Source organism: Malus sylvestris, chromosome 6 (assembly GCF_916048215.2).
Source record: "Malus sylvestris chromosome 6, drMalSylv7.2, whole genome shotgun sequence".
Classification (NCBI taxonomy): Eukaryota; Viridiplantae; Streptophyta; class Magnoliopsida; order Rosales; family Rosaceae; genus Malus; species Malus sylvestris.
Window position 1 is genome coordinate 31,755,401 of NC_062265.1, and position 102,889 is coordinate 31,858,289.

General features: G+C 37.8%; 13 protein-coding genes, 1 non-coding gene and 2 pseudogenes across 26 annotated transcripts; 7 read left to right on the top strand and 9 right to left on the bottom strand.

Annotated features, from left to right (window-relative positions):
- Positions 1–900: 900 nt before the first annotated feature.
- On the bottom strand, positions 901–2,675 carry LOC126625344 (uncharacterized protein At5g01610-like). The gene is made up of 3 exons (XM_050294442.1): positions 2,381–2,675; positions 2,089–2,143; positions 901–1,406 (listed from the first exon to the last, which is right to left on the bottom strand). The coding sequence occupies exons 1-3, from the start codon at positions 2,465–2,467 to the stop codon at positions 1,027–1,029; spliced, it is 522 nt and encodes a 173-aa protein (XP_050150399.1). The 5' UTR covers positions 2,468–2,675; the 3' UTR covers positions 901–1,026.
- A 1,097-nt stretch (positions 2,676–3,772) lies between these two features.
- LOC126625342 (WEB family protein At1g12150-like) lies at positions 3,773–6,632 on the top strand. Of its 2 annotated transcripts, none has more exons than XM_050294438.1 (2): positions 3,773–4,069; positions 4,783–6,632. In XM_050294438.1, exons 1-2 carry the CDS (start codon positions 3,968–3,970, stop codon positions 6,514–6,516), a joined length of 1,836 nt encoding a protein of 611 aa, XP_050150395.1. In that variant the 5' UTR covers positions 3,773–3,967; the 3' UTR covers positions 6,517–6,632. The 2 variants fall into 2 exon arrangements, with proteins under 2 accessions (XP_050150395.1, XP_050150397.1); XM_050294440.1 differs by lacking the exon at positions 3,773–4,069 and adding an exon at positions 4,656–4,695.
- An 18,153-nt stretch (positions 6,633–24,785) lies between these two features.
- Positions 24,786–28,703, top strand: LOC126625339 (probable LRR receptor-like serine/threonine-protein kinase At1g74360). The gene is made up of 2 exons (XM_050294433.1): positions 24,786–25,162; positions 25,398–28,703. Exons 1-2 carry the CDS (start codon positions 25,081–25,083, stop codon positions 28,610–28,612), a joined length of 3,297 nt encoding a protein of 1,098 aa, XP_050150390.1. The 5' UTR covers positions 24,786–25,080; the 3' UTR covers positions 28,613–28,703.
- Positions 28,704–35,336: 6,633 nt separating this feature from the next.
- Positions 35,337–36,851, top strand: LOC126625625 (uncharacterized). The gene has a single exon (XM_050294667.1). It carries the CDS (start codon positions 35,337–35,339, stop codon positions 36,849–36,851), a length of 1,515 nt encoding a protein of 504 aa, XP_050150624.1.
- Positions 36,852–38,242: 1,391 nt separating this feature from the next.
- On the bottom strand, positions 38,243–41,896 carry LOC126625626 (DEAD-box ATP-dependent RNA helicase 42-like; annotated as a pseudogene).
- Positions 41,897–45,572: 3,676 nt separating this feature from the next.
- Positions 45,573–46,388, top strand: LOC126626318 (uncharacterized). Its single transcript, XM_050295609.1, has 2 exons — positions 45,573–45,786; positions 45,989–46,388. The coding sequence occupies exons 1-2, from the start codon at positions 45,649–45,651 to the stop codon at positions 46,229–46,231; spliced, it is 381 nt and encodes a 126-aa protein (XP_050151566.1). The 5' UTR covers positions 45,573–45,648; the 3' UTR covers positions 46,232–46,388.
- Positions 46,389–53,829: 7,441 nt separating this feature from the next.
- Positions 53,830–59,080, top strand: LOC126626305 (uncharacterized). 5 transcript variants are annotated; one of them, XM_050295583.1, is made up of 5 exons: positions 53,830–54,021; positions 54,280–54,365; positions 55,311–55,501; positions 55,832–56,555; positions 56,733–59,080. In XM_050295583.1, the coding sequence occupies exons 2-5, from the start codon at positions 54,350–54,352 to the stop codon at positions 58,757–58,759; spliced, it is 2,958 nt and encodes a 985-aa protein (XP_050151540.1). In that variant the 5' UTR covers positions 53,830–54,021; positions 54,280–54,349; the 3' UTR covers positions 58,760–59,080. The 5 variants fall into 5 exon arrangements, with proteins under 5 accessions (XP_050151540.1, XP_050151542.1, XP_050151541.1 ...); XM_050295585.1 differs by having other exon boundaries at positions 54,283–54,365; XM_050295584.1 differs by lacking the exon at positions 53,830–54,021 and adding an exon at positions 54,028–54,170.
- A 484-nt stretch (positions 59,081–59,564) lies between these two features.
- LOC126626310 (flavin-containing monooxygenase FMO GS-OX-like 9) lies at positions 59,565–62,325 on the bottom strand. The gene is made up of 7 exons (XM_050295597.1): positions 61,698–62,325; positions 61,411–61,481; positions 61,076–61,234; positions 60,869–60,951; positions 60,443–60,578; positions 60,076–60,249; positions 59,565–59,958 (listed from the first exon to the last, which is right to left on the bottom strand). The coding sequence occupies exons 1-7, from the start codon at positions 62,254–62,256 to the stop codon at positions 59,755–59,757; spliced, it is 1,386 nt and encodes a 461-aa protein (XP_050151554.1). The 5' UTR covers positions 62,257–62,325; the 3' UTR covers positions 59,565–59,754.
- A 5,282-nt stretch (positions 62,326–67,607) lies between these two features.
- LOC126627548 (U6 spliceosomal RNA) lies at positions 67,608–67,709 on the bottom strand. The gene has a single exon (XR_007625044.1). It is a non-coding gene; the product is annotated as a U6 spliceosomal RNA (small nuclear RNA).
- Positions 67,710–68,189: 480 nt separating this feature from the next.
- On the top strand, positions 68,190–73,715 carry LOC126626303 (uncharacterized). Of its 4 annotated transcripts, none has more exons than XM_050295576.1 (4): positions 68,190–68,420; positions 69,199–69,254; positions 69,859–69,924; positions 70,064–73,715. In XM_050295576.1, exon 4 carries the CDS (start codon positions 70,096–70,098, stop codon positions 73,366–73,368), a length of 3,273 nt encoding a protein of 1,090 aa, XP_050151533.1. In that variant the 5' UTR covers positions 68,190–68,420; positions 69,199–69,254; positions 69,859–69,924; positions 70,064–70,095; the 3' UTR covers positions 73,369–73,715. The 4 variants fall into 4 exon arrangements, with proteins under 4 accessions (XP_050151533.1, XP_050151535.1, XP_050151536.1 ...); XM_050295578.1 differs by having other exon boundaries at positions 70,073–73,715; XM_050295579.1 differs by having other exon boundaries at positions 69,862–69,924.
- A 267-nt stretch (positions 73,716–73,982) lies between these two features.
- Positions 73,983–77,276, bottom strand: LOC126626311 (transcription factor PIF7-like). 2 transcript variants are annotated; one of them, XM_050295599.1, is made up of 6 exons: positions 77,054–77,276; positions 76,009–76,495; positions 75,808–75,912; positions 75,641–75,706; positions 75,164–75,544; positions 73,983–74,302 (listed from the first exon to the last, which is right to left on the bottom strand). In XM_050295599.1, exons 1-6 carry the CDS (start codon positions 77,095–77,097, stop codon positions 74,186–74,188), a joined length of 1,200 nt encoding a protein of 399 aa, XP_050151556.1. In that variant the 5' UTR covers positions 77,098–77,276; the 3' UTR covers positions 73,983–74,185. The 2 variants fall into 2 exon arrangements, with proteins under 2 accessions (XP_050151556.1, XP_050151555.1); XM_050295598.1 differs by having other exon boundaries at positions 75,808–75,915.
- Positions 77,277–79,845: 2,569 nt separating this feature from the next.
- LOC126626314 (remorin 1.4-like) lies at positions 79,846–81,764 on the bottom strand. 2 transcript variants are annotated; one of them, XM_050295603.1, is made up of 5 exons: positions 81,264–81,764; positions 80,836–81,065; positions 80,567–80,762; positions 80,300–80,381; positions 79,846–80,212 (listed from the first exon to the last, which is right to left on the bottom strand). In XM_050295603.1, the coding sequence occupies exons 2-5, from the start codon at positions 81,026–81,028 to the stop codon at positions 80,012–80,014; spliced, it is 672 nt and encodes a 223-aa protein (XP_050151560.1). In that variant the 5' UTR covers positions 81,029–81,065; positions 81,264–81,764; the 3' UTR covers positions 79,846–80,011. The 2 variants fall into 2 exon arrangements, with proteins under 2 accessions (XP_050151560.1, XP_050151561.1); XM_050295604.1 differs by having other exon boundaries at positions 80,567–80,759; positions 81,264–81,757.
- A 2,310-nt stretch (positions 81,765–84,074) lies between these two features.
- Positions 84,075–88,012, top strand: LOC126626307 (heparanase-like protein 1). 2 transcript variants are annotated; one of them, XM_050295593.1, is made up of 10 exons: positions 84,075–84,280; positions 84,929–85,334; positions 85,446–85,482; positions 85,636–85,819; positions 85,939–86,087; positions 86,171–86,404; positions 86,490–86,679; positions 86,825–86,950; positions 87,038–87,137; positions 87,232–88,012. In XM_050295593.1, exons 2-10 carry the CDS (start codon positions 85,107–85,109, stop codon positions 87,622–87,624), a joined length of 1,641 nt encoding a protein of 546 aa, XP_050151550.1. In that variant the 5' UTR covers positions 84,075–84,280; positions 84,929–85,106; the 3' UTR covers positions 87,625–88,012. The 2 variants fall into 2 exon arrangements, with proteins under 2 accessions (XP_050151550.1, XP_050151549.1); XM_050295592.1 differs by having other exon boundaries at positions 84,076–84,280; positions 85,056–85,334.
- Positions 88,013–88,783: 771 nt separating this feature from the next.
- On the bottom strand, positions 88,784–91,721 carry LOC126626312 (SNAP25 homologous protein SNAP33-like). 2 transcript variants are annotated; one of them, XM_050295600.1, is made up of 6 exons: positions 91,561–91,721; positions 90,327–90,865; positions 89,769–89,862; positions 89,519–89,643; positions 89,278–89,375; positions 88,784–89,131 (listed from the first exon to the last, which is right to left on the bottom strand). In XM_050295600.1, the coding sequence occupies exons 2-6, from the start codon at positions 90,759–90,761 to the stop codon at positions 89,032–89,034; spliced, it is 852 nt and encodes a 283-aa protein (XP_050151557.1). In that variant the 5' UTR covers positions 90,762–90,865; positions 91,561–91,721; the 3' UTR covers positions 88,784–89,031. The 2 variants fall into 2 exon arrangements, with proteins under 2 accessions (XP_050151557.1, XP_050151558.1); XM_050295601.1 differs by lacking the exon at positions 91,561–91,721 and adding an exon at positions 91,266–91,405.
- A 2,895-nt stretch (positions 91,722–94,616) lies between these two features.
- On the bottom strand, positions 94,617–97,544 carry LOC126625627 (uncharacterized; annotated as a pseudogene).
- A 2,489-nt stretch (positions 97,545–100,033) lies between these two features.
- On the bottom strand, positions 100,034–102,644 carry LOC126626308 (uncharacterized). The gene has a single exon (XM_050295594.1). It carries the CDS (start codon positions 102,133–102,135, stop codon positions 100,609–100,611), a length of 1,527 nt encoding a protein of 508 aa, XP_050151551.1. The 5' UTR covers positions 102,136–102,644; the 3' UTR covers positions 100,034–100,608.
- Between the last annotated feature and the right edge of the window lie 245 nt (positions 102,645–102,889).

A 102,889-nucleotide genomic window follows, 5' to 3' on the forward strand; every position in this document is an offset into this window, starting at 1 on the left:
CCTGATTTCCGCTTTGGACCTCAGATCTCAAAGACATTGTTCGATTAAGCTACGCAGCTCGTCTCCTGCTCGTGTTCTGTGTTAATAACTTCTCCTTGACGGGGAGCATAGATGCATTGCTTTTCGTAAAGAAGCCTAGTTTGTCCCGGGACACCTCAAGATTTGTATCCCTCACTTGCGCCTTGCTCTTCTTTACTTACACAATGGCAATTGTTATCCCAAACATATGGTGTTTCTTTCAGTTCATGGGATCAACTACTATGGTTTGTCTCTCGTTTATATTCTCGGCCACTCTAATCTTAGGTAAGAAAAATAAATAATTTTGACCTTGTTTACTTCTCTAGATTGCATTGCAAGCATAATTTATATGGAGAAATGATTTTCGCATACTCATTTTCTCTCTATGAACATCCTTGTTTATTTTGAGCCTTAGATTGAATTAAATAAATAAAAAATATCAAGGAATAGAAATAAACCGGAATGTGCAAAAGGAGAAAAATGATGCATGGAATTTCCGCTTTATATAAGGCAGTTTATAGTTTCACATTCTTGACAAGGATGGAAATCGTATAACAAGAAGAAGGAACAAGATATTTGCAGTTTTGGTGATGATTTTGGCTGTGGCAACAAGCTCAATTGCATTATCCACCAATTTGTACAGTTCACTTCTTTGACATTCAGACTGCATTTCTCAAAGGCATCGGCGCGAAGTGAACCTGCCCGGCGCCCGCCCCTGAACTCGCTCTTTCCGAGAGGACTCACTCGCCCCAACTCATTCCAACCCAACTCAACTGACGGAGTTGTGGAGGTTTTATCGGTTTAGTTTTTTATCATAGTTGTTTGTTGTGAATGATCATTTTTTTTCTTTACATCTTTCAGAAATATATTATATTGGGAAGATGATCAAGTCGCGTGACAATTTCTGCATATTGAATAAAAGAAAACAATTGCGTGCACAATTATTTGCTTAAGATTTTCATATTCCGAAAATATAACGAGTGTAAAAACGAAAAACCTCACACATCCTTAGAATTCTTCGACTATAATGGCATCGCGAGGCATTTCATAAGCATCTTTGGGTCGTGATTTCTTCATACCAGCGGTGAACCATACTTTTTCAGACTTATAGCCCTCGACAGAAACGCTAGTGACTTTCACCCACACCAGAACCCTTGTCTTCATTCCTTCGATTCCACTAAGCTTTCCCCTCGACAATGTTCCTTTGATCCGAATGCTGTATCGTACAACAGATGAGTCCTTGAAGCTCACCTCACAGGGAGAAGGCAAGTAAACAATGAGCTTGCCCTTTGATTCGTCAAATTCGTAACATGTTATGTTCCGGGGAAACAGGCCCGGTGGAAGGTAGTACTCTCGGAGAAGATCAGGCAACGGTTTTTGTTGCTTACCTGTACAAGAAGATAGACAGAAGGGTTTAAGTATGAACTTAAAGAACCATAAAGTCGTACTTCTGATTAATCAAGTGAATTGCCATGTGATTAAAGAATAAATTGGATCAGTTCAGCTAAGTACCAAAACCGTTCATACATAACACACAAAATTAAGGCTGTATTAGGCCGAGAACATGTTTTGAGAAATCCAATTCGTTCTCATTCAAACCAACTCATGCTCCATAACTAGTTCAGGATACATGCATTACCATATTTACTAGTTGTTGATTCACCATGTTAGTTTTTCTGTATGATGCCTGATGGATAATGCGATTCACACACCTATTTTTACCTCCCACACACCTTTTTTTTTTTTTTTTTTTGTCATTGATCTTCTTCAATTCATTAGATCGCAAAAAATTGAGAAAATGTGTGTAAAAAGTAAAAATAAGTGTGCGGATAACACTACCTTATTTGATTTCATCAAGCATACATCGTCCATCAGCTTGCATGCATCTTACCATTAGCACAATATAACAGATGTAGGAGTTTTATTACAAAAAGCGGTAGTCTAAGCAAAAAGTGGAGCCACTCCAAATAAGTCATATTTAATTTTGTCAAAATTTTATATGACATTCAATGTATTCTTATAGAGTAAAATCACAAGGAATGAGGTTAAAATAAAAGGCTCCATATGCACCTTTGAGCTTGTTGAATATCCGTTTTGCTTTCTCCTCAACAGTGTTTGATAATGACTGAAATTTTCAATTGAAAGAAGAAAAAAAAAGCATTAGGAATTGTGAAAGATTTAGTAAAAGAAAATATAATTAAACACAATTAATCTTAGACATAACAAAAAGATCTCAATTAAGCAGCATTAATCCAAGATTAATTCCAACAAAAGAAAACAATATAATCAAGATCAGGAACAATGCATGCAACAGAGGGTGAGAGAGTGTATGTGTGGAAGTTAGGGTGGTAGAATTACATACAGAGAGATCTTGAGTGATGTTGGAGATCTCTTCCTTAGCTTTCTTGGAAACCCAAAAGCTCCCAACTCTTGTCAGAGTTTTCTCCATTTTCCAACTCTTCACTAAAACACCAGATTGCAAGAAGAAAGAAGAAGAAGAAGAACAATGCCTCAGCCTCTCTCTCTCTCTCTCTCTCTCTCTCTCTCAATGTGTGTATTTGTTGGAGAAAAATAGAGTTAAGAGATGAGAGATGATGAGACATCAGCATATGAAGTATGAGTGGCAACTGCCAATCTGCCAAACTCACATGAGGCTACTGCATGTGAGAAAAAATAGTTAACCAAAACGATTCAATAATTCATGAACAAAAAAAAATCTCAATATATCGAAATTTGAAAACTTTAAAAGAAAGGATGTGTCGTGGCTTGAGTCACCACCTTATTTATTACATTTGAATGAGTTTAAATTTTAAGATCTGTGTACTGCATAGACACAAATCTCAAAATTTAAACTCATTCAATGGTAATAAGGGTTGTAAGGTTGTGAACATTACCACCATTTAAGGGTGGTGAACAAAACTGCACCCCATAAACCATATCCAAGCCTATGTAGCTCAAAACAACCAAATCTATATGGGGATGACCTTAATTCGTTTTTTATTAACAATCCCATTAACTATGCTTCCAATTCAATCAAGCGAATAATAATTGTTAATTATTTTGTACGTTAAGGGAGACAAGGACGAAGCATCTTCACCATTTTCTCCATTCATAGATTCAATAATAGTTCAATCATGGTTGGGCATATGGCTTATATATTGAGGCCATGAGACAATTAAAGATCATCCATCGGAGTTGGTATATTCTCCATTCTCAAGTGACACAGTATACAAGTCGGCTCGTTATTAAGATAGTCTTTATGCACACGCTCATGATCGTGCAAAAGATCTTTTTTTTTTTTTTTTTCCAGTCACGTGCATTTATTAAATAGCTTTATAATAGTAAACATATGAAGATGTTTTTGTGTAGTGCTTCTCATACATTTACTAAATAATCTCTCATTGGAGGAGATTTTAAGTTTGACTTACATAAATAACAATAACGATAACGATATATATTTGAGACAAGTTTCGAGCATTGTCTTGCCCACGTCGAAACTACAGACGTGGATACAGAATATGTGAGTCATATGCTGGAAAATTTATGGTATATACCATAATTACGAACAACAATTTGGACTTAATTAGCACACAAGAGCGCAGGCATATTTTTGTTGTCTATGTATATGTCACATAGTCCAACTACTACAAACATGGTCCAACTACATTTATTGCTCCCAATCTTTTGAACCAAAGAGGATTTTGTATTCTGCCGTTTTTGGTGATCAATCCAAAGCACTGGCGGAACATACACAGGAAGGACCTTCACCTTAATTTGTAGCATACTCCAAAGCAAATAAAACAGTGTTTCATTCTATCGTTAATTCCCAGAATTCACATCAAGTTTCCTGTGACTTATTTCTCCACTTTCACTCACTCAATTTCCCTGTCAGGTATCAATAATTCATCAATACAATTTAGCCCATATATGATTTAACTGACCGGGAAATATGGGAGAGATTGATACCAAACCAATTGAATCAGTCCGGGCTGCTTTGTCCTTGTTTGAAGAGAAGACCGATCACCGGAAAACCCGGGTTTCCAGCACAGATGTAAGCGATCTAACTTTGTATGTGTACACCTGAACAGCATAACAGCTCAGTTCTATTGGAAGATCCTTCCTTTAAGTTTGAGTTGTGATGTATACGTATGGTTTTCTAGTGTAACTCATATTTTCATTTTTTCTGTTTATGCAATTATGCCGTTTATTTAAAGATGTGATGTATGATGGCATAGTAAAATTGGCTAGAGCTGTCTGCTCATACTTTTGCATCCAAATTCAAATCTCACTCTTCATAAACCGTAATTTAGATTACATTAGAATATTGCTCGAATAAAAAGAAACAAGTGATGCACAATCATTATAAGGTAATTTCTAGGATTTCTAGGATTCCAAATGTGAGGATGTGAAAAACTGACTCACATTGGAAAGTTAAAAGACTTGCAAGAGTTTATAAGGAGTTGAGCTCTATGTCACCCCATTTCAATTGTTTATATTAGGCTTGAAATTTTGCTACACGTAAAAGGAGATGTGAACAATTGTCCCACATCGCAAATTTAAGAAACTTTGCAACAATGAAACCTCCACTTTCTTCACCAAATTTGATTTGGTATAATGCATATGGAAATGTATATTTGAAGATGCTATACCAAAAATTTTAACTAAATAAATAATCTGGTAGTTTTTTGTAACCATACTCTTGATAGGCTGTTTTGGCATGCAAATAGTGTTCTTAAGTTTGTTGATTCCCACTATTTTTTGCAGAAGGATAGTGAGAAAGAGAGGGAGCTTGAAGGTGTGTTGAAGGATTTGGCCAATTACAAGGTGCAGCTGGAAGCAAAAGATGCTGCCTACATGCAAGCCCTTCTCAAGCTGCAACACCACCAGTACACAGCAGTTGAACTCTCCGCTCTCCTTGAAAACATCGAGTTTGAGAGAGATAAGTACGTTAAGGAATGTAAAGAGGCTCGGGTACAGATATACAAACTCGAATCCAAGGTAACGGAGATGGCAGATCAGTTGACGGAGACTCTGAAGGTGAGAGAGCAGCTCATGCATGTTTTTAGTGAGTTGAAGGCTACACAAGCAGAGCTGCTTAGCATGGAAACAAAACTCGCGTACGCTAGAGATTCGGAGCTAAAAGCTCTATCGCAAGCAGAGCTGATGGAAACAGCTTTCGTGATGGAAAAAGAGAGGGCAGAAGAGCTTCTTAAACATGTCTCGGAGTTAAGTGAAGCCATGGTTATGTCAAAGGTTGCTGCTAGTGAAGGAGAGAAAGAGAAGTTGGCAATCTTATCTGCGAAAGATGCTGAGTTTGAGGTGGCTATACAGGCTGCTCTTCTAGCGCAGGAGCAGCTTGAAGATTCAAACAAACAAATGGCAAAGATGGAGGAGTTGGAGGATCAGCTCCTAGCCAAGTCTTCGTTCATTGAGATGCTTCAGTTGGAGATTAAACAGGTGAATGAAAACCTTAGTTTCTCTGAGATGGCGTCTTCTGATGCGATGAATGACTTGAAGCAGCTGGAAAAGGAGTTAGAAGAGAAGGAAAGAAAGATCTCGGATCAGGAAGGTTTCATCAAGGCCCTAGAAATGGAACTGAATCAATTAAAATTGGAGCTTATTGATGCAAATCAAGTGGCCAACAGCCTGAAGCGCGACGTTGAAGTTCTTACTGAGGATTTACAGAAAGCTATTATAGAGCTTGGTGAGATGGCAGAAAGGGAAAACAATGCTCTGGTTGAGATAGCAATGCTGGAATCTGAGCTTCATAGAGGGAGGTCAAAAATTGCAGCAGCAGAGGCAACTGAAGCAAGAGCTGAAAATGTGAAATCGGGGTTGTACCTCGCGATTCAGCAACTAGCAATAGAAGCTGAAACTGCCAAGAACGAAAACAGAATGTTAAAGCAAGGAGCAGATAGCGTAGACGAAGAAACGGACGAACAATCTCCCCTTGTTGATTTTGTTGAGGTTTCCGAAATTGGTGAACAGAAGGAAGAAGCTGAAGAGCGAAAGGATGAGAATGATTACCAAGTAACAATTTCGTTGAAGGAGTACGAGTCCTTGGTTAAGAAGGCTGAGCAGGCTGATCAAATTCCTTTGTCATTGGCGGAAGGCTTTAGCCGTCAGTTCAGCTTCAGCGCCGCGGAAGACAAGTCAGAAAGTTTGAAGAAGGAGTTGGAAGCTGCAATGGAAAAGGTTACGCAATTCAGGAACCGGGCTGAGCAGGCTACTACTAGGGCTGATCTCGCTGAGAGAGCGAAGGAAAGACTAGAGGACCAGATAAGGATTCGGCGGGAGGTGAAGCAAAAGAGAAAAGCTGCTCTTGCCGCTCTTAGGGAGGTATCTCTTCCTAAACAATTTAGCCCTCCCGAGTACGAATCTCCAGATGAATTTAAGCCTCCTGCACATGAATCTGGAGAAGAATTTATGCCTCACGCATCAGAAGAAACACACAAAAAACGTCTGCAATTGCGTGAGGTACTTAAAATGAAATTCTAGTTGCGATCTTTGTTAAGTTGAGGCCAGTTAATAATTGTTCATGTGAGTAAGGCATAATTGTTCATGTGAGTAAGACATACTGCTTGTTGAATTAATATATTCGGTTATTAATACCAGTTCTTGTTATCTAATGTGTTATTCCTTTGCAAATGTATTCCTTATGCGTTCCGGATCCATTACACGCGTTCGTCTTGTTCATCTTCCTTATTTATATGATATCATTTCCTGTGCTACAAATTTCATTCAAACATATTGAATGATATGTTTCAAGGGGAGATTTCTGTTCATAAATCTGCATAAAAGCCTTAAAAGAGTGAAATTTGAGTAAATGTTTTCGAAACATGTCGGTTGGAATAGTTGCATTGCTGTTCAAATTTGTATAAAATCATTGAAGAACATGATTACCATCTAAATCATACTTTTTACTTGAACTCGCCATTCTCTAAGTCCGACTAGAGGTTCATGTCCTTGAATCCAAAGTATTTGCCGAAAAAGTTTGTAACATTGTAACAATCTGTCTCGATTTTATCGGAACGAATGGGGGTATTTTCATGAAATTTCACCTTGAGCTAGATATTTTTCTTTTAAAATTGGTTTTTGGGTCTTAATTGGTGAGCCCAAGGGGCCCATCCCCTGTTTTGTCCCCCGGTTCCCTTTCCCTTTCTTTTATTTTTTTCTTTCTTCTGAAAAGTTTATTTCTTCTGAAAATTGGTTTTTGGGTCTTAATTGATGAGCCCAAGTGGCGGATGCATTGAGGGGCAGGGGGGTTAGTTGACCCCCCAAACTTCAGTGAATGTCCATGGATACCTTTGGTGCTGAATCTCTGAATTCGGTGAATGTCTATAGATACCTTGGGTGCTGCCATTTTGAAGATTAGAGTTGGCTTCATACATGCCCTCCAACTGACTTCAGGCCTACCAAGACTCGTGAATGTCCATGGATACCTTGGGTGCTGCCTCTTGCATACATTAACATGTGTGCAATATGTGTTTCCAAACGATTTTAGGTCTATCAAGACTTGATGAAATGACGATATGTATGCTATTTAGGGTAAAAATTTGCCCGCTATTCTTACTGACCCCCATAATATTATTTCCTGGATCCGCCACTGCCTCGGAGGGCTTTTCTTACTAACAAACAACAGCACCATCCTTGAGCTCCCTTCCTGCATCATTGAAACTGGACGAAGGCGAAAGAGTTACCGAGCTTCGGTATGGAGGATGAGCTCCGAAGTCTTTTATCGAATTCCCGTCACAAGGGTAAGTTTCTAAACCCTTTTGATCGTCTTTCCCTCGTAACTGGTTGAAAATTAACCCCTTTGTACTTGCTTTAGACGTCAAAACCAAGAAGAACTAGTTCGTGGATACTTCCTCAGTTTTTCGACGAGCATCGACTCTTTCGAGGCAATTTTTGGCCAAACCACAATGAGTTGGTGACGCGCAGGGTATCAATCTCTTCATCTCGTCGAGTACTACAACTTTCATGTTTGGATCACTTGATTTGGATGAGTAACGAAGAAGTTATTGGCGTTCAAAGTGGTGCCCAGAAACCGGCCAATTCATTGGCTTGAAAACGGGTCAACCCAACCCAAGTCCTTCGAAACCAGCCCAAAACTCATTGGCATCCAGCCCAACCCATGACCCTTTTAAGCCCAAACCCAATTAATTACCCCAGGCCCTTTTATCAACTCAATTCCCTAACCCATTAACCTAGAAACCCAAAACCCTTTAGGCCTAAACCCCTTAGCCCATTTACCTAAACCAACCCAATTTCCTAATTCTAAAACCCAACCCAAAACCCTAAGTGAACTAAGGCCCATGGGCTGTGTAAAGCATGTTCCCAAGCTCAAAAACCCTAGGGCCCTTCGGCCCAAACCCTCCAGCCCATCAAACGGAATATTCTTGGAATATTTCCCTGTTGACTTATGTTGATTTTTCAAAAATTTAACCGGGACTTTTCTTAGGGTAATTCGACTTCCTGAATCCGTTTCTGAAGTCTGTTTTCCCAAATTCAATTGTTATAATATAATTTTATTAATTGGACTATTTATGTGCTTAGGAGCAATTATTATGGCGTTTCCGTGTTTGCTAGTTTGCGTGGCTCTTCGGTGACTAAGTATCTGTGAGTGGACCCCTTCTAAAATGCATGTTTTAATAGTAGAAATGTATATATGGAAAATCATGATTTAACAATTATGTTCTACGAAACGCTTGTAGATAACATGCTTACTGATGCTAGATTGAATTACTACTATTTTTCCTATAACCCGTGTTCTTTATAGAATATCTGATGGATGACGATATAATATTTAGAACATGTTTCGAACACTTCTTTATAGTACAGATGATAGATGACTTTATACTATGAAGATGCTTTTCATATATATATGTTCAATGGTTTTGTATTTACCTAGTGGTCCTAATTCCTCTACGGGGCGAGGGATAGATTCTGGTCCGTCCCGGGCGACGGTTATGGTGTTGGCATAGGGCTTGAAGTGTTTTTCCTTTAGCAATTTGCACAAGGATGGGGAGCTGGCACGGGGCCTGGGGGTTATTTTCCTCTAACAACTGGCTCAAAGACGGGGAGTTGGCATGGGGCCTGGGGGTTATCGGACATTCACTAGTGATTACTATATATACAAGATATGTTTTGAGACATTGCACGACATGCTAGGTTTCGAAAAATCTATTTTTATCATGATATATGAATTTTCATAAACCCTGGGGGTTAGTATGTTGATAACTATTTTATTATATCTATATCAACTTGGTCCACTCATGTTTGTTTTGCGCCATTTTCAAGACTTAGAATCGAGGCATACAATCCTGGCGTCAAGACACTTCCGCATCGGCATCTTCGAGTCCTCTCGGTGTAAGACCCATTCCTTTGTTCATTCAATTTTTATATTAATTCTTTTAGTGTTCTAGATTAGATATGTGCTCTGAACACGTTCCTTAAATGCATATTCTTTATTCTTTTATATTTATATGTCTTTTCTATCCCTTATTTTCAGCATTGGCACTCAATAAATGGCTTTCGTTACCCTTGGGTGTCAGCTAGCTCATGCCTATCCTGGTATTTGGGGACCATCGGGATCGGGGCATGTCAAACATACTGCACAATGTGTCGCATTGAGCAACCCATAAGGGATTTTCTTTCTTTCTTAACAAACGATATTATCTACATTAAAGGGGAGGAGGGCTAGCAATAATGTGGTTCAAATTCGTATTTGACGAGAATCGAACCTAAGACCTCTCACTTATAAGTGAAGAGGCATACCACTAGAGTCTAGACCATAGTACTAAGTGACAACCCCATAAGTGAAATTTAAGCACGAATAGATTCAATGTGAGGAATACGAATTATCAAAACTTAAAACCGATGTGGCCAGGTTTTAGGTTTCTAGCTGTAAGCTTAACACCACATAGTTGATAGGAGTAATGCTTAAATATTGATATTCAAATTTATGGAAATATCGATGAATATATCGATATCGGTTGTTGACTTCTATAGAAATTTGCAATGGGTGGGTATATCAACTCGTTTAGATTTAGTCAAAATTAGAGAAAAATTTCTCAAAAAAAATTCATAAGTTCGAAATATGTAATGGGTTCCAGTAAATTTTGTATTGAATTAGTTAATATCATTGATATTTATTGATTTTTCTACATCTCGTCGATATAGGATAAAGTTTGCATTTCACACCCTCTGTCCATATCGACTCTTGATTTTTTAGATATTTCGACAAAAATATCATCAATTTCGTAAATATTTTTAACACTGAATAGGAGTAATAGTGGGAACCTGTGAGCTTATTTTTCCCCACATACTCCTATTGACGTCAAGTCTTTAAATAAAGTTTGAATTCGAAGGATTTGGAGTGCATTTTCCAGACCAGAAGAAGGGTCTGAAGTTTCTGTATGATAAACCTACATTTCCTCCAGGTCAGCACACCACTCCATGTCAGCAATCCATGCAGATCGATCTACCTGAGTCATGTGCTGCTAAGCCATGTGCTGCTGACTTGACCTGAGTCATGTGCTGCTAAGTCATGTGCTGCTGACTTGAAATGATTACTCTAAATGGAAGCCATGAGACCTTGTCGAAGATGCTGATGAAGATGGACAGAAGAATATTGTATAAACTCACACAGCTAGACAAACACTTTCTGGTAGTTGTTTATTGCATGCGTGAGCTTTATTATTGCATGCGTGTATGTAAATCTTGTATAAAAGAACATGCTGCTGTTGAAGAGCAGCAAGGACTGAATTCAATTGAGATGAGTTTATGAAATCAGTCTCTATAAACCTAGTTTAAATTCTTTCATGGTATCAAAGAGCTGAAAGTCTTACGACACAACCATTTTTTTTTTTTCCATGGCTTCTCAATTTACTTCTCTTACCCTCCCAAATGCCTCCCATTTTCTCACCATCAAACTTGATCGTACCAACTACCCCCTTTGGCAAGCTCAAATGCTTCCACTTCTTCGTAGCCGAAATCTTGTTTCCTTTATCGAAGGAACCAGTCCATGTCCCTCTGCATTCTTGAAAGATGCGGATGGTAACCTCACTGACGCAGTCAATCCTGCGTTTGAAATCTGGGTTCAACAAGATGCCACAGTCCTGTCGTGGATTAACTCCTCTGTTCACCCCACTATTCTTGCTGCCTTAATTGGGAAAACTAGCTCCCATTCTGCCTGGACGACCTTACGTGAACGCTATGCTTCGCAGTCCACCGGTCGTCTCCTTCAGCTTCGTAGTGAGCTGATGAATACTCATCGAGGTGACTCTTCCATTTCTGAATTCTTGGATAAGATTAATTGTCTTGCAGATACTCTCTCTCTCTCTGGTGCTCCCGTTTCAGATTCGGACATTGTTGCCATCATTCTTAATAATGTTGGTCTTGCTTGTGAAAGCACGGTTGCCTCCGCCCAAGCCCGTCACGAGGCGATTACGTACAGTGCTTTGGAAGCACTCCTTCTTGGGGCTGAACGCCGCCAGAAAATGCATTCTGCTTTCACTGCAGATACCGGCCCTACTGCATTTGTAGCCACCCGTAATGGTGGTCGTCCATCTCCTCCCTTTAGAGGCCGTGGCTCCTCCTCCGGGCTTCGAGGTCGTGGCAATGGCAATCGTAGCTCATTTTCCCGTCACGGATCATCCCATGGCTCTCCATCTCGCCAACCTGATGGCCTCCTTGGTCCTGCTCCCTCTCAGACCTCCTTTCCTAATGGCAGGATTCAATGCCAAATTTGTACTCGCTATGGCCATTCCGCAATTGATTGCTACAACCGTCTTAACATGTCCTATGAAGGGCGCGTTCCAGCACCAAAGCTTCAGGCTTATGCTGGCAGTGCTCCCACCATCCAGAATTGGCTTTTCGATTCTGGAGCCAATGCCCACATAACTAATGATCCTGCTCAGGTGACGAATGCTCGACCATATCATGGTACTGATCAAGTGAATGGCGTCGTTGGAGGAACAGGTTTGAACATCTCTCATGTTGGTAACACTTGCATTCGTACACCCCAAGCCCTTTTTCATCTCCCAAACACATTACTTTGCCCTAATGCATCCACTAATATCATTTCCATTCATCGCTTCACCACTGATAATAATTGTTCTCTAACTTTATTCCCACACGCCTATCGTGTTCAGGACCTTCACACGGGGAAGATGCTTTTCCACGGCCGGAGTAACAATGGATTCTACCCCTTCTCAACAGTTTCATCATGCACTCAAGGAGTCTCTGCATTCATAGGTGCTAGGGTGTCCAATTCCATTTGGCACTCTAGATTAGGTCATCCATCTTTTCATATTTTGCAAAGTTTAATTTCTAGCAATAAGTTGCCTATCAATGGCGTTGTAACAAGAGCATTTTGTCAGTCCTGCCCTCTGGGCAAAAGTCACAAGTTACCTTTTAGTTTATCTAATTCAAAATCATCATTTCCTTTGCAATTGGTCCATTCAGATGTATGGACTTCTCCTACTGTTTCAATTAATGGTTTTAAATACTATGTAGTTTTTATCGATGATTTCTCTCGATATTCTTGGTTGTATCCATTAAAATTCAAATCTGATGTCTTTTCTACATTTGTTGCTTTCAAGAAATTAGTTGAAAATATGTTTAATACCACCATTAAATCTTTTCAAACTGACGGGGGAGGTGAGTATCTTAGTAACAATTTCAAAGCTTTCTTGACTCATCATGGTATTCATCATCGCTTATCTTGCCCACATCATCCTGAACAAAATGGAATTTCAGAGCGTAAACATCGTCATCTTGTTGAAACTGGCCTCACTCTTCTTGCTCATTCCTCATTTCCCACATCCTTTTGGGATGATGCATTTCATACCGCCAATTATTTGATAAATCGTTTACCCACTAAGGTTTTACATAATGACTCTCCCTTTCAAAAATTCTTTCACAAATCTCCTCAATATGATTTCCTAAAGGTTTTTGGATGTGCATGTTTTCCTTATTTTCGACCCTATAATAGTCATAAACTTCAGTTTCGTTCCAAACGTTGTGTTTTTCTTGGCTACTCTTTAAATCACCAAGGTTATAAATGTCTTGACATGTCTACAGGAAAAATTTTTGTGTCTCGTCATGTTGTATTTGATGAAACTTGTTTCCCATATAAAGAATCCATTACTCCCGTGTCTCCATCACCAACCATTTCCACCGACACTATGACATTAGACATAGGTCCATCCCTCCCATACCGCCCACAGTCACCTCCCATCCCTCCTAACCCTACTCCACCACCTCTACCCTCAACCGTCACTCCCACGCCTACCCCTCCCTTAATATTACCTATCCCTACTCCCCCTATATCCACTCCTCTAGGACCCACGAATGCAAGTCACATTCCTTCTACATCCTCTTCTTCTCAGAGGATCCTTCCACCTACTCATTCTATGACCACACGTGCCAAGGATGGGATTCACAAACCTAATCCCAAATATGCATTTACTTCTACTGTCACTAATCTTGTGCTTGAGCCTACTTGTTTTACCCAGGCTAACAAATCTCCAGAATGGCGCCAGGCCATGGCAGAAGAGTTTACTGCCCTCTTACGCACTGGAACATGGTCATTGGTTCCCTTTGTTCCCTCCATGAATGTGCTTCCCAACAAATGGGTATATCGGATCAAACGACATTCTGATGGTTCAATACAGCGGTATAAGGCTCGATTAGTCGCCAATGGCTATCACCAACAAGATGGTATTGATTATGACGAGACGTTCAGTCCGGTAGTTACTCATGCAACCATTCGCCTCGTCCTCTCAGTTGCTCTTCACTTCAACTGGCCTATCAGACAACTTGATGTTCAGAATGCTTTCTTACATGGTTCTTTAGCAGAGGTTGTTTATATGCGGCAGCCTGTAGGATTTGTGGACTCTCAGTTTCCAAATCATGTCTGTCGCTTGCACAAATCACTATATGGTCTCAAACAGGCACCCCGTGCCTGGTTTCAATGTTTCTCCCACCATCTTGAAGATCTAGGGTTTCAGGCATCCCTCGCAGATTCGTCGTTGTTCACATATTTTAATGGGTCCACTGTCATTTACTTATTGATCTACGTTGATGACATCCTTGTTACGGGTAATAACCCTTCTCATATCTCTCAGCTTATTCAACAACTTGGTCAAAAGTTCTCCATGAAGGACTTAGGTCCTTTGCATTATTTTCTGGGCATGGAAATTCAGCGGACACCCACTGCCATGTATCTTACTCAATCCAAGTACATCCTGGACCTTCTTAAAAAGACAAATATGTGTGATGCAAAACCTCTCACCACTCCCGCTACCACTGGACGCAAGTTAAGTCTCTATGAAGGTGAACCTTTATCTGATGGCACACTTTTTCGGAGTATCGTTGGCGCTCTCCAATACCTTCTCTTCACGAGACCGGATATTGCTTTCGCCGTCAATCAGGTCTGTCAATATATGCATTCTCCCACCACTACTCACTGGACTGCTGTAAAACGCATACTTCGATACTTGAAAGCCACTCCTGATCACGGCATTGTTTATAAACCTAGCTCTCTCACCCTCACTGCCTTTGCTGATGCCGATTATGCCAGGGATCCTGACGATCGGCGCTCAACTGGGGGTTATTGCATTTTTCTGGGTGATAATCTCGTCTCTTGGAGCTCCAAGAAACAGCGTGGGGTGTCTCAATCCAGCACTGAGGCCGAGTACAGACAGCTGGCTTATACGGCAGCCACTTTATCTTGGTTCCGCCATATCTTTCGTGACCTGCACCTTTCTCTTTCTCCACCACGGTTGTGGTGCGACAATATCAGTGCCCTTGCTGTTGCCTCTAATCCTGTATATCAGGCGCGAATGCGACACGTTGAAGTTGACTACCACTACGTTCGCGAAAAGGTCGTCCGCAAAGAACTACAAGTTGGCTATGTTGCCACTGCTGATCAAATTGCAGACTTTCTCACCAAAGGTCTATCCTCTCCTCGTTTCCGCTATCTACTCTCCAAGCTTCCCGTGCGTCCACGCCCGCTTCGCTTGCGGGGGCGTGATAAACCTACATTTCCTCCAGGTCAGCACACCACTCCATGTCAGCAATCCATGCAGATCGATCTACCTGAGTCATGTGCTGCTAAGCCATGTGCTGCTGACTTGACCTGAGTCATGTGCTGCTAAGTCATGTGCTGCTGACTTGAAATGATTACTCTAAATGGAAGCCATGAGACCTTGTCGAAGATGCTGATGAAGATGGACAGAAGAATATTGTATAAACTCACACAGCTAGACAAACACTTTCTGGTAGTTGTTTATTGCATGCGTGAGCTTTATTATTGCATGCGTGTATGTAAATCTTGTATAAAAGAACATGCTGCTGTTGAAGAGCAGCAAGGACTGAATTCAATTGAGATGAGTTTATGAAATCAGTCTCTATAAACCTAGTTTAAATTCTTTCACTGTACACGGGTGGCGTGGGAATTGTTATACATGCTTTGACCAGAGATTAGCATTAATAATCTTATAATTAATGTACTAATTGTATTGTATTTGACTGGAATAGTTGTAACCCTGCTATCGTGGTGAGGACTAAGGAAAAAGAAAAGTCTTTGAGTATAGCTTTGAAGTCGAATATTTGAAAGTGAGGTGATTTTACACGTCTTTTTGAACTTCTTACACAATTCTTTCATTTTTAATCATTAAATTGAATAAAGTAAATAAAAATGACGGGGAAGATTAAATAGTGTGAACGTTAAAAAGGATGTATGTTATCATTTCCCTATTTTGAAGCAATGCATTTGCATCTGCCTTGTATTGGTATTACTCTTTATAGGCAAAAAGTCAAAATTAATTGGTCCATTTCTACCCAAATTCTCACTTCTACTGTGATATTTAGGTGCTAAAATCGTCTGCACTCAAAATTCTCTATGGTATCTCTGTGATCTATGTGAGATTTAAATGAATGAGATAGGTCACAAAAATGCTACATATAGAGTTTTGAATGAAGAATATTTGAACTCGATAGTTAGTCTAATATTTAATTTGAAGTCGATTTGAATCCAGGAGTGAGTTGCTAGCCATTATAGTCTTTATGTTCATTCTTCCAACTTGATCAATTGCAATAAGCGTTAATTAATTAATAGTTTCAAAGAACTTAATTTGTTGCAAGCCAGTAGTTAAGACTTGAGCTTGCATGGTTAATTACCTTGTAATTTCATTTTACATAATTAACTAACAAATACCTGCAAGTTGGGGGTGCATGCACTCCCTATAAGCGTGTGAGATTTTATTTTAAGTATAAATAAATTCCCTTTCTATGCATCTAATTACTATGATCTTGTTGGAGAGATTTTTAATGTGCCCGAAATATGACGCGGTATGCTATATGTTATTATACAAGTAGAGAAAAAATTCTTTTCAAGCATCCATCTCCTTGTATAATGACATATAACGTATGTGCCTGTATTTTGAGCACACTGAATTTTGTTTTCTTTCTTTGGTTTTTATTTTTCGACCTCAGTCCAAAATCCGATTTTTGCATGCGAATAATTAAATGGCCAACAACCATCCAAATTCAAAACCCAATTAAGTATCTTTTAGAATATTTGGCTGAGAGCCTAAAAGTAAATGGAGCTCCAAATTTTATATGATTAAAATCTCTAAACTCATCACAATGATTCATATAAATATAAGAGTTAAAGAACCCATTTTATGTACGTCCAAATTCGATTACATCATCACTAGTAAAGGATAAGTGTTTCAATTTTGTTTTCATTGTGTTGATGTCACGCCCTTGAATTATTTAGTTTATATTTGTCAATTTATGCAAGCAAATTAGAAAAGAGCTTCCTATCGTGCAACAGATGGGAGTGTTCATTTTCCCTACCACTACAAAAAAACAAAAAAAAAAAACCCTTGGCAGATGAAATACATTTGTTAGGTCAAATGAGGTTTCGTCGCTTAAAATTTGAAGTGACAAATATCTATCGGAAAAGGCCAACCCAAAAGTCGTCACTTGAAATAAACTTATTCGTCAGGTGAACTAGTTTGCCCAACGAAAAAAGTCGTCAAGTAAAGGAGCGTCAACTGACTTTACCCGACAATACATCTTGCTCGACGAACTGTATTTCGTCACACAAAACCTTTGGGAAAACCATATTTGTTGACCAGTTTTGCCCAACAAACACAAAATTTTGTCGGACAAACTCACTTTGCCCGACAAAATATAGTTCATCAGGCTAAATTTTGTCGTGGTAAATAGTATTTTCTGGTAGTATTGTTATCAAACTTATTATATGCTTGATCTTGACTCTATTGTGCTTGCCACTTTCTTTTACTTATCTTATTTATTTGTATGATTTGAAAGGTTCTTTTCATGTTCTTTGTTCCTTTGCTGCGATAGGAATAGTGATCACAACGATACATTCTCACTACAACAAAAATGACCATTGCGCACAATAAATTATTTGTGCCCTTTGAGGCAAAAAAAGAACCAACAATTGTGCTCATAGACCAATAGCAACAGTGCATCTGCTATCTTTATGTATGTGCCCTCTATGGGCATCATTATTACTGATAGCACATAATATGATGTTTTGTGCTCAAAGAGGCTGGCACAAATGGGCCACTATTTGTGCCTCGTTTCTGGCAACTTTCAGATAACCTTTTCCAGACAAGTTGGCACTTATATTGTAATTGTGCCAACATGAATTAAATATTAAAAAAAAAATTGAGGAAATGAAATTTTTTAATTTTCTTAAAATGAAAAGGCCTACAACACATTCCCAATCTCACAAACATAATGTGATGTTACATATTTTATCTCTAATACAATAAAACTTGAAAGCACATATTTTTGGACATATGCATTTTCCCCAACAAGCCTTGCACCTCATCATAGCCATAACAGATATAGTCGAATTCAAAACAAAATTAGTCCACAATTAACACCTAAAAAGGAGTTAGTTAAAATCAATATGTACAAGTTCCAGATCTGCCATATCAAAGATTCATATTCCTCACTCCAGGTTGTAAAAGGGTTTGAGACAACACATTTCTTCAGCTTATAGTCACCTAAATCGAAAAAATATGCAAGTTTGCATATTATTTAGGGTCAAAGTGAGTTGCTTATTTTAATGACATATCTAGTATACATCATCAAGAAACCTGCAATTTTAAAGGAGAAAATGAATCTTAACTGTTGGAAACAATGGATAAATAGAATATTCACAAATATACAACTAAACAATGGAGAAAATGAGTCTTAATTGTCGGTGATACTTAAATCTTCAAAGCGTGGAACGTCGAAATAGGGAGGCCAGCTTGCTGGTACTTCCAAATCTCTGGTAACAAGACACACAAACAAAAGCCGATACTCATTAGTCTTTAGTAAGAATAATTAAAGAAAAAAGTGCATCTTATATACAATTCCAAGAAGACATGGTATAACTAGAATGCAAAACAGTAAACCCCTCAAGCCATTTCTCCTTGCAGAGATTGATAAAAGCATTTGCATATCTTCTAAAGATACCATCCAATCGATCCACCAAAATATCAATATCTTGTAGTTCAAGCAATTAAACTATGGGTAGGGCAAAAACAAGCTTTTATGATTTAGTTCTACAAACTGATTCATACAGATAATGAAACCAATAATTCCTAATACCATTGCATTTGAATTCGTCGGAAGCCAAACAACCTTCCACCACCACAGATAACACAGTATTGACATCCCCTGCTCTGACAGCCTCTAAAAAATGACCATGAGTAAGAAATATATCAAGTAGCAAAATACATTATCACATTGGATATCACTGAAAAAATGAACTATAAATTTAGACTACCAAGAAGCTCTTGAAAATGAAGGTGACATCATTTACACATAGCAAAAAGAATGAGTATGTAATGGCTTCCAAATTTTTAAATCATGATTCCTTTTCTTTACCTGATCAGATGCTATATATCCTTCATCCCACAGATGAATTGGTGTAATTCTGCTATGTATACATGCACTCGTTCGTGATTGAAACATAATGACTTTTGCCAGACACTTTAGTAACATTTTTAATTTCTTCATGCATGGCAATCAATCTTCACACAGATTAACACATGAAAAAAGCAATCCACAGTCCCAATAATGCGATTCTACCTCTTTCGAATGTAGAATAAAAGAGAAATGCAAAAAAATATCTCAAAATAGGTCATTTCCTACAACATATAACAAACACGAATTTTAGGAACTTAGGAGATAATTAGTAGTTGGTCTGGAGTTTAATTGATAGAACACATAAGTGTAATGGAAAAAAAATGCACATCTCGTCATGGGCATCACAATTAACTGTAATACATTGACAAATTTTCACATTCAATGATAATGACGTTATCCTATAGTCAAATTGAAACTTCCCCAAAAGAAACCTAATGTAAATTACCTAAATCAGAGTCAGATTTGGGCAAAAAAATTAGGGAATATCTTCTAAAGTCAAATTGAAACTTCCCCAAAAGAAACCCAGTTAAAAACAGTCAAGAAATGAAGATTTACATAATTTAATTATCACATAAACACTAGTCAGCGATAATGAATTCGAAACAAGAAATACTAAAACAAAGTAGTACCTAGAAACCAAAACACATTAAAATTGAAAAATCTTAGAAAAAGATAACCTGATTTTACCAACGCGATTTCCGATTGAGGCTCTACATCCACCGATCTTCCCAAACCCGACCCACCACCTCCACATAAGTGTTCATTTACATAGAGAAATTGCATGTAAACATACAATATTGTAAATTTCATATAATTTTATGAGAACCACAAATCAGACACAAATATATACTTATAAGTTATAACCAAACATTATGAGGGGTATTCTCAGCTTGATGGTAAATAGAATATATTTGTACTATATATGAACACTTGGAATTTACAGGTTACCCACATGCACATCACATTCATCAACTACCGTCATGCATTCCAGGACAACAAAGTGGAACTAGGTGCCCCAAACGAAAATCAGACAATTAACTACTTTTTAAACTAGTAAAACGGATGTGAATCTTTTCATAAGCTCTTCCATAAACTTCCAGAAGCTACTTGTGATACTAGGATGAATTTAAGCAAAAAGAAAATCCAATCTTTGACGTGCTTACAAAAAAAATCCATACGTGGGTGGGTCTAATTCTTCTCAGCCCAGGTTGGAAACAAACTTGATTCACCTTCCTCATCCCAATCTTTGACATGCATACAGAAAATGGATTTAAAATTCAAAATCTAGAATCGACCCCAAAACTAAAAGTTTTTATTTTGGAAAAGAACTTACAGTGGAGGACAGCCCACAAGGAGAGGATCATTTTTACCTCTTGGGTCGAGGTCCGATTCCGGCAGGTTTGGCCGAAAATTTGTTGGAAAATCCATGGCCACCGCTTCTTAGATCTGAAATTGACGAAATTCGGCTACGAATTTGTAGAAACTAACTTGGGGGGTTGGAAAGAGGACGTGAAGAGGATTTTGGAGGTTTAATTTGACGGTCGTTGGTGGCTGGACAACTTGCGTGAAAGAGGAGAGAGAGAGAGGACGAAGGGGGAAAGGAGGAGAGGGGAAAGGAGACGTTTGTGAAGGGAAGAGAGATATTTTTTAAGTTTTTCATATTTTTTTATAAATGTATTTAACTTATCCTATCTGAAATATGAAGGCATGTACAATACAAACCTCCTTTAGTTTCCTTGCTTGCCCCATAAAAATCCTAAAAGTAAATATGTAAGGACACAAAACTTACTTTTTATTTAAATATATTAAACTGGAGGGCACAATAACCTTTGTCGTGTTTTTACAAATTAATAAAAAAATTCCAAATCTGACACATGCAAGGCTGGATGGACATACATTGATGCTGACAAATATATTTTATAGACACAAAATGCTTTTTGTGCCCATCTTCAGTAAAAAAGTTGTCATCTGACCCTACTCAGCACCGTTTCCGTGCCCATTACTGTTTTGTGTCTTTTTTTTTTTTTAACATTGGGCACCATAGATGGAGCCCTCTATGGAATTGGAACTATTTAAGCCTTTTAGTGGTCAAACTGACACAAAATTCTCAATTGTGCCCTTTATTTTGTACCCAAAGCTCATTTTTGTTGTAATATCTGCCTTATAATTAGGATATATCTATAGCGTATATAAGGCAGAGCCAGTGCATATGTCAATGAAACATATGCCCCTCTCAAATGTTATTGTATAATATTATGTTTGTATAAATATTACAACTTCCTTCAAAACTCTGAAGTGCCATATCTCACTTTCCATCATTAAAATTCTTTTTGAGTTGCATATATTTTGTTTTCTCAATGAGTATTAGCCTATTTCGTTCAATAACTGAAGAAAGAAAAAGTGGACAAAAGAGACCAAATTAGGGAGTACTAATTAAAAATTAGGTTAACAATCACTAAGAAACAGCTTGAGTATATTGAGATTTCCTATTTGAATTGAGTTCCTCTCTTAATCTCTATGTCACGAACTCAAAAATTCAGATCATTCAATTTAAATCATATTTCTCTTTCCTATATCATCATCATGTTAAAATTTGCATATTATTGAACAAAAAACATCATGTTAAAATTCTACCACTCTCACCAAACAAAGAGTGTAATATATACTAATATATAAATATATAGTTGACAAAAATGAGTCTTCCACTTTGACTTTGAACCTTATTCACATCCCACGAGTACATCAGATGGAGTAGTTCCCTTTCCCCGGAAGCCAAATCCAAGATCACGACCTCTAGCCGACACACACATGCCTTTGAAAACCACCCCAGCACAGAGACCTGTTTCCATAGATTCCTAATCCTGGATTAGAAACTAATTAACCCATGAAAAATGAAAAACAAATAAAAAAACCATGTCCTTAGACGGGTTAATTTTGTTCCTAAAGATTTACAGATTTGCAACAGCAGTTTATAAGAACCCCAGCTTTATGTCATTTTCTTGATTACTTTTCTGTCTGGTCTGTCTGGGAATTTTTCAATTGTTTTGTGTAATACAGTACTGGCATTAGGGCTTTTTGGTTTGATATTTATTCCCCAAAACGCAAGTTAAACAAGCATATATTCTTTACGCCAATTGTTTCAAAATCCATCTTCAAATGTAAAACAGCCCTAATTGACCAGCTTTATCAATGTCTTGAATTTTTTTATTTTTTATTTTTTTACCAAAAATTGGATTGCACGGGAAAAACGACCAACAAACATAATTGACCCTTCTCTCATAGTAAGGGTCCCATATATTAGATCTAGAAGTTGTTGGGGAAATACATAAATGGCTTTGAATATTTGCAAGCTCAATGTTACAAAAAAAGAAGAAGGTATTAGTTATATCATAAACAACCAAAGATTGTGACTCTTTTGACCATATCATTGTTGTTGGCTTCTAAGTTTTGGACAAGGATCTCTCCATGGTTTTGGGACTTCATATTTTAGTCTTGCTAAATAGTTGAAGAATGTGAGTGGATAGTTGAAGAATGTGAGTGGCTAGTTGATCGAGTGATTGAGCTGATTAATCGACCGATTGTTCTCACATTCCGCAACTATATAGCTTGCAAGATATGCACTTGAGAAACCGTTCACGACAAAAAAAATTAGTGTAACGCATTTCATTTTCGTTATATGTATATTAATAAAATAATTATTTCATGTTCGTTTTTATAATTTTGTTAGGTGAGCCACCACTATAACACACGTAAGTTGTAACCCTTATGTTAATAAAGGCTCTACTCTGCATATTCAAAGTTTTGTATAAAATTCAAAACTATTTTGTTGTAAGACTAATGCATATTACAACATTTATTCGTAATGAAAGTTAATTAGAAGAGTAATGCTAAGTAGATCGACTTTTTAGACTAAATTTGCAAATCATATAATGTATTACCAACAAAAATTATACACGTTAATCAACACCTAAGTGATAATTCAATCATTAGCAATCATGTCATATGGTTAAATACATGAGAGATTTTTCAGTGTGGATGGAAGTTTTTTTTTTTTTTTTTTTTCTAATGTCCCTCTCTAATTGTATAATGACATATAATGTTCCACTCCATATTCCAAACCCACTTGAAAATATCTTTATGTAGATGGTTTCCTAGCATTGGAGTTTAATCAACAGGCAGGAAACGGGTCTAACTCAACTTCTATATGGATACAATTTGAGAGTATTAAGGATAATAATTTTCTAAACGGTTTTGCATCAAATTCCAAAACCATGGGTGCCCTTCGACTTTGAAGAATATTATTCTTTTAAGGGGTGTAGTCAACTTGGATTTAAGAGGACTTTAATAGATTTTTTTCAAGTGACAGATTTGAAAGGATTTTAATAGACTTTACAATTCTACATGGATTTTAGCTGATTTATATAGATTTCCATATAGATTTGTATGGATTTATATGGACTGTATTCCATGGATTTCTTAGAATTTTCAAAAAGAAAATAATTTTTTATGTCAAAAAAAATTAAATAAAAAAGAGTGATTTTATCCCTTCAATTAACAAAAATTCAAGAAATCTCTTTCTTCCTCTGCCCATTTTCCTCTCTTGTGTGCCTTTCAATGACTTCCTAAGAGAGTGCCTTCCAACGGCTGAAGCACCAATAGCCAATAGTACCAAAGAAAATTCGATACATAAAAAGCCGTAGCTTTGGCACGAAAAGGTGAAGCTATTTTTTAAGTTATTTTCTATGCAATTTTAAGTGCGTATTGAATTTCTTAGAAATGTTGGGCAAGTTGGAATCTCGTCATTTGGAAAAATGGAGGTTTTAGTTGGTTTTTGTGAAGTGGGTTTTGGATTGGAATATGGGTTGTGATATTGGCTTGGTCAATTTTGATGATTTGAGTGTGAATGGATCCAAAAGGCTGCCACAAAATTCTTGCTCTACATCTTCTTCTCTGCAATCACCTTGGCCTACTCTGTATTGCAATTCATCACCTTGGATTTTGTTTGTTTATAGTTTGAACAGTGAGGTTGAAAGCAATGGTAGGGAAGGGAGGGACGAGGAAGATGAATGTTCATCTTCTGTGGTTGCGTGAAAAGAAATCTGAGGGGGGAGGGTTGGATTCTTGATGCTCTTTGGTATATATACCACCCACCTTCAAATCCATCTAAATCCTTCACTTATTAAAATCCTAACAAATGTATTCTTTAAAATTGTAATTGACTACTTCTGGATTTTGATATATTCTTTAAAATCCTTTAAAATCCTAATTTGACTACACTATGATTTCAAAGTCCTTTAAAATCATTTTTTAAAATCTAATTGACTACACCCGGATTTTGAAGTCTATTAAAATCCTATCAAATCGTAATTTGACAACACCCTCCTTCGTAATTTTGTTTTGGATTAGTATTACGGTCTAGTGGTATTCATCTTCACTTGTAAGTAAGAGGTTTTATGTTCGATTCTCGTCAAAGACGAATATGAACCACATCATTGCTAGCTCATTGAGAGGCTAAGCCCAACCCTCTCCCTCTTAATGTATACTATCGTTTGTTCCAAAAAAAAAAAAACAAAGATTCAAGTAAAACATGCTAGACAACAAAAATGGTATGGTTGTTAAAAAACAAAGATTCATATAGACCTGGACATCACACTCTTCTATTCTGCCTGTCTTTTTCTCTCCCGAGTCAAAACCCAACGCCGGTTTAACCAAACCGGTCAACATGGGCGGCTCAACGGCCCCCAGTAGACTCCATTAGCAGAGAGTTTTTAAGCTAATCAACGCGATCAAGCAAGATCTTTCATAGCCAATAATTAATTTGTAATTATAATTAAATCACTGAAATAAAATAAATTCAAAAGAAAAATTCCTTGTTCCAAATTTTGGTTTCGTGTGTGTATGTATTGCAGGCTGTTTAGTCTTCAGAAACATTCCTCCGACATGTTCAACCTTCAAACATTCTTCACCTGTAAATAATAAAAAAAAAATTTCTTTAATCTCCACGAACACATTTGTCATTCGATTGTAGCGCCTAATCAAGATTCAAGATCGAAGTTTTGCAAGTAACGAGCGGAGCGAAAAAAAGTTTGTATCATGTACTTATCAACTTCGAAAACTGGTTCATGGGGTGCGGTGTGTTCAATATTCTTGGTCTTAGACGTGATCATGATCACAGGTACTTGCTCCAACATGTTGCAGATTTCTGAAACAATCTTTGTTGTGGGTACTTTTGTTTTTCGATTTTAAATTAACCCCCTTTATCGGATTTTGTTTGGATTTAGTTTTTCGAGGATGATTGTGTTACGTTTAATGAAAAAGTACAACTGTGTGTTTCGAGGATGATTGTTATGTAACTTACTAGGTTGTTGGATCGACTCTGAAATCTTAACAACTTTTTCATCTTTTTGCAGGTGCTTCCGTTGTAGCCGGAGATTCTCTGGACACAGACAGAGAAGTTCTGCTGAGCCTCAAAGCATTTCTGCAGCAAAAGAACCGCGTAAACCAAGGAATATACTCGCAGTGGAACCAGCGCAGCAGCAACCCCTGCGAGTGGCTCGGAATTTCGTGCAGCAATGACAGCAACAGAGTTAGCCGCGTTGAGCTCTCCGACCAAAAAATCACCGGTGAGATTTTCCGAAACTTCTCTGCCCTTACAGCACTTTCGTACCTCGACCTCTCGAAGAACACAATAAGCGGAGCACTCCTGGAGGACTTGAGTCAATGCCACAGCCTCAGACACCTCAATTTGTCACATAACATTATTGATGGCGAGCTGAACTTGAATGGTTTGAATCAGTTGGAGGTTCTTGATTTGACTGTCAATAGATTTTACGGCGATTTGAAGATGACCTTTCCCGGAGTTTGCAGTAACCTAGTGGTTGCGAATCTTTCAGCGAATAATTTCACCGGAAGGATTGATAACCTGTTTGATGAATGCTTCAATTTGCAGTACTTGGATTTGAGCTCAAACTATCTTAGTGGTGAGATATGGAGTGGATTCATCAGGCTTACGGCGTTTTCAGTATCCGAAAACTATTTCAGTGGCGCTATTTCGCCTTCGGTTTTCACAAATAATTGTAGCCTGGTAGCTTTGGACTTGTCAGTAAACAGTTTTTCTGGTGCAGTTCCTGCAAATATTTCGAAATGCCAGAGACTGATCATATTGAATCTTTGGGGGAACCATTTTACGGGGCCAATCCCGCCTGAGATTGGATCAATTTCGGGACTGCAGGGCTTGTTCTTGGGTAACAACAGTTTTTCTAGAGATATTCCTGAATCCCTTTTGGATTTGAGCAGCTTGACATTCTTGGATTTGAGCAGGAACAACTTTCGCGGCAAGATACAAGACATTTTTGGGAGATTCAGGCAGGTGAAGTTTATTTTGCTGCACTCAAACGGGTACACCAGTGGGATCCATTCGTCTGGGATTCTCAAGCTACCAAATGTTTTGAGGTTGGACCTCAGCCACAACAATTTTACAGGTCCTCTGCCACTCCAAATTTCTCTGCCGAAGTTGAAGTTATTTGTCCTCGCCTTTAATCAATTCAACGGAACTATACCACCGGGCTATGGAAACATTTTGACCCTCCAAGCCCTGGACCTTTCCTTCAACAGCCTAACCGGTGCAATTCCTAGCACCCTCGGAAACTTGAGCTCTCTCCTGTGGTTGATGCTTGCCAACAATTCCCTAACCGGTCCAATTCCACACGAATTGGGAAATTGTAGTAGCTTGCTGTGGCTTAATCTCGCGAATAACAAGCTCTCCGGGCCAATCCCATCTCAGCTAACAATGATTGGGAGAAATGTTCAGCCAACATTCGACAAGAATATTCGGGACAATTATCAGATCATAGCGGGATCAGGCGAATGCTTAGCGATGAGGAGATGGATTCCTGCAGATTACCCACCATTCAATTTCGTGTACACGATCCTGACTAGGAAGAATTGTCGAAGCATATGGGACCGGCTGCTTAAAGGAAAAGGCCTATTTCCCATATGTGCAGCTGGCTCTTATGTACGGACACTTCAAATCTCGGGTTACGTTCAACTGAGTGGGAATCAGCTTTCGGGTCAGCTCCCTGCAGATATCGGTACAATGCGCAATTTTAGCATGATAAATTTGGGTGTCAATAGATTCCAAGGCGAACTCCCTGCAAATATCGGTCAGTTGCCACTTGTAGTGTTCAACATCAGCAGGAACAATTTTTCGGGTCAAATTCCAGAGGAGATTGGGAATATTAAGTGCATGCAGAATCTTGATATGTCATATAACAATTTTTCTGGCACATTTCCTCTGAGCCTGAACGGCTTGAATGAGCTAAGTAAGTTCAACATTTCGTACAATCCGCTCATTTCCGGCATAATTCCTTCGAGCGGGCAGTTGGCAACGTTCGAGAAAGATTCCTATCTCGGTAACCCCCTCCTGCAGCTTCCCGAATTCATCCACAACTCCACGTATCCAGAAAACAAAACGAAAGGGAATCCGAAAAAGCCTACAAAATCTGCTGCACATATGGTGGTCTTCGGTTTGCTAATTGCTCTCTTAATCTGTGGAGTTTTGTCACTTGTTGTAGCATTCTTATTCGGAAAGAGCCGGCCACAGCCCCCAGGATGCTTGTTGCAGGACATCAAATACCGGCATGACTTGGCTGCGAGCTCTAGCAGTTCATCCCCGTGGCTGTCGGATGCTGTTAAGATCATTCGTTTGGACAAAATGGCTTTTACACATGCTGACATTTTGAAAGCTACACGCAATTTTTCGGAAGATAGGATTATAGGGAGTGGAGGGTTTGGGACAGTGTACCAAGGAGTATTGCAGGATGGGAGAGTAGTAGCGGTGAAGAAGCTTCAAAGAGAAGGACTCGAAGGTGAAAGGGAGTTCCGAGCTGAAATGGAGGTTCTTAGTGGGAATGGCATTGGCTGGCCTCACCCGAACCTTGTAACTCTTCACGGCTGGTGCCTTTATGGATCCGAAAAAATACTAGTCTACGAGTACATGGAAGGCGGGACCTTGGAGGATTTGATATCTGATAGAGTGAGACTGACATGGCGAAGGCGAGTTGATGTGGCAGTTGACGTGGCTCGAGCCTTGGTGTTTCTACACCACGAGTGCTTCCCTTCCATCGTGCACCGCGATGTAAAAGCGAGCAATGTGCTGCTAGATAAGGATGGAAAGGCGAGAGTTACAGATTTCGGGCTTGCCAGAATAGTCGATGCAGGGGATAGTCATGTGAGCACAATGGTGGCGGGGACTGTTGGTTATGTCGCTCCCGAATATGGGCAGACATGGCAAGCCACGACGAAAGGAGACGTGTACAGCTACGGAGTTCTGGCAATGGAATTGGCGACCGGAAGGAGAGCGGTGGATGGAGGAGAGGAGTGCCTTGTGGAATGGGCAAGAAGGGTAATGGGAAATGGACGGCAAGGATTCAACCAGTCTGTGATACCGGTTATGCTCATGGGGTCCGGGCTGGCCGATGGGGCGGAGGAGATGTGCGAGCTGCTTAAGGTGGGCATAAAGTGCACGGCGGAGGCACCGCAGTCAAGGCCAAACATGAAGGAGGTTCTAGCTATGCTGCTCAAGATATATAAAGATGAAAACATATATAGTTTACATAGTAATTAATTTTTATACTCAGATTGTGTTTATGCAATTCTTTCTGTAAAGAATCGAATCAATTGTGTCCATAATTAAACCAAATGAAATCATCTTCCCCTACCTTCAAATTGCAATGCATTGATCTAATTAAAAATTAAGAATAAATTGTAGCAATGGTCTCTCAATTTTAACTCAATTAGAGTAATGGTTCCTCAACTAAAAATTCATTACCATTGGTCTCTCAACTCATCAAAACGTACAACTATGGTCCTTTTCGTCAACTCTGTTAGAACTTCCGTCAAAATGAGTCATGTGACATGCACGTGAGGTTGAATCAAGGGGCAAATATGAAATATCAAATAAGAAAAATTCTATCAATGGTCCCTCAACTTCAATTCAACTGGAGAAATGATCCATCAACTTTAATCCAATTAGAGTCATGCTCCCTCAACTTTAACCCAATTGTAGCAATGGTTGACACGCCTCGATCCCGATATTCCTCGAATACCAGGATAAGCACGTGTTGGCCGACCCTTGAGGGTGCCCGAGGGTGACGAAAGTCATTTATTGAGTGCAAATGCTGAGAATAAAGGATGGATACGACTTATAAATATAAAATAATCAAGAATATACATTTAAGGAACATGTTCAGAGCACACATCTAATATATAACACTAAAAGAATTAATATAAAAATTGAATGAATAAAAAAATGGGTCCTACACCGAGAGGACTCAAAAATGCCGATGCGGAAGTGCTTGGAAGCCAGGATTATATGCCTCGATTCTAAGTCCTAAGGGGGGATGCAAAACAAACATGAGTTGACCAAGTTGATATATATATATATATATATATATATATATATATATATATTAAAACAGTTATCAACGTATTGACCTCCAGGTTTTATGAAAACACATATATAATGATAAACATAGGTTTCCCCAAACCTAGCATGTTGTGCAATGTCTTAAATCATAACTTGTATATATAATAATCATTAGTGAATGTCCAATAACCCCCAGGCCCCATGCCGGCTCCTCGTCTCTAAGCATACAGTCAGAGGAAAATACACTCCAGACCCATGCCGGCCCCCCGTCCCTGTGTTAAATAGCCAAAGGAAACACACTCCAGACCCTATGCCAACACCAAACCGTCGCTCGGGACGGACCAAAATCTATCCTTACGTCCCGTAGTGGAATAAGGACCACTAGGTAAGTACAAAACCATTGAACATACATCTATTGAAAAACAACTTCATAGTATAAAGTCATCCATCATCTATACTATAAAGAGATGTTCTAAACATGTTCTAAATATCATATCATCATCCATCAAATATTCTATAAGAACACGGGTTATAGGAAAAATAGTAATCATTCAAAATAGCCTCAGTAGGCATGTTATCTCACAAACCGTTTTATAAAACGTAATCATCAGATCATGCCTTTCATGTATGCATTTCTACTATTAAAACATGTATTTTTAGAAGAGAGTACTTAGCCGCCGAAAAGCCATGCTGCTAGCGAAGACGGAAGCACCACTATAATTGCTCTTAATCACATAAATGGTACATTTAGTCAAACTCTACTCAAAAGATTGAATTTAGGAAAACGGACTTCAAAAACGGGTCCAGGACGTCGAAATTAGCTTAGGAGAGGTCCCAGACGAAATCCCGAAAAGTCAACGTTGACCGTTGATCGGTCAAAGTCAAAGTCAACAAGTCAATCGGTTTGGTCAAACCTGGTTGGCTGGTTTAGGGTTAGGGTTTAGGTTTAGGGCTTTAGGGCTTTAGGGTTTAGGGTTGGACTTAAGGGTTTAAGGTTTATGGGAAATGGGTTCAGGGGAAATAGGGAAAAGGGTTTAGAATTTGGGTTTTCAGGTTTAGATAAATGGGTGGGTTGGGCTTAGAGGTTTTAGGATTGGGTTAAGAGATCTTTGGGCTCGGGCCCAGACCCACACGGCCAAAGGGCCTAATTCAAAAGGGTTTAGGGTTTTAGATAAGGCCCAAAGGCCTTTAGTCTAATAAATAAATAAAAACAATTTAAAATAAGGAAAACTAATGAAAATGACTTGAAAACTTTGAGTTTTAACGATAAGGACAAAATAAAGGGTAGAGTGAATGGTACTAGGATTGACTTTTTAGTGTAAAAATGTGGTTTTTCGTTAAAGTGAATAGTACCGGGAGCTTTTAGTTAAAGTTCCCTTTAAAATAAAGGGTTTGGGTTTAAACAGGCTAAGCCCAAGTTCTAAACAGCCCAAAAGGGCCTAGTTGGAAAGGTCTTTGGGCTTGAAAGCCCGGCCTGAGTTCAAAACATAGGTCGCTAGACCCAAAGGAAGGAGAAGGCCGGAATTTGGCCGGAAAATTGAACAAACTTTAAACGTTAATAACTTTGTCAATACTCAACGAAATCGAGTGATTCAAAAATGAAAATCATAGCTCTCGACAATACGAAGAGAATAGTACCTCACCTAACATCGGACTCTCCGTGGTTTGGCCGGAAAATGCCTTAAAATCTGCCAAGGTCATTGGAAACTGGGTAAGATTCAAATGCATATAACTTCTTCAATACTCAACGAAATTGGGTGATTCAAAAAGGAAAGTTGTAGTACTCAGAGAGATGAAGAGATTGATACCTTGAACACCGGCCAACACACTGTGGTTTGGCCGAAAATTGCCTTAAAAGTGACGATACTCGCCAGAAAACTGGGAAATAAACCTCCGAGTTGTTTCTCACCACAAACCTTTACCAAAGCACCTAAAATGAGTCCTAACTAGAGTTGATCGATCTAATAGGAAGATTATAGAGAGTCATGAAGCTTACCAAGGTCGAAGATTCAAGGAACTCGCCGGAGTTCGACGAAAGAGGAAAAAAACAAGGGAACTTTAACGAAAAGCACCCGGTACTGTTCACTTTAACAAAAAACCACATTTTTACACTAAAAAGTCAATCCTGATACTATTCACTTTACTCTTTATTTTGTCCTTATCATTAAAACTCAAAGTTTTCAAGCCCTTTTCATTAGTTTTCCTACAAAACAATGGTCTCCGCCACTGTGGTGCACCACATACCTGTCCTGGGTTCAAGTTCTTGCTTGGGAAGGTCCTAGGGTGTGTGTGTGTAACTGAGTATGGGTGTGGGGGTGTATCGAAAAGGAACGGAGAAAGTTGTCGAGAGGCAAAGATAAGGGAGAGAGAGAGTTATATAAAAAAAATCAAAAAAAGATGGAAAAGGGGAAGGGAACTGGGGACAAAACAGGGGGTGGGCCCCTTGGGCTCACCAATTAAGACAAAAAAACCATTTTTTATTATAAAATGGGAGTGGGTGTAACAATGGTCATTCCAATGTAACCCATTTTGATAGAATCCTAATAGAGTTGACGAAAATGACCATAGCTACATGTTTGATGAGTTGAGGGACCAATGGTAATGGATTCTTAGTTGAGGGACCAATGGTAATGGATTTTTAATTGAGGGACGATTACTCTAATTTGGTTAAAGTTGAAGGACCATTGCTACAATTTACTCAAAAATTAATCATTGATTAATGATAGGTTTACTTGCTTAAGTAATATGGAAGACAATGTCTTGAACAAAAACAGAGCATATGATGTATGATCAAGTAAGTCCCCTATGAGAGAACACAAGCAAGTCCCACATGAGAGAACACAAGGAATATCCTTAAAATTTTGAAAAGTAAAACAAATGAACGAACAAATAGATTACAAACTAAGAAAAAACAAAGAAAAAAGAATTGCTGAGATGGCTACATTTAGAGACTACATTGTGACCGACTTATATGAACAACAAACATCTTGTGTATAATAAACTAAACCCTAACCTCTAAATGAAAACCTAATTCTAACGTGCTGGGCCCAAACCCTAAACTTATTATTTTTAGGAAAAAAAAAAACAACGTATACTTTTCCATGTTTATGAAAAGAGTATGAAGACCATAAGTATTTTACAAAAATATATACATATATGTTATATTCTAATATGTCACGATGGTCCTCCCAATTTTTTTTTTTTAACAAATGATAATATAATTAATACTAAACCATTTAAATTACAAGAAAGATTGGAACATGGAACCTCAAATTTGCAAGCAAATACTCTTAACAAATTGATATACAAGCCACTTGCCTCTCAAAGTTAATTTAATTTTTATCTTTTGTTATCTTAAAACAAAAGAAGGGTGGCTTGTAACTCAATGACTAAAAACGTTTGTGTCTGCCACTTCTTGTATCAAAACTCTTGTCCCTTTATTTACCTTCAACAGAAAGCAAAAAGAAAATCTCAACTTCCCTTTTTCTTGTTTCTTATTTTAAAAAGCTTCGTCAGAATTCGGTAAGTGATGTTTTTACTTTTGAATTCTCTTTATAAACAATAACGTTAGTAGGTTAAATTGTTAAATGTTAGAGAGAACAGGAATCAATGGATACCAAACCCGCACCAATAGAGAATGCCCATAAATTATTGTTCAGCAATTAACACAACAATTCTCAACATTTGTGAAAGAGTAAGATAGGTACAACAAAAGAGAAATCTGTAAGTTTATATGATTCAACACTATTAAAAGGGAAAGTCTGCTTAGGTGGATGAATGGTCAAAAGATTCTTTTTATAATAGGATATTAAAGTATATTTAATTGTATTAAATTACATAGGCACATGCCACATAACATGGTTTACCCAAATTAATTTTATTGCTTGATTGAGAAGGAATAATCCTATATATGTCGACCTCCATCCCCAACGGACAGGCAGACCTGCAAAAATGCTCAACCCTTCATCATATCTGAGAGGGCACTCCCAACAAAGCCTTTCGAAATATTCAGCTTTCTTTCCCCCCGATAATACCTCTGCAAACAAGCTATACTAGAGCAAGAATATCTCATATCATCAGGGTTAAAAGCAAGAGTATCTCATATCATGCTTTTTCCCTGTTTTTTCTTTTGGCCTTGTTTTTACCTGCAAGACAAGGAGAAAGAGAGCAATCAGTCAGTACTTGGAATCAAGCTTCCAGCCAGGAATTGACTGCCTGGAACCCCTTACCTGATTACTTACCTGGCATTGCTCTCGAGTACTCATCTTCATCATCTTATGTTTCCAGGGAAGATTCCGCATCTGCTTGAGGAACAGATAGGGCAAGTGCGAAGGATACAAGGAAGCATGTGGAGACAAGCGTAACAGCACACGTGCCGATACATCCATTACTTTGTCAAAAGCAAAAGTATCCCATATCAGCAGGGTGGAACGTACTCTAGATTTGATGGACTTGTTTTGACCCTCAAATTCTTCAGTCGGCCTTATACTCTGGAGGAAACCAGAAAACCCTCCAGCTCAGTTCAAGAATAAGCCTGTGGAAAGTTACTTCTTCAAAAGCAAAAGTATCTCATATCATCTCTTCTCATTTTTCTTCTCTTTATCCTTCATGCTGCTGCAAGATGGGGAGAAGGTGAACAATCAGTCGGAGCTCTGATTGCTTACCTTGTCTGTCACCTCTTTCAGCAGACCCCCTAGCTCGGCGACTTGGGGGACTCCTACTACATGGTTTGTATCGCGCTTGACCAAGCCTGAAACTACAAGTAAGCTTCAAGTGAAATTGATACATTACCTTGTGCATCTCCACCAGTTAAAGATACCACCCCTGGATGGAGGAAGAGTACTTCCAGAGAAGATGCCACATCTACCTATGAGACAGATAAGGCAAGTCAAGACGACACCACACTCCGATACTTAGAAGTTTCGTGATTACGAGATCATTATCCCACAATATTTCCTAATGTCATTTGTACTAAATCATTCACTCGTACTCACTAAAGGAGAGCTTGAACCTATGTACTTGTGTAAACCCTTCACAATTAATGAGAACTCTTCTATTCCGTGGGCGTAGCCAATCTGGGTGAACCACGTACATCTTGTGTTTGCTTTCCTATCTCTATCCATTTATATACTTATCCACACTAATGACCGGAGCAATCTAGCGAAGATCACAAAAAGCGACCGTTTTCGTTACCTAGGATCTATCTTGCAAGAGAACGGAGAATTAGATGGAGATCTCAACCATAGAATACGAGCTGGATGGAAAGAGTGCATCCGGCGTGTTGTGTGACCGTCGTAGGCCACTGAAGCTCAAGGGAAAATTTTATAGGACGGCAATAAGGCCAGCGATGTTGTATGGCAGAGAATGTTGGGTGGTGAAGCATCAACACGTACACAAAATGGGTGTAGCGGAGATGAGGATGCTTCGTGGGATGTGTGGGCACACGAGAAAGGATAAGATTGGGAATGAGGATATCCGAGGTAAAGTAGGAGTAGCCGAAATTGTAGGAAAGATGAGAGAAAATCGGCTCTGGTGATTTGGACATGTGCAAAGAAGGCCGACTGACGCTCCGGTTCGAAGATGTGACTACGGGTCAGAGGTTCAGGGCCGAAGGGGTAGAGGAAGACTTAGGAAAACTTTGGAAGAGACTCTAAGAAAAGACTTAGAGTACTTGGATCTAACGGAGGGCATGACACAAAACCGAGCGCAATGGCGTTCTAGGATTCATATAGCCGACCCCACTTAGTGGGAAAAGGCTTTGTTGTTGTTGTTGTTGTTGTATTGAGAAGGAATAATCCAAGTCTTCCGAGGAACTTCACGCTTTTCCACTCCTATATATACATATCCTTCTTATCAGTCCTCTCCTACCAGAAAACTCATTGGAACAAGCCAGTCATCAAATTACATAACTTCCAACAACGCCATGGCTGCCAAGATCTCCTCCCCCTCCTCCTCCTACGGCAATCCCTGCCTTGATCTGTTTTTCCATGTAACACAAAAATACTTCGACGATGACACCGAGCAGGCCTCACACAATTCCCGTTTGCTTAACTATCTGAAGCAACTTCTGCCCTTGGCCTGGTCTCACAATCCGCTAATCACACTCAAGCTCACAAGCAACCTCGACTCTGGAAAACTTTATGATGAAGCGTTCTTCTCCGCCGTGTTTTGGCTCCACCACAACCACCCAAAGACTCTACTATGTAACGTTTCATTTAAAGACTCGTATGTCCTTATTGACATTCTCTACAGCCTTCTGGAAGGCCAAGACGCCGCTGAGAGGCTGCGCAGAGATCCGGATTACAAGCTGTTGCATGACCGGGTGATGGATCTTTTCGTGGAGAGGTTGAAGTCTGATATTGAAAAGTTGAAGCAGAACAAGCTGAAACTCAAGTTGAATGATGATGTTGGCAATGATATTGATGATGATGTTTTCGTTACTGAGGCTGCAGAGTGGTGCGTTAGCACATGCCCCTCGGTAACCAAAGCCACCCGCGCTGTTTTGCTGCATGAAAGCGTTGAGAGAAGGCTTTTCTCTCTAGAATCATCAGTTCATTCAAAAGAGTGGAAGCGGCTGACGAAGGAGGTTTTGGAGCCCTTGACCAAATACTACAACCGTCGAGGCATTGCTGGACACAAGCGCCGTGACGATAAGAAGTATTTGGAGGAAATTGCAGCAGGCAATTTAAGTGGCATAAAGTACGACGCTCTTCTTCCACATCAGATCATACTCTATGCTGAAGATGGCAGCGATATCGAGCAAGCGGCTGAGCTTCAGTGGAAGACAATGGTGGAGGGCATGCACCTGAAGGGAAAGTTCAAAAACTGCTTGGCTCTGTATCACACCACCAAATACGCGGACAAGGGAGTTGGACGACGGATGATGATGAGTTTGGCACTTTTGCTGTCTCAACTGAGCGAAGGGCCATGGAAAGGCAAGGTGATCACTTTTGGTAATTCGGCCAAAGATCAGCTGGTACTACATTCGATACAAGGCGATGATCTCAAGTCCAAGTGCAATTTTATGAGGACAATGGAGTCCGACTTGTTTGTTGATTATGAGAAATGGTTTGATATTCCGGAGGTGGCTGCCATTGCCAAGGGGAGTGTGAAGCCGAAGCAGAAGATCAAGAAGGTGTTTGTATTTAGCGAGTCCCTTAGCGGCATACAAGAGAGCCAGTATGAGGCAATACGGAGAAAGTTTAAGGACAAAGGGTATGGAGATGACGCGGTGCCACACATTCTGTTTTGGAATTTTGGGGACTTAGAAGGTCCGTCGATGTCTCCAAAACAACATCCAGGGGTGACACTGCTCAGTGGCTACTCCGACAATTTGATCAAGGTCTTCTTGTACAATGGTGGGGAAATTGTCCCGCGCCATCTCATGGAGGCAGCCCTTTCGGACAAAGAGTATCAAACTCTTGCTGTAGTCGACTGAGCTTCAACTGATCAATCCTCGATCCATTGGATAGGGGTGGTCTGATCGCAGTATCGTTTCTTTCTTTTTTTTTAGTATGTTTCAGATTATTACCTTTAAATTTCTTTGCAGGGATATTATGTTATAGGTTATATGGATGAACTGATAAATCCAAATTTCTGGAACAGTTAGTTGCTCCATCTTATGCTTATATGTTATATTATATGTCATATACATCTACATACATGTAAGTTAAAGACATTACTTAAGGCACAAGCAATAGCAATTATTGAATTCTAACCTTAAGCATCTGCGAGACCGATTACGAGTTGGATATAGTGTCTTGAATCGTCATGTTCTCCAACAAAAAACCAATTCATTGGAACCCAGAAAATCTATCAGTCAAAGGATATAAAACAGAAAGGAAAGCATAGAGAGCGAGCGAGCGAGAGAGTGAGCATCACCACTGTTTGATTTCAGTTTCATTTTATGAGATCGAAAACTGAGGTATATGCCTTCTATATATAAACACATAGCAAATCTGTATTAAAACAGGAAAGCAAACCTTCCTAATATGTCCTGCATTGTAAGTGTTTAATTATATCTTGCCTTTCACTCCAAGGCTCTTGTAATTACTATACAATGGCTACAGGCCATGCCAACTGAACCCTATCACTCTTGTAAACTTCGTTGCTACAGCTTCAATCTCGTTCTGATGGCACATGATTTCAAGAAACTATAGCCCAAGTTTTTGTTGTTTTAATTGAACTCAAGAATTTTAGTCTCGATATTTACAGTTTTCCAAGATGAAAAACCGAAAACTTCTCAGATTTACGCTCGTTGTGCTTGTTAATTTCAATAGTCACTTGCTTCTCAATTCTTCTAGAAATTACTAACAATTAACATGAAAGAACATGCAATTGACCAACAAATCATTTTTCTTGGTTTTTATAAATAGGTTTTAGTATATGAAGGGAATGACAGTAAACTTCTGCCAAAAACAGAAAGAGAAACACATAGACTACCAAAATGTATCCATTCTTGTCTAAGATGGCTGTTTCTATCTTTTGCAGCGGCTAATGACCATTTTCTGCTGTTTGGTGACCAAAAATATAGGGTGCTCCAATCACGACTTTTAGCGCCACATCGAACCGCTACTAAAGGGGATATTTAGCGACAACCATTGAAATCGCCGCTAAAATAGTTTTTAGCGACTACTAAACAAATTTTTAGCGTCCACATATAGCGCTACTAAATATATATTTAGCGACAGCATAATTCGCCGCTAAAGAGACTTTCAGAGACGGAAAAAGATCGCTGCTAAAAGTCATAGAACAAATTTTAACTCCTCTGCCCCCGCACCAATTAGATTTTTTTTTCATACACTGGGTATTTGGGAATCTCCACCGGTATGAAGTTTTCTTAATCAATTGTAATTATGAATTTCACATCACATTTTTACACTTTGAATTGTTTTGGGTTTCCGAGAGAACTTGTGAAGATTCTTGACTGTTGAAAAGCAAAGGTTTCAGTCCCCTGCGGCCACACTGCATTGAAAACATTGATGTGAGAATGGAATGCCATGGAAGCAAGAATAAAAAATATAAAGAGAGAATCCACCGCACTAGGGTTTAGGATTAATGCATTGCCCAACAACTGTCCACATTATAAGGTCGTTTCCACAAGAAAGACGGTAGCTTAAACCTCCTAATCAAAACCAAGAGAAATCATAAACAAACAAAAAATGAAACTCTTCACTAGAAAGCACATGAATGAACACTCAAATGTCCCACAACTGACAGAAGAACAGATGGCGCTTTACGCAGTGACGGAAAACAATAATACTTATGCACCCTGGTGCGGGTTTGTTCCCAACGATCCCCCTCCCCTCAACATATACCAATTTAACTTACTAACACTATCGTTTATCAAAAAAAAAAAAAAAAAAAAAAAAAAAAACTGATGGAACAAAAAAAGGACAGAACATGGACCAGAAGATTCTAAAACACGTACATCCGTTTAAAATGAAGAATCGCACCACACGATTTGCACAGCTTCATAAAGGCAGAGACAACATTGAATAGGTGAGCCTATGTGCATAATGTCCCTCGCATCAGGGGAAATGACAAAAAATTAAAGAAAAGGATCAAAAGCGGGACAGAAAATTGTGCAAAGCAAGACAAACTTATTCAACCTATTCGCACGATAAAGTCCAACATGTATCTCATTGTAAATATATACGACTTCCTAAATGACAATTGTAAACAATGATAAGATTACTGAAATTTCATGTAGAGATTAACAAAGAAGGCTCTCAGACAAGTTGACAATCAAAGATCAGCATGATAGATACGGCATGTGTAAACACAAAAAATTCTAGTAACTAGAAATAATTATTTATGGAACTCATTAGGTGACGGAGAAAAAATAAACGAGGAACTGAGAGTCAGATTATATTCAGCATAAGCAGATAAAATATATGCCTAAAGTAAGTTGGAATCGAGTTCTCACTTATAAATTTTGAGATCTGCGTTGCAGAGCGTCACCAGGAAGTGATAATGCCCGATTAGTGATCTCTTCCAACCTGCTCTCCTCTCTTCCAACCTGCATTCCAGAGCCTCCATATACACGCACACACCTGAGACCCAGTACCCATGCAACTTGGTAATATTAATGACACTGAATCTGCTGAACAAGCTCCCTCATCCGCCATTACAAGACCAAAAGGCCCATCTCCTGCCACCAAAGGTAGCTGGTCCTTGATATGCCTCAGCATTCGCAGCACGTATGCAAGGGTTTACCTGAGCCAGTTTTTGCAATGCCATTGCAATCTCGACTGCTCATAATTACAGGCACTGCCTGGGTCTGAATTGGCATTCACTTTCATAGTTGAGCTTCTTTATTGGTTCCAAGATATATTTAGAAGCCCCGTTTGGTGCCAGGTCTTAATATGCTTTGCCACAACTTCACCATGTATCTTTAATTCCAAACGTTTTCGATATGCACCTACATCTTCTGGGATCATTTTTGAGATCTCCTTCACCTCACAGTAAAAATCCTTCCGGATGTTTGAGAGTCTATCTTTGAGTGGTCAACTGGAGAGAGCTTCTCAAATTTTATCTTCGTCGCCCTTTTTGTGAACTTGACATCACCTTCGTCTTCAAATGGATCTTCATCACTCTCATTATCTCATAACCGGAGTCTGAATCCACCCCAATAATTTTTCTGGCCAAAGACTAATTTGATCCATTTTCACCAACAACTACTGATTGGTCGGCAGCATTGGCCAGCTTCTAAACTTCAGGCAGCTCTGTAGCATCTAGCGGATTAATTTCATCATCCAGCAAAGCAGGTGAAGTTGTTTCATTATCGGAACCAACTTCCATGGCAGCTCCATATTCTGTCAGTAAGATAGGCTTCTCCATCAACGTCCATGCCCGTCTCTTCTTCATCATCAGATTCTCCTTCAAGAGTCCAGGTATTTATGGACTTGGGTTCACCGACATCACCTTTGTTCACCAACATCACATTCCCTGTGGTTGTCTCTCTCTCAGATTATGACTCCAGCCACTCCTGAACTCTCCTCCTCCACTTTTCCATTTCCTCATCCAACTTCTTCTGTTCATCCTCTAACTCCTCCTCCTCCACCACCTCACATGCTAGCTTCTTCTCTTTCTTGACCGGATATTCTTCATCACTATTCTTTATCGGGCTCTCAACTCCGCCATCCCTATGTATATTCTGACCTGCTGCTACTCCTTCAACTCTCCGCCCACATTCTACTTACAAATCTTTCTTACAAGGCTTCCTATCACTCTCCCTAGCATCACCATCATCATCCTCATATATATCATGCGCCCTTCTGTTTCGATCTCTGTACCTTTCCTTCTCTCTAGCCCTTTGTCTCTCTCTTCTCCCTATCTTTCTCTCTACTCCTCCGATGACTATCACTTTCCCTATCTCCTCAATGCCGCTTCTCTACATCGTGCCTCTCTCGTTCCTCACAATAATCACAAAACTTGTCTCTCACGGAACAACTAGAATCACAATCTCCCTTATATCTATCCTTCCCCCTACAATGTCCCTTCTCTCCAATCCTCTCCTTTTCGCCATCTCCATCTCGTAAACCACTAATCCTCTTCCATTCTCACTCCTTCATAGGTTTACATTTACCTTCTACAACAGCAGTTCCTCCTACAAAAACAATATTCCCCTGCAATTCACCAAACACACAAAAAATTACTCCTTTTTCCGACTTACATACAATTGAGACCAACACAAATAACAGTAAACCAATTCAGACGAGAAAACACTTAAAAAAAATAAAAAACGCTAAACCCAAATCGAATAAGAAGTAAAACAAATTCGTAAATTATTTGTCAAATTGAAGAAAATTCGACTCAGAAGAGTTTGATTACCTGACTGATACAGAAAAGCTTGTGAAGAAGGGGGAAAACGCAGAGTTAGGGTTGGGGCAGATTGATTTCTTTGCCTCCAAAACCCAAATTAATGAAATTGATCGAAATTGGGCTATGGTCGGTTTTTTGTTGGGTTACTTAATTGGGCCTTGTTTTTTTTGGACTAACGTTGGGCCTTATTTCTGATTAACAATTTGGGATGTAGTTGTTTGCCGTTACTAACTTTCACTGGACTAGACTAGACTAGACTAATGAGGCTTTTGTTTGCCCTCCTCACTAAGTGTTACTATACTAGACTGGACTAACTATTAGTCCAGTCCTGTGTTTGATATCATGTGGGATTAGTGTTAATGAGACTAGCCCGAACTCGCCTAAACTAAAAGCATCACTAAAGGTTCTTAGAGGGAGTCCTAAAAAACAATAGGACTAGCTAAGAACTGCTTGTCTCCGCTCTCTGTTTCACTCTCTCCTACTCTCTCCCTCTCTCCTTGCCCAGAATCATGAGACCTCATATCTACTTTTCCCATGCACATCTCGAGTTTATCACCAAGCTCGTTGTCGAAAGGCAGTGCTTCTCCTCTACTCAGATCCTCGGCTTCCTCAACTCCCAATATCGCTCTCGACCATCACCTTCATCTTCCAGGACATCGTCGGCAAACTCCACGATGCGAGCCAAAACCCAGAAGACAAAAAATACCAATCTGACAAAACCCAGATGAAATTCAAAAGCTTGTGAAAAATCCCAAAAAAAAAAAAAAAAAAAACCAATATGACAAATTAGAAACTTTTTTTTGAGAATGAATGAAAAAGAATGGAATTTGATGACGAGGGAGAAAGTGGTGAAAAAGAATGGAATTTGGTGATGAGGGAGAAAGTAAAAAGAGAGACAAAGAGGCAGTTGGACGGGAAGGAGAAAAAAATGGAGAGCACTATAGAGAGAAAGGGTGTTCTAGAAAGGTAAAAGAAAAAAGAAAAAGAAAAAAAATGTAAAAGATAGAATTAAATATTATTATTTTTTTATCATTTTAGTTCTTAATTCGATACTACATCAAACGCTTCATTAAGTTAGTCTAGCTTAGTTTAGTGTAAGCCAGTCCAGCTTAGTCCCTAAAGTTAATCCAATTCAAGTTAGTCCGGTGCAACAAACACACTCTAAAAGTTAGTGTAGTCCAGTGTTTATTCACAAAAAGGGATTAACTTTAATGATATTAGGTGGGACTCGCATGAACTAAAGAGCTCGCTGGAGGGGCAAGAAGTGGAAGGGCAAAGAGGAGGGAGATTTGACTGAAGTTGAAATTGGGAGAACAAAGAACGGCATAGAGATAGGGGTGAGATGCAGACTCTGATAGAAACAAAGAAGATAGTAGAAAGGAAAGTAAATTAGAAATAGTATTTTGTAACATAATATTTGATTATTTTTTGTTTTTTTAAAGTAAAAGTAAATTAAAAATGATAAAAAAAATATTTTGGGCTTTAAAAATATTTTAGTCCGGTACTAAACCAAACACTTACATTCACCTCTCCCAGACCCTACGTAAAGCGGAAGCCTTGTGCACTGGGTACGACCTTTTTTACTAAACCAAACACTTCATTATTCTTATCCTACTTAATCTCTGAAATTAGTCCAGTCCAAGATTATGTGGTGCAACAAACGCACCCTTATACAACTCACCGTCTCTTTCCTCATAGTTTTTTTATTATTTCTTTCCTCAAAGTTTCATATAGAAGTGTGATAGGGTGTGAAATTTAAGGCTGGTTTGAGATTTTGGTGATTAAAAAAAAAAAGCTTATTAAAAAATTTAGAACATCAAGTGTTTTTGGTAAAACAATTTAAAAAAAAAAATTGTTGTCAATGACAATAAAAAAAAACATAAAAAAGCAAAAGCAATGTCTACATGCTTCTAAAAAAATGTTTTTTTTTTCAAAGCATAGTAATTAGTGCTCATTTAATAAAAAAATTTAAAGGATAAGTAAACCCTCACATATTTTACAAAATTACAATAATTGCCCATACATTATTCTCTTTGACAATTATTATATCACATTAAATATCGTATCATCTTTAGTCATTTAACATATTCACATCAATTTATATTTTTTTTGTCGCACATCAATTTATATTAAAGTTTACTAAATACTCAGAGACCATTTTTTTTTTGTTAAAAGAACTTTTACAACAAAATAAAAAATAAAATATTTACCAAATACTCAACAACTTTATTTTACAGTTGGACAAAACATTTGCATTCTTACTTTTTCATATTTATTACTTTCGGTCCAACTATTATTGGGTAATGTAACCGATAAATATAACACAAATATTATTTTCTTATTAAAAATTCATTTAAGTGCCCTTAAATATTGAACCTTAAACCAACCTAAGTGCAGAGGCGTAGCCATGAAGGGATCAAAATGTTCTCAGGCACATTTTGACATTTTTTTTTCATGCATACAAGTTTGGTGTTATGCTTATGATTTTCAAAGTTTTTTCATAGGCTCAGGGTTCCAATTTGACTTTTTACTTTAATTTCTTTCATCGGGTTTGATTTGAGGTTGGTGGCTCTTATGGAGTTCAGGCAATCCGTTGCTTTGTGAACTTTGAGGAGGAGGGAGAAAGAAAATCAAAGAGGCTTGAGGTTTAGGTTTAAGAAAGAGGATGATGATGACGACACCATACTAGACCTACACGACGGTAGTCGGTTGCTCACTACACAGCAAAGTAAATTTTGCAAGATCAATAGAGTATTTCGGATTGAGACTTTTGGGTCCTTCTAGGCTAAAATTTTGACTCTGCCACTGCCTAAATGGTAACAAAGGCTTTACATTCACTCTGCTTGTTAAGTGCATATGGATTAGCCGCTAAACATGTATTCAAATTTTTCAAAATTCCATTTCATATAGATAAGAATCTTAAAAATCTGTATTTTGAAGTGGGTCTGAAGAGCAGTTAGCGTCATATTAAGTTACCTACAATCAAGCTCTAATACCAACTGTGACCTCAAGTGGGAGATCGAAAATTGAGACATACAGATTCATCTTAATCCTCTAGCTGCATTGTGTGCATCATCTGATCAATCATCACCAGGAAGGAAACTAGTAAAGCTGCTTCTACAAAAGCACTTGTGGAAACATGAATCAGAAAATGACAGTCCCAAAGCTACCACTAGTTCATTCCACCCTATTGGATTTTACAGACAGCGATGGCGACACCTTTGGAGGCACCTCCTAGGAACTGAAGTTTAGTTAGTGTAGCAAAAGTTAGCACAAGTCGGAAGGCACCTAGGTGGGCACCAACGCTTAAAGCATATGCAAGAAAAAAGCTTTTTTTTTTAACTTTTAACACTTTTTTTCTGCAGTGGCAATAGCTTTGCTAGGTGTATTGTTTTCAACTTAGACTCAATTTCCATGCTAGTGTAGCGTGACAAATGAAATGAAATTTTTTGTCTAAACATGTCTTTAAAGTTCCGATACTTATGTCGGAAATCGTCCACACTCGAATCGCAACTTTTGGAATCATACAAGCAAACATAAGCAATGGTGTGTTTGTGTTGATTCCATAAAAGAGTGAGAAACCAAATCTTTTGTGATTCTTATGAAATCTAAAGAAACAAGCTAGTAAAACTTACCAATATTGTACTTGGTGGAGATAAATCCAAATTTTCAAGGAACAAATCTAAGGATTTGAGACTAGATAAATCCAAAATGTCAAGGAACAAATCTAAAGATTGCCATAGGTCAGTGGATTCTTGTGTGCAAACTAGGGTGTATCTTTAGATCAGTATTTCACTCGTTACGTGATGAAAGAGATATTTGTGTTATTACAGTTTGAGTCTCCCTCATCACTTGACACAATATTAATACATTTCATCACATAACGTAATGAATGAGATGCTTTGTAATTGCATCCCTAGATCAGTATTTCACTTGTCACGTGATGAAAGAGACATTTTCGTAATTGCAATTTTAATCTCTCTCATCATTTGACACAATATTAATATATCTTATCACATAGCGTGATGAAAGAGATACTTTCCGATTGTCATCTTAGATTTTGTCTCATAGTTAGTGAGCCAAGTGATTTGGATCAATTGCTTCCCGTAATATTATCCATAGATAAAAATTTGCAGGTGAGAAATGAGTGATTTCATGTCATGGATGATAAGATTGAGACATGTTTTGTCCCTACCCTGAAATGATTACCGTATCGAGGGGAACACTGAAGTGCCCCATCCACTATACCAAATTGTGCTTTTAAAATCTCTCTCTCTCTCTCTCTCTCTCTCTCTCTCTCTCTCTCTCTCTCTCTCGCTCCCCCCCCCCCCCCCCCCCATTTTCTTTAAATTTGGTTGTGCTCCATGCCAAAGCGTAGAGGATAGCTAGGAAGATTTATTAGAAGAGAAATGGGGAGTTCTCATGAGCTTACAAGAAATGGCCATAAGGATGTTTCACTTCAAGAACTCAGTGATAGGCTTGCTGAGTTTGCTCAAGTAAGAGGATGGGAAGAATATCACAGCCCCAGAAATCTCCTTCTAGCACTAGTAATCTCTCTCACCCATTTACCATCTTATCAATTTACTTACGTTCTTATATGCACGTATTTATTTTCTCATGTGAGACGTGAGTTATGACAGCTGGCCAGGTAGAGAAATGAGTTTGTCGGCTGCATATAGACTATAGTAGTTTAGAATATCGTCTTATCAAGAAGATAAAAGAACTTACATATGGCATGTGTTTGTGCAGGTGGGAGAGGTTGGAGAACTGTCTGAAATTTTCCAGTGGAAGGGTGAAGTTGCAAGAGGGCTGCCTAACTGGACTTCTGATGAGAAAGAGCATTTGGAAGAGGAGCTCTCTGATGTTCTGCTCTACCTGATTCAACTCGCCGACGTCTGCGGACTTGATCTGGGACAAGCAGCTCTCACCAAGATTGTCAAGAATGCAAGAAAATACCCCGTTACGAATCAAACAACAGCTTCCACCAACTAGCTATAAGCTCAAAATTAAGAACCACCTCTATATGTTTGGACTCATGCTGCTTATTTTTTCTTAAGTTGATCATGTCAATTACGATCAAAGTTTTGTTTAGAGAAGAATTTACTTCCTAATCCTTCTTAATAATATATCTACGCATGACTTTTTTTTTTTTTTTTATACAAGCGATATTCTACACTAAACTTGTTTAAATTATGTAGAGAGGGGCGAATTTAAGTGCAGAGAGTAAAGCACACTAATTTAGTCAACTTAACTAAAGCCACGTCTGCTAAGCAGGGCTTTAAACCCAAGTGTGCCAAGTGGACCAATTGGACATTGTAGTCTGTTAAGCAGGACTTTAAACCCTAGTGTGCCAGATGGACCAGTTGGACATTGTAGTCGTCATTTCGTTTGATTGTTATTATATACCTTTGTTAGGGTTAATAATCTGCAGTGCAAAGACGATGTATTTAATCTAGGCCATTACTTTTAAGTTTAGCATAACAATTAGCAAGCTAGAAATTCTATATTTTTCAATATGTTTGCGATTTCCTTCTTTAGCCAAACTGGGTGTTGGTGCAACTTGACAAAATTGGTCCTTCTTGGGGTCCTCTATGCCTTTTGATAAGGGCCAACCGTTCAAAGTGGAGGAAATATTATATAGGTTAGGCTAGCTTATGATCACATGGATATGTCTAACATGGTGTGATTAGTGAAAACAAAGGGAGATAATGATCTTATCCGAAGTAGTTAGTGTGTGGTGGGGTTAAATTTTAATCAATTTCTATTGTTGTGATGGTATTCGAAACCAATAACGTTAACGTAATGTCATGTGTTTTCTCATGTAACTGTGCATTATTAATTTAAAACACCATTATAATAATGTACTTGGTGTAAGTAAGCCTCTCTATTTGGCAAGAGCCAAAGCCAATCATCAAAAGTGGAGCAAAAATATAGGCCATTGGCAATCTTCCTAGTACTCTAATCAAAAGGGTTGTCTACCACCACCAAGTTGTGATCATTGAAGGCCAGAGGGCTGATGAAAACTTTAGCCAACAAAGTTAGTGTCTGGTGGGGGAAAGATTAGGGTAGCTAGTCCCACTTCATGCCGCCTTGCTCACTCACGTTGTATGTTGGTTCTTCCAACCCTATTATTGACCTCATTTGTGGTGATGTGGGAGCTTGTTATTTGGTGGTCGCACAAGTCTGATTGCGCGGTGCTCTTACTAAAAGGTTCTCCGATGTGGTGGGGTTATCGTTTGATTACTTTCTTATCCAAAGAGATACAAAGCTTCAAATTCAAAATTAAAATGTAAGTGTAAAAGAAAGGATTGTAAAAAAAAAGTGCAAAAACAGAAGGAAAATTAATTTGAGTGATAAAAGTGTTCAAGAAAAGCCCAATATGACAAGTCTTGGGCCTTCTCCAAAGAGATACAAAGCTGCAAATCCAATATATTTTTAGGTTTTTTAGTTAAAAATGTCTTTGAGAACATAAATTCTTACTTTGGTTCATAATAATTAAAATTCATAGATATGATCCTTGAGTATGTCAACTGTAAATCATTTTGGTCATTCTGTAAGAAATCTATCAATATCCTCGTTAAATTGTCACGTGAACGACCACATGACCATATTTCTAATGTATTTTTGTCAAACAAACCCCTCCACTTAACAAGGATATTGACAAATTTTCATTGACGAGTCAAAATAATTTTTGATGGACACACCCAGGGAACGATCCTATCGATTTTCATTCATAGAGACCAAAGTAATGAATTATGCCAATTTCAGATACTATTTTAACTAAAAAACCTATTTTTTACTTACTACTCAAATATTTGCGTACAACTTTCTTTTGCATTACCTATCCAAACAAATAGTGGCGAATCTAGGAAATAATATTAGGGGGATCAGTAAGAATAGCCCTTGCAGCGCACAATTTTTTTTTACCAGAAATGGCATGCATATTGTCATTTCATTGAGTCTTGGTAGATCTAATGTTATTTGGAAAGGCATACTGCACATCTTTTAATGCTTCATTTGCGAGGGTAACTAACATGTTCCAAGGTTGCTCCCATATAAATGCTTAACAAAGAAACACACTTATATTGAACATACTAACAATGTTTGATATCATTGCATCCCATTAATATGTTTGTCGAAGAATGATGATGCTTTGTTATTTACTGAAATCATCATTTCATTCGCTCTTTTTTCAGATATTTTATTAAATAGTTCGAGGTCATATATGAAGTCAACTCTAATCTTCAAAAGGGTAACACTCAAAGTATCCATAGACATTTACTGAAGTTCAGAGAGTCAGCACCCACAGTATCTATGAATGTTCACCAAAATTTGGGAGGTCAGCTAACCCCCTGCCCCTCAATGCATCCGCCACTACAAACAAATATTCTTTTACGTTGACAAGTTGAGCTACTAAAACTTTTCCGGCCATAAAAAAAGAGAAAATTATTATTGACGCTTTGAAACATTTTATACTCCCTTAATTTTCAACATATTAAGAACGGAGGATGAATATTGATAATGTCAGCAGCAACTTCCAAAATCAAAAGACAAAAATATGAGATTGCTTTTGGTTTGAAAATACTATTTTAATCTTCACGGCAGACATATGAAAGTGAGACCCGGGAAAGTGACATCCAAAGAGGGACAATGTAGTAAATTGAGCAAAATCAAAGGGTAATTTTGTAATTATGTTGTAAGAATAAATAACAATCCTTGACTACTCAAAGATGAGTAGAAACTCATACTCAAAACTCTTAATGTTTTAATCACAATCTTTGTACTTATGATCAGAACCGTTCATATTATAAATTACACTGTAAAGATCATTTGTGCAAAAAAATATTAAAACTAAGGTCGTTTAGTCAATCTATTGTAGCAAATACATAGACGGTTCGTAATACTTTTACCAATATCGTTCATTTGTTTTTAAACAATTTGATGACTAAATGATCTTAGTTTTAATTAATTTTTTACTGATGCAATCTTTATAGGATATTTTATAATATGACTGATTCTGATTATAAACACGAAATTCTATAATTGACAATGAACAATTTTGTGAAATTTGAATAAAAGTTTCCACTTATCTTTGAATAGTCAAATATTCTTCAAGAAAAAAATGGAATTGGATCCTCTACAAGCTCAGGAGGGCCGTTGTATTTTGATCTAACAACTATAATTATTATCTTGGGAGCAGCCTCTCCATAAATGGGGGTAAGGCTAGCCGACATTCACCTCTCCCAGACCCTGCGTAAAGCGGGAGCCTTGTGCACTGGGTACGACGAACTATAATTATTATAACTTTTAGATGAATCTTCTGTTTATAACCGTTGGATTGGCCACGTGCGCTGGTGAGGAGGCTTTTGAGCTTGTGCTCAGGAGAGGATCTAATTCCGAAAAAAAATAGTAAAATAAAATTGGAAGATCGAGGCCCCAGAACGTCAACATCGGGATTGGACGGAGAAAAATCATATAAAGAAAAGGATGACAGCATAAGGGGCCCACCACAGAATTTTCGCCGCAATGCGTACATGCTGAACCAATTTATACGGAAGATTCTTTTTTCTCCACCCCCCCCCCCCCCCCACCTCAATTGTAGTTTATTTACAATTTAGGCTCATAAGTTTTGTTATTTTCAAAAAGGCGATTCATTTCCGTAGCTATGGTTCATGAAATGAATCATGGACAAGATGATGAAGAAAAATAAAACTAAAATAAATATGTTTTGGGTTGGAAATTGGAGGACCACCACCTATTAATCATAAAAAAGATATAGCTATTTGGTACATTTATTTGCTACAAGCGACAATAGAGAGAAGAAAACTGAATTGAATTGAACTTCGAATCTAAATAAATATTTTTAACTGCTTGAGTTGCAAGTTGCTTCGTTTGAAAAAGATTATCCCATTATCATATTTTAAAATAAAGAAATGTCAACTCATTTAGGTTTAAAATTTATCCACAAGTTTTACACATTGTTTTAAAAAATTTGCCCTAATTAATCTTTGGGCATTTGAAATTAAGAAAGAGCACCCACCTAACCTACCTAGACTCGCATAGGTCGTGACTTTCACTTAGACAACAAATAGAAGACTTTCATTTTGTATTTTATATTTTAATAAATTACAAGAAACTTGTTTAATATTATTTTTTTAATACTTTATAATCTATATATTATTTTATTTTGTAATTTATGTATCACATATATAATTATGTATTTTTAAGCATACTTAAATATTTATATGTTATATAATAAATTTAACTAAAATCTAAAAAACTGTCTAAACGCTAGACTCTGCCCACCGGTGGTGGATTAGGCCAGCACTCAGCACAAAAAACAGGCTGGGACCCTGTCCATTCACTCCAGCCCACAAAACATACTGGCACCCAGCCCAAGCTGGTCTCTGGGCCAGCACAAAACAGGCTGACCAAGAAGCTGGGCCATATGCTGGCGTTGACCACGTGGCCGATCATGGGCTCTTGGATTTGAATATTTTTCAAATCCAACGGTCCAGATTAATTAACTACATTAAAATTAATTAAAAATATAAAAAAATACAGATTTTTTTTTAAATACAGTAAAATTTTAAAAAAGTTATTATTTTTTTCTATAAATACCTAACCCTCATCTTCCACCTTACACCACATTTCAATATTTTCTAGACCTTCTACCAAAGCTTTCATATACTTTTTGTGTGAAAAAAAAAATACCAAAAAACTCATCCTTAATTTATTTGATGAGTTTATGTAATTTTATTTTAGTGTGTTTTTTTTTAAGTTTACTTGATGAGTATGTAATTTTATTTTAGAGTGTATTTTTTTTTAAAGTTTATTTGAAATTTCATCCGAAATTGGTTAAAAATCTTATCCGAAATAAACTTAAAAAAAAAACACACCAAATAAATGCGCTGGGTGCCAGCGCATTTTTTTAGGGGTGGAGATGCCTTGGCCTATTACTGTTCACTCCTGTATATTACTGTTCATTTGAGTGGATAAATGCGCTGGGTGCTAACGCAAAGTCCTTAGAGGTGGACTTGCTCTTAGGCTAGTCTCCTGTCGGCCAAAACGCCTAGACACTAAGCCACTTTTAAAACCTTAGTTTTACAAATGCTTTGTCACTTTTTGTCACGAGGAGGGGGTATTATAGCTTCTTTGCGTACAAGTTGGTGATATCATATTGACCAATTTCGAAGAATCTTGACTTCAAACAAACAATTTTCCAATGAGCATTTAAAGTAAAGTATTTAGTGCTTGATTATTCCCATTGTCAATGTCATGTAGCTCTTTCAAAATGGAACCTAATTATTGTTTATTACAATTTTTATGTTACATATTTTACAATTTTTTATTGCATATTTTAATTAGTGTTTATTTCTTTGATTTGAAGTTTTTTCATGAGATGAAACCTTGTAACTAATTTATTAAAGTTATAATTACATCTTTGCCGTGTCAGTTGTTCCTCGAGCACAGATTTTCAATGTGCCTCCATATGTCATTATACGGAAAAGGATCCATTATCATGGGGATCCTAGGGATCTCGTGATCGTGATCATTTACCGTACATTGTGCGGTTAGTTTTCGTTACGTACTATTTATATTTAATTTTAAATTTTAAATTATGAAATGATTTTTTACCGCACAAAGTACGATAAACGGTCACGATCACAAAATTCCTATGATCCCCAAAACGAGGATCATTTTCTGTCATTATACAAGTGAAATGACATTTGAAAAATAAAATTTTTCTTCATTAATATAATGATATGTAGTGTTCACCCCTCTTTTAAGCAAACTTAAAATTTTTCGCCCTCAAGGAATTGGTCATTACCATTACTAAACAATCATCGTTACAATAAAATTTTCAGTTTGGGCCCAGTACACACACAAATGTCATAATAAAAATAGGAGTAGGATTCTCTCCCTGTTTTTTTTCTTTCTCCACTCCCTTCTTATTTGAACCGTCATAATTAAGTCACGTCAACGTCTTATACAGAAAGAGAAAGACAAAATATAAAGCGTGAGAGGAGGGGAGAGAATGGGAGAGAATCCTACTCCATAAAAGTTGAAATTTATTTTTAAGTATCCAAACACTTATATTATAACATTTGATGTACTGAGCTGTATTTCTGACACATTGAAAAACCTCTTCATGATTTGATTGATTAGATTGTCATATTTGGCAACATAATTTGAAAATAAAAAATCAAAACTACTCACACAAACACAAGTGAGAATGATCTCTGCACATTCGTTTCTTCCCGTTATATACTTACGTTTATTTTCTACTTTTGAGTTTAATAAATTAAAACTTTTTTTTTTTGTCAGAAAATTAAAATAGTATTTAGAGATACATGTAAACAGATGTGTGGAAAGAAATACAAACATGACAAAGACCCTGAATACAAATTTGCCTTTGTTGGCACCAAAAAGTATCTTGGTTCATGTATTAACACTAATCACAGTTTCAAGGCAAATCACACTAATCACAGTTTCAAGGCAGAACATAATTACACGGTGGGACCTATGCACTTCCCCAATTAAATTCATAATTATTATAAAAATTTCATACGTATGATTTTATTATAAAAATTTACGTGTTTATATTATAAAGTATTGTGCAACAAATACGAGGTAGTAGAGAGTACATGGAGAATCCTAATTTTAAAAGAATCTTCTTAGCAATCTCAGTTTTTACTTTACTTGTGAAAAAAAATAAACTATATTTTCAACAAAACACTTTTGAGAGAGTCTCATTTGCAAATGAAACGGGATCAATGAGCCTCTAAAAAATATGTTGATTCCACGAACAATTCTTAATGCAAATCCTCAAAACATAGGAATTACAGAAAAATAGTTGATCTTATTTCCATTTCTTCTCTTTCACTATTTACGACCTCTTCCGATTCAGAAATTTTCTTATTACAAATAAATAAGATACAAGTTTATTTTGAAAGCTAACATCCAACTTGAAAATGAGTCAGAGAGTTTTCCTTGTTATCGGGAAATTTCTACGCGCCCACTGCTAACGGATCATACTTGATACCTGACAAATTTAGAATCGTGTCTTCTTACCCAATAGAATTAGTCAGTTATAGTGCAACACATGTGTCTGCCTGATAGCAATTAATAGCATGTTCATTGTTTTTTTTTTTTATAACAAGATAGAATATTTACAGACATGAGATAGTCTAGTTGACTAGAATAATATGTCTGCCTCTCGCAATCGAGTTCAAATTCTCCTTCCCATAGTTAGGGTAGTGAATATCGTCTTATCACAAAACAAAAGGATATGTGTCACATTATTATTGTATGTGATTAAAGATATGTGGTCTAAAGTCTAAGGATTTGTTTGAAAGTGTTTTTTGTTAAAATTTTACCAAAAATGCTTTTAAAAACACTTGCAAACGTGTCATAAACCTAAGTACTACCCATTCATAACTAATGAAAAAATAAAAACTTGTATTAAATTCTTAATTAAATTAGGAAAATAATAGTCTAAAAACTAATAAGTGGTTGTGTGTCTGCTGGTTGCAGTAAAATCCGGTTTGCAGAGTGCTGGTGGAGTGTTTGTCTTATTGAATCCCAAATACTTTTGAAGATAAATATTAAATATATGGTTTTTTTTGGTTCTTCTTTTCCGGGAACAGAAATGGTGAGAGAATCTAGAGCCTCATAAGACAATGCCAACCCACTTGCTCAAAAATCCAAAAACAAACACAAGAAAATTGAGAAAGGGAGAGACTTTGTTGGGTGTGGAAAACTCTCATATCTCTTCTCATGTAAGTTTCGTTGTTTTCTGTGGATTTTTCTTATCTGCTATTTCTCCCCCCCCCCTCTCTCTCTCTCCTTCTTTCTCTCTCTAAAATCTTCTTAGAGAAAATGGCCCAGCGGATCCGAAGCTTCATCGTTTTATGCTCTTTTTTTCATGGTATTTCCAAAATGCCTATACATTTATTTATGTTTGAGCTCTGTTGGGGTTCTGTGTTATTCTGATTCCTGATTCATGGGTTGTTCTTGTTTTGCTGTGTTTTCTGCAGCAGAGGAATCCAGAGTCCTGGAATGACTGATTCCTTGATGGGTTTTTAAGGAGGAGCTGGATTAGAAACTATGCATCAAATTTCAGGTGGGTTTTATTTATTTATTTATTTATTGATTTTTTTAATGGTAAAGGTGATTCCTTTAATTCTTTTGATTAGTAAAGGTGTTTCCTTTGATGGATTTGTTGTATTTTCCTTTTCTGTTCTGTTTCTTTGCTAATTTTTATATTTTCATATGTTTGATCTGTAAAATATGCATCCATGAACTGGGAAACCAAAAGGATGGAATTTTTAACCACATTTTGCCAAAAGATTTTTTTGTATTGATTTTGTTTTAGTAATTTGTGTTTCTGGGTTCAGTGTTCTCTGGGTTTTTTTTTTTTTTTAAATTATTCTGATGTCTTTTGCCTTTTGAAGCTTTGATTTCTGAGTTCCCCTGGAATTTTGGGATATATTTTACTCTGACTTTTATATTCATCTTTCCACCATTTGAGTATATACAAGTTGAAGAAGATCTGGATAAGGGAAAGTATCTTTTGTGCTCCTGACTAGTGAAATGAATAAAAGTTACTGTGTGTGTGATTCTGAGTTTGTTCTATGTTTTTAATGTAGTTTCCACTTTTACTTATCTGGCGGCTTTTACTGTGTTTTTGTGATTTCTGAGTTAGCGAATCGCTTCAAAGATGCAACTTTCGATCTTCGTAGAGTGATGACATTTTCCTTATTCCCCTTTTTCTCCAAATGCAGACACATACTTTAACTTGCATTGCGTTTTCTCTCAAATCGCTTCTTGACGAGCTAAATGATTTCATATTGACTCCCCTACAGGGGATCGTTGTAGCCTAACAGTTTTAAATGTTGGCTTGTCTTGGTTGGTTCCTTTTAAATTTCGTCAATTCATCTATACAATGCAGACTAACCACATTCAGCTTTCTGTACATTGCATGTTTTCTTTATGATGGAACTGATAGCGCTTGAGCTCAGTTATACTTTATTGTGTTAACCAGTAAACTCTGCTTCGCTACATGCAGATTTTCTGCAAATGGGGGCAAATGTCCAGTGCAACAACTATTTCCCAGGATATTACGACGCAGGGAATCATAACTTAATTGCTAACGACAGTAAAAAGGATCATAACTTATCTCCAGAGCAGCATTTCGGGTACTACAAGGAGTCATTAAAGCAGACAATGCTCAAGCAAGACACAATACTTAGGAATCAGGTATAGTCAACCATTCACGTCAAGAATAATATGCAGCATTTGAGTTTCATTGAGCTTAGTACATTCAAATGATTTTGTCATAACACTTTCTACAACAATTTTTGTTTGACCACTTGTTAATTCTTCAGTGTGGTTCATTAACGATAACTGGAGTTGCGGCAATAAAATTAAAAACCATGCTGCTATCCTTTGTTTTACAAGGATTTTGATTGTTTTGGTTTTTGCTTCAGTTGGTTTATTCATTCTGGCCAGACTATCTTTGGCATTCCCAAATTTTTATGGAAGTCCTTAAAAACTAAAAGGTGCCCGAAATGTCTTCTGTCCATCCAGATTCAGGACCTCCATCTGCTTTATGGAAGACAAAGGGAATTAATGGATGGAATAAGAAGGAATGAATTTGAGAAACATCAGCTGAAGACGGAGGCATCATGGTTGACTACTGCTTTGTCTCAGAAATCATCTGTTTATGTTCAAAAAACCCTTCACGCCCCTTCCTTGCCTTTGGTAAACCCTGCATGTAGTCAAATCTCTGTGTCAGCTGCTGAAAGTATAGAGTCACCTTCATGTTTTGTTCGAGGGAGGAACATACAGACATGCTCTTATCCTACTCAAACTGAAGGCCGTTCAGGAGACTGTGAATTGTTGGAATCCAAATGCAAGAAATTTCAGAAGAACTTTGATCTCGAACTTCCAGCCGATGCATACATTGATGATGAAGGAGAAGGATTCTTTGTAGATGGAAAGGTTTCTGAAGCACCTGAAGTATCAAGTTCTCGTTTGAAAAGATTTCCAGAGGTTTTGTGTAATGGTGATGCAAAACAATTTCTTGGTTCTGAAGATGATACCTCAACTTCTGCATCATTAGAAAAAGATTCATTTGACTTAAATTATGTGTATAAGCTTGAGAAAGGAACATCTCCTACACCAGGCCGTCAGTTTTTATCTAAGGAACTTATCCAAGACACCCGGAAAAGACAGGATTTTGAAGTTTTCTCAAATGTTCTACTGCAAGAGAGAAAAAGGAAACAAGAGTGGTCATCCATTTATGAAGCTGGTAAGAATTTTATTGCAAGGTGGAAACAAAGCTCAAGTTTCTTCATTATGTTTTTAAAGAACTGCATCTCTTATAAGCATACTTTACAATTAGTTCTAATGCTACGATAATTTGTGGTCAACTTGAATAGCTATAATCACCGGAAATGTTCTTGTAATGGAAGTGTTTATCTTTCAGGGAAAAGGAAAAGAACCTTGGATTCTTTTCCTCAAGGTTCTCATGCAGATCAATTTTATCCTTCATCTAGTTTATTACATGAAGAGCTTAAGGCAGCTGAACCTTCACCCTTTCATCAGAGTAACCAGAATTCATGGAGTGGAAGAACAATTTTTGGTCTACAGAAGCCAGGAAGTTATAGCCAATCTGGACCAAGCGGAGCTTCTTCCTTGTGCACGCCATATCAACATATTCCTCAGGGTGAGATGGAAAATTCAGGGGCCTCATGCATTGCTGCTTTAAGAAAACCCATACACGACTTTGCACGGTTCCCAATAGCAGTTCAAGCACTCCCTTGTTTTAACACCCCCATACCATTAGGTAATAGTTCTAAATCGTCGACGATAAGGCCTGGGATCAATGGTGACAGGTTACAGTTGAAACATGATTTGAGATCTAGCACAAAACATGGTAGTGCCTTCTCTCTTGATGATAACTTTAGCAATGGCTCCCAGTTGGAATCCAAGAATTCAGAGGTCCACCGACCACACATCAGTTTAGATAATCTGATCCGGACTAATGACAATATAGGGATTGAACACCATGGCCTTACAAAAGACGTGTTGGATTCTGCAAGTGTCAAGTCTTGTAAGGATATTAACTTGAATTGTGTACCTACTGGTTGTTCTCTGGATGCTGCAATTTCCCAGAGTTTCCAAGCAACAACTGAATCAGAAAAGCTCGAAGCTTCTAGTGAGGGGTTGCCTTGGCATAGGTGGAACCATAATGGTAAAACTGACAAAGGATGTGATAATTCAACCCAGGTGGAGGCAAGTGATTCCTTAAGTAAAATAATTCGCGACTCTACTGGCCACCCCTCCAATTCCATTCTGAACCCACCTGAAGAAGTCAAGAAAAGAAGAAAAGCTGTGGTACTTGATTTAAACGCAGCTTGCGAATCTGTGCTTGACCCAGAAATTGAACTTACAGAACAGGCAGTAGAGAATGAATTTGATAGGAAAGATTTTGGATTTCAAATTGACCTGAACTCGTCCGTAACTGGAGATGAGTTTTCACCAACGGACTCTCTCTCAACTGGAATTCTTTTGGAGGCACCTGCTAGTCCAGAAAACAAGGAGTGTTCTCCACCGAGAGGAGAATCAGATGAAAATCAAGTTGAGACACCTTTTCTGTTGCCAGGACAGAATGATCCGGAAAACAATGAGCGTTTTCCGCCAGTAGGAGAATCTGATCAAAATCAAGTGGAGACACCTTTTCGATTGTCAGGACAGGAAGATCCGGGAAACAATGTGTGTCCTCTGCCGATACTAGAATTTGATGAAAACCAAGTTGACAGTACTGCAGCAGAATCTTTGGTTTCCATTTCATCATCCAAGCTTCATACTTGTATCGTAAGCACCACGGACAAGCCACTTGAAACTTCATGTGCCTCCCTATGTTGGTTTGCTGGGATAGCTTCTTCAGTTGTAGGTGGTCAAGAGAACGAGGGTAGAGTGGTTATCAGCGAGGAGCTTCTACCTGATGGGATGGACTACTTTGAGGTCATGTCATTGAATTTAACTGAGACAAAAGTGGAAGAGTGCTGCTGCTGTAGAAGTAATTGCCACAATAAGGAAGAAACTAGTACCACTTTATTACCAGATCAGCCAAGGAAAGGCCGGAAAAGGAGGGGAAGGCAGCAGAAGGATTTCCAGAGCGAAATTCTCCCAAATCTTGCTTCTTTGTCAAGGCATGAGGTGACTGAAGATCTTCAGACAATAGAAAAGTTAATTGGGTCTTCTGGTAAAACAAGGTCGTTTAGATGCGCAGCTAAACTTGGGTTGGCGAGGGGGAGGAGAAGGTCCAGCATTTCTCCGTCCACTGTAACCGAGAATACTTTGGAATCACTGTTGAAGCAGATTGGTGGCACAAGTCAATTCGGAAAAGAGGAGAGAAGAAGTCTAATTTGTTGGGGAGAGGTAACTAGGCGGCGCAGAGGGCAGAGATATCCAGTTAGCAAGCCTCGGCTCATTTCAGGCCAAGTATAGGAAGAGCTACGATAAAATGTCTACTTTTATGCACATTTGGTGAGGTTCTTGTGAATCAAATAGACTGTTTTGTACATGTTCTCCAGACCAGAGTTCATACATGAGCATATATATACATATATATATGGGGTGGAGAAGAAAAGAAGCCATATTGCAGAATGAAGGTTCATCTTTTTATCGAAGTACTTTTGTATAGTGCAAAAGCACTTATTTTGTTATCTACCAAACAACAAACTGCAGCTTTGTAAAAGCACCACTGAATAGTGCTACAGACAAAAATCGCTGGTGAATAAAAGCGCTTTATAGAGTTTGATAGCCAAACGAGCCCTTAGCCATTATAGACATGTTGAAGCTGAAGGAAGAAGTGTAAAAAGCACATTGCTGAATATATCCGATAACCATAAAAAGTCATTTCAAACGAATATAATCTAATGAGGTATTCAATCCAATCATTTGTGCTAGACGAGACCAAAATGTGCGTTATGAAAGGTGGCCATATTACAAATAACTTGTGGCACACGTTGACAATACATATTAAGTAACGTGAGACTATGTTGACAATACATATTAAGTAACGTGAGACTATGTGGACCATTGAGCTCAACAAACTAATAACCTAATCTGATACTGTATTAATATGAGCATATGAGCATCCAACTCAAAATCAATTGACTATGAGTGAAAAAAAACTCGAGATTATATATTTAGACTTTTAGACTTACTTTAATTCATCGATACGAGATTTCAACTCTCAGCAGTTTACAAGTCGACAACTTACCAGATATTTCGTACAAAGTATGTGAAATTTGATGAAACAGAAATTTAGTTAAGTTGAATTTAATATCAAATATTGATACAAAATCTGTGAAGCATTATTGAAAAACAAAAACAAAAGGATAATAATTTTTTTTTTTAATAATAGAAGCAAAAACTTAGAATATACTCAAACTTGGTGGTCCAAGAAAAAGAATAATAATAATAATATTTGTAGGGTTTCAAAGAGGAAAATCTAAATCTTGAGCCCCAAGTTGAGTAAAATGTGGACTTTGAAGAGCCTCTTGAAGCAGCTCATGATCATCCCACGAATCCCTATACGTTTCCAAGTCGGTTTCAGCATTTCTTAGTGCCGAAAGGCAAAGCTCTTTCCTCCATTCTTCCAAATGTGGGAACCCTATATGATCTCCATATTTGTCACAATACTGCAACAACAAGCAAAACAAAAAAGGTAGAGACCTTAGAATATAAGGCTACAATGACTCTACTAGTTAAGTGATAAGTAAATGTGATACAAATAAGTTCGTTGCACGAAAGTTTACCTCAAACTCGGCGATGTCGTGGGTGTTATGCTTTGGAATGCCAGCAACATCCCTTGAGTGGTAGAACTCCTTGATGGACTGCATCATGTCATCCCTTGATGGCAATGTTGTTTTCCCAGAGAGCAGTTGAGCTATCCATTTTGCTTGTGACTCAAAGAAAGGGAACCCTATTATCTAGATCACATTTATGATTAATAAATAACATTTTCACAAAAATTATTAAATTAGAACGAAAATTTTATTAACCTTTGAAGCATTCTATATTTTGAAAATTTTAATTGTTAAAATTTTTACCATTGTATTCTTAACCAAAGATCTATATCCGAACGCATACTAAAAATTTCCGAATTAGAAATGCTTTATTTACCTTTCTAGGAATGCCTATAAAAGATAAAGAGGGAGCAAGTGATGGAGGGAAGGTGTGCTCATACAAGGGGCTCACTCTGTCATCATCCACAGTTACTATTCCTTTGGTGTCAAGAAAGGGGAATGTGTATGAATACCTGCACACAACCCACTTGGAACAATTAATTTATACACCATTTCAAAGCAATGCAACTAGGTGGGGGTCATAATTTGAATGCGGGGACCCACACAAAATCGTTTCAGTCAAAACTCAAAAGAATGTGGTTAACCAATCACATATCAAAGTAAGTCTTCACGTGACGATTTTTTTAAGTCAATCACATAATTTAATCTTTTTACATAACAATGCATGATTGATGTAGAATATTTTCAATTTGTCTCAAGTTCCCATTGTAAATATACAGATGATTTTGGGTTAGAAATATACCCAGTGCAGTACATGATAGTGTCTGCAATGACCCAAGAACCGTCCACAAATAATACCTTCCCATCTTCTTGAAGTGCCTCTATCTGCATTTGGTTGCATTTGAATGTTACATAAAAAAAATTGTATTGAAACCTAGTTTTATTTGCTTATAATCTAATTCTAGACACTAAACGTGACAGTTAGCCAGTAGAAGCTAATTTCTTGAACCTGGGGACGAAGGTGCAAGTTTTCGTGTTTGGAAATGACTTTGGACAAGCCCTCAGATATGTCAAGAGATTTTCCACTGAGGTAGATTGCCTTCGCCACATCCACTAGTTCCATTGATATATCTTGTCCACTTAGTGAAGTCCCAACCACCACCACAACCTGCAAATAGAGCAAAAGGATCACTTCATCTCTTTGTGCTATACACCTTCGTTGATCTATATAAACTTATGTTAGACATTTGCATTCTCCAAACGCTTTAAGTTGTTAGGGAATTAGCCAACAATATATATATCGAGCTAATAATCTAATAATTAACTACTATAATATTGCCTTGCCTCATCACGAAATGGCTCCGGAACCCTGTAGATGTGACTATGCAGTTGCTTCCTTTTCCATGCATCCATTCCTAAACATAACCAAATTAAGCCCACCTCAATTAAAAAGAAACAAAATGGAAATAGTGAAAAAGAAAAACGAAAATTGAAACCACATATAATTATGATTAAAAATGTGACTGTTAAAAAACGCATGTTAGTGCATGATTGACTAAGATTAATACAACGAAATTCTTGTTAGACATGAGTTAGCAAGAAACTAAAGAAATTGATCAAGTAGTACATACCTTGAATGGATGGCAACCTTGGCTTAGAGTAGTGGCCCGTGGCCACAACCACCGCATCAAACACCTCTTCTATGAAAATCTCGGTCTTCTTTTCCACACTCTTCACAACCCATTTCAAATCTTTGCAACCAACTACATGATCTCCATCCAACATCCCCACATATGAAACCCTAGTATTGAACCTTATCAACTCCCTCAACCCAAACCAATCACAAAAATCCTTGAGGTACAATAGAAGTTCCCTATGGCCCGGAAACCTCCTCATGTCCCTACCTTTTTTTACTGCAAATGGAAAGTCAGTGAACCCCATGATCTCTCTTGGAGATATGAGCCTCAAAGAGGTGTAAAGACTGCTATGCACTTTTAGGGTAGGTACCCTTCCTAAGGGATCCTCTCCCTCCACATTTGGGTCGTACAGCCACTGCCCTCCCACATCATGGTTTTGTTCCAACACCACCACCTTGTGACCTTCCTTCCTCAGCTCCCTTGCAGCTACAAGCCCTGAGGGTCCAGCTCCAATCACACAGACATTTTTGGATCGGTAAGTTTCAGAAACCATGGTTGGTCTAGGGTTTAGGGTTGTGGGTTTTTGTTTTTATTTTCTGGGTGTGGGAAATTTGGTGCTGTTGAATGGGGTTTTATAATTGAATTTTCTTCACGCAAACAGATGGATTTTTTATTTTTTTTTTATAATAATGTTGTTGGCAGATAGTCTAGATAGTCTGATGGAGATGGTTTGCTAGCTGGGAGACCAAACGTGACAGACTAAAATCAATGCCTAAGATATGTCTAACTTTTAGCTAAAAAGTTTACTTGCATGAAAATTTTTCAATCTCATTTTTTGTTATTTGTGATCCTTCATAATCATCACGTCCCAACCAAAGTGTTCTCGAGCCAATTAAAGGACTTTCGGAAAGGCAGGCTCATGCAGGTAAAGTTCAATTTAGTCCTTAAGACTTTCACTGAAAAAATAAAAGTAGAAACTAAAAATTTACACATCGTGATTTTATGAGAGTACATATTAGTCTCTTCACACGTGTTCTTCAATATTTTGATTTCGATAATGTTTGCATACATACCACCAACATCATCACAATAATGCTCAAGGATCCTGATTTTATGAAAATATTAGCTTTTCCACACACATTCTGGTACGTCGAAAGAATATTTTATAAAAATATCGTTACATAATTGACTTCAATAATGTTTGAATACCAAGATAAGATGACCATTCATCGAAGAGGACTCAATGGGCCATCGAGGTTGGACAACTTATCATGAAGTTCCATTTTCAGCTTTTATATATATATTTCCTCTGGTTAGGGTATCAGATGTCAACATTAATTTTTTGCAGAAATTAAAGGGTGCATGTAATTTGCAATATGTAAAGTGTAGGGTTCGCAAGAAGAAGAAAAGTAGTCTAGTCTCAGTCTGAGTCCCCACCAGAAGAATGCCCCATCTTGAAGCCAAGAAAACATCAACAATCATGAAGCAGTGAACATGTTTATTCAACCCAATTTCCTTTTTCCAATTTGACTCGCAACTGTGGTGATCATGAAGTGAAGTGATCATTACACGCCCCTTTTAATTCCTTTTTCTTCTCCCAAATTTCTTTTGCTTCTATGAAAAATGCAAAGAAAACTTTCTCAAAAGTGAAAATCTCTGTAACGTTTTGCCACCTCATGTTTTTTGTAAAATATTTTATAATGTTGACACGTGAATTAACGTTAAACTGCGAAATGATAGAGAATTTATAGAAAGTCTCATTTTGAGAGAGTCTTCTTAGCATTTATGTTGCTTCTATATATTAACAAGGAGATCTGACACACACATACTAATATACGGAGGCAGATTGTCTGCCCTCCCATTACCATGCCCTTCCCATCCCCTCCTACATTGTGCGGTCACGGTTAAGCCACGTCAACATTTTATATTGATTTTTTTATAGAAATAATAAGACATATTAACGTGGCTTAATCGTGACCGCACAAATAGGAGGGGATGAGAAAATGCATGGTAAAAGGAGGGCAGACAATCTGCCTCCCTAATATACAATTACATAGAAAAACCAAAGAATTAAGTACTCGTAAGTTATTATTCATCATTTTATTAGTGTGTAATCTAAGTATGCATGTACAAAAAGAAAAATTAATCCCTAGCTAATCTAGCAAGTAAAAGATTGACCTACTTTGTCACTTTATTACGATTCAGAAATTTCTAATCATGCCATGCAAATGTTGTTGCATATCAGATGGAAGACTTGCAAGGTAAACTACGTTGATGAGATAGCCAATAACCCTATGACGGGTACTAAATAATATATAAATACACACACACACACATTTAAAATATAATTGCAATGCTTGAGCTATACAGTAAAAATAAACATTTTCTTCAACCATATTGTAAGAGGCATTGACATGAAGAGCAAACATGGCGAAAAATTGGTGTATAATATATTTGCGTGTACGTATTTTAAAAAAATATGTTTATTTTTTGTACGACTATGAATTATTTGCTCGAATGCATATTTTAAAAATAACCGTACTATTACTATGTCACACATGTATGTATTTTCACATTTAATACATATTTTTTTAACAAATTCTTTAATAATACAGATAACTGATAAAATTACATAGTATACACGTATTTCAAACATATTATTGAAAAAAAAATAAAACATTTAAATAAATAAACTAAAATTTTAGAAATGGCCAAAAATTTTCATGGCATCTTTTCAAGATAGCTGCATAATAATACTATTTCAGTCCCAGATTTTACTCAAAATTTTAGTTTACTTTTTTAGTAAGTGAGGTTTAAGGACTAATTATAGCAAGGCCTTATGCAAACTACTATCCCGTACCATGATTTAAGTGGGTTCTGTAATTACAACTTTGGAAATCATGAAGTTTTTTAACTGTTGGTGCCCCACGAAATAAGATTGCTTTTAGCTGGGTTCTGTAATCTAATCTAACCTTTGCCATGAAGACAAGCTCTTGAATCATACTCATGGACTACCTACCTTGCTTTCGAAATCATGTTTTTACCAAACAAATGCCTCCACAAATTTTCATACACCAAAATTGACTGAATGCGAAAGTATTTTATATGTACCAATAAATTTGGACAGTCTGTATTACGTAATGGAAAGTTTTATTCACACACCTTTATTAATTCTTTGTTTTGATTCATTTGATCCGACGGTCGAAAATTAAAAAGAGTGTGTGAGAAGTAAAAATTGGTGTGTGGATAGCATTGCCCTTCTGTAATTGCAATGTCCTCACATAAATCAAGCAAAGTCAGGTGTTTTTGCTGAAGTATTTACCTACTTTTGAATTGAATCATGGAGAAAAAACTTCAAAGGAATGAAAATTGGGGCTTGAAAGTGAGGTTGAGTAGGTCATTCATTTGGGAAATATTTACCTACCCTTGTTAATATCATTTTCACATATAGTTTTTGTCATCATAATATGTATTTGAAATTGCTTTTGCTAGACTGTTAAAATCATCAAGCTGATGAGGGTTGATAAGTATTAGGATGTCAGAAGTTTGATTTATTTCATTATATGAAAAGAAAAGAAATAAGGTGATAACGATTGATATATTTCATTATATGAAAAGAAAAGAAATAAGGTGATAACGATTGATAGGAGTATTCTCGAATCTAAATGTCTTGCATTGCCTAAGTAAGAAAATTATACGCAAGTTATGTCACATGGCCAGACCAATTGGACCATGGTGTTTGTTTTCTCGTACTAAAATTTGAATCTCTCCTCCTTGAAAATTATAGTAGTTTTGAAAACAACTACAACAACCAACCGGTGCGAGCATACCCATGAAACAATACCATAAGTATTTGTGTTTTGGGTTGGGCTACTCCACATTTTGCCAAGTAGTTTTATATTGGAATCTCAATTTTTTTTCATGGTATTAGAACAGGTTGTCCCGCGTGTGAAGTCCAATAGTTATACGCATTCCACGTCACCCCATTTGTGTTCTCTATGTGTTAAGCTTGAAAATTTGACATACGTGAGAGAGTGATGAGAATGAATCCCATATTGATGAGAGGAGATACTTTGCATGGACTTATAAGTCAGTTGGACTACTCTCTATATTACTGATTGATTTATGATGGAAACTCAACCCTAAGATGCCAAGAAGGGACATGATCCCACCAATGAGAGTTGACATGATCAACTTCATAATTAGCTAGGGAATCAGCAATCTGATTGTCCTCTTGAAAAATATGAGAAAAACGAGAACGCTTTTTGGCTAAGAGCTAGACAATCTGACAAACTAACCGTAAGACGCCATGCCTTCAAGTTTACAATCTGACAAACTAACCCTAAGACGCCATGCCAACAATAAACTTGAAGAAGAAAGAAAGTGAACAGACAATGACGAGTCACATTCAATCCATAAACAAAATCAAACTCCAGAACACGAGAAAATTAAGTTAGGAACCGAAATAATTCCAATATGAACAAATATATATCAACTGGGAGTGTTCGACTGTGAAATTTCATCTGCATACACGCACCTCCAACATAAAACTAAGGATTGATGAGCTACTTGTGTCTTAATTTTAAAGAAGCATGAATTATTTTTTGAAATGGCTGCTGGATCAATCTCTTGCAAGAACTACACTTTAGTCCAACAAATGAACAAATATGATCAATAATTCCAAGCCTGCCTTGGTCGATGGTATGCTGGCACTAGGATACACGTTACACCAAGATTTTGAATTAGAAGGGAGATTTAAAGAAATGGAAGTAGGTTTTTCGATAACAGGTTATCCTATACCACACAACTGTTGATATTCTATAACACGTAGTGAGAATGATTGATACCCCATGATTTTCTTCTTTTCAAATAATGCAGCTTAGGGTTTAGGGTTTACGGTTGACAAAAGAAAATAATGGAAGAAATCGAAAACTTAATTAAGAATAATCCTAACCTCTTTCCCAACAATCTTCACCACTTTCGTATCACCTGATGTCAATAGAGTCTGGCAAAAGCAGTTTCAAGATAAGGTTAGATATAATTAATGATGACAAAACACCAACCTACTTGATCTCACTTTCAAGCTCCAATTTTCTCCATGATTCAATTAACACCAAAGGGTCAATAATAATTAATAATTAATAGTAGATAAAAATCTTCATCAGTTTAAAATGGATGGACCCAGTAATTTTTTTTTTAATTATTATTACAATTCGAAATTATTACAATATATTAGTGGATTCTATCTCTATTACAGAGATAGTACAAATGTGATTTGAAAAACATGATAAGTGCAACATTACTCGATTGTGTTATTGTTTTAGTCATACTTATCTTTTTAATGTTTGAAGATGTCCAAAATTTTAATGACCATAAGTAACTATAGTAGTTTAAAATTAATATCGAGTAATTAAGCCTTATGAATAAGGGGTTGATTTTGGAGTGTCAAAATCATAATCCTTGGTCGGACCGCCGCAACACCAAACCCGACAGCCACCAACACCTTCCAAAGCCCCAAAAAGGGAGGGAAGGGAGAGGAGTCCCGTGGGGGGGGGGGACAGGGAGGGAGGGAGGGGAAAAAAGACGCCGGGGGAGGGGGAATGGAAGAAAACGAAGGAGGGAGGCACGGGAGATGAGAGGTGGGTGGAAGGCTGAGAAAGCAGGGACGGGAAAGGGAAAAAGGCGGAAGGAGGGGGGAAAGGCTAGGTGATAGAAAGTGGGGTGGGATGGGGGAGGGAGATGGAGAGGAAAGAGGGGATGGGGAGGAAGGAGGCTAGTAGGAGGAGAAGGAGGGGCGGCCACCGACCCCCAGCCTTAGCTAGAGGCCGGCGGCCATGGAGGAAGGGGAGTTGGCTCTGGTTTCTGAGGTTTCTAGAGAGAGCTTACGTCCTAGAGAGAGCTAATAAAAATTTGGACAATTTCTCGATTTATGCATGTCATACTTGTGCAGGGACATGCTAATTTTCTCTGTATCGTCCCAATTTTATCGGGTCTCTGCTTGTGTAGCTTTGTTGGCAATAAAACTTACTTTTGACTAAAAAAAATCATAATCATTGGTAAATTGTCCTCTTTCTTAAGTTGTATTCAATTATAAAAAAATTGTTTTTGTATAATCATTTATAACATTTTTCTAGTAGAAGTTAGACTCATCGTGGATCTCATCTCTATTATGAAAATGATACAAATGATGGTAAAATAAATGATAAAAATAAAAATTTTCAAAAATTATATTCAATAGACACCCAGGCTGAAAATTAAGAAAAAGAAAAACTAAAAATAGAAGAGTAACGGTCCTAACCGATACCGGAAGGGAAAAACGGTCGTTGGCGCGTGTTTGTCGTTAAACCCAGAGTCACAGTCAGGTAACTCACTCGTATTATCCCAGGCGGATAGAAGTATTTCCAGAATAAGACCGTTAGGACCCGCCCTTTTTCTCCCTCCAGAACTTTCTCTCTCTTTCCAGCCAAACAAAGCAGCCGACCCGCCACGAAAACCAAAAGGCAAAAAAAAGGCTTTTTGGGGTTTTTTTTTTCTGTAATTTTTTTTTATTTTTAAATTTGCAACAAAAACAAACGCGCATTCTTATCCTCACAGAGCCAACGACGACGAATAAATCGCCACTTTTTGTAAGGGGTGACCAATCTGTGCAGCTGCGTCCCCCTTTGGGGTCTTTTCTCCTCTCATGGTCGAGAAGAATAGGAAGATGCACAAGAAAAGGTTCGATCTTTGATGCTTTTTTCAAGTTTTGGATTTTTTCCCGGCACGGGATGTGATTTTTTTGTGACGGATTGCAGATGGGTTTTGTGTGTTTTGCGATTTTAATTTCATGGTTGATGTGAAAATATGGACTTTTTATGTCTGTTTTTTTAATGAAATGAATGATTGTGTGAAAACTGCAGATGGGCTGGTCTCTGTTTTCCCACATGTTTCATCATAAATTTGCTTTTTTTTTTTACATATTTAATAAGAAAATTTTGAATCCATCACGCAAGTTGGAATCCCCATCTCCGTAGTCAGATGAATTAGTGTAGAATATTGCTTGTAGAAAGAAACTTTTTTTTTTGAATTGGCTGCGGTTACCGTTGTGATAGATGAACAAATATTTTATAGGATTTTCCTTGGCCTTTTGGACCTGCGTAAGTGTAATAAGAACATTTTGAATCCATGTATGCACCCAAGTTTGAATCTCCATCTCCGTAGTTATATGAATTAGTGTAGAATATCGCTTGTAGTAAAGAATTTTTATTTATTTTTTGAATTCGTTGCGGTTACCATTGTGATGGATGAACAAATATTTGATAGGATTTTCCTTGGCCCTTTGGACCTGTAAGTGAATCAATCTTTTCTCTATTGTTGATTAATGGAATTGCAAGTTTATACAGTATCCTGATTTATGTGATACATTGTTCTTGTTTTTGAATTGGTGTTTACAAATATAGATTATAGATGTTTTTGCATTCATCTTGATTTTACCTTTTTTTGTATGGTTTTTCAGGTTTTGAAACAACGAGCTCAATAATCGAGACTAATTCTCCTAGGAGACCAATCATGGTATCTGCATTAGACCTTTCTCTTTGTATCAGCTGCTAGGTGGTGTGTTTACTTTGTTTAACAATTTAATAGGGTGATTTAAAATCTTTTGAAATGTTCCCATAAGGTTGTGTTAAGTATTTTGTGCAATGAAAGTTGAATTAATCTTCTTAGAGAGTGCGCGAGTCTGCTGCTTTGATCCTAACAAGTAGCAACAAGTGTTTTACAGACTTAGAATTTGGGTACACAAATGGTACGTTGAGTTGATGCATGAGGTATCTGAAGGGCATCCCATCTGAATTAGGAGATTGAATGTTTGATTATCTGGTGTTCGATAAAATATTAGGTGAAGTGGAGGAGACAAGTTCTTAGGAGTACTAAGAAGGATAAAACCCTAATCCAAGAATACAGAAAGAAAGAATTAGGGACTGCTGTAAAAGTCAAAAGGCTCACCATAAATGTTAAAGCTTCGAGAAGTAGTGAATCTATTTCGATAACAAATGATCTCTAAATGCTTTTGAGCTTTCCTTTTTCCGTTCATGATATAATATGAAATCTGCATTTGTTTTCTGGAACTGTTGTGAGTGTTATCTTAGTAGAATCTTTTGATTCGTGTTGAATGCAGCAGAACATCCTTGTGAAGTTTTGAGGCCTCAAGGTTCTCCCTACATTATAGGACATCAGATTCTTGGTAAGCACTCTGCGTCAATTTTGTTCTTTAACTTGAAATATGAGAAAAAAGGGAATTAAAATTTTATTTTTAGTGTTGCTGTTTTTTTTTTATACTCTATCTCACTGTCCCTTTCTTGGGAAATTATAATATTTTCCACGGTTGTCAGTTTGCTATGTCGTCTTCTTCATAATGGAAGCAGAGAACATCGGTATCCCAGTGATCCTACAAGGCCTGGACCTTCTTGGTGAAAAGGCCAGAAAGAATTCGATCCCACAGGAAGTGGAGTCCAATGGTGGTGACGTTGGCAGTGATATCAGAAGGGATTCCATCGCGGAGATCCCACCAGAAATGGATCCCAAGGGTGGTGATGTCAGGGGTAACTCTGATCCAGGGGTTTCACAGGACATAGAGCCCAATGCCGGGGATAGCAGAAGGAGCTCTATCGGAAATGTTGATCCTCCTCATATCAAAAGGAGCTCTATCCCAGTGATCCCACAGGAGATGGATCCCAAGGGTGGTGATGTCGGAGGTAATCCAGTCGTGGGGATTCCACAGGACATAGAGCTCGATAGAGGTGACATCAGAAGGAGCTCTATCGGAAATCTTGATCCTCCTTCTACCGAGAGGAACTCTATCCCAGTGGTCCTGCAGGACATGGATCTCAGTGATGATGATAGGAACTTTATTGCAGCTGTCCCCCAGGATATAGAACCCGATGGCAGTGATATCAAACAGAAATCTATCCTAGCAATCCCACAGAAAATGGAGCATGAGGGTGGTGATATCAGAAGGAAGCCTATCCCAGTGAGGCCACGGGAAATAGAGTCTAATGCCGGTGATATCAGAAGAAACTCCATAGAGAAAGTAGATCCTCCTGCTGACATCAAAAGGAACTCTATCCCAGTGATCCAACAGGAAATGAAGCCTAATGCTGGTGATGTTAGAAGGAACTCTATTGGAGTGATCCCACAGGAATTAGAGCACAGCGGTGGTGGTATCAGAAGGAACTCTATGCCAGAGGTCCCACAGAAAATGGAACCAAAGGCTGGCGATACCAGCAAGAACTCTGTTCTGTGGATCCCACATGAAGTGGAACCAAAGGGTGGTAGATGGATTCAGTCCCGATATCTTAGAGCTCCAATAAGTTCCTGCCATGATTATTGCAAATATGGAGTGAGAAATGCCTCTGAAGAAAATGCAACTGGCGCACTGCGAAAATCAGCTACAGAGAGGAAACGGATATCCACAACCAGTCAAAACCCTTCTCCAGATTCAGACACCCAGAAGCTTGACAATTCTGTCGTCACAGAGAAAAAAGTATTGTCTTTGACAAAGAAAGAAATTGTTTCTGCAGAAAAAGTTCCATCTTCTTCCAAGGACATTGATGTTTCTATGGAAGATTCCGCCGGTTTGAAGGTGAAACGTGTGCAATCAGAGCCATCTTCTCTCCCAGAAGCGGCCTTAAGCCTTAGAAATTCAAAGGTGATATCCACAACTGGACCGAGGTCTGTTCCACATTCCCCAACCCGGAAACTTAATAATTATGTTGTCACGGAGAAAAAAGGTTCATCGTCGACAAAAGAAACTTCTTCAAAGAAAGTTTCATCTCCCAAGGAAATAGCTGTTTGTATGGAAGAGTTGATTGATTTGAAGATGAAGGATAAGCAATTAGATCAATCTTCTCTCCCAGGATCAGACCCAAGCTTGAGAAATTCGAAGGTAACATCAACAATCAAACCTCACCCTTCTCCAGATTCTGAGTCCCAGAGTTCTACTGCCACGGAGAAAAGAGTTTCACCTCCCTATAAGGATATAGATGTTTCTGCTGAAGATTCCACCGATTCAAAGGTGATATCAACAGTCGGTCCTAATCCTTCTCCAGATTCTGAAGCACAGGAACTTAATCATTCTGGTGGCACGGAGAAAAGAGTTTTATCATCGAAAAGGAAAGAAAATGTCTCTTCAAAAACAGTTTTGACTCCCATTAAGGAGATTGATGTTTCTACGGAAGGTTCCGCTTGTTCAAAGGTGAAGCCTGAGCAACTAGAGCCATCTTCTCGCACAGGACAAGGTTCAAGTAATCAAGGAAAGAGTGGAACTAGAAAAGGCAAGGAAATACAAGAAGGTTCGAGCAGTAGTGTAAATAGAAAAATCAGAAGCAAGCTGCAAAGGACTCCTGTATTGGTTGAGAAAAAGATGTTAGAGCCTGAAACTGTTTCTTTGACTTCCAAACACCCTGTCAAGAGAGTCTCCGATGCAAATGCTGGAAGATCTAAGAACCTTAAAGGATTGTCTCATATGAAAGATCAAAAGTGTCCCCGAAAAGTTGAACCTGAGGGACCCTGCAATAAGGATGTTCCAGAAAAGATTTTGTATCTCATCAAATCTAATACTGGGAATAGTACTGTCAAACCAACTCCAAATGGTGCTGATGCCCCTGAGTTATCATCATCATCACATCTATCCTCTGATGTCAAAAGCTCGAGGCAAGCAAGGAAGGGAGTTGGTACCACTCGATCACATACATCCTCCAAGAAGAAAAACTTCAAACGCACTGTAAATGGAGGTTATGGTCGTTCAACTACTGCTCCACCCCCTGAAAACAAAGGTTTGAGGCGGAGTACTCGAAGACCTTTATCTTCATTGTCATCGTCATCATCATCATCCATGTCCGCATCCCCAGGCCAGTCCACTCATAAAAGAGAAAATGGCACCACCTCTCAATGCGGAGCAATGAAAACTGGTAATCAAAGAGAAAATTTGAAGGTGGAGAAGAGTACTAGGCCTAGAAAGTCTGAGACACATCGCCCTGAAAGTAAAAACAGCTCAGCCCGAAAGCTGACATTTAAGAGAGGAAGGGTGCTTGACATAAAGCCAGAGATCAGTACTACAAGGAGACTCAAATTCAGGCGAGTAAGATTGGCAGGGGAGATCCAAAATGGTAAAGGTGGTGTCACAGGGGGGAGCGCCGGGAGGAAAGAAGTTTGTGACAACCATTCAGTTGGTGATGTATTAAAACAGTTAAGCCCCGGGAGGAAAGTAGCTGATCACAGTCACTCAAATGGTGCTTTCATCAAAAGGCGAAGCCCCGGGACGAAAGAAGTTGATGGCAGCCAGTCAAATGGTAGTAAATTCAAAAGTGAGAAATTTGTTCTGAGAAACTTCGAACGAGATGTGGAAGGTTCACGAAGGAAGAGCTTGAGGAGGAAAACGGCTAGTGATAGCGGGTTGAATGGTAGTACTAGAACGGAACCTGAGAGGGTTGTGTTGAGACATCAAGATGTGAAAGGAAGGAAGGATGTGCAGAAGTTGTTAAATAATGTGATCGAAGAGACTGCCAGTAGGCTTGTTGTGTCCAGGAAGAGTAAAGTCAAGGCCTTGGTTGGTGCTTTTGAGACCGTGATTTCGCGTCAGGATACCAAATCCATGGCTTCGGAAACAGACACGGAAGATGCAGTCTGATATACCAAATACATATATATAGCTATGATTTCTGTACATATTTGAAAAGAAACATACAAAAAACGAAAGAAAAAAAACATGAATGCAGTTGATTGGAGGTTGCGTGGGATTGAAGTTGTGCGAGTTTGTGAAGTTGCGGAGGCATAAATGAAGAGAACCGAATCAAGATGAGAAGGCTCTCTGAGAATGTGAAACATTTTTCTTGTGTGTACTGCTTTACCGATTGATTTGCTGAAGGAGTTGTGTATTATTGCTATTATTTTTCTGCTGTACATTTCTGCCCCGTGCGTGTTGGTGATTTATTAGTTACTGCTTATCGAAAATTACATATTTAAGCTTGCAAAGAACACTCAGGAACCATGGCGGGTTTGCCATTCCCACCAGCACCGCCATGGGCGGTCTGGTGTTCAAGAGTTGCAAACTAATGTGTCCCCATAGATGGTTATGTCGTCGTCGCGTGACATGATGAGAATGTCGGTAACACGAAAACGTACGTTGATATCTTGAGACCAAATTAATTGTTATGGTTCAAAACTCACATCAGAAAATGTTGTGTGGGGCAAAATTCTTGTGGTTTTAACAGAGTCATGCATCCATTTTCCAGGATATTGTGATGTTGACTTTCAATCTATCCGGATTCAAATTATGTAGGAAGAAATAATTTACAAGACTTGATTGATGAGTCCAATCATGCAAGATCATCAGTAATTAAGAGAGATAACGTTTGAACTAGTCGCATTTTACCAGGGCTAGCTTGTTCTATTAGTATTTCTCTTATCACGTGAACTATAATCTCCGGGAGTTAGGTGCTTCCTTACTAGTTCCTTCGAACCTGGTTTGACTGTGACGGGCTGCTTGACGCTGCTGTAGCCGGAGTGACTTGTTGGCGATAGAGAGCTGCCATCCTGTTGAACAGGTCCATATTCATTGATTGCTGCAAATCCATTTTTATTCAAATTAGTTCCAAAAGTAAAAAATAAAAGATTAATGATCGTACAGAAATTGCTTTTCTATAAAGCACACAATGTATTAAAAGCATGAGGTGTGGGCGAGACGTCCGAGAGATAGCCTGGCCTAGGCGTGAGATGTGAGGCGAAACCTTATAGGATCTAAAATTTTTAATATATATACTGAGCGTACACATATATTATATTAAGAAAAATATTATTTATCAATAATCATCCTGAGCAAACACATATATTATAAATACATATACACACATATATATACATTATATATATATATATATATAAAATAGATGATGAAAAGCACAATGAGCACACATATAACAATGCAAGCAGACGGCACACACATCCATTATATAAAAAATAAAAATTAGAAAACAAGGCAGAGAGATGATAGTGCAAGGAAGAGGTATGAGGTAGTTAAAACCCTACCCAAAATTTGGGTTTGGGAGTTAAAAAAAAAAAAAAAATCCCCTGAGGCGTGCCTAGGCGGCTCTGGCGATGCCTTCCGACGCCTTCCGCCCACTCCCTCAAAACAGAGGCGGCAACCCTCAAGCCCAGCCTCACAGGACGTCTAGGCGAGCCTTTTAAAACATTGAAAGCACATATGCTCGCTTTTATTATAATAAAAATTCAAGTGCTTAGTGAGAAACCACTCAAAGTGTTTTTAGAAGCACATAGCATACGCTCTTCCATAGAAGCACTCCTAAGCATTTTGTTATAAACACTTTGGGTTTTCTGAGAATGGTTTTAGCTATACTAAAAGTAATTCCAAACATGGGCTTCTTACTATCATTTCCTCACACGTTTATGTGAAGACATGCACGTACCTGTGCTAGGAGGGAACAATATGGATCAGAGAGAGGGTCTGAACCATTGTTAGTGCCGGTTGGTTCAGGCTTTGCTTGAGGAGGATGGTGCGGTGGCATCAGCGGTGGCATCATAAAGGGCGGCATGAAAGGAGGAGTGGCAGCCACAACCGGTGTAGGATGAATGCGCGTTCCCGTTCCCGTTCCCATTCCCATATGAGCGAGGAGTGACATCTGATGAAGATGTTGCTGCTGCTGCTGCTGAATTTCTAAAGGCATCATCATATTCATGTTCATATGGCCATTAGGCATGAAATTTCTCATACTATGCATCATTTGGACTTGAGCTTGAAGTTGTTGCAAGTATTTGATCACCTCATCAAGCATTGAAGCTTTATCAGTCTGTAATTAATCACATAACAATTCAAAAAATAATGTTGTCACCAAATTAAATTAATTAATGATGATCATAATTAAGCACTCAGCAAATTTTCTCACCTTACTTGCATTTGGCACCAACCTTTGCAGAGCTTTCATCTTCTGGTTAATCCGGTCTCTTCGTTTCTACACGGATTTAGTCTCAATTAGGGAAATGATTCTCGCACACGAATTATTAGACGATAGGGATTCTTTTCCTTTTGGGGTGACCGAAATTAAATTGTTACCCGCTCTGACTGATTATGAACAGCAGCAGCTCGCCTTGGTCTTGTTGAGTGTGAACGGCTTGATTTTCCACCTTTGGTGGTTTCCCGGCCATCATCTCGGTTTTTCTGCTAGATGTAAGATACAAGTTGCGAGAGATATGATGAGTATATGTGATACATGTAGCACGACGCTCAAAGAATATATATGTACATGCATCTTACCAGTCCTCCGTGACAGGCCGAATCCTCTTCGATGCTTTTGGTCTTCAAACTGGGAGGAGACTCAAAAGAAACCAATGTGGACATAGTTGTATCATTGTCCCTGCACAATCTAACTCTACTGGGATCTGCATGTTCTTCATGAATGTTATTAGTCTTACTACTAAAATTATTCTCAAAGAAGCCGGAATCTGACCGAGTGCGTTTTCTTATCCACCCTTGCGCCGGCGGTACCTGGACAGAGCTGTCGGTCCAGGTTTCGCCTGAGGATGCAATCATCGAGCTTATGTTGGCCGGTGTCTGGTCATGGCGGATGATATTTGGGTCACGTTTGTGGCATGTAGCTTGATCGACAATTGATTCTAGTGTGTCACAAGCCCTGCTCCTGCTCCATATGGGCTTTGCTTGGGCTGTGGGAAGAAGCCCACCAAGCCCATGCATGCCCAACTGGCCGTTTTTCGATTTTAGCTCTGTGACATCATAATTAGACCTGTACATATGTGTGAATCAGCATGCAAATCCTAATAATACGATGAAATATTTTGATTAAAAACAAAAGAATATATAATAATGTCTAAACATTGACCAAAAATTCAATGTTTGAGACTAAAAGAAGTTATCAAATCAAGGTAAGCTTTGTTGGTAGGAAGAAAAACCAAACAAATTAATTGAAGATGTGCATGATCATTTGATTTAGCAGTATTCAGTCTTTATTTTGTTAGATGAGCTTCAAAATTAAAATCTAATGAACGATAATTGTTATAAAAAAAAAGATTAATTATAGCTTCCAACTCAAAGATTGTAAGTGCATCAAGATTTTAGTCAAGGGTTAGAGTGACAGAAAAGCATATAAACTGTTCTAAATTCTAGTGGTGTAAATGTCATTGAACAAGAATAAAAACACCAAACTTGGGTTAATTATACACATTGATAAAAACAAATAAAAAAAAACTCCATATCAAAAGGCAGAAATTAAGAGAGAATTGCATTAATAATTAACAAAAAATTCAAAGGTTTATTAAAAAATAATATGAACAGTGGTGCTTACAAAGGGACGAGACGACTGGCGTTGGGTTGGTTCCCTTGCTGCATGATGCATGCACACGTGAGGAGGATATCTGCACTTTCTCTCTTCTCCTTCGACTTGTTCTTTTCTTGGTCTTTCCTTTGAATATAGTAATAGTATTCCTAATTAGAACTCTATATAGTTCTCTCTCTCTCTCTCTCTCTCTCTCTCTCTCTCTCTCTCTCTCTCGATCGAAAAATGAATGAGTTGGAGATGTTAGTTTGGACTCTCTCTATTATTTCATTGTCTTTCTGGTCCATTTTTTGTGTCAAACTCACATTGCTGTGATGGAGATATTACACAAAACATGTGGTAGCTATAAGAAGAATGGAGAAGAAAACCAGATATGCTTGCCCCCCCCTGGACCAATTTAGATCTAGGGTCTTAAAGTCACTTGGTGTTTTTTTCGTGTGACGTTGTATACTTTCACAAAAAATGTAGGATACTCAAAAATTTGTTTATGCATGGAGTCTAATACGCCTAACATATGAATAGTTCACATGAATAGTTGGCTCTAAATTTTCATCAACGCAAATTTCATGTCAATCGCCCTAGACTAATTAATATAGATAAAGGGTCTTCAAGTCATTTCGTGTGACTTTACTTTCGTGTAGGATACTCTCAACCTCAAGTCACCTACACGGTATTTTACGTTTAATACATGACTAATTTTACATAGATAATCTACTCTAATACCAAGTTATCATGCTAAACTTTTCATCATTCGACGACGAATACTCTCAACAAAAATTTCGTAATTCAATCACAATTTCTTGAAATCTTAAAGAGAGAGGAAACTAAAATTGGTGAAAATATAGTTTATCCCTTAATCATATTAGTCCCTGGTAAGTCGGCAATCTGCACATTGCAGTGCCTCAAAGTTCAAACAACCTCTTGTTTGTTTGATTTAAATCATATATGTCATGCAAGTTATGAACACATTAAATTTGGGATTTGGATCCTCTCCTGAGCTTATGGAGAGGATCCTCCTGATCAAGACACGTGGGTCGTTGGATGAAAATCCAACCGCTACAAACAGGAAGATCCCTTTAAAGTTATAATAATTATAGCTGTTGGATATTCATCCAACGACTCACGTGTCTTGGTCAGGAGGATCCTTTCCTTAAGCTCAGGAGAGGATCCAAATCCTTAAATTTGATAGATCCGTTTTGGTTGAAGATTGACAATTTCACTCCTCCCATGGCTATCTCTATCTCCCTCTCTTTGTCTATCTTATCCTGCAACTTGAGACCAACAATAATTTACACGAATATTTTATGTGTGTCTGTGTATATATATGCATGTGTGCGTCATCCGTGGCCTTATTCATCGGCCAATAACCGGTCCGTGGCCTTTTGATGTTATATTGGTCATTGAGTGACCAGTCATCTATGTCCATTTTTTGATAGTGGGGGTGTGACTTGACTATAAATTTAATTTTTTAAATCATCATGCTAAGATTTAGTTGGTAAGACGGAGTTTTCAACCGCTTGTGCTGTTAGCGATTACATGTCATAAAAAATCTCTAGCAGCCTGCTATGCGTTTTTGTTAAAGAAAAGGATCAGACGTTGTTTAAAAATAATAACGAGCTGGTTGAAGAATTTGGTGCATATTTTTCCAGAGTTATATATGTGTGCTAATAAAATATATGAGCCTTGCACAAGGTTTATTCAGGTTTGACCTAAATTCATGAGAACTGAAATTCTCCTTTTTGACAATACGATATTTTAAACTACACATAATCAATGTGTACGGGGATTCAGGCTTGGAGCCATTAACCGGTCGAATTTGGACAAGCAACGTCTTTCATTTTCTCTCCGTCTCATCGATGATCTGGTTTCTGACACTCTACTAGCTAGCTAGAGTAGCCTAGATGAGTGATTAGTTTGACAAATAGGGCCACATTTTGTTTTATGTCTAACATAACCATGGCAAATGGGGACACTTTGCTCCATCTCCAGGAACACTTTCTCTTTCTCCTCTTGGATTTTCTGAATCATTAAGCTCCATTAGCAGACAGAGCTTGCCTTGTGATGGTGATTTGATTTCACATTCTGGTCCACTTAAAGTTAGTCATGCTTAACCATGAGAGAGACTTACATGAAGGGGCGAAAGCTAGGGTGGCGAAAACTTGAAAACTCGAACTTGGTTGGCTTCCAACCTCTTGATAAATCTGGCTTAAGTTAACAACAATGCTCGACGTGAAGAGACCGCAGTATTTGATGCACAGATAGACTGACGGAAGCTAATGTTGTGTCGTATAAATTGTTTGAAATGATTTCCGACCAGATTATTAACAATTTACTTTTGCTGCAGTATGTGATGCATGTTTTATAACTTGATGAACATATTAGGGGCACACAAAATAACTGTCCAAAGTATAAGGGAAAGGTGTGACGAGGAGGTAGCTGTTGGAAACAATGTCGTTTTGGCGGATGCAGCTATCTTGCGGTCGAGGTAATTTTGGGTTTCTGGTTTAGAGTTAGGGTAATTTCATCAATCAATAAGATGGACCAGCTGTCGTGCCCTTGCCCTCAAAATGAGGGAAGCGTTACTTCCGTGTCGCGTGACTCGCATCGATCCAAATCAAAATCTTGAACCTTGTTCTTTCCTCTTTATTCACACTGAGTTTGTCTCAGTACTTTCCATACCTATAGAGGCAAAATTGTAACAAAGATTTCTATGTAATGTTTGAGCATTTGAGAGGAAGTAGCAGCTTTATGGTTGAACCGGTACCTACTTCTTGTGCCTGCAAAATCTTTTGTGCCGAGTCTTTGAATCGAAAGAGCCATATATAGTTTTATTGGATGAACAGATTCAACAAACAACTAATGTTATACATCATGTACAAATTAAAATAAGTTAGGATCGATGCCCGTATTGTAGTTAATATACACAAATTATCAGCAGAACAGAAGATCAAGTCGCTGATTAACTTTCTAGTTACAAGTGAAGCAGAAACATGTAGCAGGAGCCTTGCCTGTTGACCTAATCCTTTTCGCCTTTTCTTTCACTTTCGACTCTTCATTTCTTCGTTTCTCTTCCGCTTGTGCCCTTGCTCCTCCTGCTATCTGGTCAATTCTTGCTTGCTTAATTTGGTAATGCTGCATGTTTCTTGCTCTTCTCTGCTCAATTTCATTCTGCAATCAACACATTATTTCAGCGATCTACTTCATTGGCGTTTCTCAAACTTTGAATTAAAAAAAACAACAATCATTGCAACGTACCTTTCTCCTCTCCATCTTAGCTTTTGCTTGCATTTTCTTCTCATTTTCCCAAGCAACAATTGTAGCCTTCACTTTCTCATACCTGAATAGTATAATTTACCATTTCAAATGGAAGAAACTGAATTCGTCTTCTATCATACTAATGACTTCCGCACATGCCTTTTCCCCTCAGAATCAAGGGTTATAAATAGTAAGGACGTGTAAAAGGGGGAAAGGGGTGTGCAGAAATCGTTTCCTTAACATAAAGATAAAGCAATTAGTCTTTACCGCCTCTGAATCTTCTTCATCTGAGCTCTCTCCCAAGCATCTGGTTTTGTTTCCACATCATTACGTCCGACTGAACTTCCCCTTTGGTTCTGGTATCCATTTCCAGGAGTCGAAGGTCTTGAAGAGGATGCCCGATTAGGGTACCTAGATGGAAGTTCTCTTTGATCCATTGTCTTTTTCCTTGAAACTTCATCTACTATGTATACAACCTGTTAATTCTCTGAAACATATTATTACGAAAAAAATTAATGATGTATGCAGTCAAGTACCATTATTCCTTGTTTCCTTGTTTGGTCGCCCAGTCGTCATGTCCTGCAAACTCTTGGTCCTTGGGATCGGAATGCTTTCCCTCGTCCCTTTTCGATACTGTAATTTAGGTTCTTCATTGGAGTGAATGGCGAACGCAGCTGATGCAACGGCTGTTGCAAGCTCGATATCTTGTGCATCAGTATAATGACTCATTTTCTCTGAGAAACAGGCCCGGGAACCAGTTTTGCCCCTGTTATCCACCAAAAAAATGTCATTAAGAGTTTCTTTAGTATTCATGTAACTTTAGTTTTCTGTGTTCCAATAAACAGCCACATAATTGAACAAAAGTTCTGTTTTCAGTTACATGAAATATATTTTCGACAAATATTTGTCAAGTTTAACTGCATACATATAAGGAAATATAGTAGAAGAGTATGCAAATTAGTACCTAGTTATACAGATTCTGTTTGTTGGCGGCCGCTTTCTTTCTGTAGAAACCTATGTCGTTGATTCCTAGCTCTCGAACTTCCTGGTTTACAAGTAGATTACTGTTTGGTTGCCAAGAAAACTAGAAGCAAAGGCTGTGATACTATTACTTATTTCAGAATTTTGGTCACCAACAGGGAGAGACAAGGAAGCAAAGCAAAGAAAAAGTTATGCTTTGCAGTTTGCATGAATCCATGGACAAGGAAGCAAAGGATATTACCCGAATACAACACAAAAGCACATGCACAAAAACCTAAACTAGCAAGTTTCTTCCATTTTCAAATATATGGTCTTCTTTTGCCTTCATAATGTTATATCATATTCAGAAAAGTGATTTCCTCATTCCCTTTTTCTTCTTCTGCACATCCTTCTTTATTTTTATCTTTTCATTTCTTCAGTTTGAATACTAATAATGAACATAAACGCATGGTGAAGTAAAGGGGTACGCGGAAATCACTTTTCTATATTGAAGATGCAGTAGTGATCTTGAAGTTTGATGAAGGGAAATGGAATGGAAACCCAAGAATGGACTCACCAATCACAGCATATTCCCATTCCATGCAGTTAGCTGTCCTTATTCCATTGGATGAAGAAGTTTTTAGTGTGCCGGGAACACGTTACGGTACACCAAGTGTCATAATAAAAGTGGCTAGAATTTTTTTTCAAATATACAATATATCCAACCACTTGTATTATGACACTTGATATACCGGACCTTATTCCTGACATACTGAAAAATCTCTGTTGGATGAGAATGGTATAACAACAACAATGGATTCTGCTGGCCCACCAGACTAACCAAGCAACAACAGCTTAAAATATAATTAAATCTATGAATCAAAGGTTGGAAGTTAATTGGGAGAAGTAGTAGATGTGTGTTATTGGGTTTAGGGTTACTTCATTCTCAAACATTGAGAAGCATCTGTGTTTGCTTGTTTTTGGGGCCTTCAACTTTTCAAGCACTTGGTAATTCTAGCGTAAACTTCTTCAATTATGAAGGACCTGATAGTACGTACGAAAACTTAGTATTCAGGATAAATCTTAACAGCTGCTTTGATAACGGTTGAATCCATTAGAATTGGTCCTGTTTGTGTCAATCCTCGAAACCTATCAGTAACCCAAGTTGCCGCTGAGTGGTAGCGGTATAATGTGGGGGCTGTGGTTGCCTGTTGGGGTTGACCGTGACCACGAGTATTGCGATCCGATGGTGGGGATGGTTTGATTAAGAAGTTGGATCAATTGAAGGCGGTTGGATTTAGGGTTTTGTTGACTGGATGTGATGGGGACTTACTGGTTGACCGTCAGATGGAGGTGGTGAAGATGTTGGAAGGAAAGGGCGTGGAAGTGGTGGGGCGTTTTGTTGGAGGAGGTGATCATGGGGTTGAGACCAAGCCTCTGCATCCGGTTATTAAAAGTTTCATATGTTCTTCATCAGCTGCGGATGTCAACTGAGGTTTTCTAAATCTTATGTAATTAGTGACCAATAGATTAGTGTTAATAAAGCTTGATGTAATTATCTTGTACTTTGTAGTTTGTTATTGTCAAACTGTCGTGGAACCAAGGGAAGCCTTCTCGGATGCAGCCCGTTTGCTAAAGCATCGGTTCAGTCAGTTTCCGTTCGCGTCCATGAAAACCGATGAGAAGGGCAGTGGTGCAAAGGGAAGACGAAGCTGATAATATTGTTGTAATTTTAATTAATATGCATCATTATTTCCGTTTTTTTGATGAAACACAGTGCAAATGTGACCATCTTGGATTAGTTGCACCACTAATAAAGATTCTATGACCAAGCGTGATTAAGGGGGTTGTATTCAATTGAGAATGTGAGAGATTTTAATGGATTTATAAATCCATGGATTTTTATGGAGTTTAATTGATTTGTAGAGATTCCATATAAAATTTTGATTCAATTCCCTTGAAATCTCATGGGAAGATGTGAGATTTGTAGATGCTTAAAATACATTACGAAATCTCTCTAATTATCTCTAATTCCTCAACTTTCTCAAATTCTTTAAAATCAATTTCTAATTGAATACACCTGGAATGTTATAAACTTCTTTAAAATTCTAATTGAATACACCCAGATTTCTAAGGATTTTAATAAACTATCTTAAAATTCTAATTGAATACACCTAAAATTTCAGAGAATCACTTGAAATCCTGATTGAATACCCCTAGATTCATTAAAAGAATTAAAATCCCTTAAAATCCCAATTGAATACACCTCCTAAATTAAGTACTAAAAAGTTCATAATCTACAGATTATAAGGGAAAATAAAAAGAAGATGACGACGACGATGTGATCATGATTAAATTAAGTACTAAAAAGTCTCACTAATTTGGTGTATTAACAAATCCCAAAACAACCTAACTAGGATCAAAATCGTAAAAACTTAAAAACATTCCCTAAAACAAAAAAGCAAAAACCTTTATTCTAAGAGAAGAACATTTTGTGGTGGCATTGCTTACGGGGTAAAGTTTAAGCTTCTCAAGAAAATTTAATATAAAAAAATAACAAAAATAAAAAAAACCTACCTTCCAGAATATCGGCTAATAAACAAAGATAACTCAACAGACTGAGAGGAGTATCTGCCAATAAAAATTGCACGCAAATCCAACCAAAACTCTCACTTTCACCTCTAATTAGTATTTAGTAATTAATTATCATTAACTCTGTACGATCATAACCTTTCCTCTAAAATTATGTATTCTTTGTCTTTTTGCCGACAGTAGACAGCAACAGTGTGCCATTGCATCACATGATATGAACAGTTCATATGCAGCTTAATCCAAGACTTTTAGCTGAATTCCAATTATCCAAGACGGACCCATCTCACCAAACGAAGTTTCCATGTCTTTGAATCGGCTGCCAACAACTCCGAGTGGGGACAGAGATAGCTCGTTTGATTAGCTGCAAAGCATCACATAATTGATGTGCTTTTGCTTCCAGCTCGAGCTTCATCAATGGCGTCGTTGATGGTAAATTTTCAATCTTTGAGCTTGGTTTGGACAAGGGTTTGCCTTGTTATGATCAAATATTAGTTCTTCACATGCTGATTTGTCCTTAAAATCTGAACTCTCCAAGGAAAAGCTGCTTTTTTTGGTTTTGTTTGTGATAATTCTTAATAGGGTTGTGTATATTTGTCTTGAATTTTGTCGGTGAAATGCCCTTCTTCTTCATATATGTGTGTGTGTGTGTGTATATATCAGTGTCTTGATGTAATAGCTTGAATTTGAGATCTGAATTTGGTAATCGATTCCTTTCTCTTCACCTAATGCAACTTTCAAATGTGGGTGCGTTGCTTTTACAGCAGTTAACAACAATTAATCCGAGTAAAAGTTCATTTATGGCAATGCAACCATTGTCAAGCATATATTTACCATCCACTAGTTTGAATTCGCTTTGGTAGTGTTCTGATTCACAAATATATATGTATATACACAAGAAATTGGGACTACCAGTGAACTAACTGTCACTGGATCTTCCTCAGAACCCGAAATCTCTTTTTACGAGAAAACAGGAATGTATAAACCACCTCTACTTTCTCGTCCGAAAGATGATGCCTTTCTTTCTCTTTTGCAGTTTTCAATGATACTTTTTTGCTTACAATGATATTTTTCTATCAGAAGTTTTTGCTTCTGGAATTTTTAAGATATATAGCAGCGGAGAATCATGTATTTTAGGAACATGTCAAGTGGTGGCACGACACACTCTCTGCTTCTCATTCAAAGGTTTATCTTTCTCCCGTTGCAGTTAATTTAAATTGGCTGAGCTGGTGGCGAGACTGCTGCAACTGAATTTCCAATGGAATTCCGTCTCTCCTTGGTCCTCTTTCTGGTTTCTCTCCCTGCAATTTTAGCTCAAGATTTTGGGAAAACTAACAATGTTGAAAATGTTAAGGTTGTGGTTAACGGCATTTTAGCTGTTGCACAAGTTGACAATAACTTTGTCTGTGCCACTATTGATTGGTGGAACCATGAAAAGTGCGACTACGGCCACTGTCCATGGGGAAATGCATCCGCATTAAATTTGGTAAACAGTCGGAGATACCTCTGTATAGTTTTTTTTTTTCCCTGCATGTCAAATAGTAAGCAAGGCAGTTTGAAGTTAAACTAAAACTTAATGTGGTTTGCTTTTCTCCAGAACTTATCTCATCCTTTGCTAGCCAAGTCAATCCAAGGTTTGTCTGTTCGTGTGAATAAGTTCGCATCCTTTACAGAATACTAGTTTTTGAATTAGACTTTCACGTCAGTTAGAACAGATAGAGTCTTCTAGTTATATTTGTTAGAATAACATTTTGTTGAATTACTCTTCTATACTGGTGGTTTGATAGCTTTCGATCAGTTGAGAATCAGAATTGGAGGTTCCTTGGAAGACCAACTATTGTACGATGTTGGAAATTTGAAATATCCTTGCCATCCTTTCAGAAAGATGAAAGGTGGCTTGTTCGGTTTTTCTAGAGGATGTTTAACTATGAGTAGATGGGATGAGCTGAACCAATTTTTCAGCAAAACAAGGTAAGATTCAAGTTATCAACCTCCACCACAACCAACCAAATATTTGAAGACAGGTAAAGCCGGGTCTTCTACCAAGCTTACTTGTGGTCTTACCTGTGATTTTTATCTTGCCTTTTTAGGTCCATCATCACATTTAGCTTGAATGCACTGTTGGGGAGGCACCACAAAGGCGGGGGAGTTTGGGTAGGAGACTGGGACTCTAGCAACGCTTATGATTTTATTAAGTACACCGTCTCAAAGAGATACCAGATAGATTCATGGGAATTTGGTATGAAACTATAGACAAATCTTGTTTTCTTCCCCATCGTTCTGTGTTTTGCTTCACTTAAGCTTTTGTTTATTTTGCTGTAGGAAATGAGCTCAGTGGTAGTGGTGTTGAAGCTAGTGTTGGAGCTGGACAATACGGAAGAGATTTGATCAAGCTTAAAAGCATCATCAACCATCTGTACAATGAGTCCATTGCTAAACCTGCGCTTATGGCGCCTGGAGGATTCTTTGACCAATCGTGGTTTGCCAGGCTTCTTCAGGTTTCTGGTTCTGGCACAGTCGATATCATCTCTCAGCATCTCTACAATTTGGGTGCAGGTAAATTAGCGTGTTAAACTTTTAATAAATGCGCAGTTTATAATTGTATAATATATGCTTAGACTGTATTTTGTTCTATTGTCAGGTGTTGATCCCATGTTGGTGAAAAAAATATTGGATCCCCATTACCTGGACCGTGCATATAGGTCATTCCATGATCTTGAACAAACTGTGAAAAAGAACGGTCCTTGGGCTTCTATATGGGTTGGTGAATCTGGAGGGGCCTATAACAGCGGTGGTCGTAATGTGTCTGACACATATGTGAACAGCTTTTGGTAATAATCTTGATTGCCACATTACTTGCAACATCGTGTCTTTAGCCATTGCAAGCTTTTGATTGCAGAAAGGAGCTATTCGCCTTTGGTGACTGTAATTTTGTTCAATCAACTAACCAGAATAAATATTACATATGAACTTTAGGTACTTGGATCAGCTCGGAATGTCAGCGAAGTACAATACCAGAGTATATTGCAGGCAGTCTCTAGTTGGCGGGAACTACGGTCTTCTCAACAGAACCTCATTTGTTCCTAACCCAGATTACTACAGGTAAAGCATAGGCGGGAGTATTGAAGAAGGATTTTCTTTTACTTGATACAATAGAGCCCTGAATTTTGTTTTCTGAATACTGAACAGTGCACTTCTATGGCATCGGCTTATGGGACAAGGAGTTCTTAGTGCCAACAACAACGGTTCAGCAGATTTACGCACTTATGCCCATTGTACAAGAGGAAGAGTAAGTCCTAGCAGCATTTCAACTTATACGTAACAAGTGAATACATTGATCTTACTCTTCGTAGTTTATGATTAGTTTCACGGTATTCTTGCAGGCTGGTATAACTCTGCTCCTTATCAATCTAAGCAATGAGACTAATTTCATTGTCAATATTGCAAATGTTTTGGACACCGATTTGGGTGCTCAAGCAGGAAACGTTAGCAAAGAGAGTTATTTCAAGCGCGGCCTGAAGAGAACGGTGTCATGGGTTGGACGCAAAGCATTAGACGAAGCAATTTACAGAGAAGAATACCATCTGACACCGAAAGATGGGGACGTCAAAAGCAAGACCATGGTTCTCAACGGAGCTCCATTGGAGATTACCAAGGACGGAAACATCCCAGAATTGGAACCCACTCGTGTTGACATGAAAGCCCCGTTAAGAATCGCCCCGTTGTCCATCAAGTTCGTGGTGTTACCTTTCTTTGATGCGCAAGCATGTCTATGATTTTTGTGCATTCACCCAAACCATTACTTATATTTAGTTGTTAGGTAGCGTGCACCTAAAAGTTGCAGGAATTTGGGGGCCAATGGAAATTGTAAATTTTGTGCAATGAAACAGGGGCGGTGTTATCGACCCACCCATTTTTACCTTTCACGCACCTCCTGTCAATTTGTGTCCTGTGATCATCTGCAATTCATTTGATCCGAAGGACGAAAATTGTGAGGAGTGTGAGGAAGGTAAAACCCGCCAAAGGGTTCATATTCTCAGAACGCATTTCATGTGGAAGAACAAGGGAAATAAAGACTTTGTAAAAAGTGATGTTTTGTATTCTTAATCTTGTATTCTTTCCTATTCAATTGGTGAGTTTATAATAAGTTACTTAAGTTTATAATGTTCTGTTTTAATTATGTTTTATTATTGTTGCATCATCGGAATACTCTAATTCATGAGAAGTGGAATTCGAACCTAGGTGCAAAAGGCGGGTGAAACTGTCGTACCGAATAACTCAGGGTGATAGTCTAAAGGTCTTTTAGCTAAAATTGTCTCTAAAATGGCATAATTCCTCATTTTAGTCATTGAGATTGAAAGTCGATAGGAGTGGATCCATACTCAATCATTTTGGCCCTTCAATTAACAGAGATTTTTCACGAAATGACCAAAATAATTGACAGTTAACAAACTTGGTATCGCTTCAATCAATTTTCAATCTCAAAATTATCTTTGAAGGCAACGCAGTGACATGTGTAAAGTTGCATAATTTACTCACGAGAGATTTTTCAATGTGACAGGAGCACGAGTGGTACACGACGTGTCACGATACAAAATGGGGTAATTAGCTTGGAATACTGCTACAGTAACATCGTATTGATGTTTAATTAGCTTGGAATACCGCTACAGCGAGCCAGCAATATCCCATTGCAAAGTGGTTTCCATTCATAAGAAACCTCTCATATTTGCTTGCTTGGTGTAGCTCTTAACTTCTGTTTGTTTTATTTTGCAAGGCCTTCGCTCATGAGCGGTAGGTCTCGGGTTCGAGACTTGGGAGCAGCCTCTCCATAAATGAGGGTAAGGCTAGCCGACATTCACCTCTCCCAGACCCTGCGTAAAGCGGGAGCCTTGTGCACTGGGTACGACCTTTTTATTACTTTGTGTAGCTCTTGGATTATATGCAGAAAGCAAGAAAAGGGCATCTTAAATGGAAAAGGTCTCGTTTTACAATCAATCCTCCAACTCGCGTTCGACGAACAAAGTTTTATACAAAATCCAGATGCTTGAAATCTGTACATCCAGATCAATGAATGGGGAGAAAAGAATGAGGGGAATGAGACGGAGCCGCAAACACAATCTGAAAGAATGGGGAGACGCAAATACAATCCGGTCTGTCCAGGAAAGCATCTACAACCCTGCATTCTACTTTCCGAGCAAGCGACGACCACGTAGATTTGCATCTCCAATACGGCTGTTTAACACATCAGCATCATCGTAGAGATGGTCCAGAGATTTGCCTTGCCTGCACGTATTACGGAAGTAACTAGTTACATATGGTTCTACAATGCCTTCAGAAAGACGCAGGCTGGATGAGCAAATAAAGGTTAAGGGTGTAGAATGATTGGAAAAATGCAGGCACGCCTGTGTATCGGAATCATCATAACTTACCTCTCAATTTCAGACCCCATGTCAATGGCCATACCCTTCAGCTCTCCCAATAGATCACTTAAATTGGACAATCCATCATCTTGCTTCGCCTTCTCAACCTGTTTAAGCCAAAAAGTTAGACATCCAGAAGATTTGAGGAAGAACAAAGCATTTCATATGGCAAGCAAACAAAACCAGTTAATATACTCTCTTGTTTTCTACAGATACAATTATTAGTAACAAGTTAATAACAAATACAAACCTCGACTTTCTGAAGGGTGCTGGTTGGTCCATCAGGTAATGTTCGTGGATTCGATCTTCCCTTGGGTGCTGGTGCCAGTCCCAACTTCTCCCTCTCCTCCTGGCTGCCCTTTCTGACTGCATGGTCTGCATTTTCCAGTTTTTGAAATGAAAATTTTATTATTTTCCAACGCAAACTGACGACATTATTACTTTTTCCAGACACAAAGATGGAGCATATAAGTCATGGACAGAAAAGAAAGAAAATTAACCTCCTGTAATGAGAGGGCCACGTATTGGGCGAGTCCTCTTTGGCTTCCAAGTCTTAGAGAAGATGCCCCCAAGACTTCCTAGAAGCTTTTCACCCTGAAATAAGCAAGTTCAATTGTTCAGTTTGCTGAAGAAGATCATCGTATATCCCAAAAGAAACAGTAACAAAACGATAGGAGTTATTGAAAGCCGACTGCAAATCTAAAAGAAGCATAATTCTTAGTGAAGAGAAGAGAAAAGGAAGCGATTGTTCACAAAAAAGGCAAAAAAGTCTGCGTAAGATATAATCAAGCTCTCTCCAGGAGGAGCCAGGGGTTTGGAATGGGGAAGTTCTGACAGAAATCAAGACCAATAGGACAAACAGACATATTACAAACACGAAACAGACAATACATGTACGAACAAGGTCACTTGCAATAACAAAATTTCATAGAAAACAAAACCGATGAACTCCAATGGTACACCATAAAACTATAAGGACATAATACTTTCATGTCCAATCCTTTTATATGCACTTATTCTTGATGTATCAAGTATATATTTTTAATTTGATAACGTACCCGAGTAAGATCCTGATCCATGTCTGCAGCAACCATGTGGGTCCTAGTGATTTGTTCGCCTTGCTGATGCAACATGACCAAAGTCTTGGTAGCATCCTCTCTCATTTCTTCAGCAATCTTCAAGCAGCCGTGGACTGCTTTTGTAGTCTCCTCAGCCTTGTACACTGCATAGTTCTCCAACTCTTCCACTGATTGATTCTGTACTCCTCCTGTGTCACGGAAATCATTCTTGTATTTGTTCCTCTCAGTCAAAACAGTCTTGTATGCATATGAAGAAGACTTCTCCTGTCCTCGCTGACCATCGAATGGATTAGTGCTTGTATTCTGTCCAACCGGTGCATCTTCAAAAGGGTTTGAGTCAGAGGACGCCGGATGTACAGGATTCAGTGTGATATGTTTAGCAGACTTCAAAGGAGACTTCTTTAAACCAAACATTTTCGATGGAAAAATGTGCACACTTTACTTGGGCCGCGTTGAAGATCTTAGAAGAACTAAAAAAATATGGTAATTAGAAATCTATACAGAGATCAACAGCAATCCTGGAAAAGCAAAACAAGAACAATATGTGAGATAATGGCAATATAACAAAAGCATCGGTGCTCAAGCACAGAGGGGTCAATTTCGAAGAAATACACTACAGAAGAAACAACACAATTGAATGATGAGGACCAAATCAAGCAACACAAACTTGTACAGAAAACATACAGAAATTGAAAAGGTTGCCCAATTCCTAAATTCATACAATATTTTAATACGAAAAATCGAAAAAATAAAACGAGATCAAACCTAAAACAATAGCATCTACAATATTCAATCACAAACTCAACAACCCCATTTGCTTAATTTGGTTGCCAAGAAAAAACAAGAGAAAGAATCAAATTCCAACTTCATCATATGGGTATCCCAGAAAAATGAACAATTTGACTTGGTTGACTTGACCTTGTTCATTACTCAAACAACCCCAAACTTCACAAACAAAACAACACAAAATCCCATTTTCCTTGCGTTTTCCTTCATTTCTCAGCAACCAAACAAGAAACTCACAAAACCCATGTAGATAATTTCAGAACTGGGAATTTGAAATTAAAGGTTGAGAAGTCGACCGTTAGATAACAACAAGAAAACGGACAAAAACAGGGAAGCTACAGGACAACCCATGTGGAAAAAAGCAGAAAATAATCGAAAAGCAGAAGCAGAATCCAAGAAATCGTTTGAAAGAGAAGGATTTGGGTACCTGAGAAATCACAGCAACTGTCTCGCACGGTGGAAAAGTTTGACGCTCCGCACGAAAGGCCAGACCTTTTGAGAGAGAGAGAGAGAGAGAGGAGAGAGAGATTTTAAAGAGTGGGGAAAGAGGGAAAGGGAAGTATTCAAAGGTAAAGACTCGGTAATACGCGGAGTCGCAAGACGTAGGCTTTGAAGATGGAAACTGGCGAGAAACTGTAATTTCCCGTGATCTGGGGCTATAAAACGCAGTGTTTTGGTGATTTTTGTGTGTTTCTTTTTTTTTCTTACCATCCTCTTTTAATTAATTACTTCTGCATCTCAATTATATTTTCTAGATGGTCCAAGTTGAACAAATCAAATTATTCTTAAATGGATGGTTTGGACCACTTCTTTGAGTATTTGTAATTAAATCCCCCTTGGCAAGATGGTACTATCCTTTGCAATTAGTGCAAGGACGATGCTATTCACACACTCATACCTTTTACACACTTTTCAATTTTTTGTCCCTAAGTCGAATGAATTGAAGAAAATCAAAGTATCTAAATTAATAAGGAGTGTGTGGGAAGAAAAATGAGTGTGTGGATAACACTACCCTTACTACTACAAGTCTTTTAAGATATGTCATATGTTTGTTAGTGTGTCCACTCCTTTACCTTCAAATTAATTTTTTTTTCCTTCATGATTTAGAATATTTCCTTAACATCAATGTAATTTTCATAAAATGAGTTCATCCTTGTTATGAAGTAACAACAACTAGTACCACTAACACGTACTTTGTAGTGTTTCACTAGTACAGTGATTTTGTGGTATTTATCTTCATATACAAGTAGAAGGTCTTAGATTCAATTTTTTTTTTCCGGTAAATTTGATATCCAATTATGACTTGTACATTGTGCAGCAATACACATTTATTTCTCACAATTTTATTGTATAAAGAAAACTATTTAATTGAAAACAATAATTTCATGCATAGACTTTAAAGATTATTTGTGGTGTTATTAACTAATAACTTTGCTTCACATAATATTTAGGAGTAATTAGGTTTTCATCCTTATTTTTACTACTCTATTGATTAAAACCTTATTACTTTTCAATTTTTGATCAAGGTCCTTTGTATTAATAATATCATTAATTATTTCAATAATAAAATATTTTTTATTTCTAAATATATTCATTTAATATTAAAAATGTTACAATTAGTATATTTATATTTATGGCTAAATTTTTTATCATATATTTTTATTTTTAGTTTGTACCCATTTTTAATTTGCAACCCTTTTTTAATTTGTACCAATTTTCCTTTCAGTTTTAATTTGTACCCATATATTAATTTCTTTTTGTGCCCATATTTTTTTAAAGTTTTATTTGTATTGTACCCATATTTTTTTATTTATTTGTACCCATTTTTATTTTTGCTAAATGTACCCATTTTGAAGAATGTACCCATGTTTTGATACAATATTTTTTTGGTTATTTTTTATGAATGTACCCATGTTTACACACACACACACACACACAATAGTATATTTATATTTTAATATTTTTAATCCCACAAATTATGGTTTTTTATTTAAAATCTCATTACTATAAACAACTATAAATTTTAATTTTTAATTTAAAAAATATAGTAACGTACATAGAAATAAATCATCAATTAATTTCAGGGACTTGGATCAAAAATTGAAAACCAACAAGGTTTCAGTCAAAGACTGTTCATAACTAGGGACCGCATCCAAAGTCTCCCTAATATTTATCCTTTTTTGCTTGGAGGCCTTTCATAATTTATGCTTATATTTTGTTTTTGTTAATTTTTTTTTACAAGCGATAATGTTAGTGGATTAAATTGTTAGTTATTAGGAGGTGGAGGGGATCGATGAGGATAGAACATGCATTGTGGTGTATAGACATAATTACTTTCCGTTACCACACTAAACCGTCATTTATGTTCTTGCTTATTAACTAAATTGGAAGAGGCATGAAACTATCCAAGCTTCAAAAGAACATAGAAGAAGAAGATGAAGGTTTAGAAAGAAATGAAGGCTTGAAATGATATTTTCTAAGTTGAATAGATTACAAAAAAATGAGAGAGAGTTTACAAACACAACTAACTCTATATCCTTCTAACAACTCTTCTAATAACTTTTATCAGCCAGACCAATCTACACCATTCAATTATAAATAATCTTCACCATTCATCTTTTAATATTCATTTGGGCAATGATGTACCACAAGAAGAAAAATGGAAAAATAATGGAGGCAAGAAATGTAGCCAATGCGCAGGATATTTAATTCCAGTACCATAAGAAAGATAGAAGGACTTCTACTTCCAATTTTCAAGTTTCAGAATACTTGTACAACTTTTATATTTTAGTTTTTGGCCCCAAAAAAGCCTTCTAATTAATTAGGAGAATAGTCATCATCTGTTATATCCCTTTCCCGAGAAGGGCCGGCTTTTTTGATAAAGAAATATATCTATATTTGTATTTATATATGTTATATAATATTTTGAATCCAACACGCAAATTGTGACTCAATTAAAAAAACCATCTGGTCTGTTTGGTTGCTAAGAAAATGCAAGGAAGAGAATCACATTCTAGAAAATCTTTTCATCATGCATTTTGACTCGGTTCGGTTGGCTTGACCTTACTCATTTCCTAAAGTCCATTTTCTCAGCAACCAAACAGTGGACAATTTTTTTAGACTTTCAAACCAATATTTTATGAAGCAACTTCGCGGAAGTCTTCAATGTCAACATCTACAAATTAAATTCTTAAGCCTTAAGATTTTTGTACTTTACAAACAATGAGGGTTCCATATTGTCCACGGCTAACAAGGGTAAAACAGTAAGAGTGCTTCAGCGACCGGTGATCGCCAACCGCCTCTAAAACTCAGCAGAACTTTCATGGCAGTCTATTTTCTTGGAGCTACATAATATTTTCGGTACATTGAGAAAAAAAATGCTAAAAAGACCATATTTTTAGACCATACCTCCCAACACCCCTCGGTTCTCTCCCCCCACACCCCTCCCCCAAACAAGTCCTTGGATACATGGGAATGTCCTAATCCGAAAAAAATTGAATGCAAAGTTCCGCATGCTATCGTTGTACAATCCTTCGATCGATCCACAGCCATAAGAGTGAGAACTGACGCTGGAATATTAACCATGTAATACGGGGAATGCTACTACCTTCGGCGTTCATGAAGATGTCGGAGAGCGGCAATGGATTTGGTCCGTTCTTTTTTATATCACAGAAACAAGATTATACGTTTCAGATGTGTGCTCTCACGGGTAACTGAAACATACATTACAAATCTAAACATCAATACCTGTGCTTCTAACTCAGCAATTCTGTGTAACGATGCTTGCTCGATGCAAGCACGGCGCTTACACTCTTCTTCAAGCAAACCTGTCATTCGATCGGTATATCTGAACAGACTGCACTCAGCCATTTCCTGAGCAAGATCCTCCGCTTCTTCGTTTGCCTTCAACTTTTCCTCTTTCAGTTCTTCCTAACAACCATAAGTAATGTAAGATTTAGAAGCTATGATTAACTTATATAACCTCAAAACTCGGAAAGACAATACTGATTGAATTCGCACTCGAAAGCTTGAAGTACAATTTATGCAACCAGTCAGATAGATTTTCTAATAAACGCAGTCAAAATCAATTGTCTTAATTATGCCTCCCTGGGTAAGAACTTCGTAATCTTCTATCTGCCGCGACATCTTCTCTACCCTTCTTTATTAAATCTGCATCTGGTGTGACTACGTACCATTGCCAGTTTGGAAAAGAGGGGGGCCAATCTTCTCTATACGTGCTTTAGAAAGCTCATCAAAATATTACCACATAAGTACGAAGAAAAAGTTATTTTTAGATGAGTTTGGAAAGATGAACTGTGTTTTACGGTGATAATATTCGTTATTATACTTGACCAAATGTAGTGTATAAGTTAGGGTTTGAGACCAATCCTTAGTAAAAATACAAGTGAAACCTAAAAATGCACTTGAAGTGCTTCCTGCAAAAAGCACAATGCACTCAATCATTTTAAAAGTATTTTCAAACGAATCCTTAATCAGTAAAGAATGGAGTAATTGTAACAGGATACCCCATTTCGTCTGACAAGGCGAGCTTTCCCTGTAGTTCACCCAACAAAGACTTAAGAGTCGAGTTGATCACTGTTCATCTCAAGCCAATTTTTTCAACTTTCTGACAGAATACCCTAGTATTTGTCTCCGATGTGTATCAAGCTTCTTCCTAAGTTCCTTATTTTCCATTTCGAAAAATTCAGCAGTTTTCTTTGCATCCCAAACATTGAACAGCTCAAGATCTTAACAAACTCATCCTAGTATTTTCTTCAGCAGTTTCTTCTTCCTGTATTTTCTTAGCTTCAAAGCAGCTATGCTCCAACGCCGATATCTCAAGCTTCATACTCTCTATTTCACATCTTGAATTAGCATGTCTTTTTTATTGCTTTAGCTAAGTATCTGGGATGGACTTAGGATGTAATTGGGATTGGGTTAAGGTTGACAAAGAATAATTTGGTTTTTTATTTTTTATTTTTTTTCTACAAAGCGTGACTGAGGTGGGAAAATCGAAATAAAATTTAAATGTAAATTTTGAGGGACTATAATTTTCCAAATAAAATCCAAGTTTTAACAGAGGAATTCAAATATAAAGTCTCGAGTGTAGGAGTATATGATCTTACTTACTTGATCTATAAGCTTCGTAAGTTGTGAATTCCATAGTCTTTTGAATTCCTTTAAAAATAGTTGAGCTGGGCATAATGGAGATACCACCCCTAGATGGAGGAAAAGTACTTACAGAGAAGATGTTACATCTACGTATGAGACAGATAAGGCAAGTGAAAATGATACCACACTTCGATACTTAGAAGTTTCGTGATTACTCAATGGCTTGGATCTTGCAAGTCCCCAACCGAGGAGCTTCCCTCACTCGGGAACTTAGGGGAGCACTGTTTGTACCATACTTGACCAATCCCGAAACTACTGAGCACCAGTCAACATTATACCGTCAAGGACCCAGAAGAGTTTTCCTCCAACCAAGAGGCCAATCACAACGCGACACGTGTCGACATCAGAAGCCAATCATAGCGCGACACGTGTCAACATCAGAAGCCAATCACAACACGACACGTGTCAATGTCAAAATGAAACTAGAAACTCTCTTCTATAAATAGAGATCATTCTCTCACAATATTTCCTAATGTCATTTGTATTAAATCATTCACTAGTACTCACTAAAGGAGAGCTTGAACCTATGTACCTGTGTAAACCCTTCACAATTAATGAGAACTCCTCTACTCCGTGGATGTAGCCAATCTGGGTGAACCACGTACATCTTGTGTTTCCTTCCCTGTCTCTATCCATTTACTTACTTATCCACACTAGTGACTGGAGCAATCTAGCGAAGGTCACAAACTTAACACTTTTTGTTGTACCAAAGTCCTCGCTGATTTTGTGCATCAACAGATTATAAACAAACAAAGAGTAATCGCACATGGACTCTTAGAACCCTAACTGAAGGAGAAATTCTGAAAACCTTTGAAACTAGGCCCTAGGCGCCTGTTTTAAACCATACAAACTATGTTGCAGTTTACAAACATAGTTAGGATACTGTTTATCAACAAAACCCGATGGTTGTCTCATGTACACATCCTCACTCAAATACCCATGCAGAAACACGTTTTGAACGTCCAACTGTCGAACATGCCACTTATTTGAAACTGCCAAACTCAAAACAAGTCTAATGGTGCTATGCTTGACATTTGGACTAAAGGTCTCCGTATAATCGATCCCGAATTGTTGATGAAAACCATTAGCCACAAGCCTAGCCTTATGTTGCTAAATCGAGCCATCTGCACGCCTCTTTATCTTGAAAACCCACTTGTTTGGCAACAAGTTCATGGCATGATGGTAAGGTACAAGAGTCCACGTACCACAACGCTGCAAGGCATTGAATTCCTGAGCCATCGTAGTCCTCCATTCTTTATGCTTTATTGCCTGACTAAAACATGTTGGTTCAACCACTTGATTGTTAGTATTAACATGCAGTGCATATTTTGGGTTTGGCTTTTGTATCCCAACTTTAGACCGAGTGGTCATTGGATGGTTTGGAGGGGGATCATGAACCAACATGGGATTGGGGACACATTGTCGTGATTGGTTCTGGTTCACAGGGACAACAACTACTATTTCTTGCTCATCTTGGTTTGGTAGAGGTTCACTAGGGCTGGAAATAAGGGTAGGGTTTGGAGTTGGAAACTTGGTGCAGGTTGTTCATGCATTGGTTGATTATGGGGTAACCTATTGGTAGTTGGATCCTATTTGTAAACGTTTGCTTTATTAGTAATGAAATTTTACCTTTGTGCCCAAAAAAAACAAATTCAAATTTATTTTCCCATTAGCCATAATAAGAGGGAATTATTCAATATAACTGAGATATATCACTCTATTAATATATCTCTCGTCACTCGATACTTTGAACCATAGATTATCGTATTAAATTATGTAATAATCTCATTAGGCCTGGTCCACATTTAAACCAACCTTCTAAAACCCAGTTTAGGTATTGAGCTCTTACATGACGATATGAATTCAAACTCCATCGATGACTAATCTAACAAAATTTATCATCTAACAAAAAAAAAAAAAAAACCCATTTGACTTTGTATAAAAGTTGACTCAAACGTGCTGACCAAGACAAAAGGTAATATTCTTGCTTGGATTTGAGAAAGCCCACGAATATGATGAGTGTGAGTGATGACTTAGCTCTTACATCTATAATTAGGACTGTTAGGACAACTAGGTGTTGACACGTGGGCAGATTCCCAATTAAGGTGGTTGATAGGCCAATACAACATCTCTATTATATTATTTTCTTACACATTTTTCTTATTTGACACAAGAAATTTTTTAATGTGCCGAGAACACAGTTTGGTACATCAAGAATTATAATACAAGTGGTTGGAAGTATTCTTGTATGCTGAAAAATCTCTCATTCGACACACTGATTTTCTTGTTTGGAATAGGTCTTTGCCCTCCACGGCAAAAAAAGCTTATCTCTTTGATTGAATTAGAACTGGTTGTGATCATAATCACTCTAGTTATGCATTATCCTTTTCAATAAAAATAAAAATCCTTAATACCCCTTTTTTTGTCTTAAGAGCGTAAATCACTTCTCGTAATATTATCATTATGTGTTCTGCTTTCTTGACAACGCACTACCAACCGCCAGCTATCAGAGCAAGTGAAAATGAAACAACCACTTCTGAGTTCTACATATATTGCCACACAAAATTTAAAAAAAGAAAGAAGTTAAAAGTTAAATACATGATTAGTGAATCACACGATGGTGGTTAGGAAGTTGAAATGCTTATCTGAGTCTTTTTGGCCCAGGAATGGTTGACTGTCATGGCAAACCTACCATCCTATCTCTTTTTTTAAAAGAAAAATACACTCCTCTCACAACTGTTAATCGTATTAAAAATACATTTAAAATCAAATTACAAAAAAAAAAAAAAATCATCACTTCGCTGATAATATTGGCTACAAAAATAGTTAGGTGCGATAACAGTTGAGTCGAAAATCAAATGGTGCTTTAAGATGTAGTTTTCAGAAGTAAACTGCATTAAAAGTTGAGCAGAATTTAGATGTTTAGCTCTAACTAAAGGGTAACCAAAACCCCATGGCTAAAAGCCAAAAACTAGTATATAGAATTTGATAAATTAGGGAAAAAATATTATGTGCTTTAGCAGCCTTACCCACCCAAATCAAAACCCATTTGCATTTCATTTGATGGCAGAAAAGTAAAAGTGTGCTGAATTGACCTTACACTTGCTTACATACACACTTCTAGTTGTAGTGGTCCAAATATTTTATAAAATTATACACACACACGTATATGTATGTATAAATTATTATTGCAAGGGTGAAATGTCTTGGTGGATAGGATATTCTTCTTAAATTGATTGCATCCCGGATTCAAAATTTCTCATTCCCTTAATCTATTAAAATAGTAATATCGCTCGTAATAATATAAAGAATTATTACTATTTTATTTTATGAGTGAATAGTGAGCTTAGTAGCAGTTAAGAGTAGAGAAAGAAGTGAGCTGAGATGGGGTGTCATGTTTAATGGTAGGTGACTAAACAACCACCTTCAACTAGCTCACACATGACCTCTTTGTGTACATTTTAAATTTGCTTTTTTATCTCTTCATTTCTTCATCACTTCACATACCGTTCTAATTTTTCTTTTTTCAATACCTTATTCACTCATATAGTGATTTTGGCACTCTTTTTTAGCCATCTGCACTCTAAACCGAATATTTTAAAACTTTTATATACTTATAGATGAGTCAGTTTTGCATTAACAAAATCTACAAGTTGGAGATAAGCGGACTCAAACGCTGATATCCGCTACATGGTAAACTATCGCCTCTTCAACCCCAACTCCTACTATAGAGACAAACAAGACAATAACTTTCTTTAACACAACTTACAACTTTCATCGTACTGTGCTTTCCAAAAAGCAATCCTTCTCAAGATCTCAAACTTCTTAACCAAGAGTTAATAGCACTAGCCAATATAATTACTCCAAAGACTTATATATGAAATGTAATTACAGCATTAAAGTTTTGAGGTCAAACAAAATCAATGAGCCTGAATCTTAAAGGAAATGAAATTGTTGGTATAACAAAAAAAAAAAAAAAAGAGGATTTGGTAAGGCCTAACTTGGAAGGCAAATTAGCAGCAATAATGCCTCAGCAAGCCAAAAATCTGTAAAGAATCAATGAATTATGATGTCCAGAAAATATGTATTTGTACCTCTTCAACCTTTATTGGAAGGATAGTAATTTCCGCATTTCATTTTTCTCCTTCCGCACTCTTCTTCTTCTTCTTCTTCTTCTTCGCTTGACTCTCATTTGATTTATTCAATCAAACGGTTGAAAAAAAAAGGAAGGAGTGTAGGAGGAGAAACCGAGAGTGCGGAGATCACTTCCCTATTGGAAATCCATGGCCAAAGGACTCGAAACTCAGTTGGAGATGAGCCCTACAAGGGCAGCCTCATGCTTATGACTGCTGCTTCCAGCCCACCATGGCTTAAATGCTGCTGCAGCAGCATCATGGTTGCTACTGCCTTCTTCCTCCACAGGAGCAGGAAGATTGAGATCAAGAAAGTCTCTCACTTCAGGAGCTGCAGGCTTTTGAATCACTAGGGTTTGGTTGGTAATTTTAGCCTCACCAATCAAATGGGATCTCTTGTGCCCTCCCAATGCTTGCCCTGAGGAGAAAACTCTGTAGCAAATTGGACAGGAATGCCCTTTAGTACTTTTTGCACTGCTCTCTGCTATTTCTTGCTCAATGGGGTTGTCATTGTTGCAGCAAGACTCGGGGGAGATGTCAGTTTCCATGGTGTTTTCACTGCTTTCGAACTTCGAAGCGAAGCACCCTTTGGTCTTCTTGTGACTCGCCCTATGGCCTCCCAGAGCTTGGTACGATCGAAAAACCTTGTTGCAAGTAGTACATTCGAATTTGCTTCTCTTTTGTGAACTCTTGCAAACTCCTACTTCAGAATCCAAAATATCAGTTCTACTAGTACTCAAATTTTTCGGGGACTGATCTGACCTCAATTCAAAATCACAAGTCTCTTTGATCTTCCTCTTGCTTGAATTGGACTTGTTGGAACCCAATTTATCATTATTCGAAAACCCACCAGCAGAAGAACAAAACTTGGATTTTCTACCTTCGAGTACTGCTAGGGACTCGAAGTTTCGAGGTTCCAACACCTTTTTATTGAGTTTGTTCTTCAGTTTCAAAGTTGTAGCAATCTTACTCTTAATATCCGCAACCCGAGTTGTTCCAACTGATGATGGAGGATCCGAGAACCCTGAATTTCCATCGAAAGAGTCACGAGCTACTAATTTTAAGCCGCCCCAGTGACCCGAATCCCTCGAAAGCATCATCAAACACATAGCAACCTCTTCTTGTTCTTGCTCAATCTCGGAAACAGAGGAAGTAGTAGCAGTAGCAGCAGCAACAATTGAAAAATTAGAAGATGAAGTTGTTGCTCCCATGTACCTTGTTTTTCTTCCGGATCTTCTTCCCCGATTGGGAGCAGCAGCAGCAGTAATTTTGTCCTCCAATTGGCTAGTCCAAGAATCTTCGTGTTCTTCCTCGAGGCTCTCAATCGAAACTCTTTCTTTTTCCGAGTGGAACTTCATGTGACCGAACAGAGATTTCCAAGACTGAAACCCTTTGCCACATTCTCTACAAAACTTGTCCGGATGAAGCGAAGTGTCCTCACTTGAGTCCGCGAGCCTCCAAGTTTTCTTGGGATTCTCCCTCAGACCATAACCGGGTTGCTGATGAGTTCCTCCTTCGAAATCAGAACCGCCATTCTTGGAGGACGAGAGCTTAACTCCTCCGTTATTGAGCTTTTCCTCTGTTTCCAGCGAATTGTTGATCAAGTGACACCTCATGTGACCTCCCAATGATCTGCCACAGGGGAAGCTTTTGCTGCAAAACTTGCATACATACTTCAACTCTTGATCTTCTTCCATCGGTTTGAATCAAAACTCAACCAAATACGGAAATTCAGATCAGAAAAGCTTCGAATCTGATCACGAAACTTGGTAAAGCTCCGAGATTCTTGATCTCATTACACTAAAACAGGATAAATGTAATGAAACAGAAGACAACCCGGATCAGAAAATCGACGCGAAAACTCGAACTCGGAGTGAGAATTGCATCAGATCAAGCTTTGTTGCTGCTTTTTGAACTACCCCAGAAAGAAAAAAATCTCAGATTTCATGAATTATGAACTAGAAAAAGGTTAAAAATTAAAAAAAGAAAAAAGAAAAAACAATATCAGTAGCTTTGTTCTTCTGCTCCGAGTGTTTTCTTTGTTGGTGGTGACGATGGCGACGAACAAGCACAAAGAAGAGAGGAAAAATGAAAAGTGAGAGAGTGAGCGAGCGAGCGTTTGTTTCTCTTTCGCTTTCTCTCTCTAGTTTTTCTCTCTCTCTACCTGTGAACTTGACTATTTTTGGAGGAGAAATCCATGCATGGAAGCAAAGATTAAAGTGAGGTAATGGAGAGGAAAGATAGTAGCACGTGTACTCAACTGAGGATCCTCCGCCAACTCGAAATCCGACGGCCGAGATTCGTCCATGTGAGCATCCCCATGGTTCAAAAACCTCTAATTAAAAAGAAAAATACATATTTCATACGTTTATCCGATTCTTCCATTAATTGTAACTAGTATAATCTTAACATTCAAATTGCATAACTTGAAACAATTGATGTTTTAAATTA

What these genes read in the sequence shown, in the direction of transcription:
- LOC126626312 (XM_050295600.1), bottom strand. Translation starts at nt 90,761, where the DNA reads ATGTTTGGTTTAAAGAAGTCTCCTTTGAAGTCTGCTAAACATATCACA. An exon ending in TGGCCCTCTCATTACAGGAG is followed by an intron (nt 89,644 to 89,768) that starts GTTAATTTTCTT and finishes TGGAAAATGCAG; the next exon opens with ACCATGCAGTCAGAAAGGGC. An exon ending in GCACCCTTCAGAAAGTCGAG is followed by an intron (nt 89,376 to 89,518) that starts GTTTGTATTTGT and finishes TGGCTTAAACAG; the next exon opens with GTTGAGAAGGCGAAGCAAGA.
- LOC126626310 (XM_050295597.1), bottom strand. Translation starts at nt 62,256, where the DNA reads ATGGTTTCTGAAACTTACCGATCCAAAAATGTCTGTGTGATTGGAGCT. An exon ending in AAGGTTGCCATCCATTCAAG is followed by an intron (nt 61,482 to 61,697) that starts GTATGTACTACT and finishes GGTTATGTTTAG; the next exon opens with GAATGGATGCATGGAAAAGG. An exon ending in CGGAGCCATTTCGTGATGAG is followed by an intron (nt 61,235 to 61,410) that starts GCAAGGCAATAT and finishes CTCTATTTGCAG; the next exon opens with GTTGTGGTGGTGGTTGGGAC.
- LOC126626311 (XM_050295598.1), bottom strand. Translation starts at nt 77,097, where the DNA reads ATGCAGCAAGGGAACCAACCCAACGCCAGTCGTCTCGTCCCTTT. An exon ending in CGGCCTGTCACGGAGGACTG is followed by an intron (nt 75,916 to 76,008) that starts GTAAGATGCATG and finishes TCTTACATCTAG; the next exon opens with CAGAAAAACCGAGATGATGG. An exon ending in ATTGTTCCCTCCTAGCACAG is followed by an intron (nt 74,303 to 75,163) that starts GTACGTGCATGT and finishes ATGGATTTGCAG; the next exon opens with CAATCAATGAATATGGACCT.
- LOC126626314 (XM_050295603.1), bottom strand. Translation starts at nt 81,028, where the DNA reads ATGAGTCATTATACTGATGCACAAGATATCGAGCTTGCAACAGCCGTT. An exon ending in CAAGGAAACAAGGAATAATG is followed by an intron (nt 80,763 to 80,835) that starts GTACTTGACTGC and finishes TTGTATACATAG; the next exon opens with TAGATGAAGTTTCAAGGAAA. An exon ending in CTAAGATGGAGAGGAGAAAG is followed by an intron (nt 80,213 to 80,299) that starts GTACGTTGCAAT and finishes TGTTGATTGCAG; the next exon opens with AATGAAATTGAGCAGAGAAG.
- LOC126625625 (XM_050294667.1), top strand. Translation starts at nt 35,337, where the DNA reads ATGGCTGCCAAGATCTCCTCCCCCTCCTCCTCCTACGGCAATCCCTGC.
- LOC126626308 (XM_050295594.1), bottom strand. Translation starts at nt 102,135, where the DNA reads ATGGAAGAAGATCAAGAGTTGAAGTATGTATGCAAGTTTTGCAGCAAA.
- LOC126626307 (XM_050295593.1), top strand. Translation starts at nt 85,107, where the DNA reads ATGGAATTCCGTCTCTCCTTGGTCCTCTTTCTGGTTTCTCTCCCTGCA. An exon ending in GATAGATTCATGGGAATTTG is followed by an intron (nt 86,088 to 86,170) that starts GTATGAAACTAT and finishes ATTTTGCTGTAG; the next exon opens with GAAATGAGCTCAGTGGTAGT. An exon ending in CCCATTGTACAAGAGGAAGA is followed by an intron (nt 87,138 to 87,231) that starts GTAAGTCCTAGC and finishes GTATTCTTGCAG; the next exon opens with GCTGGTATAACTCTGCTCCT.
- LOC126625344 (XM_050294442.1), bottom strand. Translation starts at nt 2,467, where the DNA reads ATGGAGAAAACTCTGACAAGAGTTGGGAGCTTTTGGGTTTCCAAGAAA. An exon ending in ACATCACTCAAGATCTCTCT is followed by an intron (nt 2,144 to 2,380) that starts GTATGTAATTCT and finishes TGAAAATTTCAG; the next exon opens with TCATTATCAAACACTGTTGA. An exon ending in GATATTCAACAAGCTCAAAG is followed by an intron (nt 1,407 to 2,088) that starts GTGCATATGGAG and finishes CTTCTTGTACAG; the next exon opens with GTAAGCAACAAAAACCGTTG.
- LOC126625342 (XM_050294438.1), top strand. Translation starts at nt 3,968, where the DNA reads ATGGGAGAGATTGATACCAAACCAATTGAATCAGTCCGGGCTGCTTTG. An exon ending in CCCGGGTTTCCAGCACAGAT is followed by an intron (nt 4,070 to 4,782) that starts GTAAGCGATCTA and finishes TATTTTTTGCAG; the next exon opens with AAGGATAGTGAGAAAGAGAG.
- LOC126626318 (XM_050295609.1), top strand. Translation starts at nt 45,649, where the DNA reads ATGGGGAGTTCTCATGAGCTTACAAGAAATGGCCATAAGGATGTTTCA. An exon ending in GAAATCTCCTTCTAGCACTA is followed by an intron (nt 45,787 to 45,988) that starts GTAATCTCTCTC and finishes GTGTTTGTGCAG; the next exon opens with GTGGGAGAGGTTGGAGAACT.
- LOC126626303 (XM_050295576.1), top strand. Translation starts at nt 70,096, where the DNA reads ATGGAAGCAGAGAACATCGGTATCCCAGTGATCCTACAAGGCCTGGAC.
- LOC126626305 (XM_050295583.1), top strand. An exon ending in ACACAATACTTAGGAATCAG is followed by an intron (nt 55,502 to 55,831) that starts GTATAGTCAACC and finishes CTGTCCATCCAG; the next exon opens with ATTCAGGACCTCCATCTGCT. An exon ending in GTCATCCATTTATGAAGCTG is followed by an intron (nt 56,556 to 56,732) that starts GTAAGAATTTTA and finishes TTTATCTTTCAG; the next exon opens with GGAAAAGGAAAAGAACCTTG.
- LOC126625339 (XM_050294433.1), top strand. Translation starts at nt 25,081, where the DNA reads ATGTACTTATCAACTTCGAAAACTGGTTCATGGGGTGCGGTGTGTTCA. An exon ending in AGACGTGATCATGATCACAG is followed by an intron (nt 25,163 to 25,397) that starts GTACTTGCTCCA and finishes ATCTTTTTGCAG; the next exon opens with GTGCTTCCGTTGTAGCCGGA.